At 25.2% G+C, this 144,179-nt stretch overlaps 3 protein-coding genes and 4 non-coding genes across 11 annotated transcripts; 5 read left to right on the forward strand and 2 right to left on the reverse strand.

Moving 5' to 3' along the window:
- Positions 1 to 43,061: 43,061 nt before the first annotated feature.
- LOC145829248 (uncharacterized) lies at positions 43,062 to 47,969 on the reverse strand. The gene is made up of 3 exons (XM_082936991.1): positions 47,837 to 47,969; positions 46,293 to 46,410; positions 43,062 to 43,362 (listed from the first exon to the last, which is right to left on the reverse strand). Exons 1-3 carry the CDS (start codon positions 47,913 to 47,915, stop codon positions 43,176 to 43,178), a joined length of 384 nt encoding a protein of 127 aa, XP_082793117.1. The 5' UTR covers positions 47,916 to 47,969; the 3' UTR covers positions 43,062 to 43,175.
- A 10,490-nt stretch (positions 47,970 to 58,459) lies between these two features.
- On the forward strand, positions 58,460 to 88,252 carry LOC145829501 (sodium channel and clathrin linker 1-like). Of its 2 annotated transcripts, none has more exons than XM_082937317.1 (22): positions 58,460 to 58,565; positions 59,544 to 59,711; positions 61,296 to 61,389; positions 61,650 to 61,738; positions 62,003 to 62,084; positions 63,116 to 63,198; positions 63,704 to 63,764; positions 63,978 to 64,042; positions 64,222 to 64,297; positions 64,572 to 64,654; positions 64,727 to 64,817; positions 67,682 to 67,847; positions 75,284 to 75,455; positions 76,533 to 76,658; positions 77,219 to 77,329; positions 77,660 to 77,767; positions 79,368 to 79,577; positions 80,282 to 80,476; positions 81,070 to 81,249; positions 85,647 to 85,831; positions 87,076 to 87,253; positions 87,904 to 88,252. In XM_082937317.1, the coding sequence occupies exons 1-22, from the start codon at positions 58,470 to 58,472 to the stop codon at positions 88,015 to 88,017; spliced, it is 2,733 nt and encodes a 910-aa protein (XP_082793443.1). In that variant the 5' UTR covers positions 58,460 to 58,469; the 3' UTR covers positions 88,018 to 88,252. The 2 variants fall into 2 exon arrangements, with proteins under 2 accessions (XP_082793443.1, XP_082793444.1); XM_082937318.1 differs by having other exon boundaries at positions 58,500 to 58,565; positions 59,547 to 59,711.
- Positions 65,389 to 65,460, forward strand: Trnaa-ugc (transfer RNA alanine (anticodon UGC)). The gene has a single exon. It is a non-coding gene; the product is annotated as a tRNA-Ala (tRNA).
- Trnaa-ugc (transfer RNA alanine (anticodon UGC)) lies at positions 66,776 to 66,847 on the reverse strand. Its single transcript has one exon. It is a non-coding gene; the product is annotated as a tRNA-Ala (tRNA).
- Positions 81,575 to 81,648, forward strand: Trnai-aau (transfer RNA isoleucine (anticodon AAU)). Its single transcript has one exon. It is a non-coding gene; the product is annotated as a tRNA-Ile (tRNA).
- On the forward strand, positions 86,694 to 86,765 carry Trnaa-ugc (transfer RNA alanine (anticodon UGC)). Its single transcript has one exon. It is a non-coding gene; the product is annotated as a tRNA-Ala (tRNA).
- A 14,722-nt stretch (positions 88,253 to 102,974) lies between the features above and the next one.
- LOC145829461 (bone morphogenetic protein 1-like) lies at positions 102,975 to 112,725 on the forward strand. 4 transcript variants are annotated; one of them, XM_082937255.1, is made up of 9 exons: positions 102,975 to 103,099; positions 104,232 to 104,389; positions 106,226 to 106,436; positions 108,191 to 108,358; positions 109,662 to 109,835; positions 110,954 to 111,154; positions 111,378 to 111,638; positions 111,920 to 112,066; positions 112,250 to 112,721. In XM_082937255.1, exons 1-8 carry the CDS (start codon positions 103,045 to 103,047, stop codon positions 112,036 to 112,038), a joined length of 1,347 nt encoding a protein of 448 aa, XP_082793381.1. In that variant the 5' UTR covers positions 102,975 to 103,044; the 3' UTR covers positions 112,039 to 112,066; positions 112,250 to 112,721. The 4 variants fall into 4 exon arrangements, with proteins under 4 accessions (XP_082793381.1, XP_082793383.1, XP_082793382.1 ...); XM_082937257.1 differs by lacking the exon at positions 110,954 to 111,154 and having other exon boundaries at positions 112,250 to 112,725; XM_082937256.1 differs by lacking the exon at positions 109,662 to 109,835 and having other exon boundaries at positions 112,250 to 112,722.
- Positions 112,726 to 144,179: the final 31,454 nt, after the last annotated feature.

Below are 144,179 nucleotides of genomic sequence, written 5' to 3' on the forward strand. Positions count from 1 at the left end.
ATATGTTAAACATTTATTTAAAAGCCTGTTGTTTGGCTCAAACATTATTTATTAAGAGTTTTTGACGTAGTTAAGGTTAATTTCTAAAATATTACGTTTTTATTATGAATTTGTAAAAGTTTATTGAGTTTTATTTTTTCATAAAAATGACTTACACTTCGACACATTATCATTTTGTAATTACTATTTAAGTTTGATACTTATTAAATAACGTTTGAGAAGTATTTTAAGATAAACTTTTATGATAATAAAAAATTACTTACATAGAATAGAAATTAGTGTTGACATTTTTTTTAGGATTAAAAATTTGAAACAAAATTGAAATGAAATTTGTTCATCTAATTTTACTTATGATGGTTGTTATTAAGTGTGAATGTTCTTGTGAATTTGACAATGAAACTGTTCAGTTATTTTGGGAAAAAGAATATTGGATCGAGAAAAGGTTCACCTTCAATGGGTTCTTATTTTATCACGAAGTCAGAAAAGAACTTTTAAGTATCTTAAATTCAAAGCACCCAAATCTTTATTGTAGCATAGAAGATATTTGCAATAAAAGATTCTCTAAAAACGAAAAGCATTATGAAGAATGTTCGTATTGTGAAGAAAATCTCGATTATGACTTTGACTATGAATCCGAATATAGAGAATATTTGTTTTGTGATTATTTTTTTAAGTTTGAATATAAAACCAAGTTTGTATTTTTAATCGATCATTTAGAAGTCTGGTTGTTTTCTCATCGAAATGTTACCGTTCATTTAAACCAAATTATCAACAAAACTGGAAACTCATTTTTTGATAGAAGGTAAGAAAAACTTTAATACATAAAATCAAAAAGTTTTTTAATTTCCTTTTACGTTTTAATTTATAAAATTCAAAACGATTTTTTTTTTTAATAAGTTATAAAGAAAAACTTTTTATTTCAGTTAAATTACTATTTATTCCTAAAAGCTACTTTTTTTAGACAGATAACAACAATTGTAGCAATGATAGTATTCTACTCGTTGATTGGAACAGTATATGTTATTGGAAACTTTATTGTACTTTTTGTTGTTTATAAATCTAAAAAGTTACGTCATAGTCAGTATGTTTACAAGTGTTCTATTGCAGTTTCTGATATTACTTGGGGTTTTTTTATAAGTGTTTTTTTTATAACTTTTTTTGTACAATTGTTAGATTTTGATCCTATGCACTTCAGACAGACAAATGATATAAACAAAGTAGAAACAACTAAAAACAAAAATAACATTTCAACAGTTAAGTATCAACTAGACAACGTTTATTTATCTCTAGGATTCTTATATTTTAGTTTAGGACAAGTATCTATGTTAATTATAACACCAATAACACTTTTTGTCTCATTTGTTTCTTTATTATTTGCTTCTATTGATAGATATGTAGCGTTAACGTTTCCTTTTAAATACAAGCAACTAAATAGCATTAAGATTGCAAAAATAGTTTCTGTTTTTATTTGGTTATTTAGTACTATTGTTAATACTGTTTCATGGCTTTTGTCCATTCATACGCCTCATATCTCTATTTTACTTCAATCTTCAAAACTAAATTGGCCTTTCCCTTCGAGTGAAATAACTTTTTCGAACCGAGATGTAACTGCAGCTATTTTTTTTATTTTGTTTAGTCTGTTGTGGATTGTTAATTTTATTACATTATGCAGCTTGTATAAAAGTTATAAAAGGTCTTCATCACTTAACAAAAGTACTAAAAAAGGTGTCTCTTTAGAAAAACAAATGTCTTTAATATTGATAATCATGGTTGTTGCATTTACTTTTAGTTTATTTCCAACAATTTATTTAAACATTCGTTTGTACTTATACGATGAAGGCTCAAATTTTTTATTTTATTATAGACCTTTCTTTATATCTGTTGCATTCTTAACAACTAACTCTGTTTGGAATATTGTAATTTATAACGTTTTAAACAAAAAGTTTCGAACTGCTTTTATCAATGTTTGTTTCAAATGTAAATAACTAAATAGAAACTGCAATAAGCTTGTTAGTCTGTATCTTTAATTATGAATTTTTAGATGTAATCATAAAAAATGATACGTACCTACAGTAATTGTCTTCACTTGTATATATGCTTACTTTTTTCTTACATTTTATAATGGAAAATTAGATAAATTTTAAACAGGATTTTATTAGTTGTACTTACATAAGAAATCTTAAGGTGATTATACTTTTTTGCCTTTGAAATTATCAAATTTTTGTTTTTATTTTGAAAATTTTAAATTCAATAAACATATTTCATTGCAATTTGAGTGGTATTAAAAATAACTTTTTATTTAAAATATTTTTAAAATTCTTTAACGCACATAATTAGTTTTGTTTATTTACAAACGCTTTTGTTCATTTATTGATTTATTATGACTAAATCTATATAGCTTATATTATTTGACAAGGTTATAGAATTTAAAAGAATATGATTTCACAAAACTCAATTTAATAGTACACATTGAAACATATTACAACTTGTTGCTACAAATAAAACGTTTTTTGTTATAAAAAACTTTAGTAGTGAAAAATATCAACTGCAAATAAAAACAAAACTAATAGAAAATTTATCCTAATTTCTAATGCAACTTATAAATAGAATAAGTTTAATTGTTATGAAATAACAACTATTCTTTATTATATTAACATTTTAATAGAAATGCTGCCATCACAATTAGTTGTAAACTGAACAGCACGACATTCAACAACAATCTATGTGACGTAACATAGAAATCAGATCGCATATTCAGTATAGTGTTGTGTGTCAGGTTTTAGATACAGTTCTCTCTTACGAACCTACGCACTCGTTTATTTACGCACTTTTGCTGCGAACACAATGTGCGTAGATTTGCAAAAGGTAACTGTTTCTAAAATTTTTACACACAACACAGAACGTTTTTGTCGCAAGTTGTTTTTCATAATTGTAATATTTGCTTTTTTTTAATATAATTTAAACGATGTTTAGTTTTTGATAACGATTTGTACGTTCAATATAATTTTGTTTTCTAATACTAAAAATATAGTTCTAAGATTAAGATAAATACGGTTAAACATTATTTTAGTAGGTTTGTTAGTTGTATAGTATAAAATAGGTAAGCTTATTCTTAAGACAGATATTACAGTCAATTTTCTTCATCAACGAGCTAGAAATGAATGTAGGTGTTTTTTTAAATATGTTCTTTCCATAAAATAAAACCTAATCTTAGTTTTAAATAACTTTTATTTTCTTTTTTTAAACTAAACCTTTCGGATTATGAATATGTTCTATGCTTTTTGGAATAGTATGTAGAACATAAATCTTTACTCTGCGGCATATAAAAAATATTTACCTTCAAGTACAAATACGAATGTTACCTCAGTTGAAAAAGATATGATTTTGAAATATGCCTAAAAACAGAGTATTTTGTTTTTTAAGTCTTTTTTAATAGTTTTTAAATATAAGCCTTATACGTTAGTTATTTTATTTATAAGCTTATGATTTAATCTAATTGTAATTAGGGCTTACTTCAAACTGTATACTGAAAATTAGAGTAAATTAGAAAAATAAAATATTTTTTTATAAACTGTTTTTAAAAATTTCTTATTATGATTACTTAATAGTTTATTATGTAGTAGTAACTACTAGAAAGTTTTACTTCTGAAGTATATATAGCTCTAATATCGACAAATCGCATGTTTTTTTTTAGCTACTTTTTAGTTTTTTAGTTTTGTTTCAAACCTCTAACAAAACACAAAACATATTTAAAATATAACATTTTAAACAAGTCGATGGTGTTTAATACTTTTGCAAAGTGTTTTTTAAGTGTTTTATAAAAACTTCGTTAAAGATTATCTAGAATTTTTATTAAAAAACACGTTTTCTTGGTTTTTGGTCTTTATTATATAAGCTTTACATCTAATATCTTCATTTGAAATGCTTTGAAGTTTTAGGTTTTAAAATATTGATAGTATTCTTTATTTATGCTGAAGTTTAACTAAATTATTTTTTTTTTATGTTCTAAGTGTTCTACTTCAAAACACTGACTAAGGTTTTAATTACGAAGGTAATCAACAAACAGACTTAAAATGCATAAACGTATAAAAAGACTCAATCTATAATAAATAAACAATTTTTTTTATTAAACTATTTACAAACATGCTCAAAAAAAAAACTCTTAGCTTGACTCATAGACTTTACTGTCACATTTGTCAAAGCAGTTGTTTTATTAATTTAGATAATTTATTCAAATATGATTTTTGAAAGATCTATATTTATACACTTAATTTAAGGTAGCATTAAAAGATTGATAAAGTTTCCAAAGGTCGAAACAAACAACTAGAGTTACTTGATGTACATCTCATTGAAGTGCAATTAAAAATACTACTTGGAAATTTTAAGGTATTGATATCACGTTTTCTAAGGTTAAAAGCATTTGTTTTGTTTAAGCTGTCTAAGTTGCTTCTTTATTTAATAGTTTTTATCTTATAAATTTTTACTGAATTTTTTTTTTTTGTAAATATCTACTTCAAATGCCGAAAATATGAGGCGAAAATATGTTCTAAACTAAGTTAATCATTTTAAAAAATTGTTACGCGATAAAAATATAAATGACTTGTTTCCTTTGTACAAAAATGTTTGAAGCTATACTAACAAATAAAACATTTTTTTAAACAAAAAAACAAATGCAAAAATAATTATGAGCAAATTTATAGATTAATAGTATTCTAGCTAAAAAAAATATTTACCTTCAAAATAAAATATTTTACAAGAATAAAAAACTATGACGTGTTTTAAATATATAAAACATATGTATATAAAACTAATCTGAAACAGTTTTAAGATTTTTAAGTTTTTATTCTTATAGTTTTATTACCACAACACATGTCTGTTATTAAAATTCATAACAAACCTGAAAAGAAAATATTTTGTAAGTTTTTTCTTTTAAAACTGAAAAAAATAGTTTTCTGAAATATTCAGGTTTTAAAAACATATCAATATAAGTTACTTAAATAAAATTGTTATGTAATATTTAGAGTAGTTTACAAAAAAAAAATATGTTAATAAGGCAATAGTAAATTTACAAAACCAAATTAAACCAATTGTAGGTTTTTTTTATTTAAGTAATTGTTTACATTTTTCTTTACTTTAAACTTCTGAACAAAAAAAAAATTCTTTATTTTATATATAACATTATTAAGCAGTACGGTAATGTTTATCATTTCAGGTGAATGAAAAAAAAAATTATCAAATAAAACCGTTTTTTTGGACTATGTTTTTAAAGTTATGTAAAACAAAATCTATAAGGTTCACAAAAATCACGTTACTTTGATTTTTGTTATTTGTTAAACAAATTTTACTTTTATTACCTTTGTTCAAAATGTTAATTTTTACTTTTTAAAATATTGTATAAAACCTTGAGACTTAGTTCATTCATAATCTTTTTTTAGCAAACAAGTAAGATATATTTCAGCTAACCCTTATCAATCACTACTGTTAACAACTAATTTAAAAGTTAAACTTTGAGTATTTAAACAGTTTTAGGTTTTATCAGAGAGTTTACAATTAGTAAAGTCGGCAAAGTTCAGCAAAATTAATTACAAGAATATAAAAAATAAAAAGTTTATATTTTAATAATCATTAATTAATTATTAATTCAGACCCGTCTTAATCCAAATGTTTGGATAATAGAATATGCAACGTACCCCTTAGAATATTTCCTTTGTTATCTGAAGATTAGAAAAGAATTCAAAGAAGTTTTAAATTCTTAATTTTTCAAACTTCATTGTGACATAGAAGATGTTTGTTCAACAAAAATTTATAAAATTCAAAAAAACTTCAGCAATAAGTATTCGTTTTGTGAGTTGTACTTTATTTTTGAACATAAAACCAAGATTGTATATACATTCGATTATATAGAACTATAGTTGGTTTTTTTTTGTCGTAACTTTACCATACACCCAAATCAACTAATCAATAAATCTGGAGATCATTTTTTTAGTAAAAAGTAAGACAAAACAGAAATACATAAAAAAAACTAGTTTTGTAAAGGTTGTTGTAAATTTATTTTTGATAGATTATGTATTAAATAAGTTTATTATTAAATAAACGTATAAATGGTTTGAAATAAATCCAATATAATAACGCTTTTATTTTAAATATATTACTATAAAGGCCTAAAAACAACTATTTTAAAACAAAAATAATAGATTTAAAAGTGATGATATTCTATTCATTGATTGGAACAGTATCTGTTGTTGGAAACTTTATTGTACTTTTTGTTGTTTATAAATCTAAACAATTGCGACATAGTCAGTACTTTTTTAATTGTTCTATTGCAGTTTCTAATATTTCTTGGGGGTTTACTATATGTTACTGTTTTATATGTTTTTGCATAAAGTCGTTATTCTCTGATCTCATTAACCTCAAAAAAGAAAAAGATAATTTTAAAAAGTAGAAACAACTAAAGACTAAAATAACATCATAACTTTTAAATACCAGCTAGACAACGTTTACTTATGTGTAAAATTATTCGATTACAATTTTAAAAAGTTTGTATTTTGCTCTAGTTTTGCTTTACATAACACCAATAACACTTTTTGTTTCGTTTGTTTCTTTGTTATTTGCTTTGATTGATAGATATGTAGCGTTAACGTTTCCTCTTAAATACAAGCAACTAAATAGCATTAAAATTGCAAAAATAGTTTCTGTTTTTATTTGGATTTTAAGTTCTGTAATCAATACTGCTACAATGGTTTCGTCAGTTGATACACCTCAAATGTCTAACTTATTTCAGTCTGTAAAACAAGATGGGCCTCAAAGAAAATTAAGTTTTTCGAACCGAGATATAACTGCAGCAATTTTGTTTATTTTGTTCAGTCTGTTGTGGATTGTTACTTTTATGTCGTTATACAGCTTGTATAAAAGTTATAAAAGGTCTTCATCACTTAAAAAAAGTATTAAAAAAAGATTTTCTTTAGAAAAACAAATGTCTTTAGTATTGATAATCATGGTTGTTGCATTTACTTTTAGTTTATTTCCAACAATTTATTCCAACCTTCGTTCTTACTTATACGATGAAGGCTCAAGTTATTTATTTTATTATAGACCTTTCTTTATATCTGTTGCTTTCTTGACAACTAACTCTGTTTGGAATTTTGTAATTTATAATATTTTAAACAAAAAGTTTCGATCTGCTTTTATCAATGTTTGTTTCAAGTGTAAATAATTAAATAGTAATTGTAAAATGCTTTGTAAAGCATATGTTTAATTATGTCTGTAGTATAACGTCATAATAAAAAAATTATTCAAAATTACTAAAACCATTTTTCTTTTAATGCTTTCCTTTTTTCGTATAATTTATATTAGAAAATGAGATAAATTTGTAAATTTGTTTTTGATTAGTTGTGCTTACACATGGAAATTTACGGTTACAGTAGACTACCGCTTAAGTACGCAATTTGAACCCGACCAAAAAGTGCGTATTTAGCACGGGTAGTGCGTACTTTTTGACGACATAGTATGACATGAAATTTAGTTGTTTGTTCTTTTTTCTTACAACTTGCCACCAAATAATTAAGCCAAATAAACAAGTCTTTTTATTTTAAATAACATTTAATACATTATTCTAATCTGCAAATTTTTTTAATAGATTTTAAAATTATTTGTTTCTTCTGTAAAATTTTTTTACATAATTAATACATACATTTAATATAGAAAGTCAATGTCAGTCAATGATATAAAAAAGAATATTAAGCCATATTTGTTATATTTTGTTTTGTTAGAGGGAAAGTACCAAACTACATTGTGTTTACCAAACATTTTTAATCTGTGAAAGCAGTTATTTAGGTTATTTATTTGTTTAAATTTGATATAAATATATAAAAGAAATTATAAAAAGTATATAAAAATTAAGAATTTTTTTTTGTCTTTCTGGATAAGTGCGTATTTAAGGCGGGGTGCGTACCAAAAAAAGTGCGTACTTAAGCGGTAGTCTACTGTATTTTAATTTTTTGTCTTTATAACTTTATCAATGTTTGGTGTTTATTGCAAATTTAAAATTCAATAAACTTGCTTTATTGTAAATTATGAGCTATTAAGAATAACTTTGAAATTAAAATTTATAAACAGAATATCTCTTAACGTATTTTTATTCACAAACGGTTAAATCTCAACAAAATTAAAACTATTTAGTTAATTTCGTTTAACATAATTATAATAAAAGTGAAGAAGAAGATTATTTGAAAAAACTATATTTTTTATTTGTGTTGATGCATGTTACAACTTTTTTTTGTAATAAAAAATATATATAAATAGTAGAAAAATTGCAATCGTAAGAACTATCAATTTTTAATAACAAAAAGAAACAACAATTAGATGTTTCTAATTTATAAAAAATACCTATTTAAAAATAAGATTAGCTACTTAAGATTATACAATTAATATAATTTATTACTCAAATATATTAACAATCTACTAGTAAAATTTTTAACTGTCATCGGCAAAACAGCCAATATATTTTCCCGTCATCACAATTAGCTATACACTGATCCGCACGCATTCACCAACAATTTATGTGACGTAACAGAGAAATCAGGCTGCAGAATGTCACATGGATTGTTATTAATTGTAGTGGTAATTTTAGTGCTGTTTATAAATTTTAGATGCAATAACCTCTCGCGAATCTACGCACTCGTTTAGTTACTAAATCTTCCAGTTGACACAATGTGCGTAGATTCGCGAAAGGTGATTATATTAAAAATCTACACACATCACATAAAGTTTTGGTCGCAACTTGTTTTACTTCATTGTAATCTTTGTTATTGTTTTAAAATAATTTTAAAGACATTTAGTTTTAAATAACTGTTTCATAATTTTTTAATATTTTATACTTAAAATTAATAATTTAAAGTTTATGATAAGTACGGTTAAAAATTATATTGATAGGTTAACTAGTTGTATAGTCTAAATAGGTAAGCTTATTCTTAAGATAGATTAGTGAAGTTATTTTTAATTATCAACACCCTTAAAACAAACGTAGATTTTTTGTATAATTTGCTCTTTTCTTAAAGTAAAATTTTATCTTAATGTTAATTAACTTTAATTTTATATTGAGATGTAAAACCTTTCGAATGATAAATACGCTCCAAGCCTTTTGAAATAGTATGTAAAAAAACAATACTTTGCTTTGCGGCATATAAGAAAAAATTATTATCAAATGCAATTATGTATGTATGTTATCTTAATTGAAAAAAAAAATGATTTTCAAGTACGTATATATTTAAAGTACATTTTTTACATAAAATAGTTTTATAGTTTTTTTATTAACTTGGTTTTCAATAAAAATTAAAAAACTTAAAGCATTTAATTCTAATTGTAATTGGTGTTTTATACAAACTGTATAATCGCAATTAGAGTAAAAAAAAATAAAATATTTAACATTTTAAAGATCTTTTAAAATAATTTTTATTATGACAATTTTTTAAACTATTAAGTAGTAGTAAAAACTAAAGAATTTAATCAAAATTATAATGAATAAAAATTTTCTAAAGAATTACAGCTAAGTTAAAAATATTTCTATGTATTCGTTGATTTTCAATTAAATTTATTATAGCAAACAAATTTTGACTTAATCAATAAAATAATGTTGAAAAAAAGTCATCTTTGGTATTACTAAAATAATAGTTTTTTTTTTAATAAGTACTTATTTTTATTATAGAATTAAACTACAGGTATTGCACACTACACTGTGTAATACTCTTAATTTAAAATAAGAATAATGTTTTTAGTTAATTCAAAATCATTAAACAAATTTTGAATTTCATAAGATAAAAAAACAGCACAAATCTATTTTATTCATATGATTGTAATGTTTTTAGCAAAATACAGATACGTTGGCGACATTTGTTTTTGTTTGCATTGACATTAACTTGGCATTTATTTTCAAAATAAACTTAAATGTTACTTGATTTTTAAAATACAAAGGTTTTTTGTAGTTTTTTCATTTCTAAACTAAATACAAATGAACAAAATCTGTTTTTATTCGCTGTATTAAAGGTCATATAATTTGAACTTTTATTTTTTCACGGTGTAATACTAACTTTTTACTTAATTTTTTTTTATCTTTAATATAATTTTTTTTAATACCAAAAAAGTATTCTAATAAATAAAAAGATTGAGGTACGTTAATTTATTTTTTTTAACTAACGGTTTTTTATTATTAATACTAGCTTTTAAAATTAAACAATACTTAAATATTTTAGTCTATTTAGCGTTAGTAAAAAAATAACGAATTTAACTTAAAAAAACTTAAGTAGCTATATGCTCAATTTAATAAACATGATGTTTGAATACCACTATAGACTTTTTTTCAATAGCAACATTTAGTTATCACTTAATTATACACTAAATATGCATAATTGAATGTCATATAATCTTATTTAAACGTTTTTCACTTAAATTAATTAAACTACTCTTTTGATCAAGTATTTTTTTTTAATTTTCTACTTGATAAGAACTAAAAAACTCGAGTGTTATGTGCGAATTTTAAAAATAAGTAGACTGTAACATTCAGAAAGATACAAAACTTTTTCTGAGTAACGTTAGAGACTAAACATGTTTATGTTTAAAATAAAACTTCTACGTCAAAGTAGTTTTTATATTTATGATGTTAAATCATTTAGGCGTTTAAAATTAAAAAAGCGTATATACTTTACAACTAATCCGAAATTGTTTCAAAGTTTTTTGTTATTTAAACTATATTAATTTTAAGATTAACTCAACTACTGTTACACTGGACCATGTTTGATAATTATCAATTCTGACAAACAAATAACAATAATTTCATGTACGTATTCATACATAAATTTGAAATAATTGTTTAAAAAAGACAAAAAAAAAACTTTAAGAGGTATTTAAACGAAGTTCATGCGTAGATTTAACAGTAGTAGAGAAAAAATAAATATATAAAATTTTTAAATGCTTTGCATATAGCAGGGGTCGGCAGGCAGTTGGTGGTCGCGGGCCAAATTTCAAGTTTTCTAAGTCTTCGCGGGCCACAGTTTTAGTTTTAGTGACATCTGATTAATCTTTTGGTTTTAGTTTTAGTCACACTAGAGAAAAGTTTTACTTTTGTTCACCTTAACATTTTAAATGACTGTTAGCTATACATGGAATGCTTATTAAAGTTAATATTTATAAGAATAAAATTTACATTGATTAATATACTCAGGTGTTAATAAACTATGTACTTTCATAAGCACTTAATAAGTTAAACTTGATACTTTTGTAATTTTACTTACAACCTAACTCTCTATAAAAACCTAACTTGAAAGACAATTTATGGGTTACTTCTATACATTTATTAAATTACCAACCCCTATTTAATATTTCTAAGAATATTTACTTCAAAAAAAGTTTTTGCGTGTTAAATAATTTACACTTATTAAAAATTAGTAATTAGTTAACTTAATAATTTAATACCTGTTTGTATTCCAAAAAGCTAAAACTAATTCTTTAACATAATTAATTCTCGAATACTTTTATAAAATATCTTATTAGAAATTAGTCTTTTACATGGTTGCCACTTAAAAATCAAAAATGTCTGAGTTGTATTAAACCAGCCTAAGTTTATTAAAAGCTAATAAATAGTTGTTAATCAAGCTTAAATACCTAGTTAAAATATCATCATTATCAAAAAGTACACAAAGTATAAGAAAATAAGAAAAAATGACAATTAGTAAACTAAACTACAGTCATAAAAACTATTCTGAGAACTGGAAGATTTCTTTAATGTGTTTGATATAAAAGTTTCACACACACTTGAGTTTTCAAGCTTTTAAAATGGCCTGTTTGTGTTGCAACTCAGTTAAAATAAAGGTCACAACATAAGAAACAACGAAGGTTATTAACAGTAAATAAATCACATGCCAAAAAAAAATTATAAGTCAGCTGGAATGGAAAATTAAGTTTCTAAAAAAATTTACCAAAGGTATAAAACTTTATTAAGTCATTAGAGAAGTAGAAAAACTTATTTTTTATTAAGCATTATAGCAATTCTTTATCTACAATAAGACTATTGCATCTAAAAATAGTAATTTAAAATATAAGACGAAATACAAGAATAAAATAACGTTAGTTAGGAGTTATTGCGAAAAACGATAAAAAAACTAATCACCAAAGTCAGTTCCAACATAGCACATGATTATCTTCAGTAACTACAGATTGATCAAAAAACATTGTTAAGGCAAGTTATAAAGTAGCAAATTTATTAATTAAAATGAGAATTGAGATACCGTTTATAATTGAAAATTTTCTAAAGAATTTATGTTGGCGGTAATGAAAATATTTTGTTTATTTCTTCAATGACAACAAGAAGTCGTGTTTAGGAAATGCATTAAGTTTATAAAGTCGCATAAATCAAATTAGGACTTTAATCAATCTGTTAACATGAGAGCACTGGTAGAAAGACTATTGCTCATCTTAGAATTTTTATTAAAGATGTTTTTACTAACTTTGACATTTTAGTAGAATTTCTTGGTTTAGTTCCAACGCGAAGCACAAGAATCGGTGAAACTTTACAAGTAAAGGTGCAATGCACCAATACAAAGTTTTTGGAAGTAGAATTCCTTTTTTTACTTTTAGTATAAAGTTAAAAAAAATGTCTTAAATAATAATCAATATTAAAAAATACTGTTAAGATACTTTAATATATTTTTTAATAATCTAAGATAATTAAATAAATACTTTGTGTCAAATTTAAATTTCTTTACTTTACATGTAAAAATTGTTTGAAATTCCGGTTTTTTTCAAATATTCTCAAATTCAAGTTTTTTTTCCAGAACTATTTTGATAAACAATGTACAAACTTAATAAACTTACCATCCCTAAATCTAGTTTATATTAAATAGATAGCTCCAAAAACAGGGATTTTTAAAACATTGTTTTTGTCAAACTAATTTAATTTTTATGCCTAGCATATCAATAAAAACAGGGATTTGTGTGTATTGATATGCAAGGCATAAAAATTAAATTAGTTTGATAAAAACAATGTTTTTAAAACGAAAATGTATACCTAACAAAACCTATATTATTTTATGTCATATATATTGTTTTAAATGTATCTGTACAAATTTAGATATTACATGTTGAAACAACAATGTTAGAAAAATATGCATAAACTAAACTTAAACTAACTAAAGTATTAAATAAAAAGTGGTTTAAAAAATGAGCATCTTTTTAAGTTGGTGTGCATAGAAATTAATTTAAAGTGCAAAGAAAACTTCTAAAAAGTTAAAATGTGTCAAAACAAAAATCAAATGAACCTTATTTCTTATTACTATGTTATTTTAAATGTGCTTACACTAAAATATAACATTTACAAATAAAAAATCTATAAAAGAAACTTAGGTATATAAAATATTTAAAAAGAATATCTAAGCTGCAAAGAAATGACACTTTAGTTAATTAATGTGCATTGCTTTTGTACAAAATGAAAAACATTTGCATTTAGTTTGTTTAATAAATAGGTATTATATAACTAACTTGTTAAATCTAAGCACTCTTTACACCATTTTTTCAGATAATTACTTGCTGTTGTAAAAAAGAAATTATTATAAAACTGAGAAAATGACCTGTTAGAATGCTAATCTGTTTTTTTTTTCCATTTTTAAACTAAATCAATAATTTCTTCTAATTATTTTAAAATGTTATACAGAGACTTAAAACCAAATTAATCAAACTAAATCGAATTACCGAAAAAAAATTAACTTGAAATAAATTTTTGCTCGGCGGGCCACATTTACAATCTCGCGGGCCACAAAAATTTCTTTCGCGGGCCGCATTCCATTCAAAAAAATAACGTGCTCGCGGGCCGCAGATTTACTACTTGCGGGCCGCAATTGGCCCGCGGGCCGCAGTTTGCCGACCCCTGGCATATAGCGTATACTAAAAATGTAATAGTAAGTTGAAAAAACTACTTTAAACAAATTGTATGCTTTATTGTAGTTTTTTTTATTTTCTGCTTTTTATATTCAGTCTTTTTTAAACTCATAAAATAACACAAAAAAAATTTTAAATGTAACGGTATTAAGCAGTGCAATAATGTTTTACATACTTTAAGTAACTGATACTAATAAAATACGTAGAATATATATAGAAACATTTTATAAAACACGTTTTTTCTACTTCCGACCTTTGTGTTATACAGACTTTAAATTTATATCTTCTTTCGAAATGCTTATACTTTTGAGTTTGTAATATAAGATATTGAGGAGACAACATTGTTTCATAAAAATATAATTTAACTATATTTTCAAAAGTTTTTAAGTATAAAACTTGAAAACGAATAATGTGTATCACTTAGACAGAACAATTTACAAATGAAAATATCACAAGTACATGTATTTGTATAAAAGTAAGTAAACAATTAGAAACCAAACAATAAAAAAATATTTTCGGCTTGTTCAAGTTAGTCTGTAACTATAGGTTTTGCTTTGTTATCTTTCGCAAATAACCAACTACATAAGCTTTCGATGTTATTAAACTTTATTTAAACAATATTTAACTTTGCATAAAAATTTGATAAAATGTTAGAAAGACTGTTGTATTTTTATTAGTTATACTTAAGATATCGATAAAATTTTGTTTTTATTTAAAGTTTTTAACATTAAAGATTTACTGATATAAAAATTTTTTTATCATATTTTTTAATTAAATGTTTTGTTTGAAGTACAACTGAATAAATTCGTTTGCTTTTTTAAGGACCTTCAGTTTCGTTTTTAAATACAAGTTTCCTACTTTGAGTGCTATCAACTTTGATCTGCATATTCTAATGAAAAAAATCGTTTTTGTTCTAAACATTGTTTAAACAAATTTAAGTTTTTAGCACAAAATGTAAAAAATAAATCTTTTAACAACATTCTTATATATACATATATTGTGTATTAAGAAATGTTTTTAGAAGATATAAAAAATATTAAATCTTCTAACAACATTTTTAATATGTATATATATTACATCTTTTACCAAATAACTGACAGCACTGCTTATTTGACCGCTCAATATTGCTAGTTATTTGTTGAAATTTATTATTTGAGAAAGCTTATTAACTGAACATTATTAGTTAGGTTATAAACAATACATATTAATTGGTATCATTATTATAAATTAAAATTGTACCGAGAAGTAATTTAAGCAGTACCATAAAAATATAAAGTTCAGACTGCTAATGTAAGCTTAGTTTGTTTAGTCTTAATATTAAATGCCGAACAACATACAATAAAACAAAACTACCTAAATAATACATAGAAAACACCAACTTAAGTACAAAATAAAACTCCACTTTCTACAATAACTAAATGACGTTTTAAAAACGTTTGATCCACAAAATAAACTTTATAATAAGTAGCATAAGCACATTAGTTTTTATTTACTACCACTCTACAATAGTCATATTAGGCGCTTCGTTTTTTTAATTATCTTTTGAAGCGTCAATTTTAACACTTTTGCACCAAAGTATGCCAACACCACCACAACGACTCTAACGTTTTCCGGAGTTTTCTGATTTGACAGAAACCTTTTTAGGAATTTAAGCATGCTAATTTTGTTCTTTACTTCTTTTACGCAGACCCTAATGTCGTTGAAGGCACGAGAAAGTCCAAAGTCTCGCAAAACCCAAGTTAACAGCAAAGCGAATATGATTGCTGTAAAATAAACACAAACGTAGCAGGTCTCCCAAACAAAGACTTTAATTGTTGAATTCTTTATGGCGTCATAATAATAACATATGCTAGATGACATCACGATGAGCACAAAGTTAACAAACTGGTAGAAGTAAGTCAGCTTCCATAACACATAAACAATTGCCATCATAAAAGTTAAGTGCAAAAAATGAAATAAATATACATAGTAATCTTCCACTTTAGTTCGAACTTTGTCTTTATCCAAGCTGAATCTTTGGTGTTTTTCGACTGAAGCTTCAAGTTATATCTGAAAAAATGATTTGCTTTCAAGGTCATGAAAAGAAACACGAGCCATTGGACAAGTGTATCAAGATAAAACATCAACATTTTTGTTAATCTGTACCTCTAAAAAGAACTGTTAATAAAAACTCACTTTAGTTTTACGAGGAAATTTATTTTTATCATTTGAAATTTTTACAGCATTTCAAATGTTAGCGCTTGTTAAATATAAAGTAGCAATGTTATATAACTGTTATTTTTAAATAAATAATTTAGTTTAAAATTAAGTGTTTTAAAACAATACTGTGTACCTATCACTTACAAGTATAAAAAGTAAAAAATGCTTCAAGGGGTTATTTTAAATGATTATATAATGTGTAAAAACTTTATATGCCTTTTTGTTTGCAGTAGAATGTTTGCAAGTTATATTTATATGTAAATAAGTATTCTGATGAAAACTTTTAAAATTTAACTTAGAAAACTGAAATCATAGTAATATTTATTGTAAAAGGAAACAACTATTATTAAAACACTTAGTAAAATTTCTTGTTCTGTATTTAATATTAATGCTCTACAAAACAAATGAAACAATAATTATTTTTACCAACTTATTCACTTGAATAGAACTATTCGGTTAAAAAACTGTAGCTGAATTAAATTTACTTATATACTTTTAACTATTATACTTCAATATAAGAACACACAATCTTCTTTTAAGCAATGTAGATTATTTTTGGAAAAAGCATGTATTTATCATGAAATTTTAACTAAGTAGGCTCAATTTAACAAATAAATACCTGGTTAAGTTATAGTTATACCCACAATAAAAAAAATGTTTAAGTAAATAACTTAGTAACAATTTGATGATAATAAAAACTTAAGTAATTTAAAATTCTAATAAATGTATGCTGACGAAAAATAATTTAAAAATAAACTTTGTTATTTCGAAAATTACAAAGTAATTATATAAAAATTTATTTTCGAAGTATACTTCGTGCTTAAAATAAAGTATAAACGTTAAAGTAGTTTTAGTTATACAGAGTTAAGTATTTCAAAATAAAAGTTTAAGTACTTTTATTTTTCATTTTATAACATTATATATAACATTTTGTATAAACATTGCATTTAAAATTTATTTTAAAGTTATACTTTTTTTATGTTTTATTCTCATTACTATTACACTAAATATATTTGAAACCAATTAAATTTTGATTTAAATAATAATTTAACATACATTTATTCAATAGGTTATAATATAAATAATAAACAGGCAGCACAAAGTTATTTTTTAAAAGTTCATAAGTAGTGTTTAACGATAGTAATAAAAACAAAAGTATATAAAAAATGTGTAAATGTTTCAACTTATATTAAAAATGCGAAAGTATATTCATAAAAATGGTCAAACGTATAGCTCGGTATTTTTTTCCATTAATTTATTTTTAGTTTTGGTATTTTAAAAATTTATAAAAATAAGTTTAATTGCAACATTATTAGGCAGCGCAATAATTTTTGGCATTTAAAAAAATATTAAACTTACCTAAGTTAATATCTTGGATTTTTTAAAAACGTGTTATTTTGATTTTTGACATTTTATTATACAAAATTTACATTTATATCTTTCAAAATGCTTTAAAACCTTGTGTTTTTAAGTGTTGATTAGACAACTGTTTACATAATTTATGTAAATTTAACAGTTTTTTCAAGTTCTAAAAATCTAAATTACTAAATAAAGTTTCTACACATGGCTAGATAAAACGTTTTACAAATGTAGTTAGCACAAATACATAAATGTATAAAAATGCGTAAATAAAAAAAAAACAAAAGACTTATCAAAAGTTATTTTTGGGTTAGCAAATTTAAAGAAATTTTTGAATAATTGTGTTACTTATAGGTTTTTTTTATAATCTTTCGCAAACCACCTAATTTTACATAAGTATCAGATGTTATTAAATTTCCTTTAAACAATGTCTTACTTCGTATATAAGTTTAATAAAATGAAAGAAAAACTATATTAGTTATACTTAAAATATCGATAAAATCTTTTTTATTTATATATAATACTAAGTATTTAAAGTTTACTGATATCACGTTTTTATTATAGTTTTAAAGTTGCCCGTTTTGTTTGAAGTACAACTGAATGAATTCGTATGAAGTTTTTTAAGACCTTTAGTTTAAGGAAATTCGTTTTTATGTACAGTCTATGATATTTTCAGTAAACTTTAAATGCTAAAATTTTCATATCAAAAAAGGAAAAAAAAACATTTTAAACATGCAAAGCTGCTAAACATGTTCAGTTGTATTTTATAAACTTGCACTAAAATGTGATTATATTATTTTTTGTTAATAATGAATTTATTTTTTTAAATTGAATGCGTAGTTAACTCTTTAGAATTAATTGAGATCTTTCAACCTTTAAGAAATATATTTAGATATGTTAAACATTTATTTAAAAGCCAATTGTTTTGCACAAACATTATTCATTAAGAGTTTTTGACGTAGTTAAGGTTAATTTCTAAATTATTACGTTTTGATTATGAATTTGTAAAAGTTTATTTAGTTTTAATTTTTTTATAAAAATGACTTACACTTTGACACATTATCATTTTGTAATTACTATTTAAGTTTGATACTTATTAAATAACGTTTGAGAAGTATTTTAAGATAAACTTTTATGATAATAAAAAATTACTTACATAGAATAGAAATTAGTGTTGACATTTTTTTTAGGATTAAAAATTTGAAACAAAATTGAAATGAAATTTGTTCATCTAATTTTACTTATGATGGTTGTTATTAAGTGTGAATGTTCTTGTGAATTTGACAATGAAACTGTTCAGTTATTTTGGGAAAAAGAATATTGGATCGAGAAAAGGTTCACCTTCAATGGGTTCTTATTTTATCACGAAGTCAGAAAAGAACTTTTAAGTATCTTAAATTCAAAGCACCCAAATCTTTATTGTAGCATAGAAGATATTTGCAATAAAAGATTCTCTAAAAACGAAAAGCATTATGAAGAATGTTCGTATTGTGAAGAAAATCTCGATTATGACTTTGACTATGAATCCGAATATAGAGAATATTTGTTTTGTGATTATTTTTTTAAGTTTGAATATAAAACCAAGTTTGTATTTTTAATCGATCATTTAGAAGTCTGGTTGTTTTCTCATCGAAATGTTACCGTTCATTTAAACCAAATTATCAACAAAACTGGAAACTCATTTTTTGATAGAAGGTAAGAAAAACTTTAATACATAAAATCAAAAAGTTTTTTAATTTCCTTTTACGTTTTAATTTATAAAATTCAAAACGATTTTTTTTATTTTTAATAAGTTATAAAGAAAAACTTTTTATTTCAGTTAAATTACTATTTATTCCTAAAAGTTACTTTTTTTAGACAGATAACAACAATTGTATCAATGATAGTATTCTACTCGTTGATTGGAACAGTATCTGTTATTGGAAACTTTATTGTACTTTTTGTTGTTTATAAATCTAAAAAGTTACGTCATAGTCAGTATGTTTACAAGTGTTCTATTGCAGTTTCTGATATTACTTGGGGTTTTTTTATAAGTGTTTTTTTTATAACTTTTTTTGTACAATTGTTAGATTTTGATCCTATGCACTTCAGACAGACAAATGATATAAACAAAGTAGAAACAACTAAAAACAAAAATAACATTACAACAGTTAAGTATCAACTAGACAACGTTTATTTATCTCTAGAATTCTTTTATTTTAGTTTAGGACAAGTATCTTTGTTTATTATAACACCAATAACACTTTTTGTCTCATTTGTTTCTTTATTATTTGCTTCTATTGATAGATATGTAGCGTTAACGTTTCCTTTTAAATACAAGCAACTAAATAGCATTAAGATTGCAAAAATAGTTTCTGTTTTTATTTGGTTATTTAGTACTATTGTTAATACTGTTTCAATGCTTTTGTCCATTCATACGCCTCATATCTCTATTTTACTTCAATCTTCAAAACTATATTGGCCTTTCCCTTCGAGTGAAATAACTTTTTCGAACCGAGATATAACTGCAGCTATTTTGTTTATTTTGTTTAGTCTGTTGTGGATTGTTAATTTTATTACATTATGCAGCTTGTATAAAAGTTATAAAAGGTCTTCATCACTTAACAAAAGTACTAAAAAAGGTGTCTCTTTAGAAAAACAAATGTCTTTAATATTGATAATCATGGTTGTTGCATTTACTTTTAGTTTATTTCCAACAATTTATTTAAACATTCGTTTGTACTTATACGATGAAGGCTCAAATTTTTTATTTTATTATAGACCTTTCTTTATATCTGTTGCATTCTTAACAACTAACTCTGTTTGGAATATTGTAATTTATAACGTTTTAAACAAAAAGTTTCGAACTGCTTTTATCAATGTTTGTTTCAAATGTAAATAACTAAATAGAAACTGCAATAAGCTTGTTAGTCTGTTTCTTTAATTATGAATTTTTAGATGTAATCATAAAAAATGATACGTACCTACAGTAGTTGTCTTCACTTGTATATATGATACTTTTTTCTTACATTTTATAATGGAAAATTAGATAAATTTGTAAACAGGATTTTATTAGTTGTACTTACATAAGAAATCTTAAGGTGATTATACTTTTTTGCCTTTGAAATTATCAAATTTTTGTTTTTATTTTGAAAATTTTAAATTCAATAAACATATTTCATTGCAATTTGAGTGGTTTTAAAAATAACTTTTGATTTAAAATATTTTATTTAAATTATGATTTATTATGTCTAAATCTATATAGTTTAATTATTTGACAAGGTTATTGAATTTAAAGAATATGATTTCACAAAACTCAACTTAATAGTAATCATTGATACATATTACAATTTGTTGCCATAAATAAAACGTTTTTTATTATGAAAAACTTAGTAGTGAAAAACATCAGCTGCTAATAAAAACAAAACTGATAGAAAATTTATCCTAATTTCAATGCATCTTATAAACAGAATAAGTTTAATTGTTGTGAAATAACAACTAATCTTTATTATATTAAAATTTTAATAGAAATGTTGCCATCACAATTAGTTGTAAACTGAACAGCACGACATTCAACAACAATCTATGTGACGTAACATAGAAATCAGATCACATAGATTAATGTTAGTTGCAGTGTTCAGTATAGTGTTGTTTGTGAAGTTTTAGATACAGTTCTCTCTTACGAACCTACGCACTCGTTTATTTACGCACTTTTGCTGTGGAAATAATGTGCGTAGATTGGCAAAAGGTGACTGTATCAAAAATTTTTATACACAACACAGAACGTTTTTGTCGCAAGTTGTTTTTCATAATTGTAATATTTGCTTTTTTTAATAAAATTTAAACGATGTTTAGTTTTTGATAACGATTTGTACGTTCATATAATTTTTATTTCTAATACTAAAAATATAGTTCTAAAATTAAGATAAATACGATTAAACATTATTTTAGTAGGTTTGTTAGTTGTATAGTATAAAGTAGGTAAGCTATTCTTAAGACAGATATTACAGTTAATTTTCTTCATCAACGAGCTAGAAATGAATGTAGGTGTTTTTTTAAATATGTTCTTTTCATAAAATAAAATCTAATCTGATTTTCAAATAACTTATATTTTCATTTTTTAAACTAAACCTTTCGGATTATGAATATGTTCTATGGTTTTTGGAATAGTATGTAGAACATAAATCATTACTCTGCGGCGTATAAGAAATATTTACTCTCAAGTACAAATATGAACGTTACCTCAGTTAAAAAAGATATGATTTTGAAATATGCCTAAAAACAGAGTATTTTGCTTTTTTAAGTTTTTTTTTATAGTTTTTAAATATAAGCCTTAAACTTTAGTTGTTTTGTTCATGAGCTTATGATTTAATCTAATTGTAATTAGGGCTTATTTCAAACTGTATACTGAAAGTTAGAGTTAACAAGAAAAATAAAAAAAAAATTTTATAAACTGTTTTAAAAGACTTCTTATTATGATTACTTAATAGTTTATTATGTAGTAGTAACAACTAGAAAGTTTAACTTCTGAAGTATATATAGCTTTAATATCGACAAATTGCATGTTTTATTTTAGAAACTTTTTAGTTTTTTTAGTTTTGTTTCAAACCTCTAACAAAACACAAAACATGTTTTAAATATAACATTTTAAACAAGTCGATGGTATTTAATACTTTTGCAAGTGTTTTTTAAGTGTTTTATAAAATCTTCGTTAAAGATTATCTAGAAATTTTATTAAAAAACACGATGTTTTGGTTTTTGGTCTTTATTATGTAAGCTTTACATTCGAAATGCTTTGAAGTTTTTTATTTTGAAATGTTGATAATATGTTTTATATATGCTGAAGTTTAACTAAATTAGTTTTTTTTAGGTTCTAAGTGTTCTACTTCAAAACACTGACTAAAGTTTTGATCACGAATGTAGTAAAAGTATACTTAAAATGCATAAATAAACCGTTTTTTTTATTAATCTATTTACAAACATGCTTAAATGAACTCTTAGCTTAACTCATAAACTTTACTGTTACATTTGTCAAAGTAGTTGTCTATTAAAGTGTTGCTAATTTAAATAATTTTTTTAAACAAAAGTATGTTTTTTAACAGATCTATATTAATACACCTTATTTAAAGTAAAAGTTTTTGATGCATAATAGAACTAGGTATAAAAATTTGATAAAGTTTCCAAAGGTTTTATAACAAATAACTAGAATTACTTGATGTACATCTCGTTGAAGTGAAATAAAAAATACTACTCGAAAATTTTATAATATTAATATCACTATTTTTAAGGTTAAAAGTATTTTTTTGTTTAAAGTCAAGCTGTTTAAATTGTTTGTTATTTAATATTTTTTATCTTATAAAGGTTTACTAATAAGAAGTTTTTATATTTCTAGTAAATATTAAGTTCAAATGCCAAAAATCTAAGGCGAAATGAATATTAACAAAGTTAATCATTTTAAAAAATGTTACGCGATAAAAATAAAAATGGCTTGTTTACTTTTTACACCACATTTGAAGTTATACTCACAAGTAAATATATTTTTAAAACAAAAGAAATGCAAAAATAATTATGACCAAGTTTATAGATTATTAGTATTTTCGCTAAAATTAAAATATTTACGTTGAAAATAAAATTCCTTAGAAGACTGAAAAACTACGACTTATTTTAAATATAAAAAACGCATGTATATAAATTTAATCTGAAATAGTTTTAAGTTTTTCATTGTTTTATCTTATAGTTTTATTACTACCACACATGACAATCATTTAAAATTATATATATTCAAAAAAATAAATAGCATTTTATAATTTTTTTCTTTTAACACTTTGAAGAAGTCTTTTGAAATATAAAGCTTTTAAAATTACACCAGTATAAGTTACTTGAATAAAATTTTTATGTAATATTTAGAGTAGTTTACGGAAAAATATATAATTTAAATGTTTTTTTTATATGTTAATAAGGTAATAGTAGATCTACAAAACCAATTTAAACAAACTGTAATTTTTTTTATGAAAGTAATTGTTTTGTTTTTTTTTACTTTGAACTTCTGAATTAAAAATCTTACTTTATTCTATGTTTAACATTATTAAGCAGTACGGTGATGTTTATCTTTTCAAGTGATTGCAAAAATATTTTATTAAATAAAACATATTTTTGGAGTATGTTTTTAAGTTATGTAAAACATAATATATAAACTTCAAGGTAATCACATTACTTTCATTTTTATTATTTGTTATACAAACTTTACTTTTATAACTTTTGTTCGAAGTGTTTGATTTTTTTACTTTTTAAAATATTGAACAAAAACTTGAGACACAGTTCATTCACAAACTTTTTCTTGAACAAACAAGTAAGATATATTTCAGCTAACCCTTATCAATCACTACTGTTAGCAAATAATTTGAAAAATAAACTTTGAGTATTTAAATAGTTTTAGGTTTTATCAGAAAAAATACAACTAATAAACTAAGCAAAATTAAGCAAAACAAATTAAGTTAGTTAAACAATAAAAATTTTATAATTTAGTAATCATAAACTTATTATTAATCCAAACATTTGGATTAACACGTTTTTAGAGTAGCAACTTATATTTTTAAATACGTTAAATTTTTCATAGTAATGGTTTTTACCGTCGTCGGTAAAGCCGATATATTTCCCCGCCATTACAACTAACTATAAAGTGAACCGCATGACCATTAAAAACAATTTATGTGACGTAACAATCAGGTCACAGAATGTCACATGGGTTGTTGTTAATTGTAGTGTTCTGTTTTGTTCCTTCACTGTGGAAACAATGTGCGTAGATTTGCTAAAGGTGACTATATTAAAGTTCTACACAAAGCACAGAAAGTTTTTGTCACATTTTGTTTTACCTCATTGTAATCTTTGTTATTTAAGTAAAACTTAACGACGTTTAGTTTTAAATAACTTTTTGTACTTACAATATTTTTTTTATTTTTTACTACTAAAAAAATAGTTCTAAGACTATGATAAATACGCTTAAAAGTTATATTGCTAGATATGTTAGTTGTATAGTCTAAAATAGGTAAACTATTTTTAAGATAGATTTGTAAATATTAATTTCCTCTAGAAATAAAGCAATATATCTTGTTATAAAATAAAATTTAACCTTAGTCCTTATTTACTTTAACTTTTTTTCGAACTAAAACTTTAGGGCAGGGTTTCCCAAAGTGGGCGATATCGCCCCCCTGGGGGCGATTTTAGTATTTCGGGGGGCGATAATTAGTAAGGGGGCGAACGGGTGGGCGATAACTAGTAAGGGGGCGAAAAGGGGGCGATTTTGAAATTTTGGGTTGTCATAAAATTTTTACTTTTTATTTTGCTATTTTAGTAATTTTAGCTTGCTATTAAATATTTGACTCTGTGGTAAACAAAAAAGTTTATTGTGTTTATGTAAAATATAGAGAAAAAAATCAAGTACTTATGACTCTTAATTTCAAGTTAATTACATATTTTCAATTATATTGTTTTTTATTAAACATTTACATAGATCATAGACGATCGGAATTCTTTTCACTATTTTCTAACCTTACATATATGTTATTTAGGATCATAAATGCATTTAAAATAACATAGTAATAAGAAATAAGGTTCATTTAATTTTTATTTTGACATATTTTAATTTTTTATAAGTTTTCTATGCACACCAACTTAAAAAAATTCTCATATTTTAAACCACTTTTTATTTTATACTTTAGTTAGTTTAAGTTTAGTTTATGCATACTTTTCTAACATTGTTATTTATACATGTCATATCTAAACTTGTACAGACACATTTAAAACAATATATATGACATAAGTTAATATAGTTTTTGTTAGGTATACATTCCGTTTTTCAAGCATTGTTTTTTTCAAGCTAAGTTAATTTTTATGCCTTGCATATCAATACACACAATTGCTGTTTTTTCGAGCTACCTAAATATAAACTAGATATAGGGATGGTAAGTTTATAAAGTTTGTACGTTGTTAATCAAAATAGTTTAAATTCAAGCAAATAAACAACTAAACATTACCACACACTCAGACTATCACTATTTGAAGACTTCAAATCTCAGGCCAACTAAGCCAACAGGCCAACTTAAGTTTTTGGCTAGAATTGCTTTTTGTATACAAAAATATCAGGAATGTTTTTGTTCTCAGTCTGGCTTTTTTGCTTGAAAGAGTGGCAAATTAAACTTATGATGTATGTTTTGCTCAATCCACAGTGTTAGTTTGAGTTTTAAAATATGTTAAATTTTAAGTCTTGCAGCTGATATAATTCAAAACATTATTTATATTATTGTGTCCATTACAGAATGAACAATCAGTGTTGCCAAAAAAGTTGAATCCCGGAAAAAGCTTTGAAGTTGTGAATTTACGGTTAAAAATTCTAGAAAAAAATTTGAATTCGAGAATTTTTGATAAAACCTGGAATTTCAAACAATTTTTACATTTAAAGTAGTGAAATTTCGATTTGACTCAAAAAAAATTACCAAATAAATGTTTTTTTATTCAAAAATTTATTATAGTAGCTTAACAGTATTTTTTAATATTGATAAATGTTTTAAGACACTTTTTAAACTTTAATTAAACTTTATACTAAAAATAAAAGAAGGAATTGTACTTCCAAAAACTCCGTATTGGTACATTACACCTTTACTTGAAAAATTTCACCGATTGTTGTGCTTCGCGTTGGAACTAAACCAAGAAATTCTACTAAAATGTCAAAGTCAGTAAAAACATCTCTAATAAAAATTCTCAGATGAGCAATAGTTTTTCTATCAGTGCTCTCATATTAACAGTTTAATTAAAGTCCTAATTTGATTTATGCGACTTTATACCCTTAATACATTTCCTAAACACGACTTCATGTTGTCATTGAAGAAATAAACAAAAGTTTTTCATTACCGCCAACATCAATTCAAGTTTTCAATTATAAACGATAACTCATTTTAGGTAATAAGTTTTGCTACTTTATTACTTGCCTTAATATTTTTTTCTGATTATTCTGTAGTTACTAAAGATAATAATGTGATTTGTCGGAAATGACTTTGGTGATTTTTTTTTATTGTTTCTTGCAATAACTCCTAACTAACGCTTTTTTTATTCTTGTAGCTCGTCTTATATTTTACAATTACTATTTTTAAATGCAATATTCTTCTTGCAAAAAAATAATTGCTATAATGCTATCATCTACTTCGCTAATGACTCAATAAAATTTTATACTTTTGTTAAACTTGTTTAAGAAACTCAATTGTCCATTGCAGCTGACTTATATACTTTTGGCATGTAATTTATTTACTGTTAATAACCTTTGTTATTTCTTTAGTAGTGAACTTTATACTAACTGGATTGCTACGCAAGCAGGCTATTTTAAAAACTTGAAAACTCAGGTGTGTGTGAAGCTTTTATTTCAAACCCTTTAAAGAAATCTTCCAGTTCTCAGAATAGTTTTTATGACTGTTGTGTAGTTTACTAATTGCATTTTTCTTGATTTCTTACACTTTGTGTACTTTTTGATAATGATGATATTTTAACTAGGTATTTAAGCTTGATTAACAACTATTTATTAGCTTTTTCAAATTTTAATAAATTTAAGCTGGTTTGATACATCTCAGACATTTTTGCTTTTTAGTGGCAACTATGTAAAAGTCTAATTACTAATAAAATATTTTATTAAAGTATTTGAGAATTAATTATGTTAAATCATTTGTTTTAGCTTTCTGGGATACAAACAGGTATTAATTTTATTATGTTAACTAATTACTAAACTTCTTAATGAGTGTAAATTATTTAACTCGCAAAAACTATTTTCGAAGTAAATATTCTTAGAAATATAAAAAAGTGTTGATGATATAACAAATGTATAAAAGTAACCCATAAATTGTCTTTCAAGTTAGATTTTTATAAAGAGTTAGGTTGTAAATAAAATTAAAAAAGTATTAAGTTTAACTTATTAAGTGCTTATGAAAGTATATATTTTATTAACAATATTAGTACATATTTATTAAAGTATATTAGTCAATGTAAATCATAATCTAATGAGTATTAATTAAAATAGGTATTCTATGTAAAGCTAAAAGTAATTTTAAATAATAAGGTGAAAAAAAAATAAAACTTTTCTCTATTGTGACTAAAACTAAAACCATAAGATTATTCAAATGTCACTAAAACTAAAACTGCGGCCCGCGAAGACTTTTGAAACTTGAAATTTGGCCCGCGACCACCAACTACCTGCCGACCCCTGATATAGATAAAATATGGATCCCTTCGTGGCAGATCTTTTTGAAGTAAACGACTCACAGAAAACCTTCTCCGACTTACAAACTTACCTTGAACTTAAAGTAATTTTTTCCAAAGAACGAAATGAAAGCTTTTGAACTCAACAAAAACTAAGGCAAAAGTATCCAATCATATGAGAGGAATTTATATTGTTGTGTATAGTTTTTTTTCTTCTAGCTATGCTGTTGAGAAAGCTTTTAGTTTATTTACAAACATCTTGAGCAAAATATCTAATCTAGATATTTGTAAAGGAGGTGACTTGAGGCTTTATTTAGAATCAGATTAGAAAAACTTGCAAGCATTCATGAACCTCATCCTTTGCATTATATTTGAATTCAGTAGCAGACATTATTTTATGAAAGTTTTTTTTATTTACTTGATCTTTTAAAATACTTCTTGTTTAACCTGGTTTGTATTGTATTTAAGTAGTCTATTTTTATTATAGTTGCTTTTGAGTTATTTTTTCTATAACACGTTTGCATAATGCCTAATAAATATCCCAAAAAAAGTGCAAACGTATACTTTATTAGATTTAACTTAAATAAAGTCTATTACTAACTAAGTATTAATAAAACAAAAAACACAAGATATATAATAGCTTATATAGATCTTTTTTTTTTATGACTGTTTTTTTTATGTTTTAGTTGATTTCATGTTTATCATAACGTTATTGCATATAACATATTTAAATTTATCATTTTGTAAAAAAAACGGTAATAATTTTTGAGTTTAAACTTTTTTATTTTGTTCAAAGCGCGAATTGAAGAGGAATCTACTGTACATATAAAATGTTTTATGTTTTCAATATGTTAATAGCTTTGTTTTGACCTGGTTAATTTTGTAGTTTATATTTGTCGATTTACATTACACTAAAAGTTTTTATAGCATAGTGGTTAAAGTAGTTGTTGGAAAGAAATTTATTTGACATATTTTTGTTATTACTTGTTTAATCTGTATAAATAAAAAAACCTTGATAACCATTAAAGTTTTTATTTCATAAATTATTTTTGGTTTTAAAAGAGTATAGATTTGATGTCTCTTTTTGAAATGCTTCATTTTTTTCATTTAAAAGATTATTAAACTCAAACTTACTTTCTAACTTGATTTATTACTGTTAGAAAATCTATATATTAAATAATTTTAAACTATTAATACAACTGTTTTTTGTTTTATCTTATTTTTTTTAATATATTAGCAATTAGAATATGTTGTTTATTTCAATAGTTAAACACTAACTTTTAGTTTTTCAATATTTTTTTCTGGTAAATTATTATAGGCTAATAACTAGAGAAAAAATAAAATTAAACAGTATTAAATAAGCAATCAAAAAGACTGCTACACAAAAGAAAGTTTTAACACAATTAAAAGAATTTTTTTATTGATTACTTTCTGTTCATAGAGTTAACTGTAAAACATTAGTTTTTTTTTTGAATTGAAATGAAGAAAAAAAATGTTAAAATTAAGGTTTAGTTTCCTAAAGGTTATTTTAAGTCAAATACTATTTAATGGTACTCTACTACAAAACATATAATTTAAAAAGTTTAGAATTAAATTTTTAATTTTACAACTAACTTGCTTATAATATATCTCAGCATTGAAATTAATAATTTTACTGCATTAACAGAAGGTATTGATAAACCCACTTTTCATGTGAGATAATCAACCAGTCGGTCAAACTTCCTAAAAATGGATCAGCAATAATGTTTTAATATCTATTTCATTATGTTAAAAAAAATCTGTTCATTCTTTTGTAGTTTTTTAATCTCTGGTATTAAATTTTAGAATATGCCTATTTATAAAATAATTTAAGTATTTTGTGCGGCTTAAATAAGTTACTTCTTATTTACTCTAAATGTCCGAAATTCGTTAAATGAGAGATAGTTATAATATCAGGTTTCAATTAAGATTTCAGATGGGTATCTTACGGTCCAGATCCAATCAAATTTCGACCCGCCATGTAAATTGAAACTACTTGTGCAAAATAAACAAAATTTAGTTTTTTGATGCTTATGATTTTGAAATACACTTTCAATTTGGTTTTCAGTTACTTTAGTATTTCTTAGATCACAATAATAGTAAATCATTTTATTACAATTATGCTCGACTTTTTAGTTTTTTATATGTTATTTTTCTAAATTATGCAGCCCGCAATTACATTTTTTTTAACGAGTTGAAACAAGAAATGATTTTTTAGTAAATATGAATTGCTGACTACAAAAGTTGTCCACCACTACCCTAAAAGTTTCATTAGTTTCAAAACAATTCATAGTTAAACAGGATTGATTACTGATTACTCAAGGCTTTTTAATATTTAAGTATTTTTATACACTTCACTTGGCTTATAAGAAAACAACAGTAACTTATTTTCTCAAGCCCTGTAAACTACTTTGAACACAGCCCAAAAGTGCGTGTATAAGAAATACCAGACTAAATTACATTTCGAACACATTTTTTGGCTCAAATGTTTGTACTCAAGAGAAAAACTACTTTTTCAAATCGTGGGGGGCGATTATTTTTCAAATTTCTGAAAAGGGGCGATTTAGTAAATGAGTTTGGGAAACCCTGCTTTAGGGTTACAAATATGCTATATGCTTTTTGAAACAGTATGTAGAAAATAATTCTTTACTTAGCGGCTTATAAGAAGCATTTTACTATCAAATGCAAATATAAATGTTATCTAAGTTGAAAAAAGAAAGGTTTTGAAGTATGCTTGAAAGGAAAGAATTTTGTTCCTTCAGCTCTTTTTAGGTCAGTATTTAAGTATAAACTTTTAAATTTACTTATCTTAAACAAAAGCTTGCGGTTAAATTCCGACTGTTATTGGTGCTTACTAGAAGTTGTATAATGACAATTAGAGTAAATAAGAAAAATAAATTCTTGTTTTTTTTAAACCGTTTTAAACGACTTTTCAGTATGACTATATAATGACTTATTAGAGTAGTAACAACTATAAAGTTTAACTTCTGAAGTATATATAGCTGTAATATCGACAAATCGCAAGTTTTTTTTTGTTAATTTTTAGTTCCTCTAATTTTGAATCAAACCTCTGTAAATACAAAATATATTTTAAGTATAACATTTTAAGCAAGTCGATGATATTTAAAATTTTTGCAGGTGTTTTTGAAGTGTTTTATAAAAACTTGGTTAAAGATTATATAGAAATTATATTTAAAAACACGTTGATTTGATTTTTGTCTTTTTTATATAAGCTCGACATTTATTAGCTTCATTCAAAATGCTTTGAAGTTTTTTTTTTTGAAATATTAGTAATATTTTTTATATATTTTAAAGTTTAAGTAAACTAGTATCTTAAGGTTTTACGTTTTCTTTTTCAAAACACTGAATAAGCTTTTGATTTCGAAGGTAAAAAAAATATTTAGAATTCATAAACGTATAAAACAACAAAATCTATGAATTGTAAAATTTATAAAAACAATCAAACAATTTTTTTGATTAATTCATTTTACAAACATGCTAGAATAAACTTTTAGCTAAACTCATAAACTTTACTAATATATTTGACAAAGCAGTTGTTTTATTAAAGTGTTGCTAATTTAAATAAACTATTCAAATAAAAGTATGTTTTTTAACAGATCTATATTAATACACTTTATTTAAAGTAAAATTTTTTGATGCATAATAAAAGTAGTTTTAAAAATTTGATAAAGTTTCCAAAGGTTTTATAACGAATAACTAGAGTTACTTGATGTACATCTCGTTGAAGTGCAATTAAAAATACTACTTGACAATTTTAAGATATTAATATCACGTTGTTTAGGTTTAAGGGTATTTGTTTTGTTTAAAGTCAAGCTGTTTAAACTGTTTTTTTATTTAGTTTTTTTCATCTTATAAAGGTTTACTAAAAGGAAGTTTATATAGTATTTAGTAAATATTAAGTTTAGATGGCAAAAACAAATTCTAAACATAGTTGATCATTTTTTTAAATGATACGCGATGAAAATAAAAATGATTTTGTACACAGCAGTTTGAAGCTATACTCACAAATAAAATACTTTTTTAAATCAAAAGGATTGCAAAAATAGTTATGAGCAAGTTTATAGATTAAAAGTATTTTCGCTAAAAATAAAATAATTACGTTGAAAATAAAATATTTTACAAGGCTGAGAAATTACAACGTGTTTTAAATATAAAAAACATATGTATATAAAATTAATCTGAAGTAGTTTTAAGATTTTTCAGTGTTTAATCTTATAGTTTTATTAATACAACACATGGCATTTATTTAAAATTATATCAAGTATGATAAACAAATAACATTTTATAATACTTTCTTTTAGTACTTTAAAAAGTAGTCTTTTAAAATACAATGTTTATAAAATACATCAATATAAGTTACTTGAGTAAAATTGTTATGTAATATTTAGAGGAGTTTAAATATATATATTAAGTTTAAATTTTTTGTTTATATGTTAAAAAGGCAATAGTAAATCTACAAAACCATTTTAAAGAATTTGTAAGATTTTTTTCATAAAAGTAATTGTTTTTTTTTTAACTAATGAATTACTTACTTTACTATATATTAACATTATTAAGCAGTACGGTAACGTTTATGTTTTCAACTGATTGCAAAAATATTTTTTCAAATAAAACCTTTTTTTTTTGGAGTATGTTTATAAAGTTATGTAAAACATACAAAAGTCACGTGCCTTTGATTTTTATATTTGTTATACAAACTTTACTTTTATTACCTTTGTTCGAAGTGTTTGATTTTTTTTAATTTTTAAAATATTGTACAAAAACTTAAGACGCAGTTCTTTCATAAACTTTTTTTGAACAAACAAGTAAGATATATTTCAGCTAACCCTTATCAATCACTACTGTTAACAACTAATTTGAAAATTAAACAGTTTTAGGTTTTATCAGAAAGTATACAATTAATAAACTAAGCAAAATTAAGCATAACTTATTAAAAATATACAAACAATAAAAAGTTTATCATTAAATAATCATAAACTTATTATTTATCCAAACATTTGGATTAACACGTTCGAATTAACAATCTAATGGTCATCGGTAATTGTTGAAAACTTATTAAACAATTCTGATTGTGCAAAATGTTGTAAGTAGAGTCATTTTTAAATTTTAAGTAAAGCACGTAATGAATATCATCTGAGCGTTTTAAAATAGTTATTTATACAAACATTTGACCTAAGTTATGCGAGCAGCAGTAAATTTATAAATGTAGCGTTAACGTTTCCTTTTAAATAAAAGCAAATAAAGAGCATTAAAGTTCCAAAAATAGTTTCTGTTTTAATTTAGATTTTAAGTGCTACAGTTAATACTGTTTCAATGTTTTCGTCAATTAATACGGATCAAATGTCTATTTTATTTCAGTCTTTTAGACAAGTCGTGCCTCACAGAAAATAAAAATTTGAACCGATATATAACTGCAGCAATGTTGTTTATTTTGTTCACTCTGTTGTGGATTTTTACTTTTATGACATTATACAGCTTTTTTAAAAGTTATAAAAAGTCTTCATCACTTAACAAAAGTACTAGAAAATGTATTTCTTTAGAAAAACAAATGTCTTTAATATTGATAATCATGGTTTTTGCATTTACTTTTAGTTTATTTCCGACAACTTATTTAAACACACGTTTGTACTTATATAATAAAGACCAAGCAATGATATTATATTCAAAATCTTTCCTTGTATCAGTTGCTTTCTTAACATCTAACTCTGTTTGGAATTTTGGAATTTATAATATATTAAACAACAAATTTCGATCTGCTTTTATCAATGTTTGTTTAAAATCTAAATAACAAAAATAGTAACTGCAAACTGCTTGTTAACTTTTTACTTTATATTTTTTGTTAGATGTTATCATAATAAAAACTAATTCATACCTGCTGAAGTTGATTTCATTTGTATATATGCTTCCTTTTTTTAATGCTGTATTTGTAATGGAAAGTGAGATAATTTTATTAATAACTTTTAGTTTGCTTTTATTTTGCTTTTTATATTTAAAAACTTCAGAATTAAACACTTTATTGTAAACTATGTGAATATTATAAATAACTTTGAAAATAAAATATATAAGGAAAATACTTTAACGCACTTGTTTATTTGTTTTTATTTTACAAACGCCTTTCATTACTTTATCACATTTATTATCATAACTAGATCTGTTTTAAACTAAAATTTAAAATAATGTAACTTTACCTAACATACTTTTATCGTTTATTTTGATGCTTATTACAACGTTTTACTGTTAACATATTCTTTTATTGTAGTTAATTTTTAATCGTGAAAAATAGCAATTGCTTTTGAAAAACAAACAACGTTTTAACTTTGTTACTAGTTTTTTATTAGTTTTTTTTAAGTATTAGCTTAACTTTTTCAAAGTACGCAAATAATATTTATATAAACATCTTATAAGTTTGGAAACAATATTGTTGACTATCGTCGGCAAAGCTAAGATGTTTTTAAACTAAACTGCTAGACCATTCACCAATAATCTATGTGACGTAACAGAGAAATCAGGTCGCAGAATGTCACATGGGTTTAGTTTATTGATGTGTATTAAGTTTTAGATAGTAAAATTTAGTCCTTCTATTACCTTATCTTAGATATATTTGATGAAAAATTTAGGTTGTTTTAGTTTTTATTGATCTTTCATAAACTTAAGATTTTTCTTCCGTAACAATAAGTAATAAATAGTTTGAGAAAGTAAGTAAATAAGTTTGTAGAACATGATGTTAAATTTAACTTAGAGAGCTTAATTCAGTAAGTCACTTATAAATACTTTTTTATTTAAAACTGACTTAAGGTTAACGTAATATGTGATTGAAGATCGGTTATCTAAGATAAATTTTAAACATATATATTTAACTAAGTTTTTGCTTATAAAAATGTTATTTTTCAAGACTCCTTAAGTTGGAAACATGTTCAAAATCCACCCGCGATCAATATCCACCCGCGTTAAAAATTCACCCAGTCAAAATCGAGAACCGCTTACCGAACGATGGTAAGGGTTAGGGGTAACAGTGATAATTAAAAATAAATCAAAATTTATAAACAAAATTCAAAAAAATCTCAAAATAAATTAGTAAATAAAGAAAATGTAAAAAAAAATCGGATGGATTTTAAACGCCGGTGGATTTTGATCGGGTTGATTTTGAACGCCGGTGGATTTTGATAGTATGTCTTTAAGTTGATATCTAAAGCAAATTTAAAGCAAGTTGAAAATACTTCTTGAACTTCAAAATACTTCTGACTATGTTTTTTTTTCTAACCATTAAACTTAATAAAGTATACTAGTGCATAAAACGTAGAGTTTATAATAATTATTGTAGCCAAATTCGTAGATAGGATAAAACTTTTATATTTGTGTTTTTTTTTTCTATCTTTTATTTATTAGATATCTATGAAATTTTAATAAATTACTCATACAATTAACAGGCAAAAAAAATACTTGCTTACTTAATAGTTCACTGTAAAGAAACTTTATTAAGCTGTAAATACAACTTGTATAAAAAAACAGAAATACTTTATTAATATGAAGCTTATAAACTTTTAAAAGTTTTTTATTTTATTTGTTGTTTATTTCGTTGTACACGCAAGCTCAACTAAAAAGTATCTTTTAACCTAGTTTTATCTAGTTTTTTTTTTAAATTAAGTTTTTAACAATTATAACATCAGATTTATTTTTAACTTTACTAATATTGGAAAACAAAGAATTTGAGTCATTTTATAAGTTTAGTAAAATTAAATTTGTTCGACTTCATTTATAATGCAAATTTCGTTTAGTTAAAATTAATATCTTATTTTGTCACAGTATTTAACTTAAACCTGGATTTTTTTAATCTTATAGTAGTTTTACGATTATAAATGTAAGTCAAATATTGTTTAAAACTTTTGTATATAGAAAACTTTTATCGCATATTATTCTCTTCCAACTAAAATTAAAGTTTAATTCAGTCATATTTAAGCAAACAAATTTTTTTTTGAACAAAAAAAATTGTTTAATTAGGTTTAACAATGAAGCAACAAATTTCGAAGTCACACTTGAGGTTAAAAAAAACTTTGTAAAGTTGAAAAACTGGAATAAATATTTCAAATCATGTCAAACGCATCTAAAAGTTTTATTATTTGTTATTTACACGCTAAGCATTATAAAGGTGTCAGGAATTCCTAACTAGTTTTTAGACAAGTCTAGTTTAATTTAAATTTTTAAATAAAGATACGATAAAGATATAAAATAGTACATTGTTTGTAAAACAATTGTTTTTTGAACGATAGAAAAAACGCTCAAAATAATTGGTCCTAGGACCTTGTGCGTGAAAAAAATTTTTAGCTATCGAGGACTGCACCTTAGCTACAGTTTGATGTCTTTTCCAGTACAGTATGGAAAAACTTATTGTACATTTCAGCATAACATGTTCAGGAAAAATATTAAAATCAATTACATAAAAATAAAAGCATGGGCTTATCAAAAGTAGTTTTTTTAAAAACATGTGCTTAAAATTTTGTTGTAGTAATTTGTTAAATAACTTTTTTTTATCATGTTAAAACTCAAAGAAAAATAATAAATACTTTGACAAATATATAGAAATAGACCATGTAGTGTTACATATCTTTATTGAAAGCTTTTAACAAACGCAAAAAGATTCAATTGGATCATAGTTATGTTTTGGTTATGAGTAGGTTTTGTATTTCAGAGTAATAAATTAAATTACCATTTAAACGAAAAACAAAACGTAGTATTTTATCAATCTTAATCTACCTCGTAAGTACATTTTACTACAATGAGTTCGTTTTTTATAACTACTTTTTAGTTTAATTTCACAACAATTTAAACGTATAAATATTCTAACACTAATGCTTTTACTCACATTACTAGCAATAAGCATCTTAAAATTTTCTTAAATGTAAATAAACTAAAAAATATGTATAGTTTAGAATTAAACATAATTAGTATTTAGTTGAACACAAAGTATTTTTAATATATCTAGCCGTTAAATTAAATAAAGTATATCAATTAACCAAAAATCAAGGTTTGAATTAGTTAGAATATCAACAAACCTAAAGTCAAGGTTTGAATTAGTTTTAGTAAATTAATTTTTTTTAAATTACAGTTTTAGTTTCGACGTTCTAAGCTTTTTGTTTTTCTTTTTTCTAGAAAGTAAGCTGTGTAAAAATACAAAAAATAAAGTTATCAAAAACTTTTTTTTAATTTTTATTTTTTTGTAGAGAAATTTTATTGCAATTATAATCTAGTAAGAAAATTAAAAAAAAAACTATAAGGGGTACATAAAACTTTACAAATTATCAATAAATAACATATTCTTTTAATACTTCATTTTACAACTTTAGATACAGATCATCTTATAACTAAAAATATAGGCATAATGTTAACTTTGGTTTATATCATTAAAATTTTATTTTAATTGCATATCAGTATAGTGATCTCGTTTTGTCACACAAAATAACTGTCCTAGTTTTTTTAATTGACTTTGAAAGTAAAAACCACTTTACATTTGTAATTGTAAGACAAATACACTTTAAAACTTCGTTATCATTCAAAAATGTTATCTTTTTTTATTTACTTATATAAGTAACAGTAAGTTTAATTCAAATAGCTTAGCAAACAAATTCATCTAAACAAAGACTTTTTGTACAAGTAGTTGTAAATATTTTTAATCAAGAATTTACGAAAGCACTTCAGTTTTTTTAAAACGTTGTCAAATTTTTATTTAAATAATTATCTAAGCAAATACTTTTTGTACAGGTATTTGTAAATATTTCTAAGCAAAAGTTTAAGGAAGTACTTCAGTTTTTAAAACGTTGTCAAATTTTTATTTAAATAATTATCTAAGCAAATACTTTTTGTACAGGTATTTGTAAATATTTCTAAGCAAAAGTTTAAGGAAGTACTTCAGTTTTTAAAACGTTGTCAAATTTATATTTAAATAATTATCTAAGCAAATACTTTTTGTACAGGTATTTGTAAATATTTCTAAGCAAAAGTTTAAGGAAGTACTTCAGTTTTTAAAACGTTGTCAAATTTATATTTAAATAATTATCTAAGCAAATACTTTTTGTACAGGTATTTGTAAATATTTCTAAGCAAAAGTTTAAGGAAGTACTTCAGTTTTTAAAACCTTGTCAAATTTTTATTTAAATAACTGTCATATTAGAAAAAATGCCTGTAGTAAATTCAATAGCTTTTATTTGCACATCAACTTAATAATAATGACAGCTACCGAACCTTCAGCACACATAAGTAGTTTACAAATGATTAAATAATAGTATATAAGCAAAATATAATTCAAATGTTAACGTCATTGTAGAACAAAAGTATAGTTTAACTAGTTGTTAAAAATAAAAATAAAAGTTGTAAGTTATGTAAGTTTAAGTGTTGATATATTATAATTTAAAATGTAAGTTTTATTTTTATTAATAACTAATAAATGTAGTAACAACAGCTCTCTTCTTCTTAATATATTTGCAACAAAAATTTTCTTACTTCAAATATTTTAGTTTTTAAGTTAAAATATAGTTTTTGCATTAAACAGAGTTTTAAAAGCAAAAATTCTGTTTCATTATTGCATATAGATTACCATCAGCTTGAAAGAGTTAAAACTAACTTTTATTGAGTTTAATTTAAAAATTTGTAGTTTTTACTTTAGTCTAACATTAAAAGATAAGAATTTTTATTTTAAAAATGAAGTTTATTTGCACACTAGTGCTGATATGTGCAGCTTTTGCAAGCTTTTCAGCCGGTCAGCAAAACAAAGTTGAAATCGCATTTACCTGTGAAGAAGTTGAAAATATGAGAAACACAATTGTGGAAAAATACAGTTAGTATAACCGAAAAATCGTTTTTTTCTTAGTACACAGTTATCGTAAAAGTAAACCTTAACTTTAAAACTTAAAAAGTTTCATAAAAGACTGTTGATTTTGAGCTTTTAAGCTTTTATCAAGCTTTGTATGTCTATATTAAAAGAAGTTAACATATTTTTACGCTAACTTTTTAAAGATATATCTTCATTGAGTTTGATAGCACAAACTTTACTGCCATATTCAAAATAGTTTTTAAATATTGAAAAAACAAAGCTAAATGTTTTAAATTCAGAAATATAATAAAAAACAGTACTGTACAAGTTCAAAGTAACACCAAGTAGAGGAAACTACTGGGAGTGTCGTGAACAGTGTCTTGATTTAGGGGGAGATTTGCTCTACCACAACTTTGGTGAAAAGGGTTCACAGTACCATGAGTTTGTCTTTTTCGTTCTTAATGTCTTTTAACAAAATCTTCTGTATATTTCAGTAAACTTAAAGCTGTTTAACGTGCAAAACTTTTAGATAGATTATAAACAAAAACTGTTCAAACAAACTATGGTATGTCAACTTTAGAATTTACTTATCTTATACTAATCATTCAACAGTGAAATAATGGATGTCATCCAGAGTTGGTAAAATGCTAATAGTTACTATGGTAATTTAGCAATGAAGCGTATAAACTTTGGTTTGTTTTAAGTTAGTAATTTTACGCTCGAGTAAACAAAGCAGAGCTTTTTAACATGTCTGATGTCATCAATAAGGAAACGGGAAAGAACTTTTGGATCGGCGCCGACGACCTAGGACGCGAAGGAACGTTTAGGATGCTGAACGGAACCAAGTTCGAGGTGGGCCGCAACTCCCTTTACGATTGGTACACGAACAACCCTGACAACTCCAACGGCATTGAAGATTGCGTTCACATCTGGACCACCCACAACTCCTTGAACGACGCGGACTGCACCAGGTACGACAACTATGACAGGGACGGAAAAGACTTCCATGGTCTCTGCGAGATACCCGAGTTCAGATGTATACCAAATTAGTGCTTAAATATTTCTGAAAAAAAAATTATTGTAGAATAAATTTGTCTGTTTAACATTCTTGTAGTTAAATACTATTTTATTCGAACTAAATTTTTGAGTGTACAAATAAAACTTTGAACTATAGTTTGTTTATTTACGTCTAAGTTTTAAACTTTTTTTAAGACCACAAAAAATAGTACTTTAATTTAAATGTTTTCAATACTTTTAAACTACACCAACAGCTTTATGCAAGCTCAAATTAAGGGGTAGCTGTCAAATTTGCACGAGCGTTAAAAATTGCACGATGGGACAAAACTTTAGGAGGGCACAAAATTGCACAAAGATACTTTTGCACGAGGGGATAAAACTGCAAAAAGATAAAATTGCACGAAGGGTCACTTGTGCACAAAGACACTTTTGCACAAGCAAACAATTTTGCACGGAGAATTTTTTGCACGGTTTTTTAATTTAGTTTTTTTTCTTTACTTTTATTGTTACCCCTAACCCTTACCCTCGATCGGTAGCTCTTTTTTTAACCCTTTATCTTTATTTAGTCTTTTTCTTTATAATAATGTTTTTTATTGTTCTTTTTTTTACTTTTACTCTCACTGTTATCTCTAACCCTTACCCTCGGTCAGTGAGTTTTTTTTCTCTTATTTTCATTAGTTTATCGTTTAGTTTTTATTTTGTTTTTTTTTGGTCTCGTGCAAAAATGACCCTCCGTGCAAAATTGACCCTTGGTGCAAATTTGTCTTCGTTCAAAAGTATCTTCGTGCAATTTTGACCCGTTCCCCAAATTGAGTTATGCTCTTTATATACTAGGAATGATTTTTTTTTTAGTTATTTACAATGCTATAATTTTATTATGAAATAAGTTCATGTTTTCAACGTTATTTATTAAAATAAGTTCCAAATTGTTGTTTTATTGAAAATGAGAAAATGCTCTACCTACAAAAATTAAAAACTTATTATATAATTATAAGATATTTAAAGTTAATATTTTTCTTACAAACTTTTGTTTAAACACTACCTGTTGTAGTTGTAGTGTTTTCGTTTTACTAAATTAATTTTCAAAAATTTTAAATCAAGAGTACTCCCAAACAAAAATACCACGCCTGGTAGTAATCAACCGTTTTAATTTAATTTTGTCGATTCAAAATTTTTGTCTGTCTGACTTTTTGTACAAATGTGGTCACTTCTATAACTTGTTATAGAAAAGCAAACACACTTTACCATATGACTATAATTGTCCCTTGTAAAATAAAATGAAAATTTAAATAAAACTAAGAGCAATTTAAAATATTGAGACCGATTTATTTAGCACTATATGTAATTAATTACATCCTTAAAAACTTAATTATCTTACGTAAGTACAGCTAAGTACAGCAAAACTAAACTGTTGTATTTAATTTAAACTTTGTGTATAGTTTAGTACAGGGATCAGCAAACTACGGCCCGTGGACCTAAGCCTGCGGCTTGCGAAGTACTTTTTAGCTATAAAAACACTTTTCTAAAACGATAAAAATAAAAAATTTTAATAAAAACCTAAACTATGCTCCTAATTCAATAATTAATGTCTACTAATGCTTTATTGTTGCTTACATTATCATATTTTGGACTTAAAACAGGCACTTCTAAAGTAATTACTACAATTGTTTCAAAATAACTGCGGCCCCAGAAGACATTTTTCTAAATATTGCGGCCCTCGAGCTATAAGAAGCTGCTGAGCCCTGGTTAATTACATTAACATAAAAAAACTAAATTTACTTTAATTCTTGCTTATAAAGTTTTTTTCAACTTAAAACTTTGTATAAAAGCGAAGTTGCCATTAAGACCCTAAACGTATGTAGAAATTATTTGATACTAAAAATATCACTTTGTTAAAGAATACATGAGAACTACTTTGACTCTGCTTTATAAGCTCAAATGTGTAATAAAATTCATTAGTTTAAAAATCATCACCCTCTAAATAAAATAATAAAAAATTTAACTAATTTGCATAGACTAACTTAGTTTAAATTTATATAAGTAGCTTAAAATTTCAACTCAAGTTTTCTGACTTTTTGAACCAATAGAAACTTATTTTCTATAAGTATCTTTTAAAAATGTTAATAAATTTTAAAACTTTTAGATATATAGTAAGGGTCGGCTAACTTTGATAAGTAGCTTGCTTTTTAGCTATAAAAATAATGCATAAGAACGAAGTTTAACCTATCTTAGTAATAAAAGATATCTTCTTTTTGTTCAAGTAAAATGCTGATTACTTTACTTTCTTACTAAGTGCTCTTTTTAGTCTTAAATATTTTTTATAAAGACAGCCCACAAAGGGCTTTTTCCTTGTATGGCTCGCATTTTCTTAACTAGTATAAGTACATTTTCAAAAGTTGTTTAAATTCTTAAGTGATGTCTGTCTTACCGTGTGACAAAAGTATTTGATAAAAAAGTATGGTTAACCATAGATAGAACTGAAACTTCAAAGCTTCTACTGTATTAACATTCATTCTTTTAATACTATTTTTAATTACGTCAATTTACATATTAGTGATCCTCACTTAATTAGTGATCCTCACTTAAATGATTTAGAATGTATTAAATTAAGCCTTTAGAATTAATTTTTCATGACAATTAAAATGCATTTTAAAAATAATCTTAAATACTTTCGTGAGTTACACATTTCAAACGTTATATGATAAAAATTGATTTTATATATTAATTTTATGTTTAATTAACAAATAGGTACTTTAATAGGGACACGTTCAAAACCCACCCAATCGAATTCGAGGGTAAGGGTAACAGTGATAGTGAAAAACATATTTTTTTTAAATCCGGGTGAATTTTGATGGTATATCATTTCAATGATGTAATTTTATCCAAGAGATATGGCTCCTTTATTTTCTCCTTAGAAATTGAACAACCGTGTAACTATACTACTTCTAACTTAAAGACAAAGCTATATTACTAAGTGATAACAGATGTCAACACTGGATCAAGCTTATCAAGTTCTGGCAAACTATAATTCATGCAAATATAGAAGGAATAATAATATAACTTTAAATGGACCAAGTAACATAAAAAGCTGAATAAAACAAGTTGATTACTTTAAATTACTTTCTTGACTGTTAGTAAAAATATTTTCCTTTTTAATCACTATCACTTTTTAAGGCATGTTATACTGGTCTTACATAAGCTTAGCCTAATATTGGAAATTTGCTTATCTATGTTGTCTGTTCTCTTCTTTTTAGAGCTTAACTAAGCTTAACTTTTTATTTGTTACAAACTTTCTACTTCAGGTCTTTAAAAAGCTTTAGGAATAAGTCATAGTTATCAAATGTTGCCTTAATGTATATAACAAAGCAAAAATTCATTATGACAATTTAACTACCATAGTAATTTAAAACCAAAACTAATGCACTGAGATTAACATGTGAGCTTTTTAGATAATATTACTTATTTTATTTAACTAATTTATACAAAACAAATTCAACAGGCTAATTTAAATCATTTTATTACTTGATTCACAATTTAATCAAAACTACGAAACAAGTAGAACACGATACTGAACATGAAAGTAACCACATGGTAACCATATCTATCACCATGGCAACTAGTACCTTCTCGGGGGTCCCCTGGGTCCTCCCCTTCCCCTACCTCGGCCGCCCCTGCCGGCTCTTCCCCGTCCCCCTCTGCCGCCGCCACCACGGCTTCCGCCTCTGCCTCCCCTGCCAGCTTTCCTGGGTCCGTCGTCGACCAGCAGGTTGTCCAAAGCCAAGTGATCGGGCAAGATGTAGTACCTGTTGGTTTGAATTAAGATATGTAATTCAATGAGTTTATAATATTAGCTTTGGTGCACATTTATATACAGCGCAAAAGAGGTGCGCACTTCAGCATTATCAGTAATTGTGTATTTAATGATCCATATACAAAGTATTCAGTTATAAGTCGTCAAATCCCAAGCAAGATGTAGTACCTGTGGAATTGAATATATGTTTATCTCTTCAGTAGGTTATGTTACATGTACGCATTGATTATGTTATTTGTTAAGAAGTTTTCATGTTCATAGTTTGTCAATCATGTAAATCTTCCACTTGTTATATTCATATGGGTTGGTTGTATTTAGTTATGTAATTGCAATGAGTTTATATCTCAGCTAGAGTACGCGATTTCAATACAGCGGACTGAAGCTTAAGTTATTAGTATTAGTTGTATTTATTGATGTGTATACAAAGTGTTTAGTTTTAGACTTTATTGCTAAGTGGTCGAGCAAGATGTAGTACCTATGGAGTTGAATTTATGTTTAGTTATTCAGTAGTTTGGGTTACATATATGCATCATGTATTGATGTTTGAGTGATTAATGCTACTGTTTATACCTTTAATTATGTTATTGTTCAGAAGTCATAACATATAAAGCAATCTTCCGATTATTATATTTAATAACATCCTTAAGTTGCGGATTAATAGTTTCCTTTTGCTCGAGTAACCACTTTGAACAAAGGCATTAAAAGTGCGTACTCAGAATGGAATGTAACTATTATAAAAAATAAATTGAGTTGAATTGAAATTCAAGTAAAATATATTTTCAACTCGATATTGCCATACTTTGAAGCTAACGATAATGCCAAAAAGTGAAAAATTTTCATACTTTATGAATTAATAGTTGCGAATTAATATCAAATACTAGGGCGAGATTATGTTGTTCAAACCATTAACTCTCAGTTAAGTATTTAGTAATATATGTTTTTTGTTTTGCTGAAGTTGTTAGATTAACGTTGGATAAAATGAGAGATCAATCTTTGATAATATGTACAAAAAATAAAATAAGCTTTCTTTTAGAAATTTAGACTTGTCCTTTTCAATTTTGTATAAATTACTAACTATAAGTTGAATTTAAAACGTTTTAAATTTTTAGTAGGACAAACAACAAATATTATAACTATAACAAAATAACAAATCTAAACAATGTATTATTATTAACAAGCTTGAAATAAAACCTTGAATAAATTTGTTATAATGAATAAATGATACAAAACATGTAAATGAATATACAGGGTTCGTGCGCGAAATTTTTTTCATTTAGCCTGACTGGGACCAATTTAGCCTGACATTTTTTCAAAGTAAGGAAAATCCCCTCAAGAAGTCATTTTAGATATTGGGGGGTCTTAATTAGTACTATTGTAGTTTCCGACTTCAACTAGCTTTATCTCAAAAGTATTTTGAGCTTTAAAAATCTGCAAAAAGCAACTCATAGCTTAGTTACAACTCAATAAAATAAGACAAAATTGTGAAAAAGGTGATTGACCTCTTCCCCCTATATCCAGAACATAACAAATTCAGTGATAAGTTTTAAAATAAGTGTTATATCTTATCTATTACTAGTGTAACTAAACACATTTGTTCAATTTTATTAAGCACAATGTAAAAACATTATAACCAGAAGATTTATAATTAAACGACGTGCAATGTTGTATTTTATTATAACTTAAAATGAAACGCTTACATGAGTATTAAAATTCAAACAAACAGCTAAGTTGTTGAACTAAACTGTAATGTTTAAACTGTATATTTTTTATGAATTTTCATAACTATGACGTATGTAATCTACTCAAAAAAAAATAATGAAGATTCTTAAATTTTTTTTAGAGATTCAACAAAAGGTTTTAAGCATTTATTTTTACAAATACTGACTGATTTTGTCTTAAATAACTAAATCATTATTTAGAAATAAATTTACATTTCAATTTGATGTTATGAAGATTTCTCAATCTTTTTCTATCAAAAATTTGATGCATTTGAACTGAGAAAAACTGATATTCTAAAATTTTTAAATAAAAAAACTGATTTAGCCTGACGTTTTTCAACTTTTTTCAAAAAAACTGATTTAGCCTGACTTAGCCTGATTTAGCCTGACGCGCACGAACCCTGATATATGTTTTTAATTAGAACTCACTTAAAACATTATCTTACAACCATTTTTGTTAACATTTGATTTTAAAATGATTTTGTAAAACATATTATGTACAAACATTTACTTTCAAGAACAAAACATGAACTGATAATTAATTTCAAACCATAACTTTATAGAAGAAAGATTTAAGTTTAAATCAATAATTAGCTTTTTATCATAAAAAACTTTTCGACACTTCAGCAAATTGTTTGTTGATTATGAAAACAAATAGATTACTCTGTTTCAACAATTAAACACGCCTACTAAATAAGAATTATTACACAAATCAAAAAAAAAATTCTATCTTATCAAAGTTTTTTTTTTATTCACCGAAAAATTTATAAAATCACTGTTTGATAATCTCAAGTTTAATTTTTTTTTCTGCTAGAATGATATCAACATAAATGTAAATAAAAAAATTTTTTTTTTAAATTTAATAAGTTCAAATTTTTTGGAGCTTCAGTTGTTTAAATCAAAATTGAAAATTCAAGTATGTAAATAAGTTTCAATATCTAACAAAAGTTGGCAAAGTAGTAGTACATGAGATTTTACTACAATAAACCTTATCTAGGTAACAAATGCAAAAAAAATGATTAGGAACTATGTACTTCATTTAAATAAACTTTGAATAAACATGAATAAAAAACATTTTGTATTTAATTCATTCTTGTTGAAATGAAAACAAAAAACATCAGTTTTACTTGGTACATAACCAGAAAGTACTAAATTATATTGTATTACATGCAAGATAACCACAAAACAAATAATTAATAGTAACCTGATATTGTTGCCCCTGACAGAGAGACTGTCAACAGTGATGGGAGCTCTTCCCTTCATGGTCATCTTGACATTCTTCAGATGAGTGTTCATCGTCATGTCAACACCTGAGATGCTGCCTGTGATAAGTTGATTGTAAAAGTATTGCAGAACTTTTCAACTCAAGTTAAGAGGTTGCCAATATAGGGCCCGCGTGTTGCATTTAAAGTTTTGTATTATCAGTTGTATATAATTTTGTTTTCTAGAAATGATTTTGAAATTAAAGTATCATCTTAAAAATACAAAATATCGCCTAATACTATTTTGTTGAAAAAATAGTCAGTAATCTTTTTTTAAGCACACTAAATGTGTTCCTTTTTTAGACCTCTGCACTATTTCCTAATTAAATAGTTATTTGTATGTAAAAATGGTTGGATTTTGTTGTACAACAGCTTTGTCTTTCTTGCTGTAGTTGCTACTTGAAAATTTATCTATGTTAATTAAAAACACAAGCTTGTTTGACTATTTAAATGCTTCAAGCTCGATACAAAAATCATTCTAGTTTATTTTTGTTTCCAAAAATTTTATTTAACCATGTGGAACAATTGAGTTGTAGGTTATTTTGCTATACATTAATGTTTATATTATATATGAAATTTTCTATTTATACTTATCATTGTTTCAGATGTTTTATTGTTAATCAAGAATTTAAGCACAAAAAGTTTTTCTTCAAACTTATCACATAAAATAATTGCATGACTATAAAATACTTTGAACTGCTGTAATTAAAATATTTGTTTTGCTTCTTATAATGCTCAAACTGTTTAACTTTTATTATGTAAACAAAAACTGTAAAGGGATTGACTGATTTAAATGAACTTTTCTCATAGTAATGTTTTGTTATTACTGTTTTGTTTTCTATATGTAATACTTTTTACAGTTATTTAATTTAATAGCTTTTAGAAATATATTTGCTTTATCAATTTTGTTAAGAAGTTTAATAATTTAAGTAAAATATGTTTCATCTAGTTGATCATTGAGTTCTAAAATTTGAAAAACTTTGGAATAAAAACAGCAGTTTTGAGTAGTAGTTTTTTATAAAGATAAAACAACTTATCATGCTTTGGTAATTGATTTTAATTTTTGAGTTTAAAATTTGTTCGGGCATAATGGTCATTTCAAAATTTTTGTAAGGATTAAAATTGTTAACTTAAACTTATAACTGAAAAAATGGTTTTATAAATTATTTAATTATAAAAATTTTCAGTAGAAAAATTATTTCTAAAATTTAAGATAAAATTTAAGAAGGTAAAATTTTAAATTTTGTATGTATTTAAACTAATTAGCAGTACTATAACTAATCAACAAATACCAAACTGTTCTTTATTTTAATTTTGTTAATAGATTTTAAGTTATTTCGGTCATAATTTAAAACAATGTTATTAATTTAAATCATTTATTATTTTTGTTTATTATTGAAAAGTATTCATTATAGAAATAATAAGTAAGGAAGTATTTTTTAAACAATTTATTTATTTAAAATTATTGATGAAAATAATGACAAACCATTGATAGTGGTGCCATTTTTGAGCTCAATGGTGACCGTTTCATGGTTCAATTTCATCAAGAATCTTGCCAGCTTCATTTTTCAATCAAATAGGTTTAATTGACGTCGGAAACTATATAAATGTAAGATTCTGAAACAATAAATGTTTGTAACACTGTGGTCCTTTGTGCTATCAGATTAACATTAGTAACTTGTTTTTACATTAGTATTCTTCTGAGTGGTATTAAACTGTCATGAGTCATCCTGAGTTTTTTTCAAACCCCTTTAAAACTTTTTAAAAAATTCAAATTTATGAAAAAAACAAGTTCTTCAATAAAATTGATCTTAAAATTTTTAGTTATTAAAACTTTTTGAAATCAACATTTAAATCAAAATATAGAAAAAACTGGCCTGAGATTTTTTGAAAACTTCAAACTATCCCTTTTTATTAAGAAAAACTATCTTGAATCAGCATCAGTTTAAAAAACTAATTCAAAACATTAGTCATCTTGAGTCATCCTGATTTTTTTTTTAATATTCTGAGTTATAATGAGTGTGTGGCAACCCTGAAATAACAGTACAAGTAAGTTGTTACATAACTAATTACATTCACAAAATTCTTTTCAAAACATTTCGATCAAGTTTGAGAAGTAAGATTGCAAAACCCAAAATTTATGAAGGCTGAAGAATATGATTTACAGAATTCTACCTTATTTAAGTTTGAGTGTAAAGTTGGCTTGGTAACATTTCTCAAGAATCTTTTAAATATGTCTAAACTTTAGACCTATTATTTTCATTATGTTAATAGTTAATTAATTTTTTTTTGTATTCTATAGAACGGTCCTTAGCTTTCAATTTAAAAAATCCATTGGGTTGGGGTTTGACTTTTAGTGTGGGGCCCCTTAAAAAAAATTGAGTAATGTTATCAATTTTTACTTTGCTCAAATTAAAAAATAATAATAATTAATTAGCTATCAAAATAAGGAAAATAATTGTGTTCAATATCTTATCTTTCAAGAAATGTATCTTGCAATATTTATAAAATCATGTCAAAACAAAATTCTAAAAAATTTTAAAATATTTTTTTATGGCAAAATAACAAAAAAAACTGTTTTTGTTGTTGTTTATTTTTATAACTTTTTTTTTCCCTATAAAATATTTTTTTAAATAGTGCAAAGAACATTTCCTGAAAGTTTAAGGTAGTTATCTCAAAAAACGTAGGAGTATATATTTTTAGTAAAATAGTTTTTTTTTTGGTTAAATTTGTGCCTCCATAAAGGAACCTATTGTTGCCTCCAACTTTGACCTTCTATATCTCTAAAATTATTTTGAATTTTTAAATTTGTAAACAGCATCTTGTAGCTTAGTTAAAACTTAATAAAATAAGATCAAATTGTGAAAAAAGTGTTTTACAGGTGATGACTAATTGCTTGCTTGACCTTCAAAAAATGTTTTTTTGTTGTATATGGAAGAGTAAATCTGATGTATTTTTTACCATAAAAAAGAAAAAAAACTAACTTAAAAAATATTTCTATTACTATATTTATTTCAATAAAAAATCATAAGTTTAAAAACCCTTAAACAAAAGACTTATAATTTTCAGTTTAAACAAGTGGTTATCTCTTATGAAGCACTGTACTTACTTTAAAAAAAACTTGGGCACTCTATAAATCTTGATACATAATTTTAACTATTTAAGCTATTTTTTAATAATTATGTATTTTTATAAAAATATAACAATATTGTTGATTTGTTTAGTTTGTATCAAACTACTGTTTGTATCAAACTACTGTTTGTATCAAATTTTAAAAATCTACATAAGTTTTGTTTTTGACTAATTACTAAAGATTAATTTAAAAACATTTAGTTTTCTTATCATCTAATTTTTATGCTTGGTTAATTAATTTATATGCATAATACAAAAACACAGGTCTAACTATCATTGATCTACATTAACTTCAAGGTTTTTAATCTTAAATGTTTGTTTATGTTTCAGAAATTGTAAATTAATTAACATGTTATTCTTATAATAAGTTAAATAACTTATAAACATAATTGATGTTCAGCTTGAATTTAAATTTTTAATACTTCCTTTTTTTATTATTTGATGCATCTTGCTTTGAAAAGATATGTTGAGACTTTGTTTTGAGTTAATTTAAGATTTTTTTTATTTTTAAACATTTTTTTTTTACCTGCTGAATGAAACTTGTAATTGTTTGATTAATTTAAGTTAATAAAATTTTGTTATTGATTAGTTTTTTTATAGCATTTATTTAACTTAATTTTTTGTAACAGTTAGTTTCCTTTTACATACTACTTTAATATATTGTGCTTTAGGCCATAGGGGGGTAAGCCATGTTTTTTACAAGTTTATCTTATTTTATAGCCTTTTTTCTAAGCTTCAAGATGCTTTTTATTGTTTTAAAAAATTTAATCTATTTTTTGAGATATGACCAGTCAAAGTCAGACTGCATAATAGGTTCCCTGTGAGAAGGGAAAACTAAAACAGCAAAAGAGACTATTTTAGTTAAAATCTATCTCCTACATTTTTCAAGCAATCTAACTTTCAGTCTAATCTTTATACAATAATAAAAAACAGAACTTTTGAATTTAATTATTTTTGGAAAACAAACACTTTTTTTTTGTGATAAAATTTTATTTTCTCAAACTACTAAATCTCATAATTAACATTTTTTCCTTTTAATATACGGAACATTTCCTGAAAATTTGAAGAAGATTGATTTTTAGTAAATTTTAATTCCGAGAAAATTGACATCAAAAAATGTGCTTTCCATATGTTTGCATTGAAAACTTTTTACAAAAAATGAAATATCTCAAAAGTTAAATGATATTTCTTAATTCTATAAAAACTGGCTTGTAGTTTGTATTCAAAGCTTTCATATAAAAGACAAATTTAATTTTTGTAAAAAAAAGTGTTGGAATTTCAGGAAGTGTTCCTTGATATATTTAGAAAATTCTGTAGGCAAGATTTTTTTTTTAATTACAAAAAAAACTATACAAAAAAAGTTTTTTTTTTTTTTTAATTTTCATTTTCTTTTTTTTTTAATTTTGTTCTGACAGAATATTCTAAATATTGCAAGGAATAGTTCCTGAAAATTTGAGGTAGTTATCTCAAAAAAAGTAGGAGAAGATAGATTTTTAGTGATTTCTAGTTATTTGCCATTTTAGTTTGCGCCTCCCATAAGGATCCTATTGTTGCCTCAGACTTTGAATGGCTAATCTATTACTCAAATTTTTTTTAAATCTCTAAAAAGCATCTTGTAGCTTAGAAAAAACTATATAAAATTAGATCAAATTTAAAAAAAAAGGTCTTTATCCCCCTATTCCCTTAACAGTTGCTTTTTGCTATTTCTTATGATGAAAATTAGTTTTTGAGATGTTCAATTGGGACACTAAGTCCAAGAGTTCAATATCCTTATAGTAAGGCAAAGTTTAGGGCATAAGGGAAGGAATCCAACCTATTTTTAACAAAAACTAACATTGGCTCTAATTTAAAAGCAAGTATATACTAGAAAATACTTTTCATAAAACAAAACAAAAAATTTTGAAATTTAACCAGTTATGTAAAAAAAGCAAATACAACCATAAGGAGTCAAAAATTTTCAAGGTCATTTTTACAGAAATCTAAAAATTAACTTAGTATCATCACCTACTTCATTCTTAAAGCAATTTAGTTCATATTTTTAGAATATTTTTGATCTGACAAGCAACTTGTAGAAAGCAGAATTTCGATTTTAAATAATTGTGACTAATTTTCTTTCATTAATTTCATGTTAACAAAATCACAAAATCTGTTTCCTACAAGTTGTCATAAAAAAATTTTCTGAAATTGTTCTGAAAAAGTTTTAAAACAATTGATCAAAAACTATGAAGATATATTTTCAGAAAAATATTATAACTTTGACTTTTTACAGGGTTACCACTTGTTTTTTCAAAATTTTTCTCCAGGTTTTCAAAATTTCTTACAGGTTTATAAAAGTACACATTTTTGGGTCAATTTTTGTTTAAAGTTAAGTTTAAGGTGAGAAAATGTCTTAAATAGTTCAAAAAAATTGAATAGATACTGTAAAGCTAATTTAAATATATTTTTTAATAAAAATAACTTTTGATGTAGACAAAGGTTTTTTTATTTATATGATAGATTTTTTGAGTGAAATCAAAACTTTACTACTGAGCATGTGAAAATTGCTAAAAATCCTGTTTTCCCAGGTTTTTTTAAGTGATGTTTGTTTAAATTCCAGGTTTTTCCAGGTTTTTTGCCTAAATTGTCAAATTCCAGGTTTTTTCAGGATTTCAGGTAAAGTGGCAACCCAGTTTTTAGTTTGCACCTAGAACAAGGAGCCCATTAAAACCTCCCAACTTATATCTCTAAAGTTATTAATATTAACAAGTGGTGGCTTAGTAAGTATTAGCTTAAATACTTATTACTTTAAAAAAAAACACTTAATTTTCTAAAATAATGTATTTCAGTAATCAAGTTTAAATTTTGATCAAAATTTCCTATTTTTAATAGATAAATAAATTTCAGGTTTTAATTCTTAACATTTTAAGGATAAAACAGCAATTTATTATATAAAAAATTATTAATTATATACTAATTAAACAATGATAATAGTGTGATTTCCTATTTAATTTTATATATAATTTAAAGGTGATATGGTTATTAATTTATTACTATAAATTTTTAATTAAGATAATTGATAGTTTAGATAATTGATCACTTAGATAATTTATAAAAATTGATAATTGATAAAACTCTGGCAAAATTTAGAGTCAAAAGTTACTTCAGAACTTAAAACTTATTATCAGTTGTTGAAGTTTTTTAAAATAAAGAATTACACTCATTATGCAGTTCAAAGTATAAATTATAGTGAGATACCAAAGTTTTTATTTCATTAATCAATTGAATTAAAAATAGCTGGTTTTTGTTGATTGCTTAATAATTAAACTTTACATTTTCCCTCAATTCCTTGATTACTAGTATTTTTGAATAGCTAACATCAAATAGTCAATAAAAGTTACCAGAGTTGCAAAAAAAGATTCCTAGTCAAATTTGAATTTTTTACTGTAAGTGTAATACATTATTTCTTTATTTAAAAAAACTAACTAGATAACTAAAATTAAGAAACAAAAAATAAATAATTATATAACATGAAGTTTAAATTGTAGTTTCATTCGTCTCCATTCTTATGTATTAGTTTATTAATTTTTAAAAAGAATATTTTTATTTAAAGTAAAAATACTTTACTTAGCAGTATTAGTATATGAGTTTAATTTTGTTGTTATTATATTTGTAACTTATTTATTATTCATAGATTTTTTCTTAAAAAGTTGTTATAAAATCTATTAAAAATTTAATTTACTCTTAATAGTTAATCGAAAGATTTATTAACTAAAACCTCACTTACCCATGAATTAAGTAATGTTGCACAAACTTTTATTTTTTATTGCCAAAGTAACTACGTTGGTCGTTCATCTCAACGTTTTCATGTCAGGCAAGAAAAGCATGATTCGAAAAAGCTTAAAAAAGCTGAAAAAATTGTTTTGAAATAGCGACATAAAGCCAAAGGTGAACAATGTTCCGTTCATGAACACCTCCTCAACAATCTTAATTGTGCTTGGACAACCTGGACTGGATAGTAGATTCGAAAATCTATCTAACTCTTACCATCTCTCAGTTATAAAATTAATGTTTAATAGAACTCAACAGCCGAAAATTTGTATGGAACGAGATTTCTATCGTTGTTCTACTTCTGAGTATAAATAAATAGCGTATTTTAGTTTTTTTATTGTTGTCGCTTTTTGTAATGTTGTGTTTTTCAATAAAGTTTAAAGTAAAATTTATAAACCCTAAATCTTTTCTTTTTTTCAACTTATTTTTTAGTCTAACTTAATTCTAAATAAAACTTTTCTACAGATTTTTACATTTGACTCTTTGTGACGTAACTATTTTCAGTTAGATATTTAATAATCTTATCCTTAACTATAAATTTATAAGTTTTTTACATTTTTATTCTGATGATGTGTTAAAAAAAAAACTATTAATGAAACCTTCGAACTTTTGTTATAAGTGATTTGTTTATGAGTTTTTTAATAAGATATATGTACCAAAACAAAACTTTCTTATAAGTATTAGTAGTTTTAAATGAAAGTTGTGTTCAAATGTCAGATTGAGCTAATAAATGAAAAAAATTATGTTTAAATTTTTTTTTTATTTAACCTCTTATTTTAAGTTATATATTATTATAAAAGTCTACAGTATTTTATCCAATAATATTTTAAATTTTACAAATTTTTTCTTATAAAAGGTTGTATCGTAAATGACTTAAGTGTAATTTTTTGCTTTTTGCTCACTTGGTTTACCTTATCATTTATAAATCTATATGTATGCATATAGCAATATGTTTACATTTATAAACAGTTTATAACAAGTCAATATGCTTAAGCAATTGCTCTAGGCAAAAATATTTTACACGTTTTATACTATTTATTCATTGTTTAGAACTATTCTTATTTTTATCTTTAAGATAAGTTAAATTGAATAAAATGTTTTATTGTGTTTTGTTTCTTATTTAAAGTGTGTTTTTCTTCTTATAATGTTTATTTATTTTTTTAATATTGTTCATTTAATTATATTTTATTTTATTACACGAAATTAATAAACTAAAACTTGAATAGTTTGTATGTAGCTTGATAATCAAAAGGTCTTTCTATTCACTAGATCCTTTAACCAAAATATTTTAGCGTTGACATTTTATGGTGCATTGCATAATAAAATTGGTTGTAAAGTTGTAAACAATATTTTTGTGATTTTGTGTTAAATTGTGTATGCTTTGTTATAGCTTACCAATTCTTATTCGTAATAATAAATTTTACACAAAAGTTAGTGTCTGCTCAATATTTCGTATGATATAAAGTTCATAATTTGAAGAATGTTTATTTATTTTTTTGATCTAACACAAAACCCTTGTTTTTTAAGAATATATATAAACTATATTTCTGATAGTATCAAAATTCTTATTTGAAATTTACTTGGGTAATTTTTCCACCAATGTAAATTATTGTTTAACATTAGAATAAGATAGATAAACATAACATAAGCTACATAACAAAATTAGATAAACAAATACTCAGTATGTAAAAAATCTTAATACTAAAAATGATCAATTAAAAGAAGCATGACTTAAAACAAGATAAACTTGATTCAAAAACTATTTAAATTGATTAGTTTATATTATTTTATTATTTTTACGTTTTTTAAATATATAATAGTGAACGTTAAAAAAATGTTAAGATGGTTGTGTTTAGGGGGAAAGCGGCTAATTGATAGTATAGTAACTCCCACACCTACTAAGGAGTCCTACTAAGTAAATACTAGCTGTAGCTATTTAAAGATACTTGCTTGTTCAGTTAACTTTTAAGTTCAATACTAACACTAGTTTCGTTAACTTTTTGACTTTCCTAAACTATTTCTTAAATAACTTTTTTTATTTAAGGTTCAAACTTTTTTTTTGTAAAAAAATAGTTCTTAGGGTAATATGCTCATAAGTTTTCTTAAACATTTATTTAAATTATAATATAAACTTTATGAAAACTTTTCAAACTAATTATTTTAAAAACATACGATTTTTTATTAAAGTCCATAAAAAATACATATGAGTTAAACTAAAAAAATATAATAAGAAATGTATTTGATTAAATTTTTTTTTTATAAAACACATGAATTAATGTAACTTAGAAATTACTATAATCAATAGTAATTAAGCTTTTTTTTAAATTTAAATTGTACGTTTTGGGTTATAATGACTAAGACAGAAAACTTTATATAGTACTTGTTTTATCAAGATATATATAGTTTAACTTCATTTTGAATGCGGACTTTTTCAAAAGTGTGTAGTAACTTCAGACGCTTTAACAATGGTGGCGCTGTTCAAACAAACTAAATGCTTGAAAATTCATGTTGAGCATTGTAATAGGAAACAATTGTACAAACAAAATTGTACAAACAAAGCAATTTAAACAATGCTGAACAAAAATCTTTCATGTTTTTTAGTTTAAAGATGTCTAATTCTGATATTTGGTAAAAGTTTACCAAATTTTATTACTACCTAAAGTAAGATAAGTTTTGTTTATAAATGGTATTTCAACCAAGTGAGTTTTATAGAAATAGAGTATCTTGGACAAAACATTAAAAGGTATCCAAGTAGTGTAAAACTCAATAACCAATTTTTTTTTGTCCACCAGGTCCTAAAACCAAATGTTTTAAGCGCTTTTTTGTTGTTTTTTTTTTAATAAATAAAAGCTTAAAAAGTTCTAAAATGTTTTACTATTTTTGCTTCTGTAAGTTACAAAGTTAAACCTGTTTTATTTTATTGATACATAAGTTATGATTTTGGTTCTTTGAGCAGCAGTAGTATATATTAAATATAGTTTTTTTTAAGTTTTTGTATAGGTATCTTATCAGAGTAGTTACAGTTAATTAGAGTATAGTTGTTTTTTTTTACTGGACAAAACTAGGCTGGAAAAAATAAGGTAAAGTACTCTAACGCAAACAAATCTTTATAAATTCTTGCAGACCTGTTGTTAAATGTACAATCTAGTATATATTTGCTTTATATTGTTCTAACTAATGTATTGGAAATTTCACAACTATCTGAACGTAACCTTAAAATAAAAAACATATGTCCGATCAGTCTGATTTTGTTCAGTGAAAAAACAACTATGTAGTTAGGTTCTTCTTATGACCTTAATACTTAAAAAATTCAATTTAGCTTTGAATATTGTAGAATAAAGTTATTAATAATATATATATATAAACTCTCATTACAATATGTATGTGTATCAACGTAGCTAACAACAAAAACAAAATTTGATCAACCTCAGAGGGTTTTCCATGACTTATGCTTTATTATTTTCTTAATATTATTTTATAAAGGTCTACAAAGATCAAAGAATAAGGTAAAAATTTTTAATCTTCAAAGTTGTTTTAAATTTTCCAAAGAATCGTTTTTAAATTTACACATACAATATGTACAGTAGCTTTGAAAATACTTAAGTATTTATTTATCTAAAAATTAATCATTATTTTGATACCATAATTACCAAGATGTGGCCTGATGAAGTAGTGGTCCTTATTGAAAACACTCTGGAGTTGAATTGCAAGATCAAAACCCATAGTCCGCACAAATACAAAAAAACACTACTTTTAATTTAAAAACTATGAAATCTTTAATAGTAAATATATGAACTTTAATAGTTTTAATAATTTGATCAGAAGTCTATACAATTTATGTTAAAAAAACTTTAATAAGTAAAACTTATTAAAAAATAACTTTTTAATCAATATTACAGCTTTATACTTACAGTATTTTATATCGATAAAAATGTTTTACTTAGAATATTATAATATTTAGTTAATTTTTAACTTTGTATTAAAAAAATTGTTAAATAAATAGTCATTTAAAACCATGGATTCGAAAAAGCTTTAAATTATAAAATGGGGGTTCAAAAAAAAAAAAAAGAAAAAGCTCATTATTAGGGTCCACCAAAAAGGTTACTCCATTTATGCTAGAATACTTGAAAATCCTGGAATAACTTGGAATTTTAAAGTTAGGTCTTAAAACTCTACATTTTTTATTTCTTGATAAATTATCTTTAAAAAACCTTGAGTTATGAACAATTTTTACATGTAAAAAAGTTAAATTTAAATGAGATAAGAAATAGCTATTATATAACGTTATAAGTTCACTTAGTGTTAAGAATATTTTTTATTATAAGTTATTAAATAAATTAATAAAATAGCATAAAAATATCTATAAAGTAGTTTTACACTATCAAAAAAACTTTTTATATTTAGTTTTTTTACTAAAAAAGGAAAAAAATACTTAAATTTTTTTAACTCAAAAGAAAATCAGAAAACCATGAATAAATTTCTTAAAAAAAACCTGGTCACTCTATTTTTACCTCTAAGTTTTTATTTAATATTATTAGTAGGCTGTTTTTAAAGATATTGATCTATAAACTGTAAAAATGTTTTTACAGAATAGGATTATGTCAAATAGTTTTTGAGATACAGTAAATTTTGTACAAGATTTCCAATACAAAAGTTTAAAGCTAATATTTTTTTTGGGTAATGCAAAAATTACTGGAAATCTATCTATCTTACTATTTGAAATTTTTTTATTATTATTAAGTTTTTTTAAATTAAAAGGTATAAAATGTTTTTTGTTTGTTTATGTTTTTGTAAAAGTTTAAGTTTAAAATGTTAAAAAAGTTTTATATAGCTCAAAAAATTAAAAGTTATAAAGTGGTGTATAGCTCAATGACCAAAAGGTCTCTTTATACATCGAGGTCCTTTGCCCAAGTTTTTAAGCTTTGGTTTGTTTATCATTTTCAATAAAAAAATAATAAAGCTAAATATTTTCTTCATGATTTTTTTTGCTAAAAGTCTATGGGAAATTTAAATAGGTTGTTTCAGTAAGTAATCCAACTCTTCAATGATATAAACACTCGTAAGCAATAAAAAACTATTTTTTAATACCTACTTTTCACTTAACAAACACAGAAAATTACTAATTTTTAAACTGATACTTTTAAATACAAAGAAAAACTTGCACAGAAAGTTGTACAATCATGATAACAAGTGGCGAGTTCGGGGATCATGAAGCTGGTTTCAAACAAAATGCCGTTCAAGAAATGCTGGGTAGATTGAACTTGCAACCCAACAAGGTATGAATATTTCAAAATTTTTTTTATATTAGAAATTTTTATTATATCAGATTTTTTCTTAGGTGTAAAAATACATAATAGTAAAAGTAAACATAAATATATTACTTTAAATTGTGCTTTGTTGTTTTGAAACCCTATAGTTACAAGGTATGCGTATGTGCTCATTTCATTCTTTAATAGCTGAACTTTTTTTGTATGTAATACAACATAGTATACTTATTTATATACTGATTATTAAATAACAAAAAAAACTTTCAAAATGTTTGGTCCTGGGACCAGGTGTACAAAAAACAACATTTTTAGTAGCACAACATTCTTATTTTAGTTGTTAATATTTTGATTGAAAAGAAACTATTTTTTCTGTACCTTTTGCAATTAATTTGTTTGATTTTCCATATATTATTTCCAAATTTAAAAATAAAATTTTATATTTTACTATTGTTTTTTTTGAATTATTGGCTCTTTTAATACATGACTAACCCTTTCTTCAGTCTGAGTTGCTTTAGCATTAATTATGATTATAATAGTAGTCTTGTTTAATTTGTTTAAGGAAAATTTTAAGAAATGTAACTAAATATTTTTTGATAGGTTAATAATGTGGTTTAAGTAAATAAAAAAATATTTAAGAAATATTAAATAAATTCCTTATAAATGTAGTTCAATAATTTGTTTGTAGCACTCTCAAATTTTATTTTGTATTAAGTACAATTAGATGCCTTTACAGTTGATAAAAGTAAAAAAAGATAGTTATAAAATACTTATTGTAGTTTTGTTTGCTTCATTAAAAAATTGGTTTTCATTTTTAACTAAACTGTTTTATTCAAATTTTTTTTGTGTATTAAGGCCTTAGTGGAATCAACTAATAAATTAAAAAAAAAACGGTATTGACCAATTCATGAAAGATTGAAATAAACACTATAAGGTAATTTTTGTGAGACCCAATAACTTTATTAACATTTCGTTAAAAATTTATTTTAGGAGGGGCATACTGGAGAAGAGCAGTCAAAAGAAAATGTGCCTCTGTGGCAGCAAAATTTGGAAATATTGTATCCATTTGTCAAGCAGTACGATGAACAAATAAAAAATTTAACAAACACCAACCACAACTTATCTGAAAAAGTCAATTTGTATGAAAGTAAAATTGGAGTAAGTTTTAAGTTTTGTTAGCTATGTTTTGTTAAGAGTTTGGAAATAAATAAATTTAAGTATCTTTAGTATGTCCCATACCTTTAGTAAATTTTTCTAAATATGATTCAGTGTTTTTTACTAACTTTTAGAATTTATGTATATAATTTAAGTATTTTTTTTTGCTTTGTTAATTTTAACCTACAAAAAAAATTGCTGAGTAGTTTACCAATGTAATCTGTTTTAGTTTAAAAAAGGTTATTGATTTATTTTGATAGTTTTTGTTATCTCAAAATGCACAATAGTCAATGTTTTTTATCATCATAATTTGATATTTCTATGTTAACAGTTTTAATTTTTTTTTCATGATTTCAATACTTTTTAAACATATAAAATAGTAAATTGGTAACTTTTGTTTTGGTGCTATTAAATATTATTTATGTGATATTTGTTACCTTTCAACATTTTATTACGCTTATTGTTATCATCCCTAAAATATCCTTAACTTTATTTGTTAAATTATTATAAACATTATACTGAAAATGTTAGAAAAAGTAGAAATATCAGTTTAATATAATTCTTTAATAAACTATATTTTTGTTTGTTATTTGTTTAATTTTTCTTTTGCAGTCTGTTATCTATACAGTTTTAATTAATTTTAAATTTATAAATTGCCCTTGTAAATTTTTATATTAGAAATAAATAGAAGTATTTAAATTTTGTTATTGTTACAACTTGTCATACTTAACAACTTGTAAAGTAGTTCAATTACCTTTTTGTTGTTAATTGACATTATGAAAAAAAACATGGTCGAATAAATAAAAATAATAATATGTTTTACTATGTATGCCCAAACTTATTGTTATCATCCCTATAATATCCTTATATTTATTTCAAAATTGTTATAAACTTTACATTGAAAATTCTAGAAAGAGTAGAGTTATCAGTTTGATATATTTTTATTGGAGTATACTTTTTATTTTGTTTTACTTTTGCAGTCTGTCACCTGTACAGCTTTAATTAATTTTAAATTTAAAATCTGCTCTTTTCAATTTTTGTATTAATAAATAGAAGTAATTAAATTTTGTTATTTTTACAAATATTTGTCATACTAAACAGCTTGTAAAATAGTTAAAGTAATTTTTGTTGTTAATTGACTTTAGGTAAAGTTCAACGTGCAGTTTAAAAAGAAAATATGGTCATATATATAAAAATGTTAATAAGTTTTAGTTAGTATGCCCAAATTGTAATAACTTCTTAGTTTTTTTTTAAGAGTTTACTATAGTCTTAATCAAAATTATTCTGTTTCTTGTATTAGTTCATAAGCTCAGTTATTTTTAGATAACTTGTTCTGTAACTTAATTAGTTTGCTGTTCTTAGTCGATTAGAAACATTGAATTGCTAAATTAAAATTTAATCTGTAACAAAAATCACATTAAAGTGAATAAAAACATTAATAAGTTTATATTTGTTTGTTCGGTATGTCATAATTTATTATTTTTTTAAAGAGATTTCTACAAATGCTGTTCAAAATTATCCTGTTTCTTCTATTATTTCATAAGCTCAGTCATTATAACACTTAAAATAAATTTAATAACACAACAGGAGTTGGTCACTGAAAATGAGACTTTATTTGCTGAACTCAAATCAAATGTAGACATTCAAATGAATTGTATGCAGCAAAATGACAACTTTGAAGGTTAGTGTTGATTTTACAATAAAAATAAAATAAGATAAAAAGTCTATTTAAAAAAATGTTATTTAGCTGTTTTCATGTTTTATTTACATTTACAAATCTGATTTTATACATCAAAGTTAGGAGATTTGTTACTTCTTATGTCAATACTTTTTTCTTTACCACGGTAAAGGTTTTGTTAAAGTGTTCTATAGTTAGTTTTGATCAAATTTAAAATTAAATTAAACAAAAATATTGATCATTAAGTTTTATACTTATTAAAGCAAAAGAACTAGTTGAAAAGCTGAAAAGTGTACAGGAAAACATTACTGGTCTCCACCAGAAAACAAATGTCCATGCTAAAAATTCTGCAGTAAGTTTTATAAGCTAAAATAGTAAATTGATAATTTAAATTTATCACCTGCATTTGAAAAAATGTTTAATTTTAAGTTACTAAATGCTAAATGTTTTTTGTTAATAAAACGTTTCCTAATATTGACTTAAAATTATAAATGCTAATTTAGTTGGTACACGTGTAAAAATGTTAAAGGATTATGTTGTTTTCAAACTAGTTTTGCTTTATATATATATATTTTAGATACCAGTTAATTTTATATAAAAAAAGTTATTTACACAGGTTTGTGAATCCACATGTGAGGACTTTATGAAAATCCTCAAGAAATTAGTAAACGATCATCTTAATGAAGTACTGCAAAAAGGTAAATATTAAACTGCTATTAGCAACCTGTTGGAAATAAAGTAGAGGGCTCCACCTTGATTTTACAAATTGATACTATTTTGTAGAGCTTTATTTTAGGTTTCAGATGTTTGTAACCGCTTAAGAAAACTTAATGTAACTTTTGAGTTATAAGCAATCAAAGCCTGCAAACTTAATAGGTTCCTTGTAGAAAAAGCAAACTAAAAACACAAAAAAAAAACACTTTTTAACTAACAGTATATTTTTCTTTAGAATTATTTATTACTATATTATTTTATTATTTTTTTGATTTAATTTTAAATATGAACATAACTAACTGTACAGCATTTTAACAAAAACCTTTATTTTATAACGAATCTTCTTCAAATTTTTACACTAAGCCCATTACTAATATTTACTCTTGTTTTTTTAATGCGGATTTTTTTTTCTGAAAAATAAAATTTTATTAAAAAATAACATTTCTTTTGTTTTTTTTTATAATTTTTTTTATGTTTTCAAAATCCGGACATTGAAAGTCGTTTAAACTATAAAAGGAATGTTTCCTGAAAGTTTGAGATTGCTCAAAAAATGAAGTATAAGATAGATTTTTAGTGAATTTATAAATTGTTCTCCAGAAAATTGACTTTGAAAAAGTTGCAGTCTATTTGTTTGTATAAGAAACTTTTTACTAAACCTAAAGTATCTCAAAAGTTAAATTATTATTTTTTAATTCTATTATTAATAGTATGTAGTTTATACTTTAAGCTTTCTTATAAGAAGACCCAATTGTATTTTTTGTAAAAAAAATGTTGTACTAGGTCTTAATATTAACAATATTTTTTGTACAATGCAATGTTCACATTGATAAACTCTATAAATCATAATGGACTAAACTTTTTTTATACTAGTAAATTGTATTAATGTGTATTAATAAACTCAAAGTATAAATTGTTGTTTGTTATTTATTGATTTTTAAATTAGAACTTTGTGTGCAGTGCAATACTAACTGAGTATCATACTTTTTGTTTCAACTGAACAGTTGTTTTATCACAGATCATGAAAGTCAGTTAAAAATTTTAACAAGGAAGGTCACCAAACTCAACCAAAGAAATATTGAGATTAGAAAGAAATGTTTTGTAAGTTTTTACAATTGAAACGTTTTATGAAATATTTTTTAAACATATGTTTGTTATCATTAATGTCTAGCTGTCATTTCTCAGTTGTAATTAAGATTGAAAAATAGGCAGTAATAATTATAGTATAGCAGTAATTAAAAAAAAGATTGTTGGTAATGCTATTGTTTTTTAATTAAATCAACTTTATAATATTTTAGGTCTGACTTTATTACTAAACTTTTATACTATGCTTTTATATAGTCTAAACTTAATAAACTATGTTATTAACAATAAGTTACAACAAACACTATAAAAAAGGTTTTCTTGAAAATCACAAAGTAAACTAGTAACTCTAAAGTAAGTTATCTAGTTTTTTAACCATTCATAAATTTTTATTTAATAGTTTTTGTACGTTTTACAGCTTTCAATAAAAATATTATAAATATTTAAAACTTTATTAGTAAAAATTAAGTTTAGTTTAACAAACACATTGTACATAATGTTTACAAATAGTTTAATATTTCAGAGTTTTCCACAAGAAAACGAAAAGGAATATTCAGATCTCAAACAGAATAAAGATATTGACGGTAATGTCATTTGTACTAAAAATATTTGTATTCATCAGTATGTGAATTGTATGTATTTTTACTTTAATAAACTTTACATAAATTTATTTTTTGATCTATAATATAAATACGACTTTTCAAAAAAGATAATATAGAGCTTAGTTTTGTATTTCAAACTATTCAAAAAGTTCTGAATAATTTATTTTTTGTTAGTATGAATGTTTTGTTTTGCAGTGGAAACTAAAAAGTTGTTTGAACGTCTCAACGAAAAACAAATAAATTACAACAATGAAGTTGAAGTAAGCTAACTAAAATAACTTGTTACAAAGTTTTAAAACTTTAAGTTAAACTTTTAATTACAAAGTACAATAAAACAATATGAAATAAGTAATTCATATGAAATAGTGTTTTTGTGGTGATTCACTCTTATATTAAACTTAAAACCATCATATATAATTCTAAATAAAAAACGTTAAAGGACTTGGAAAAGGAAAATATAGAGTTAGTGAAAGAATTGGAAAATTGTGCTATCGACTTAAACCTGCTTACATCTGGTAAGATATTTTGTTTATTTGCAGAGAAGTTATTTAAGTTTAAAAGTTTTAAATTTTAATTCAACTTAAAATATTGATGAATATAAAGTGCAGTTTGCTAGTATTTAAATATTACAACATTCTTGTATTAGGTATGTACTTAATTTAAAACAAAGTAGTTTCCAAATGTATTAACTGCCTTACATTGATACATCAAGGTTCAAGTTTTAAACAGTGTTTTTAAAAAGTATTCTGTGATTCAATAAGTGATAAAATACACTTTATTACTTAACAGAATACAAAGAAGAAATGCACAAGGTTAATAGTAAAATACCACACATTGAAAACAAATGTGTTAATTTCCAAACTGCGTCTCAAGTAAGTTGTATAATTACACATAAGATATACAAAACTTCCAATTAAAATCTGTTATTATTTCTTTTGTTTTAGAGTGTAAGAAAGGAAAACAGTTCGGTTTTGAGCGAAATAAGGAACTTGGTGGATCAAACTTACCAAGTCATACATTCAACCACTACAAATGGTTGGTATTAAGCATAAGCTTATTTGATATTTATTATTTTACAACTGTGTTTGATCTCTAAAGTAATCGTGTATTAAAAAACAATTTTGCAGTAAAAATAGCTCATTTCAAATATTGCTTCTATGAACATTAAGTTTAGAGCTATAATTATTTGATTTAGACTAAAAGCTTAATGTTGAATGTATATACTTAAGCTACCAGTGTAAAGGTATTATTGTTTATGTATCAAGAGCTTTTAACAAGGTTATGTTAAATACATAAATAAATTAGAACAGTTATTTGGTTCAGAAATGAAAGTACAAAATAAAAAATGTTTTGAATTTTTTTTTTTAACTTATAAAAAAAATTTTGTTGATTAAGAATATTATAGTATTAAATTGAAAATTAGTTTTGAACAAATTAATTTTTTTAACCATCGTATTATTTTGGTATAAATTAGATAATTCAAACTATAATCAAGTGAATTGTTTACTGTTACCTGAATGTTTTAAACATTGTAAAGCACTTTCAAGTGGAAACTTTCACTAGTAAATTCTTGTTTATAAAGCGAATAACATTTAATCTAACAAGTGGGGACGTAGCTCAGTGGTAGAGCGCAAGCTTTGCATGTTTGAGGCCCCGGGTTCGAACCCCGGCGTCTCCACGCTTTTATGTTAACAATAATTTATTTTTTATTTTTAGGAAACAATGTTTCAAACTTATTTTGTATAGTTTCATTAAGATTAAACAATACACATGAAAATATTTAAGGCAAAACAGTTTGTTTTATAACAAAAAACTGTAGTAATATTACATAAAGATTTATAAAAGTTAAATGATAAATTTTTTTATATACCATTTGCAACTTATCGTTAACAAATTACTCATTTTGTTTTATATTTTGTTTAAGTTGCAAATGGTATATAACGTTTAAAAACCTTCCTATAATAGTACTTAAATAATTAAATTGTATTACTTACTCTATTCTTTTTAAAAATATTAATAGTGTTTTTTATCTATAACTTTATTTTACTAACTAAAAGAAAATTTGTGCATTTATTTTAAATGTGTTTATAAATACGTAATTTGATAGGATTTCTATAGATAATGCTATTAATTTTATTGAACTTTCTACGTAGCAGCAATTTTATTTCTGTTTTCATACTAAGTACAACTTATGTAGTGACGTAATATAAAAAAAAATAAAACAAAATTGTACAACTGTTTACTTAATATGCAAATATCTTAACTTTAAATTCAATTAAAATTCTGTTTTTATTAATTTAAAACTGCATTAAACGCAGTAAAAAAATGTTATAAATATTTAACTCGGTCGTGCTAAATTAACAGTAAACAATAAACACAATAGAAGCTAATAAAAACGGCGACCTTTGAGTTTTCAGCTTGAAATTGTTTTACACTTGGTAATTAGCACAAAAGCACATTGTGCACAATTTAAAACGATCCAAATAAGTTTTATTGAGGCACTTATCTAATTTATGTAAGTTTTGTCTCTTTTTGTATTTTTTTAAATTTCCAGTTTTTTTTCAAAAAATCAAGAAGTGCCTCCATAAAAATTTCTTTTAATCGTCTTAAATTGTGCACAATGTGTTTTTGTGATATTTGTCACATGTAAAAAATGCTAAAAACTTTAAGGTCGCATTTTTAGATCTCATACAGTTTGCATTGGGGTGTAGAAAATTGTCTGGTGCCAACGTGAAAGTTTCTTTTAGTTATCTAAAATTTTGCACAGGGTAGTTTTGTGGTATGTGCTCAATTAAAAAAAATAGCTGTAAATTTAAAGGTTTAAGCATCCTATTAGCCACCAAAAATAATCTGCTATTTTTTGATAATGCGGATTAATACTGCTAAAAAAAAACAAGTTAAAACTGTTTAAAAATTTTTGTTTTCTTGAATAAAAATTACAGTATATTGCTAACACGTAAGAACCCTAGTTTTGAAATAAATATACAAAAACGTGGAGACGCTGGGGATCGAACCCGGGGCTTCAAGCATGCAAAGCTTGCGCTCTACCTCTAAGCTACGTTACCGCTTATTATACTAGATATTGTTTAGTTTATATAAAAGAAGCTATTAGTGAAAGTATCCACTTGAAAGTACTTAATAGGATACAAATACTTACTAAGTAGTTACTGATGCTTAAACAACACTTCTAAAGCATATCTATTTAAATTCCGTTCAAGTTATTTCTAATTATTTTTTTTATAGCACATACTTAGAACCTATCATCACAAATAAACTTACTCTATTTTAAACTTTTTAACTTGTAAATGTTTGCACACTTAATTAAAATAAAAAAAAACGCTACTTTTTGATATATAATGAATCAAAAATAATTTCAACGAAAAATGTTTGCTTCGCGTTGCCAAGCATTTATTCATAAAGTATTTTTCAAAAACAAAAATAGTTGTAAAAAAATTGCAATATATTGCAAAGACTGTTTAAGTGGAAAATATTTATTTGGAAAGAATCTACACACCATAAGTAATGTCGTGTCCGGTTTCCCAAACCTTGCGAAGTTTTTACGAGAAAAGTAATTTTTCAGTTGTTCAACTAACATTTTGCTACTATTTGTTTATGTTAAGAAAATTTAATACCTCTTTTTTAAACTTGTTACTCAAAAAAAAACATAAAACCAAACAAAAAACAAAAGTTTAAATTAGATTAAATATTATATTAAATATTAATTATTTAAAGATAGAAAAGCTCAATGAGATAGTAAAACTTCATACTATTTGTTTGTTTTGGACAATGTTTGCACTACTTTTGGTTTAAGATACTAGAAAGGAAAAAGAAATCAGAAAATTATTAAAAAGAGAGTTTTAACAAAGTTATTTTAAATTTATACTAGTACTTTTCAACAGGAGTGGACAGCTCAATAAGGAGAAACAGCAATATTGGATTCAGCAACCAGGCTAATGTTACCAATCAGGCCGTAGTGGACAATTTGAACGAGCAGTTAGAAAATATGAAAAACGCCAGAGACTGCGCCATAGACATGCAGGAAAACACCATGAACGAACTCGACAAGTTAGATTTTTTTGATTAAAATATAGTTTTTAATCCAGAATCGTGTAAATGTACATTTAAAAAGTAATTTGTTTGATTTATAAGCCGTAAAATGTTTTTTATACAAGTTGAACCGAAGGATTCTAAGTTCTATACTTGAATTAAATTCATTGATGTTTATTTTTATCAGAATAACTAGTTGTGTTCTTACAAATACTAATATTTGGTTAGTTTGTTGTGTACTCGCAACAAAAAAGTTATGTTTTAAAAACATTAGTTTTTGAAAAAAAAGGAGTACAAGTACTACTTTAACTATCAACTATTCAAAAATACGGGGATTTGAAGCTTCATTTAACTTTTAGATAAAGTTTTATATACTGAAAGCTTTTTAAAAATTAAAATTAAAATAGTAATAGTTTAAATTTAAAGTAATTTATTTTAAGTATTAACCATTAAAGATTGTCAAAACTTCGCACCTTATTTTACTTATGTTTTCTTGAACTTAAAAACTTCATTTTGTTAAAAATAATTTTGTAACACTAAAAAGTATTAAAAAAACTTTTTTGTGAAGAGCCATCAACACATAAAAACATTAAAACTTGTAAATAAAAACACAAATAAAGTTTAGTGAACAAAATAGTTTCGTTACCAATGTTTTTTTCACAGAGCGACATTCTTTTTACTCCCATCAACTATTTTATGATCAATTTAAAATACAATTATGAAAACGGAACTTGCAAGTCAAAACACAACAAATTATAAGAAACATTTTATTACGCCACTACATTACTACTATCTTGCGAAATCACGTCAATTTTGCTACCATCAACTCTCTTGTGATGCGCCAACAGTTCACTCATCTCATCGTTGCTCTTGATCACCTTCGTAAATATATTTGAATTAAATACAAAAAGTAGTTTTATTAAACTACAACGTCTATCACCTTCACCAACATTTATCAGTTATATATATTCAAAAAGTAGTTTTATTAAACTACAACGTCTATCACCTTCACCAACATTTATCAGTTATATATATTCAAAAAGTAGTTTTATTAAACTACAACGTCTATCACCTTCACCAACATTTATCAGTTATATATATTCAAAAAGTAGTTTTATTAAACTACAACGTTTATCACCTTCTCCAAAAATTAAAAAATAAAAACGTAGATCAAAATATACACAGTTCATAAAGTTGAATTTATCACCTTGACTTGGTTTTTGAATTTCATCCACGAGTGGGAGCTGCCGAGGTTAGAGGAGCTGCCCATCTTGTGGCCGTCTCTGTTTGATGGATTTAAAAAATTATTTTGTATACTGTCTTTGTTGTAGAAAATCATTATGTTTTTTTACTAATTATCGTAGAAAGTTTATCCTTAAGCTTAGATCAGCAGAGAAACAGTTTTATTCAATGCTTAAAAAAGTTTGTTTTTAAAGACTTTGTTCCAAGTTAATTTAGTCAAAGTTTAAAATAATGTACATAAACGTTGTCACTATATATTATCATATTGCCAATTACAGAAAGTGTGTATTTTTATGACCTGGACATCAGTAAATTACAGACGTCAGAACAAAAATCATTTTTGTATAAAACGTTAATTTTATAAAACGAGACTTAAATATTTGTAACATCTAGTCATCAATTTTGCCAAAACCCAGGACAAACTAGCAAATGCTTTCAAGTTTTTTTTTAACAATTATAAGCAACCAAGTCGATTAGTTATTTAAAATTATTTTCACCTGATGATGGTGTCGATGGCGAGCCTCCAGTCGTACTGAACCAGCTCGCCAGCCGTCGGCCTCCTGCCACCATCGTACCTCAGGCACTTGAGCATGATGTCCCTGGTCGCTTTCGACAGTTGCTGGTACTCCGGAAGGTTCGACCTCGGCTTGCTCTGCATCACCTCTCTGTACCTGTCAGTTTTTTTTGATTGTTTAAGAGCGTTATTTATTTTTGTATTAGTTTTAATAATTCAATAATCCGACAAATGGCTTGTTCAATAACAGTTTTTTTTTCGCCCTGTTTTAAGTGGTATAAATACGCTATCTTAATATAAACAAAATAGTGCTTAACAATTTGCCCATCTTGTTGAATAAATTTGCAACTAATTGTTCATATGACAAACTTGGCCAGGTTGGGGTTGAACTGGTAGGGCAGGGAGGAAGTCAAGCAGTAGAAAAGGCACAAACCCACGCCCCATATGTCGCAAGCCTCGCTGTAACTAAAACTGTCATCTTTGTCCACCTTAAAGAAATTTATTGTGTTTTGATATATTGTTAAGAATGAAAGATCTGTAACAAGTATAAAGATTAAATACATATATTGAAGATTTTTTATGAAGAAAAAACCGCCTGTGGTTAAACATTTTGTTAACAATAAAAAAATTAAAAGAAAAAAAAAGTATAAAACCATAAATGTAAGATGAATGTTGATATAAAACGAGCTAAAGTTCAATTATTCTGCAAACCTGCATGGCAACCATCTCCGGGCACTGGTACTTTCCCATCCCCACGACTTTTTTCAGTTCCTCGGCGTCGTCAAGGCGACACGCGTGCTTGAAGTCTATCATCTTCACGGTGTTGTTGGGGAAAATGAGGAAGTTTTCGGGTTTCACCCCGCGATGCACCACCCCCTGCGAGTGGATGTACTCCATTGCCAGGAAGATCTGTTCGGAAAAATCAGTAATTTCTACGTAATGTTTTTTGTTTTGTTGGGAGTATGCGTTTTAATACTTTTTGTTTGAGTTTTACGTAAAAGATGGGTAAATCGCTATGCGCATAAATTTCGGTTTTAATGTAAAAACTTGGCAAAAAGTCGTGCTAAAAAGAGCTTTCAAATGACTTTTTAATATATTTAGAGGAATATCTGTTAATAATAATTAGTTTTTAAAAGACTGCTCGTTATTAAGTTTATCATGTTGTTGGTGGAGTTTAAGAATTAAGCTTTTGTGTTTAATGATGCATTTGTTTTTTTCAAGATGGTAGTTTGCGATTTTAATAACTTCTTGTTTGAACTTTATATAAAAGAGTGGGTGGTGAGAAATAACTCTGCACATAACCTTTGGTCCGAATGTTAGATTTAATACTAACAACTATTTTTAGTAACATACAACTTTTGTATTGTTAAAAGATTTTTTTTAAGACCAACTCCTTACTTAGTTTAGTCAACAAGTTTAATAGAATTTTAAAATATTTACAACACAAATTTAAATTTACCTGCTTGAAGTTGAGCATGCATCTTGTTTCGGTCATGGGTCCGTGCTTTTTAATGTCGAACCTGAAGCAGCCGTAAGGAGAAAACTCCATAGCAAGGTACTTTTTCCCGCTGGACTCGAACAGTTCTATGATCTGTAAAACACAAGTTAGAAAGATAAAGGAAATTGGTTGTACAGAAAAAAATAGTGAGCTGTTTGCAGGCATGCTTACACTATGAAAAAATTAACAACAATTAAATTATTTTGTTGAAGTATATAATGAAAATGTAATTTAACTATCATGTTTAGAAAGTGGCAAAAAAAGTTATATGAAACATATAAATAAATATCACTATATAAATCTTCCAAATACATTTTCCCGCTGGACTCGAAAAGTTCTATGATCTGCCAAACACTTGTTATAAAGACGAAAAAACTTACTGTTGATATAAAAATCATTCACAAGTCCCAACCTTTATAACGCCGTCGTGATCGAGTTCCCCCGTCATTCCTGCCTCGTACTCCAGCAACCTATTCCCTTCCGCCCCGCTCACGTTGGGCGTCTTCACCGTGCAGAAGTGCTCCTTCTCGACGTCGAACGCCTTCCACACCTGCCCGAACCCGCCCCTGCACAGGTGCGTTATCAGCTTGTACCTGCCGTGATCGTGCTCTTCCAGCAGCATGTTCTCCTCCAGGCAGCAGAATTGCTGAATTTTGAGTTTGAGTTTCAAATGTTATTTAAACACAAGATGTCGTACATAATACATTTTTATTTATTATTTTATTATTTATTTTGCAAAATGCTTGACTTTTTAAAAATTTGTAGGCTTTTTCCTTCAGTTTAAGGTTGTTTTAATGTTGTTTAAACAACAAAAAATACTGTTTTACAATTATACTGTTATTTTCGCAATAATTTAAAGCCTCAAAAATAAAGGGAAACACTCAATGAAGTATACTAATTAGCAATTGAATCCAATGCACCTGAAATATTAGCTCGCATTCATTGTGTACGAACGAAATCCTGCACTTTCCGTGGTCATGAAATTCAACTCTCTTGTGCACTACTCCGTCCAGCATTACTCCTTTGTGTACGTTCGCGTCTATCGTTACCAACCCTCCTTTCTGCTTGATCTATAAAAAGTTAAACGAATTACATTAATGCAATGATGAGCATTTTTAACAAGTGCTGTGGAAAATACTGTGTAATAAGGTTTTGGGTGCAATTATTTTGGCAATGAAAATGCTTTGAAAAAAAAAATTGAGCATGTGAAGTGATAATAGATTGTTAGCTCATGTATTTTATACATGTAGTGTTTGTATAAGTCATTTTGAAAGCATGCAGTGTTTGAAGAGTCAGTTATTTCAAAAAAAAAAGTTAGAGTATGCATTCAGAAGCTGTCAAAACAACCAAATATTAAACTTGAACCAGCAAACAATTTTCACAGCTGACAAAAAAAAATCCTTTAAAATTTAAATTTAAAAAAATTTTTACCTTGGCGACGAACTGTTCCTCCTTGTCGTGTTTGTGCGTGATGCGGTGCATCAGAGTGGGGGATTTTTTGGTTTTCAGGTGAATTTCTCCCGTCACGGTGTTGCGGTAGAGGTAGTACCTGTCCTCCGTCAGCATCGCTTCCACCGTCAGACCGTGACGCTCGTATATGAACGCCCATCTCTGGTTGCTAAGTTAAAAAGAAGTAGATAATTATCAAAATTGTCATTGAAAAATACTGATTAAGTTTTGTGAAACAAAGGTTGGTTTTTAACTTTGAAGAAACTAAACATGTTTCATGCACTGCCATAAGCTAGTTTAATATTGAATTTTTAGAGGTCTCATAAAGCAAGGTATTACAATAATTCACAAAAATATATTAAATATTAAAGTCTGTGTGAATTTCTGTATATAGACGCTTATTTCTGGTTGGTGTTTAATTAAAGATTAGCTAAGTAAATAGTTAAACTTGCATTCTTGAATATTAAAACCTATTAAAGTTTAAGAAAAAAGTGGTCAGTCTCAGCTTATACAAAAAACTTATTCAGTTTGATGTTAGTCAATTTGTTATTGCATCTAGAGAGGTCTAAGAACAAAAAAAAAAAGATAATGGTACACAGTAGTTCACAAGTACCTATTTCTGCTTGTTGGTTATAAAAAGTTGATAAATAGAAAAATACCTTCGACTAGTCTTTTACTTTTTCAAAAAGGGTAATTATTTTTTTAGTGAACGCTCTTTTCTGGTTTGAATAATAAGAAAAACTTGAGTAATTTAAATCAATTTTAAAATAAGTGCACAAAGTTGTGAAATGATTGAATTCTATGTTGGTATGTAAAATTGTTAGTCACAGATTGGAAATTGATTTCAGTTAAAAAAACTGATTTACATATAAATACCTACTAAAGTTTAACAAAAAAATGTTTACCTTAATATGAAAAGACTAATTCTGTTTGAAATAAGTCAATTTTTTATAGCATCTGTAGAGACCTCAACAAACAGGGTATAAATACACAATAGTTCACAAAAGACTATTGAATGGTAGATTCTTTTGTGAGTTATTGTATATACAATATATTTATTTCAAAAGAAAAATACAAAAATATAAATTTTTATGATACCGTGTAGGTTAGAATTCACAAACCCATATGAATTTTACAATTAAGCGGAAAAATATGATTATCTCAATTTTAAGGCTTGTAAACCTAAAAGAATTAGTTTTCACATACTTTGGTGAACCTAGGAATTTAAAGACTTGTTAAAGTTAATTTATTTACAACCTTTTACCGCCATCTTGTGTTGATTTTCCTCCGCTCTCAGTAGTAGTGTTATTTTCTCCTCCCGAGAATGGCCAGGAATGCCTTCTCACATGAGCTATCTTCTTCAGACTAACCAAGGGGTTTTTCGGTGACATCTTGCTGACCTTTTGTGTTTTGTCAGATTGATTTTAACAACACTGACATTAATAAAATAGTAGGAATAGCTTCAAACACAACAACAAGTAGGAACAAACTTTTACTTTTATAATATTTTCTGAAGAATTCAGTTTTATTTGTTTTTCTATTGTGACATAGCATTTAAAATAAATAAAATTTGCATCATTTTTTATAATGATGGTAATCTATAAAAGTTTTTGTGAGAATATCTGTTTTATTTTTACAATGTATTTTTAATTATAAACTTTGAGATTTGAAAATATAGAGCTACAGGTGAGTGAGTTGTACTGACAAGTGATAACTTTGAAACACAGTCAATTAAAATGAATTACTTATATATAAACAAAATATCTTATGAAGATAAATATTTAGACAACAAGTTAATTAAATTTATTTTAGTTTTATTCCTAAAATAAAGTATAAAAAAATTGTCTATTACGTCATCAGTCACAAAAATTTTAGAAAAAATTGAAGTTACTTATATAATCAATACATAAACTTAACATGTAATATGTTACCAGTATAACAGTATATTAAATGTGTCTATGGGAATAAAAACTTCAAGAAAAGTTTAATAGCTAGTTTACGGTAGTTTTGTATTGAAAAGTAAGTTGTTGTTAAGCTTATTGTATAGCAGTTTTAAATTCTTGACAAGTGGACAAAATGATAACTTAGTTTAGTAACAGCTAAGATTTATAAGGGCAATTTTGGTTAGACGGTTTTTAAGAAACTATATAGAAGCTTATAAATTTAATACATCATCAGCCACTTAAATAAAGTATTAAAATTTCTAGGCTTTGAGAACTGATGTGCAAACTTATTTTTAATGTATTATACAAAGCTTCTAAAGGTAGTGTGAATATCAATTAACAGAAAAATTTAACTAGATTAATTAAATTTTGAAAATAAATCACTTCAAACAAAGATTTATTTGCAACATCTTGCGTCAATCGAAGCTGGCAGAATCAAACAAAAAGGAAAAGCCTAAAGTTTATGTATGATAGCTTTAAATGTTTAAATTACTTGTAAAGTATCTAAGAAGATAAGTGTTTTTTAAGTAAAAATTATGAAAAAATACTAGTTTTCTGTTAGTTGTAAATGTTCAAGTTTAAATACTTTGATTTTTCCAGGATCCCTTTGCATAAAAAAAGTTTTATTGCAAAAATCTGCAGTTACAAAAAACTACAAAAAATAACCAAATTGTCTGTGTACCTGCTATCGAATTTTTTATTGCAACAGCTTGCTATAGTGCTCAAAAAGATGAATTTGTTCACACTAATTTTGTGTAAAAAAAGCATTTCATTGCAACTATTTAATTTATCTATTTCATGCAAACAGCTTGCGCCAATCGAAGCTTGCGGAGGCGCAGTCGAGGCGAAGGAGGGAGGAATACATAAAAGAGGTCGGTCAGAGGTACGAGTACCTGGAAAAGAGCAGGGCAGACCTGGTTGGAAAGTTCGAAAATTTGAAGAAGGAGAACAATAATCTGGCTGCTACGGTGAAAGATCAGGTTTGATTTTTTTGCAAATTTGATAAAAACCTTTTTGTTATACTTAAATGTAGGTTTTCCAACTTTTAGCAAGTCAATAAAAAAGAATTTACAAGTCAGGAAAGATTTATATTCTTTAGAAAATTAAACAAGGAAGTTTTATAGTTATTTAGTAGTTGTGAATACTAGTAAAGTTCAGTAAATTTTTCGAAAATATTTTGAGGTTAATTCATGTAAAATTTATCTTAAAAACTAATTAAACAAAACATATCAACAAAGAAAACCCTCCAATCCGATCTGTTAGACGAGCCTTTCAAGCTCCGCCCCGATTTCCCTTCAACCAACGACGACAGAGAGTTTGAAACCCCGCAGTTGATCCGGCAAATCAGGCGGGAAATCACTTCGAAAACTTTGGACAAGCTGCAGAAAAGCGCGCCAAACCCCGACGTCCTGTTCGAAAACAAGGTGGACGACCTGAACGACAGCCGGGAGGAGCTGGACAGGTCGAGGATCAGGAAGAAGGCGCAGGATCAGTTGAAGAACAGGATCAGGGGCCTGGTGGAGGACAGAGTGCTGGGGGAGGAACTGAAAGAAAAAAGTCCCGTTTTCGTAACTGACGTATTGAGTGGGAACTTGGGGGAGAGTTCGAAAGCTGTTTGCGACGCGCTGAAGCGAGACTTCCTGGTGGAAGATTTCAAAAGGAGACCGAGGAGTCCCGTCCAGACGGGTGGCGTGGTGAGAAAGAGTTTTAAAAATTTCACTTCGAGGAACCACAAGAGGGAAAAAGACTTCAGAGAAAAGCCTCAAAATCTTGAGATTTCCAGGCAGCTGAGTTGGTTGCAGAACAAAGTTGACAGTTTGAAAAAAGTTAGTGAGCATTTGGAAAGTTTTTACTGAGGCTTTAGTCAGTTGTGAGATTTATTTAAAAAGTAAAAGTTATTATACAGGCCAACAATGAATTTACTATATTTTGGTTAGCTCAGGAATTGAAATTTAGGTTAAATTTGAAACAAACTTGTTTTATTTAAAATTGCATTAATTTAAAAAACCAACTACCCCTTAATAAACACTATAATAATAAAAAATAACAAACAACAGTTTGACAAGATCGAGTCGCTGAAGGAGGAATCTCGCAAGAATCTTCATCAGGTGGGCATGAGCGGGCAGAGAGAACAGGAAGTGTTGGAAGTCGCAGAGAGGCTCAAGATCCGCGTTCTCAACCTGGTATGTTGTATTTAATCCTCAGTCTGTTATGTTGGCACGTGATAAAATGATTGCATTATTATTTAGAAAAAAAGTTCTTTTCAAAAACTGTTGTTTTAAAATTTGGTTTTGCAAGTTAGTTCTATTGTCATTTTATTTAGTCTTATATTAGTCTTCATTTACGATAATTTCGAACTGTTTTGTAATCTAAACGCTTATTTATATTCTTTGCACATACAGCATTTTAAAACGCTTAATAGTAGTTATATTTCTTAGATATATATTGAAAACAAGCTTGCATTAAAGTTGAGCTTACATTAATAAAATAATATTTTATTGTTATTGGAAGATGAAAAAGATAGAAAAAAGTTTTGATAAAAATATAAATTAATTACTAGCAGTCATTTTTGTCCGTCTTTGTTTAGATTAAAGCTCCACTGATATTGGTTATAAACTTCTGTTTTTATTCAAAAATAAACAATCATTTATAGCTTTCTCTAATGTCATATTTAGGAGTCAAAAGTTTTCCCAAATAATCTATTTAAATATTAATGAAAACTTATCGTATCTGTTTAATATAGGAGGATGAGAGAGGCGCGATGGAACACAAGATAGAATCTTCAAATTTGAATGTTGAAGAGTTGGAAAGAAAACTGATCGCTTCCGAAACGAGTCTCAATCACCAAAAGCAGGTTTTCGCTTGTTAATTTTATTATGGCTTTGTAAAGTTATACTTCCATGGTAAATTTTTAAACTAAAAGCTGTTGATAATAGCAGTTTGTGTTTTTGTTTATTAAAGCTACACAAGTTTTATATGCCATGCGGAGTCGCTTGCTTTTAAACTCTCTTATATATTTTAAACATTTTCTAACTTCTAGCAGTTTTGATATACAAAAACAAGGTAAAGTCTATTTTATACATATTATAAAACGTTGCCTAACATTAAAAATAAAAGACACTGGTAAATAAAAATATAACAAACTTTATTTTCAATAATTTATACATTTCTAATACTTTTACAGAAAAACGAGCAAATGGCAAATGAAATAAAAAGTTTACAAAAGCAAATGAACGTTATTATGCAGGATAAAAATGAAATTGAATCAAAAGAATTCGCTTATATGAACCAAGTAAGCTACAGAGTTTTTACTTAAAAACAAATATAATTACCATCACATCAATAGTACATTAACACGATTTGTAAAGTTTAAAGTATTAAGATGATAAATAAACAGTATAATCAATTTTTTTTGCTTACATAAAACAGGTTTCCTTATTAAATCTGTTTGTATATATTTAAGAAATGTTTTGTAGTCAAGCAGTTTTGATTATGCTGTTCTTTTATTTCCGTAATACCTTATAGTTTATAAATAGTGTCATTGTCATTAATTAATGTATAGTTTTACAATTGGTTAATTATTTGTAAGTAAGTTTAATTGCTTTTGTCTTTTACTACTGTGTTACTATGTAAGTTTAAAGATGATATCCTGTTTAGCTTTGTACTATACAAATGAGAATTGCTCGAAACTAATTTAGCCTGTTGAATTGTCTTGTTTATCTTATTTTATAGTTAACGGTCAGTAATGTTTTAAAGTATCATCTGAATATCCAATAAAATTTTTGCACTCATGGCAGTTAAACTTGCGTAGTGACGTTACATTAAAATAGGCACATAGTTTTTTTTTAATAACTTTATACAAATTCTTATTTAAAATTACTAATCATATCTGTAACTTATAAGACTGCTTTTCAATTTGATGCCATTGTATAATGGTAAAAAAACATTCTTGTAAAATAACTACAAACTCTAAATATGATAAATCTACGTTGAAAAAATATTGCTGAATTAACCGCTAATTTTCGTCATGATTCTAGTTTAAGGCAATTAAGCTGGTCATAATGAATGGAATTTCTTAATTATTTCACCGCAGACTTAAGCGGCTGATTATAAATTCAACTGAGATTATCAAAATTGCACAGAATATTTTAACACAAATACGCGAAATTGTAAACTACTAAGTTTTATACGAATAATAGCAATATTAATTAACAACACTTTAGTAAATTAAGAATTATTTTAACACATATTAGTAAGGGCGCGCAGTATACATAAATGATATATAATTGTTAAGACAATTGTTAAGCATATCTGCAAATTTGTACAAGTACAAGTTTTCACACAGACTGACTGAAGAAAAGTTGTAGATTGATAATCTCACGCAGATTTGAAGATTCTTAATCAATAGCTAATAAATACAATTATATAGTCTTTACTTACAGATTCGCTATAATTACTTTTTAACAGATGCAAAAAATCAAATATAAACAACTTTCAAAAAAAAATTCTGTTCATTAGTATTAAATGAAAATAATAAAGTTCAAGTATATACAAATAAATTTGACCACACAGACCTGCAAAATTTTTAAACAGATGTACTTAATGAAAGTTATATATTTATAATCTCAGGCAGATTAAAAGATTCTTTATCGATAACTATCAAATATAATAAAGTTATATTTTATAATATGTATTAAATCTTTTGGAATAAAATTTTATTATTAACTGATGATCTCTTTTTTTTAGTTGAAACATTGTTTTGAAAATAAAGTCTTGAAACATTTGAAGTTATATCATGCTCCTTATCAATTTGTTGATATTTTTAATTGTTATCTTCAAAGATAAAAGTTTTAAAATTATAATAAATAAATATTAATTTCCTAATCACACAGATCCGCAAGGGGGCGCAGCTGTTGGACGCAGCGGTGGTCGAAAGGGACGCCGTCAAAATGAGAGAGGAGCAGCTGAGAGAGGATTTAATGCAAACGAGAGAGAACATGAGAGAATTGGTGGATCAGGTGCAGAGCAGGATCAAGACGCAGGTTGACAGGGCCAAGCTGGAGAAGGACGAGAAGATCAGCAAGCTGATGAAGGAAATTGAAGTTTGTTTTTATTAATTTTCTAAAATCTTATAGTTGCGAGATATTATAGTTAGGAGATATTATATAAGGTTTTATGTTTAGTCATTACATGAAAGAAATGGAAGTTTGTTTTTAATAGTTTATTAAAACCTTAGAATTAGGAGATATTATACAAGATTCTATGTTTATTAACTTTCTGTACTAAATTTTAAGGTCACTTTAAACAAGCGTGTAGTTAATTATGGTTGGGTAGTTTTAACTTTTATATAGTTTAAATTTAAATGATATTGTTAAATGATATTGTTAAATCTCAATATTATGGCCTCAATCCTTGTCAGCTTAGTTTCAAGTCTTAGACATTTAAACAGTTAGTAATTATGTTTTTTTTTCTTGTTCTTATCTATAACTAATAACTATAGTCAGTAGCCTTTAAATGTATCTTTAAATTATCATTTATTAGGGTTTGACATTTTTATCCATTCTAATAAATAATCCTCGACACTAAAGTAGTAGCTTGTAGAAATATGACGACCCATGCAAAAAATGAAAACATCAATAATGAAATTAAATGATAAATAATGTAATCATTAATAATGAAATAGTTTTATTTACTTTTCTCAAATTGGAGTATAACCAAAAAAAAAAGTATGTATTATTTACTACTTTTTGATTTTTAATACTTTTTAAACTTTTCTTTACTTCATAACAACGCATTATTTTCTCAGCTGATGACGATAGAGCAGGCCAACTTGAAATGCGAAGTTGAAAGGTCGAAGCGGTTGGCGAGAAAAGCGCAGTTAGAAGCGGAGCAATCCAACAAAGATGACTGCAATGAGGATGATAAGAGGAGAATTGAGGAGTTCCAAATGAAGGTGATCAAGTATCAGCAGTGCAATAACGACCTGCAAATCACTTTACATGTTTGTTTTAATTAAATTTTTTCTAAATAGGTTAAAACTATAGGTTAATTACTTTTTGTTTTTTTCCTGATTCAAGTAGCTTAAATAGAAGTATACTTACTGATTTTTACTAAAAACAGCCTAGCTTATCATGCATAAAAAGAAATAAATTAAGTTTTTATACTTACTTGAAGTAAAGGATAAATAAAAGCTATATTTTGTTTGTTGTTTAAAGTTTTATACTTGTTAGTCTTTGAAAAATTATCAAAAACTAAAGGTTAAACTTGTGATATGAAATCAAAAGCATGGATTGTTTAATGTTTGTTAAAGCAAACTTTTGGAACATAACTCAACTTTTTATAAGGTTTAGATAAGAAAGGTTTACATAAACAACATTATTTATTAAGCTTAAGGTTTATCCACTTACGACTATTGATAAGTTATTAATGATTATGATTGCGTAAGCGTTGATAACTTATTCACAGAAGTCATTAAAGACTTATCAGTAGACTGTCAGTTGATAATTATTAAGATTTAAATTTGTAACCTTATACCATGTATAAGTTTCTCTTAGCTCATTTAATATTAAAATGTTATATATTACATTATAACAGCAAACGGGCGAACAGTACAAGGAAAGAATAAGGAATTTGGAGGAAGAAAACTCAAATTTGGTGGAGAAGCAGAATAACTTGGAGGATAAAGTGACTAAACTGAAGCTGGAAGCGGAGCAAATTAACAATGACAATTTCGAACTGACGCAACAGTTAGATGTTCAGAAAAACAATCAGACTGTTAGTTTTTGTGTATAAGGCTAGGAAAGTTAGTTTTCCAAACTAATGTTTAAATTAAACAAAAATCATTTTTAATCTTGTAGAAGTAGAATGAAATTTAATTAGTTTATTGTTTAAGACTTTATAGTACATATTTAATACGTCATGTGAAAAAAGTGTGCTATTTGAGTTTGAGATTTACACCAGTGCGAGAAAAAAATCTTTTCAAGCTAAATAAGTTTAAGACTAACTGCTTTATCGAGTTACTTGAAAAAATGCGACAGTATTATGACGTCACACAAAGTAAACGCGCTTTATAATTAGCACAAACTCCTTGTAGACGTGTGGCCGGTTAGCTCAGTTGGTTAGAGCGTCGTGCTAATAACGCGAATGTCGCGGGTTCGATCCCCGTACTGGCCACATCTCCATCCTCGTTAGTATAGTGGTGAGTATTCCCACCTGTCACGCGGGCGACCGGGGTTCGATTCCCCGACGGGGAGAATTTTTATCTGTTTTTACCTTCAAATTCTAGAATAGACTGCATTGTAACGACATTTAATAAATATAATTATTTATTGTACATATTTAAAAGTAATATTTCAAAAAGTATATAAAATAAACGAATTGATAATGGAAAAATTAAACGTTATAGAAATTTTTGAAGTATTTTTAGGTAGCTTAAACTCCAACAGTTTAAAGCAGGGTTTCCCAAAGTGGGCGATATCGCCCCCCTGGGGGCGATTTTAGTATTTTGGGGGGCGATAATTAGTAAGGGGGCGAAAGGGTGGGCGATAACTAGTAAGGGGGCGAAAAGGGGGCGATTTTAAAATTTTGGGTTGTCATAAGATTTTTACTTTTTTTCTTGCTATTTTACTATTTTTAGCTTGCTATTAATTATTTGACCCTGAGGTAAAACTTAAACAAAAAGTTTATTTTATTTATGAAAAAAAAAGAAAAATAATCTAGTGCTTATGACTCCTACTTTCAAGTAAGTACTATATTTTCATTTATATATTTCCATATTTAACAATTAAATATATCATAGACGATTGGAATCCCTCTCACTATTTTATAACCTGACATATATGTTATTTGGGGTTATAAATGGTTTTTAAAAATCTATGTTATTTATTACTATCTATCACCTCATGATATTTCCAGTTGCTTTTTGAAAAGTCACTAAGTTAGACTAAGAAATAAACCTATACAGGGTTGCCAATTTACCTAGAAACCTGGAAAAACCTAGAATTTGACAATTTAAGCAAAAAAAACTTGGAAAAAATCTGGAATTTTTAACAATTTTAACATAATTAGTAGTAAAATTTAGATTTGACACAAAAAAGCTATCATATAGATAAAAGTATGGATCTCTTCGAGGCAAATACTTTTGAAGTAAACGACTTACAGGAAACCTTCTCAGACTTACAAACTGACCTTGAACTTAAAGTAAATTCTTCCAAAGAACGATATGAAAGCTTTTGGACTCAACAAAGACTAAGGCAAAAGTATCCAATCATTTTAGAGGAATTTAGATTGTTGTTTATAGCTTTTCCTTCTAGCTATGTTGTTGAGAAAGCTTTCAACATCTTGAGCAAAAGGTCTAATCTAGATATTTATAAAGGAGGTGACTTAAGGCTCTATTTTACTAATTAAGAATCAGATTAGAAAAACTTGCAAGCAGTCATATTCCTCATCCTCCACATTATATTAGACTTCAGTAGCAGACATTATTTTATGAACGTTTTTTAATTTTATTTGATCTTATGAAGTATTTCTTATTTCACCTGGTTTGTATTGTATTTAAGTAGTCTTTTTATAATAACAACTTTATTAAGCTTTTAATTCTACAACAGGTTTGCATAATGCCTAATAAATATTATTTACGGTAGACTTCCTCTTGAGTTCGCACTTTTTACCCAAAAAAAAGTGCAAATTTATATTTTATTAAATTTAACTAAAGTAAAGTCTATTACTAACTAAATATTAATAAAACAAAAAATATATAATATTTAATAGCTTATATAGATCTTTTTTTTTTATGAAAGTTTGTTTTATGTTTTAGTGGATTTTGTGTTTATTCATAACATCATTGCATATAACATATTGAAATTTGTCATTTTGTAAAAAAAAATATGGTAATAATTTTTTGAGTTTGCACTTTTTGATTTTTTTCAAAGTGCGAACTCAAGCGGAAGTCTACTATATTTATTAAATGGTTTATGTTTTAAAGATTTAAATAACTTTATTTTGACCTGGTTAATTTTGTAGTTGATATTCGTTGTTTTACATTACACTAAAAGTTTTTATAGCATAGTGATTAATTTATTTGTTTGAAAGACCTTTATTTGACAGGTTTTTGTTATTACTAATTTAATATGTATACAACTTATATCACTATAAAACTATTACCTGATTGTAATATTTTGACAACCATTAAAGTTTTTATTTCTAAAAAGATTTATTTGGTTTCAAAAGAGTATAAATTTGAGGTTTCTATTTGAAATGACTTATACTTTTTCTTTTAAAAGTTTCTTAAACACAATTTTATTTTCTAACTTGATTTATTATAGTTCAAAAGTATATTATAATATAAGGAGTTTTAAACTATTAATACAACTGTTTTTTGTTTTATCTTATTTCAATATATATAAGCAATTAGAATATACTTAGTTTATTTTAATACTTCAACACTAGCTTTTAGTTTTTCACTATTTTCTTCTGTTAAATTATTGTAGGCTAATAGCTAGAAAAAAAAACTTTTTAAACAGAATTAAATAAGCCATCAAAAAGACTGCTACAATTACAAAACAAAATTTAAACCTAGTTAAAAGTTTTTTTTAATTGATTACTTTCTGTTCACAGAATTAACTGTAAAACATTGGATTTTTTTTTGAATTTAAAAAAAAAAAATGTTAGAATTAAGGTTTAGTTCCCTAAAGATTATTCCAAGTCAAATGCTATTTCATGGTATTCTACTACGAAACAAATAGTTTAAAAAGTTAAAAATTACTTTTTTAACTTTACAACTAACTTGCTTACAATATATCTTAGTATTGAAATTAGTAAATTTACTGCATTAACTGAAGCTGTTGATGAAACCACTTTTCGTGTGAGATAATCAACCAGTCGGTCAAACTTCCTTTAACCAGATCAGAAATAATGTTTTAATATTTATTTCATTTAGTGTAAAATAAACTGTTAATTCTTTTATAGTTTTTTAATCTCTGGTATAGATATTTAAAAAAAGCCTATTTATAAAGTAATTTAAGTATTTTGTGCGGCTTAAATAAGTTACTTAGTATTAACTTCAAAATGTCCGAAATTTGTTATATGAGATATTATAAAAATGTCAGGTTTAAGTTAAAATTTCAGGTGGGTAACGTACGGCTCAGATCCAGTCGCAGATCCAGTCGAATTTCAACCCGCTAAGTAAACTGAAAACTACTTGTGCAAAATAAATAAAATTTAGTTTTTTGATATTTAATATTTTGATATACGCTTTCATTTCGTTTTCAGTTCACAAAAGTATTTCCTAGATCACAATAATACTAAATCATTTTATTACAATTTTGCTCGAGTTTTTTAATTTTCTTATTTGTAATTTTTCTAAATCATGCAGCCCGCAATTACATTTTCTAACGAAATGAAAATAGAAAATATTTTTTAGTAAATATGAATTGCTGACTACAAATATTGTCCACCACTGACCTAAAAGTTTCAATAGTTTCAAAACAGTTCATATTTAAACAGGATTGATTATAGATTACTCAAGGCTTTTTAATAATCAAGTATTTTAATACACTTTACTGGGCTTCTAAGAAAATAACTGTAAACTATTTTCTCAAGCCCTGTAAACTACTTTGAACACAAAAGTGCATGCATAAGAAGTACAAGACTAAATTACATTTCGAACACAACTTTTTTTAGCCCAAAAGTTTGTACTCAAAAGAAAAACTACTTTGTAAAATCGTGGGGGGCGATTTTTTTTCAAGTTACTGAAAAGGGGGCGATTTAGTAAATGAGTTTGGGAAACCCTGGTTTAAAGTTTTATAAATTAACACATAGATTTTATGAGTAAAAAGTTGTATATGTATTTAATTACAAACAGTTTTGTAAGTTCCTAACTTTTCACATTGAGAAAAAGTTTGTTTTCAAAATAATTTTTACTACATAAAAGTCAAGAATTTTTATATTACATAAAATTTTGAATATTTAAAATTTTCAAGAAAATTACATAAATTTTTAATATTTAGAAATAAATTAAAAAATAATCAAACCTGATTAATTTACAGTTTGCTTATTTTAAATTCCACGCAGAACTACGAATAAAGATATTGCAAAAACAATAAATAACATAATAACCAAATCTAATAATTTCATTATGATAATTAAGTTATTAAAAAAATTCCTCAACGCAGAAATACGAGAACGACATGCGCATAAACGAGCTGGAGTCGATCAAGAAGCTGCATTCCGATAGGTGCGCGATGGAGCGTGACAACAAGAAGCTGAGAAGGAAAATAAACGAGCTGACCAATAAGAACAGCGAAAGCTGCCAGCACATGAGGAAGTTGCTGGGAGACCAGCAGAAGATTTCCGCAAAGTTTGTTGATATGGTTTTACTAGTTTAAGAGGGTTGCCAAAAAACCTGATATCCTGGAATTTTAAACAAATTTTACATGTTAAGTAGTATTGATTATTTTACTAGTTTAAAAATTTCAAAGTTAAAATTTTGTTGATTTTGCAAATTAGTTTAACGATGCCTTATTTGATGTTATTTTTATTAGAGTATAATCGATTCTCTTTAACTAAACTGTTTGCTGAGTTTGTTAAAAATGTTTAATTAGTTTTTCAAAATTTATTTAAATTACTTGTTGTATTCGTTTGTTGGAATTATTGTTTAAATAATTATTGATATATATGTTTGTTATTAATCGTATTATTGTTTTTCAACTACCTTTATATGCTGAGTTTGTTGATCTAGTTTTTTATTTGAAAAAAAAAACGAGCTTTTGTTACTTTTCTTTTATTTGAAGGTATCTCTAATAATGACCGTAATTAATGTTAATAATAATTATCTTGTTGAACAGATATAAATCTCAAATTTGTTTGATATGAGTTTAAACTTTGGATTATGTTTTATTCATTTTTTTTCAACCAGTAGTTAAGCTATTTATAATTCAACTTTTGTGCTCAATCTTACTAACGAAATGTATTTCTTACATTTATATATTTCTTATTTTACTTCTACCATTTTTAATGAACACAATTCATTTTTCATAAATTTTTATGTTAGTTATATGGTTTAAAAAATTATTTTATAGTCAAGTTGTCGTATAAAATGCTGTTGTTTAAACCTTTAATCAAAAACATTGTTAGTAAAAAACGCTTGGAAGCACTTTCAAGTGAAAACTTTCACAAGTAGTTTACTGTATATAAACCGAATAATATTTTAATTAACAAGTGGGGACGTAGCTCAGTGGTAGAGCGCAAGCTTTGCATGTTTGAGGCCCCGGGTTCGATCCCCGGCGTTTCCACACTTTTTTAGCTTTTGATAAATTTGATATTGAGTAAACTTTTAGCTGTACACCAATAAAAAATGTTTGTGTAGTTTAAATCAGTGCTTCTGAACCTTTTTCTAGTGGCCGAACTCTTTTCTAAAGTTCAACTTTTCCGCGGAACCCCTAATTTTAATTTTACATAAAATTTTTAATTAAATAAATGTTCTTTTTTAAATTTCGGAAGGCTTTGCGGAACCCCATTTCGGAAGCACTGGTTTAAATAATTGTTTATTTTGCTTATAATTTACTAAAATGTGGTCTGAACATAATTAACTTTTTCTTACAGATGGAAACAAGAGGCGTGTAGTGCAAACAGCAGATTGAACTCAGAATTAGAAGAATTGCAACTTGAACTTGAAAGCAACAAGAAGGAAATCAGGCGGCTCGCCGCAAATATGGCGGGAAAACAAGCCGACAACCGCCACCTCGTGGAAGAAGTTAATATTTTGAAATGTGATAATAAGGTAGGCGTTTATTATGAAACTTTTTTAAAGAACTTTAGTAACATGTAGAAATTTAAATATATAATTTTTAAGGAACATCAGAGTAGTTTTATTAAACAATCATAAGTTAGCTTTTTTAATTTACATAGAGTAAAAGAGAATATTGAAAATTTTTTCATTATTATTTTTTTTATACATTGCAAATTAGCAACAAGACTGGGAATGTATTTTATTTTTTAATATTTTAAGGATTTAAGTTGAAATTTAATTTATAAAATGTTTTATTTTGAAAAAGGAGAATCGAAAATTTATGTGATATACTATTATATAAAACAAGTATAGTAAAAGTATTGTTTTTAAATAATTATTGTACCAGCAATCCTTGTATAAGTTTTTGTACTTATTTTGATATACGTATTGAACTTTCTTTTTTGTAAGTTTTATTATTTTCGAATTTTTAAATAAAACTGTAAAAATTAGTTTATGATACAGTTCTTAAGAAACAGACTGAATTAAATTGAAAAGGTAGCCTATACTCTATCATTTGTTTTTAAAGTTAGCTCTGTTTGAAAAGTTGAGCTAAGATATGTTTGAACTACTTTAAACTACATACAAACTACTAATTAAATACAAACTATTTACTAACTCATCAACCATAAACATTCAAACAGAAAATGAAATCCAAATTAGTTGATAGCGATTCAAAACTATTGCAAGCTATTTCAAGAATGGCAGAATTACAATCTTCAATTAACAAAGAGTCTTTGTGCCTTTACCACGAATAAAATAAACAAATAAAGAGTGTTTACAGTAGAAAGACTTTTGTTTGAATGAAAAATGTTTAGAGAAAGACATGAATAAAATAAATTTGAAAGGAAATTGTTGTTTATCCTTTGTGATTCGTAAATAAAAATATTAAAATATCTACAATTATTAAATTTTAAAAGTGTTTGTATTGCTAGTTTCGTTGCAAGATTTATAAGTAGTTAATGAAAGTATTTAAATATTTTTTACGTCATATTCAAAAAAATCTCTTCAACAATCAAAGCTAAACACAATCTACAAACTTGAAATTTATCACATGCAGTATTTTATTATTGTGTTGAACTTTTAATCATTGTGTGTACTTTTTATTTGTTTGGTAGAAAATGTTTCGAATAAACTTAGATATTTAAATGTTATGCTCAAAGTTATATTTGTAGGATTTTGTTGTTGTAATTTAAACACAAAGAGCTAAAATAACTTAAAACGTTTTACAACTTGAACAAGCTTTAAAAAAGTAGTTTGTAAGAAAGTTTAATAGAAAAAAAACGTAATAAATACTTTTGTAAGCTAATAAAAACAAAGTATTATAAAGCTCAGAGTTGTAATATATAGTAGTTTTCTGTTTAAAAGTTATAAGTTTGGTTATTACGTTTTAAAATTTCTAACTAATTGTCAAGGATAGATAAAAGATTAACTTTGATTTTAAGATATACCACTGCGTTTGTATACAAGTGTATAAAATTTTTGGCCTAAATATACTTCTTTGAGAAGAAAAGCACAAAAATATTAATTAGTGAAACGAGCTTTAAAATAGTTTACAGTGTTTAAAAGGCATAACATATCTTTGCTCAAAGTTTCAATTGAAAGCTCTATTATTTTTATTTGTTTTCTATATTTTTTTTTATGATAAAAAAAACATCAGTCTTACATATGCATTATTTAAAAACTTGTTTAATTTAGGTAATATCCTAAATTAGAACCTAAAACATAGTTTTCAAATTTCTCAGACTAGTTTTTATGACTTTTAGTTTCATTTATTTAAAGTTGTGTTGTTTATCTAGATCGGAGTTTCCCAAAGTGGGCCAATGTAGAAGTTTTTTTCAAGGGGTGGAGCATGAGGAGTAAAGAGTCAAAGGGGGACCACGAAGTCATAATTACAAACTCACACTATCTGCTCTGGAGTTGAGATGAAAATAAAAAAGTCGTTGGCGTTTTTGATGGTAGTTTTTTGGGAAATCTTGTTTAAGGGGGCCAAAGATTTTTGTTTCTTTAAAAGGGACCTTTTGAATAAAAGTTTGGAAAACCCTGATCTAAATATAAGAAGTTTTGTTATTGTAATGACATTCTTAGGTATTCAATCTTGATTAGCAACGTCAGCTTATCGTTTTGCTTTTTTTTTTTTCAATTTTATCATAAACATAGGAAAGTTTTTTGTCACTTCGGCTGTTTTATGTTTCATAGAGTGGTAAATATAATTTAAAATGACTATTAATACACAAAAGTTAAGTCAAATACATATTTGTGTTTAATCCAGAAACTCAGAGTTTTGATAACGTTTTTGTTCATTACATTTTTAGCTGTAGTTTGCAAATATTAGTCAAACAAACTACTTTTAAATCCTTAAGATGAGTTTCTAGCGAAATTTAGTGTTCAAGTAAAACCTAAATAACAAAACGTTTTGTAAAAGTATAACAAATTTTACTATTTAAACAGTAAAAAATCTACTAGTTTAAGTTTATTTAGAACCAAAGGAATTTACTAAATCATACTAACTTTCAAAAAAAACTAAAAGCAAAGTTTATTAAGTATAGTTTATGTATTTATATTTTAATTTCTTAAATATTTGATTGTTATTTATTAGATACATTAAACTTGAATAGGTTTAAAGTTTGGAAATAATATTGGATTTGAAACATTTTGTTTAGTTTGGAACTTAGATTAATTTAGTTACAAACATAACTTTAAAGAAAAAAATTTTAAGTAAGAGCAAACAACAAGCTAAAAAAGTATTATCAATATTAGTTTTTATGTTAAAAACATTTTGCACTAAATACAAAAAAAAACTATTGGGAAAAAAATCAATAGAAGAGCTGAGTTATAAAAACATAAATACTTGAACAGGGGGATTATAACTATTCGTTACTTTTAGCAATTTTTCATTTTTTGAGTTTTTTGTTACTCCACTATTTATTTAGGTAGATATTAATTTAGGCTAAAATATACTTTGATGATTATTTAAATTTTCTTAAAACATAAAAGCTTTTAAAAGTAATTGGTAAAGTATTTACTTGTGCTGATATTAATATAGAAACTATTAGTTACATTACTGTTTATTCACAAATAAACAAGTATTTTACTTAATAAATTTTCTCCTGTAGATTTTATGAAATAGGTATTTTTCGACTAAACTTTACGAACTTGAAGATACTATTTTATATTAAACGATGACAAAAGTGCTTAAAAAGCTTAATCTAAGGACCTGGTGTAAGAAGGAAACTTTTCGGCTATCGAGTCGCACACTACAATTTCAACCGGTACGGACGAAACAAAATATGATATAAAACATAAGTTTGAAATTTTGTTTAATTAGTTTACTTTAAGTTTTAGTACAACCCTAGTAATACATAGTAAGCATCCTATAATAAACTTTTAAAAGTACAAAACATACTCAAAAAAATTTAAAGTGAAAAAATTTATGATAAAAGTAAAATTTCGGACGCAATAAAATAGTGATAATACAAAAAATTATATCCGCTATAAAAGTTTTTAAGACATATAGTGTCATTTGTTTTAGTTCATTTTTTTTTAAACCTAATTACATGTGACTCATTTTTTTAATTTTTTAAATTGATAAGCTAATTAATATATCTTATTATTAACTATTGAAAAGTTGATTAGATCTACTTAAATAAAAACAAACGAAATTCTTTTATTTTACAAGTAGCTTATATAGCTTGTTGTACTATAAAAACATCTTCTGTATAACATGACTTACTTTTTTTGTTTTACTATAAAGCTTTAGTTACTAAAAAAACTGTGCTTATATCAACGTTTAATATATTCAAAATAAGTAGAAAGTAAAAAGGTATTCATAAAGGTAGTCTAAACCTTCGTAGAAATATTTTTTGTTTTGATAAAAGTGAAAAAAAAATTAACCAAAATTTTTAAATTTAACAAAGACTAATGTTGTAAAGTTTATTTTGTATCAGAAATAAAACAAACATATACAACGTTAAAGCATTGTAGTTTTTAAACTTTGATACGAACAATTTCAAATAAATTTTTGAAATAGAAAAAATATAAAATTCAAACTGCCTAGTTTACTAACATGTAAAAGATCAAGTTTCGTATTCTAGTTAGTTTCTAGGTTTTGTTTTTTCTTCAACTTAACTATTTCATTTAAAAAAGAAAACTTCTTTTTTTAGATAAATTATGTGTTTAAAACTCTTAATTTTAAATTAAAAAAAAGTCAAATATAATTTTTTATATAATAAGAAAATAAAGTTGTTGTTGTTTGTAAACAACGTTTTTTTTAAATGTTTAAAAGCTTTGTACTAAATGTAAATGTTGCACTAAAGTTCTTAATAAAATAAAAAAGGTTTTAAACTCATTTAATACAACAGAAGTATGAAATTTAACACATTTTAAGAATAAATATAAAGTTTAAACATAAAAAAAAAATAAATACTACCAAAGTTTTTGTTTAGTGTCGAATTACAACATGAGATAGTTTAATAATAAGTATTTTAAGGTATTTTTATATAATTGCATAATAATCAAAAATGTACATTAAAAAACTTTAATTATATCTTTTATAAACATTTTCTTCATATTGCTATGTGGATAAATCAATTAATAAACTATCTAAATAAAAAGTTGCTAAAAAGACAAAATTTTATTTTATTTAATTTTTGTTCTATCTAAGTATTGTTTATCGCATACATCTGTTATTAATAGTAAATTTTAGATTTAGGTTGGTTAACAGAGAACAAAATGAATCTGAAAGCAATTTTATAAAATGCACGCGTTACCATATTTATGAAACATTTCATTGCAAGCTTTTACTTATAGATTTATAACATGAAAAAAAAATTACTTTTTACAAAAAACCAAGTCGAAATTCTAAGTTAAAAAGTGTCAATAACTATTTAAAGTTTGATTTTTCAGAGTAATCACATAATAAGATAGTACGTATAAAAACATATTTTTAAAGACAAAAGGAATTTAGAACTTGATTAGCCAGTATTAAAAGTTTTAAACAGTTGTAGTTTTTTTCAGAACGATTTGTTTGTTGTTCACACTAGTTGCTTCTGTGAATTAATTTTTGCATAAATGTTCTGAGAGTTTAAACCAAAAGAATATTAAGTTTAGAATAAATAATCGGATTAAGCAAACTGTTGATAGGTAAAAGATTAATTGATGTCAGTAGATGTACATTGTCAGAAGTTTGGTATCCGAAAAAACTTCGAAAATAAAACAAAATAACAGGTAGCCAACAAACTATGTCTGTCGCTACTATTATAGATATTCTGAAAAGCATGGTCTTTTTTTTTGGCTTGTTTTTGGGAATTTTCTCAAAGTTAGTGGAATCAATTTTTATAAAAATCAAAACGTAGCCAGTTGAGACAAAAGTAAATTAAAACTCATCAAAATCACATTAAGTTTGAAAACAAAAGAAGAACGTGAGTAAAAGTCTGGTAGGCATACAGCAGAAGATCTGTAAAACCCAAATTCTTTTATTATATCTATTCTGGTGTTTGGATACTGATTTCGAAAACTTTTTGAATTGAAAAACCATTTTTAAAAATCCTTGATTTCATTAATACTTTCTGAAGGTGGTATTACTTTTGTATGAGAAGCTGTCCAAACATTTTTCAGCTAGTTCGTATAATTCGTTTGGTTTAATAATTCGATTAAATTTTTTTTTTGAAAAAAAGATGTTGCTTGATATAATAAACTCCTGCGTAAATTATTATTTTAAAGTTATTGGTGTTAAAGATAAAAGTAATGAAATACTCAAAATACTATTAAAGCATAGACCACTTTGGTTTTACTAATATACAAAACTTGAAAAGGTTATAAACAGTATACCGCCTAAAACCTGTCATTACTGCTAGAATGTTCAATGAAGTTTAAGAAGAAATGAAAGCTAAAACTCCAATTACTGTACAACTTAAATTTGAACGCCATTTAAAATCTTTTGAGAATTAAACTCCTGAATACTTTTTTGATAAGAATACTATTGTACTTAGAACAAATCCAAAAATGATGTCAGAAAACGATAAGTTCAGAACATATACCAAATTATAATATTTTGCTGAATGCTTATTATCAAGACTTTTTAATTCTTTTATGTTTATTGTTATTATTAATATAATTAATGTATTAAAAATAAGAATTCCTGTTAAAGTAAACCAAATAAATTTATTTTAAAAAGACTCTTTTATCATTTCTTTTGCTGAACTAATTCGCTGTTTGACAGAGTCTGTGCAAGATTGGCTCACACTAGAAACAAAGATGTAAAAGTTTATGAATTGCATGCACTGCGCATATCATCAAGTATAAATAAATGTATATTTATAAAGCACGGAAGACTTTACCTTACTTTTTTAATGAAGATCAGTAATAACTTCATCTAACTTGTTATAACCTAAAATTTTACAGACAGCTCTCGCAAACCTACGCAGTCATTTGTTTACTCACTCTCGTTTAGCTACGCACTTTGAAACTATCTCTCAAAAAATGTCTTTAGTTTTTAAAATTAATTCTATGAACAACACATTTAACATTATATGTATATTTTAAGATATTAATTCACTTCTTATTTGTTTAGACTTTGTAAAATTGCGTTCTTTGACGGTTGGATAAACATTTAACAGTCTCTGTGTACTATAGGTATAGTAGCTAACATCATTTTTAAACAAAGTTCTGAAGGAAACATCATTGACTAGCAATCTGACTCACAAAGTGATCTACTGAATCCAGAATCCTGAACTGGAACCGGCCATCTTTAGCTTGGAACCGGAACCGGCCGGATCCTAACAAAAAAAGATCCGGAACCGGCCGGGTCTGGTTCTAGTTGATTTGGAAAAACTTTGTTTTCTGCTATCAGCTTCTTTCAGTTTTATATACTTAGATTATTGTGCTTCGAATATTTAGTATATATAGAATTAATTAATCTATCATTTGTTGTAATCATGTAAGTACAAACCCTCATTAGAATGAATATAGATAAGAGTTAGTTAAGTTTCTTGCTGATTGGATTCTTCTACTGACTCTATAATTTAGTTCTATAAATTTATTAATTAAAAAAAAATATTTATACATTAAACATATATTAAAGTTATAGTGTATTTCAATTTGTTTAAAGTTATAAAAACTTTAGTTTAACTATTTCATCTCATTTAGTTATATTGAAAAATTTTAAAACTCTACAAATACAGCTCATTTAATATTAGTTTACTTTTGGTTTAAGAGGCAGCAATTGTTTAACATTATTTTTTATTTTTCTTATTTTCATAAAAAACAATCTTTTTAGTAGTGGGTTAGATGAAAAATAGTATATAGTATTATAAAAGTAAACAATTCAAAATTTCGTTGAACAATTGGTGCTCTTAAATTATAGTAACTTAACATTTTAAATACTAAATTTGATGTACATATACATTATACATGTAAAGTATTATCTTGTGGATAATTTAAGCTGTTAAAAAGAATGGTTGCAACTGAGTATACTAAGCACACTCGGAATGACTCTGGATGTTTTTTAATTCTGCTAAATACTTTAAATAACTCAAAACACTTAAATTAAACATTTTTTATTCACTAATGCTAACTGATATGGTTATGAAATACTCTGGGTAGTTTTAATTTTTTATACTACACGATCGTTTTTTTAGATATTAAATGCAGGGCTGCAAAAGCAACCTGAATCCCTGGAAAAACATGGAAAATTATTCAAGTCACATGTTTTTATTTAGTTTATAATAAATGTATAATTGTTCTTTTAATATCAACTCTCGTTGAACTTTATAGAGCACACAAAAAGGTGTTAACTTAATATTTTATTGAAACAAATTATTTTCATCGAACAAACTGAAATTAAACAAATTGAAATAAAAATGAACTATTTCAACAACAAAACTTCTATTACCTCCTAAGCCAAGCGTTTTCAAAAAAATTGCTTAGTTTTTCCCTTATTTTTGGGGATATTTTTGAAAAGTTGAGTAACCCGCAATCATAAAGTTATCTTTTACAATAGCGTCTTTTACACTCAATTTATTTTCAACTAAATTCCACACATGAAATTTTAGCTCATTAGATTTAAACATGTTACAAAAATATACGAGTTTGTTATTTAAAGTAATTACTTTAAACTCAAAACTATCAGACATTGAACAGAGTAATTTAACGTTTAACAAGGTAAATTTTCTACAAATATTGTCGTAAACCTCAGAACGTGTAAGACTATATTTACTAATGACAAACACTTTATTACCCATGTTAACTGCGGAATAATCACTTCTCGATTTAATCATATCAGCTAATTTGCTCCATTTGTTTTCATAATGATCATATGCTTCTACTGCTTTCAAATGCCTTCTTTTATTACAACCTCCAGTAACAACAATTTTACCTTCAAAAACTGTACACGCTGAATTACTTCTCTCTGTTAGTAAGCTTGCTATAACTGTCCACTTCTTTATTCTTGCTTCATACTTATAGCAAGAGTTTTCATAGTAATCATGAAAGGCACAGTCAGATTCATCAAAGTAATGTCCAGTAGAACCGCCAATTACATTAATGCTCTTCATAAATGAACAGACACTAAACTTCGTTAAATGATAACATTTGGTTTTTAGTTCTTTCTAACATTTTTTCTTTGAGGAATACATTTCGAAAGTTGACGACCAATTTCGTTTTTCATCATAACCACCAAGAACGAAAATGTCGGAACCAATTACAGCTGTTCTGCAAAACTTTCTTGCTGTTAACATTCGGCTCATTTTGATAGAAATTTTAAAGTCGGGACCTTTTAGTTTTACAACTTCGTTTGTAGGTTCATTCTTATTAAAACTTCCAAAAATAACAACATCAAATTCATTCTTAGCAATAACGACTTTCATAGAAAACTGAATTTATACCCCGAAGATGTGTGGTTATTTTCAATTAACTAATTACACTTTTTAAACCCTTAAAAATGTTGAATCATTTTAGAAGATAATATTTTCTTTATATGTTTTTTTGAAAAGTTGGTCTTAAAAAAATAATTTTAATGTAAAGAAGCATTGCAATATATATTTCTAAATTTACTACGTTATTTTTCTTTAGAAAGTATGTATTGAATTTATGTTATCAGTTACTTATTTTTACTATTTATTTTTTTTCATTTGTACTTTTGGACAATCTAAACACTAAACTAGTGATAAGTTAACAAGCTTTTTGGTGGCATTACTCAAGCACAAAAAATTAAAATCTTAATAAAATGTTTTACTTCTTTTTCTTTTTCATTTCAATAATTTTAAGTTAAAACTTAAAGGTTTATAATTACAAGCTATAATTAGAATTTAAAACTATATTTAGACAAATAGTTTTAATTTACAAAGAATTAGTTTAGTTTGAAATCGTTTCTGAATTTTATAGTAATTATTCAAGTATAATCTGTAATTACCAAACTATAGCAAACCAAACTATTTAAAACAACCTACCTTAAAATACAAACTAGAACTCTACAAATTGTTAAGTCTTTTTTTGTAAATATTTTCAGGTAGGTTGTTAAATTTTAGTAAGAGTTTTTATTTATGTTAAGATTAATAACTTTTAATAGCTTTTGATTTTTAATCCTGATTGTCTTAAATAGATTTATTTATGATAAATGGATATCTCTTGTTTTTTCAAACAAAGATATTTTTGAAAACAACATATTATTTTTGTGAAGGAAATTTTAATCTTTTTTTTTAAAGATGTTTTTATATTGTCTGAGCAACAAATACCATGTTTTATAATTTTATTTCGGTTTTTTTGTTAATCATTACTTTTGAACTTAGTTTATACTTTTGTAGATTTTTTTTTGCTACATAGAAAACAAGTTTAAGCTAAGTTATATTTGAGCCTTCTGCAGATAAAATGGGTAATAAAATGTTTGTAGTAGATAAATGCTTTTAAGCGCACTCTGAGGCATATGGCCGTGCTTCTAGAAATTTTACATTGATTAATATAAAACCATTGGAAAGTTAACAAAATAGTTGTTACTTTAAAGCACTTTGTATAAATAAAAATCACTTGTATTTACTGACGTTTAGTGTTATAGTGACTATATATTAAATGTGTACAATATCGATGAAAAAAATGAATCTTCGAAAAAACTATTGAAAAAAAAACTTGTATATAACTTATTCGGGTAGCTGTTTAATTTGCACGAGCGTACAAAATTGCACGAGGGGACAAAATTGCACGAGTCCACACAAAATTGCAAGAAAATACTTTTGCACGAACGGTTACTTTTGAACGAAGACACTTTTGCACGAGCATAAAATTTTACACGGAGAAATTTTACATGGGTAATTATTTTTTTTAGATTTGGTTTTTTTTTAATTTTTTTACTATCACTGTTGCCCCTAACCCTTATTCGGTAAGTTATTAATTTTTTAGTTAAAAATAAAACTTTAAAAAAAAAAAAAAAAAAATTTAAATTTAAATGAAAAGTTTTGTTTTTACTATTACTGTTACCCCTAACCCTTACCCTCGGTCAGTAACTTTTTTTTTATTAAACTAAAAAAAAATTCTGTTTTTTTTTAATTCTTAAATTTTTCTCTATTTTTTTACTCTCATGCAAAAATGTAACTCGCAATTTTATGTCCTCGTGCAGTTTTGTCCCCTCGTGCTATTTAGTAACCTCGTGCAATTTTGTCTTCATGTAATTTAGACCCCTTAACCACTTTATTCTGGTTTTGGAAAACAACCTAAGATAGTAACTAAAACTAGACTAAGTAACAGTTCAAAAACGTACAAATAACTTTTATAACATTTTGTTTATTTAGTTAAGGAATCATTTTGACAATAAACTTCTTATTTAATTTTTTTTTGTGTAATGAAAATACTTTTGTTGTAATAAAATTGCTTAAATTGAATATGACTTTTTATATCGTAAAACCTATAGGATTTAAAAACTTAAACTCTTTTGAAATAAAAGAAAATATCTTCTATGAGTTAAAAATTACTAGTTCGTAACATTTTGGCAACATTGTGCTCATTTAAGATACTTAGTAATACTAAAAGAAAATAACTGTCCACTAAGAAAAATAAAGTAAAGTTATTTAACGCAACTGAAAAATATATTTATGATTTTTTTTGTTGTCCATCAACGAAAATAAAACGTTCCTAAAACTTAGTTTAGTAATTAAGTGATTCTACTAAGCAACATTTTTATCTTTAAGCAGTATATAATTGTCAAGAATCTAGATGTATTTCAAACTATATTGTATAATATTAAACAGATGACGCGCACTTAATACGTTCGTTTGTTTTACAAACTTAAAAAAGTTTTCAAAATACCCCAACATTTATTAAATGATTAAAAGGTTTTATGAAAGAGAAATAAAAAATATAATTTCAGTTCGAAAGTAATTTATAATTTTTGTTCAAAAATAAACTTAGTTTGTAATGATTTAAAATATATTTAATTTGTTTATAGTGTGTTTTGACATTTTTGTTTTTATGTAAGCATGTTGGCAAAACATAATAAAGTTATACCGCACATAACTAGCTTTTACTTTTTTTACATCTTATTTATAACAGTAATTTATGTTGATAGTATTTTAAATCTAAACTGTTTAATTTCTAGTTATTTAGACCACGTTAATATTTTAATAAAAATACTATTTTTTAATCATTGTAATATATTATTTTTACTTTGTATAAGCTGGTTCTTCGCAAATTTCACACATTAAACATTTCTTCAAAAAATAACTTAGTAAACGAATGTGTAATTTTTTTTAGGCTTAGATTTTACAGTAGACCTTTAGCTAGCTACACTATTTTCAACAGGCTGCAAAGATTTGAAGTTTTTAATGTATAAACATTTTATAAGTCTTTCAAGTCAAAGTTGTAGTTAAACGGTTCGATAATTGTTACTACTTTTATTATTTATTATAAAACTAAAAATAAAAAACTTTAATGCAAAATACTTCCTATGAGATAACTAATACTAATTAAGAATATTTAATTGTTCTTATTCTAAATAAAAATCGGGATATTATCTCTAATGTACTGATTTATGAGTGTATGTTGAACTGCCAATTTACTGATATGTTAAATATTAAATGTAGAATTAAACAGCTTTTTATACACAATTCTTAAGATTAATGATCCTAAATCTTCTTAACAGTTTATTTAAAGAAATGTCGTTCAACATTGTTATGTGTTTATCCAAACTACTGTTGTTATACTTATAATCTATATAAATAAATAATATAAATCATTTAGCATATGACTGTTACGGTAGAATCCATTCTCTAAGTTATCAAATGAAATTGCAATTAGACTACTTGTATTAAGTAACACAATAGCAATTTTGTTACAGAACTAATAAATGATAACTAATTATTATTTCATGCTTGGAGTAAAATAAAATAAAACTGAACCGTATAAGATATAGTTTTACTTTTGTAAAAATTATTTACTATTTTTAAACAAAAATTCCTATAATTTAAAACATTATTTAATGTAACTGATAAAAAAGTTAGATTTTGCAAATCAAAAATTTCAAAGACTATTTTTGGACAAGAGAACACCTCATAAACCTAAAGGAAGTTAATGACTTAAAAATAAGTCTTAATATTTAATTAAAATCGAGATGTAAAACACGTATTTGATGCTTAATGTAACTTTAAAGTTATTTCGACTAAGTTTAAAATTAAACAGTGATTTTCAAAATCTATGTTTAGCTTAATACATTTTCTAACGTTCTAGTTAAGTAAATTTGTTAACTAAATAAAATTTTAAATTAAGTCTAGCTCTATAAACCAAAATTAAAAATATTTTAACATACTGTAAGTTTGTGAATTTTTTATTTTTTATAAAAAGTCAAAATTTATTATACAGCTGTTCAAAAAATGTTTAATAAACAAGTAAAGGTACAAAAATTTGAACCAGTAAATATGATACACATACATTAAAGTTTAACAAAAAACTTTTTTTAGAAACAATACACATTGTTGCTTAAAAATAATCAAGTTTTACGAGATAAAGATAACAGTTTTTTCATAGTTTTGTTTTATATTATAAATAACAGCTACTAATTATGTTCGATTTTCCTTAGCTTAAATGAAGTTATTAACAATATACACAAAAATAAATGTACTAGCATATTATTATATAAAATAAAAGCTGAATTGTTTTATAAGAATAAGAACTCATTTTTACCAAAACAACTTAAAAACTTTTTAATATTTAGCATGTAGAAAACATTTTAAAGTCAAAATAATTCTAGCTTAGATTCAAGTCTGATTATCATTAAGCTATTTAATACTTAAAACGACTAAAATGCATAGAATACTTAATAAATTAAGTTTATGTTCAAGCGAATGACAAAGTCTAACTGAAAAGTAATTTATTATCTCTTTTCAATACTTTTGTGAGCACTAGTTAGGTTTAGTCGAAAGCTTTTTTTAACCTTTAAAGTTCAAGTCAGCATTAAGTTGAAATTAAACTGAATAAAGAAACAAGTCAAACTAAAAACATAAAAACCACAACTTGAAAAATGCATCAAGAAAATGTATACATATTCTTAAATTTTCAAAGGTTGTAAACGTCTTTTTCTATGCATTTGTAGCTTGAACGAAATAAAAGTTGGTTAAAAATATTTACTTCAATAATAATGAAAAACGAATATTTTTATCAGTACTTTTTATTGTCATTTATGAGTTAGTAGTTTTATTAAAACTATTAAAACTAAAATTTTAAAGAAACAAATCAGTGTAGAGTTAATATCAGCCTAAACATTGAAGTATTTTGTAACTCTGTTAAGTTAATAATTATGGTCAACAAATAATCATCAATTTATAGGTTTTTCTATTTGATACTATTAGTTGTATTTTTATTATACTAAATGTTATTATGAAATTGATTCTAAATAAGTTTAAACTACGTTCTAATTGATTTAGCTAATACGTTTTTTTGTAAAAATTTAGCTTTTCTCTTGATTTACATAAATTTTTTATTTATTTTATTATAGAAATGAAATACTTATTCTGTTTAGATTTATTTATACTACTTAGCTTATTGAGCAAAATATTGCAAACAATAAATATACATATTTACTTTCTTTTGTTGAAGTAGAGGACTTAAATTGTTCGATTGACAGCTAAGAAAATGTTCTTAGAAGTTCTAGAACTTGTAACATTGTGTGGCGATTTTTGATATTTGTTCAAATGACGTAATTATAGCTGCATATATTGAGAGATGGCGTAAGATTTTAGCATTGCTAAAGGTAACCAAAAAACGAAAAATTCAAATAAAAATAAAGTGAGATAAATGTTAGTTAAAAGTCATTTTTGCTTTGTTTGTTATTTTTTTTAAAACATAAATATTATAGCATATGAAAAACTACATACTTTAAAAAAATAGTTATAGCTATAGAACAGACGAAATTAAACATATAATGTATATCGATGTTCTATATATTTTTATGTGTAGTGTAAGTTTTCTTAATTTAAAAAATAGTTTTAGGTTTTTTTTTTGCTGTATGTATGAGGAAACATAAAAAAATCTTACAGAAGTTAGTAGTTTAGCTAGACTCAATTGTAAAGAGTTAAATTCAAATTTGAGGTTAGGTAGTTAAACAAAGTATTATAAGGTGTTTTTTTAAATGGATTAATACTAAATAAAGTGTTATAGTTTAGTCTAATAACCTTGTAACACATAAAAAATTAATTGCTTGTTTTGCAAAACAACTATCTCATGATAAAAGATTTTATTAGACTGCTAATTGTTTTGAATAAGTAAACAAGATATTCAGAAAACAACTATAATATACTTAAAATAGCTTAAAAGTGTATACATGACTTTAAAGGCTTAATAAGCAGCTTAATTTTTAAGAAATAAACATAAAAAAAATTTATATTTTGAGTTTGAATTAAAAAAAAAGAATGCTCAACAAATTTTATTGATATGTGTGAAATATTTAAAGAAAACTTAGTTTTTAGTTTTTTTAAAGCAAATTTTAATAACCTGAAAGGATAAATTTTTAATTAACATGAAAAAGCTTGCAAAGTTAGTAACTACATGTATTGTATTTAACCTGTAAACTATTATTTTTATTTTAGCATACAACTTTTTGTACCTGACTTTATTTAACTGAACTAAATGCAGAACAAGTTTAAGCATCAATTACTACTATTAGCCACACGTTTAATAAATAACAACATAATATGCAAATATACGCTAAATTTTTAAGTAAGGTACAAAGGTAGCTAGTCAATTAACTAAACCAACCGTAACTGTTTAAACTTCTTTGTTTTAAAATAGAAAATCTCCACTTTGTACCACAAATGTTTCCGATTTTCAAGAAACCTTGCTATACACACAACATTTTGGCTCATATTTTCCCCGTAAAGAACACAAAAACATTCAAGTTTTTGCGAAAACAGTTCTAAGCCATTAATCACCAAATTAACCGATTAAGGCACATCAAAAACAACTTGTTCTAAAACAAGCTCGAACAGATTTGCCGAGCATCATCCACGTCATCAAGCACTTAAATCGGGTCTTGTTACGTCATAAAGGGGCGGTGATGAATCATGTTTTGTTTGTTTAGCGAATTCAAGGCAGTTCGGGTGGAATTTAATAAATTTAATTAGCTCTAGTGCGTATTCTAAATGCGAAATTAGTGCACTAGTTTGTTAGAGTTTTTTGCCACTATCCGGCGCAAGAGACAAGACTTGTTATAATCAAGTGTTTTGCTGTTACGGATTCATTCGTCGAGTAGAAAGCAGATAGCAGACAGTAACAAATACTAATTTAGTGTTAATAACAGTAGTAACTTAAAAATGATTAGCGCAGTTTTATTTCTCACATTCGTTGCTGCAACAAGCCTCAGTCAAAGTAAGTTGTTAAATTGTTTTTTAATATTAAAAGAAAAATTTTTGAATTGTTTTATTACCAAAATACAAAAACTAGTGCTTTGCATGATTAAGTGTTTTAAAGTTTTAAGTAAAGCTAAACACTTTCATATCTTGAGGTATTTATTGTTTTACTTAAAAAATCTACAACGAATGTATACGCAATTTTCAAGCAGTTTGAAGTATTGAAAAAGTTATTAAGTTACAATGCATGATCAACAAAGTTTAATTTTCTTATTATAGTTTTTTTTTTAATTGTTGACAAAATGAGTTCATCAAGCATTGTATTTATAGTTGAAGTTTCAAGTACATGACTGAACAGTTACAGAGAAATTAATTAAACACAACTAGGTTAAAACAACATAGTAATTTACAAATTAGCTCTAAAATTTTTACATCGTGTTCTAAACTTTAAAACTAAACCAAGTTAAATGGAATTAATATAAAATGTTTTTAAAATGTGCAATGAATTTCACATGTACCAATGGCGCGATCACTGTTTACGAATATTTGTAAATACGGCTTAACACACAATAAACCAATGTAAGTTTGATAAAGCATGAACGTTATTTAATTATGCGTTTTATTAACATACATTAAACTATCTTAAATTATTTTTAACAAATATACATTCAAACTTTAAAAAAAAAATTCGTGTGCACTACTAATGTACGAATGTTATAAAATCTTTTAATTTTCAATCAAATATGTTTTGTTTCGTTAACGTTATTTAAAGACAAACACATTTTCAGATTAAAAAATAAATTATAGTAAGATAAATATTAATTTATTAAGAATGGTAAGAACAGTAAGGTTTGTCTTAGGAAAAAATGGCATATATAACATTTGCAAGAACTTAAGAAATTCAAGGAGTTACTTATAAAACAACTTTAATAAATGGTATTAATACATCAAGTTATTTAGAAACCTACATTCCGGTATTAGATATATTGAAAGTAATAATAATTACTATGTTATCGTTTAATTAAAGCAAAAAATACACACTTTTTCAAAAAAAAAAAAAACATATCTGTGAACAACAGATTCAGCTTAACAAAAAAAAAAGTTCTATCATTATTAATAAATTTTCAAACAAAATACACTCGTTGAAACAGAAGCAGACATGCCAGTGTACAACACCTGCGGCAACATTTCCCTGGTTGAAACATCCGCGACCAGCTTACAGTCCCCTGGGCATCCTGATAAGTACAAGGGAAACCTGAACTGTTGGTGGACGATTGGAGAACAATACCAGCAGTCCGCGTGGGTTAAGGTGCGAACTTTTATTAATTATATTTAATATTATTTAGTTAGTTATATTTAACATTTAGTTATTATATTATTTTTATCGGTTTGTAAATTATTCGTTTTTCTGCATTGAACAAAAGTTATTAAAAAAACGTTTTTATAAAAGTACAACCGATCGAAATCGGTGTTGGTGAGTAAAAAATAATGTTTTCTATCTGATTAGGTGCAGTTTGATATTTTAGCTTTGTAAAACTAGTTTCTAGCTTGTAGTTCATTGTTTTAAGCTTTTAGATGTTAGTGTACTTTAAAATGTCTTTTTTATAAAATTACAACTAACTTGCGTTGACTAAGGTGCAAAAAATATCAACTTCATCCTGGTTTATTACATTAAGTTTGTCTATTATATAAAACTTATAAAGTAAATGATGTTCTATCTATGAGTTACCTTTAAAACTGTTCTATTCTAAGTTTTATTATATAATTATACAACACCTACTTGCTTTAATTAAGGTGGAAACAATGATAATACTAAATTAGTTCTATATTACTTTTTTTAATTTAAGTAAAGTTTTATCTTAGTAAATAAAGACAAAAAATTTGTTATTATATTAATAACATTTGTAATAGTTAGTATACTAACTAATCTACAATTTTTTTTTCAAACTATTTAGAATTACAGAAAAAAAAACAAAAGGATTAACCATCGTTGACTTGTTAATAGAAAATTTTTAAACTTAAACTTATCCTTAAATATTTAAAATTTTTGTCAAAAAGTACTATTGACTTGCGTAGATTAAAAAAAAAAATCTATTACTAAAATTTATAATAAATTACTTTTATTAATTAAACTTTAGTAAAACCTGTGAGCTAAAAACAGTTATATATTTGTAGTAAAATTCTTTTATTTATACATCTTGTGTATTTAGCAAAGTTCGCTACAAGATTAATTAGTGAAATGGCGAGATTAAATAAACAAACTGAAACTTTTGTGTTTTGTTGCAACAAAGTAGCTCACCAGGTACTTGAATGTTATTTGAACTACGCAGTTGCGGAAGTTACTTATTTCAAAATAAAACATAACAAGCTATGATTTTAAATTTTAAATATTTTTCTTATAATTAAACATTAATTTGAAAATTTTCTACAACTGGTTAAAATTAAAACGTTTATATAGTATGTATAATACTACTTTAAAAAACTACTATATACTACTACTTTTAATAGTTTATTGTTTTTAGTTTAAGATAACACAATAAACTAATTAAATACTTTATTCTTTTTATTAAGTTATTTTATAGTCGGATTTATTCAAGTTTTAAAAACTACTTTCAATTCAATAAAATTAAAATTCTTTTTTTTTGTTTTTAGAAGCCAATTTTTAACGCTATTTCAGTTTTGAAGTTTAAAACTAAAAGCAATAAATTTAAAATTTAATTTGTACTTTTAGACAATAAGTTTTTATGCCTATTAATTTTTGTCCGGTAAGTTTAAACGTAAAGTATCCAATAGTAGATTTATCATATCACTCGTAATTTAATACAACTGCAAAACTTAATCGATAATAGTTATTGTGAATAAAACAACTTACGCAAAATATATTTAAAATTACTTAAAAAAACATTTTTTCTTATCTAACTGGTAAAAAATAAAAGTTTTATACATTAAAAAGAATTATAATAGAGTAAATTATATTATATAATAACTTTTTCTAACTCCAAAATACCAAAAAAAAATTATTAAGACTTTTTCAAAGGTCTACATAGAATCGCAGGACATTCAACACTTAACTTTGAACATTTAGCAAATTTGTTTTTTTATATACAATAAAAACAATATTCATATAAAAATAATTTTCCCACAGGTCTACATAGAGTCGTTGGATATCGAGAAGTCGAGTGGCTGCCAGTTCGACCACCTCAACGTGCAGTTCAATGGGGAGGAGTGGAACAAGTACTGCGGCAAGAACAACTCGTTGGAGGGGAGGAGGCTGATTGAGGGGAAAACCCCGGTGAGGGTGAACTTTGGCAGCGACGACAGCGTTTCGGGTTCGGGATTTTCCCTGGTTTTTGAGGGTTGGTTTTTCAAAAGAAACTGTAGTAAATAAAAATAATAATTTATCATTTACTAAATATAACTTTAAAGTTTTTAAAGTTATTTTGAATATAATACAAAAAACTAAACAATCCATTTTTTCTCATGTAAGATATAGTTTTGAGCATATTTGTTTAATCAAAGTTTAAAACTTATTAGTTATAAAATAATTAGTTAACTAATTAAAAAAATTTAAGACAAACGACAAAACTTAACGATCAAGTGAAATAATTTACAGTCAAATTACGTTGATGTATAGCTTTTAAAATACATTTTAGTAATTAGAAAATTATAAAAATAAAATCATGTATTTATTTTTAAGTATTAAAGAACAAAAAATAAAAAAGTTTGTATAATTAATTTCATGCTTTATTAATTTTTCTGTTCAAATTTTTAAAAACCAAAATGTCGGTTTTTATTTGCATTTAGCTTGACATGTATATAACAAATGTTTTCCACGTTTGTTAAAAACTACAAGTTTTAAATTATAAACACATGTTTAATGAAAAAGCTATTTAAACCAAAGAAGTTTTCAAAATTTTTAATAACAAAATAAATAAACTTATGTAGAAAGAGTATTGATAAAATTAGTAACTTATTGTTTACTTTAAAAATTTTGCCGTTTATTTTAAGTTTTTATCCTAACTAAGTTAAATAGCGAGTAGATACCTTCTCCTGAACCGAAGATAAAATATTATTTTGTGGTTATTGCCAGTAATTGTTTTCCTAAAATATTTTCCAATAAATCTTAATGACAACACACTTAATAGTGCGACCTCAATCTTCTCCAGAACACTCAAGTGGCATTTATTGTTTAGTGAGTGTTTAGATCTCTATCTTGTTGTTACTGCGGTAAATTAATTTTTCTAAGTGCTCCAGTGCAAACATTATACTTTACGGTAGCTAAACGAACATTCAAGTAAAAACGACACATTTAATTGATTAGTTCACATTATCAAGACAAAGATAAATTTAAATATTGACAAACTTAAAACTTAAAATAATAAAATTGTAAGTTTGAATAAGATTTTAAAGTTGTATAATTATATAGTTTACAGAAGTATATTTAATATAATTCAACTAAATTTAGCGTCAATTATCTAAAATGTGTAAAGTAGACTAATTACAATATGTTGCTATTTTCTAAAGCAATTACTCTTAGTATATATTTTTCAAAGAAGTAAACGAAAGAATATGTATAAATGAAAAATAAAAAAATCTATTATGTTACATATAAACCTTTTATTTTTTAGTTTATTCATAAATAGAATATTAAAAATTTTTATGAAACGTTTTTGTTTAACTTAATCTAGCACATAAAACTAAACACTTTGTGTTTTGAACCGATTATTGTCTATTTTTGGTTTTTGTCAACTATAACGAAATACTTATTTATGTACGAAAGCAAAATTTATAATAGATAAATACTCTAAATAAAAGATATCTATCAAAAGTTTATAATTATACTTAAAAAGTTTCTAAGGGACATAAGTGGAAAAAGTAAAACCAATCAAAATACTATTTGATGTAATTTATTCGGTCGAACTACTATGTAAATTTGACCTATTGTATGATCAGTATAAACGTGTATATTGTAAATGTATTAACTAGAGACACTTTAAGTTCACTAAACTAAAACTTTTAAAATATTTTCAAAAGTATATTAAATAATAAAAACTACTAAAATTTCTTAAGTTGCATAGTACCAGTTTTAGTCTAAATATAACTTATTCAGTGGAACTTCCATGCAAGTTCAACCCGTGCATGAATGGTGGCGAGTGTGTGCAACAACCATCCACTACACACCATTACACCAGTGTTAATGGCACCAATGAGAGTGTGCAGATTGAAAAATATACTTGCAACTGCGCAGATGGCTGGAACGGTACTAACTGCGAACAACGTTGGTTTTTTGTTTACTTTTTAAAACATTTAAACTTTAAAATTAATTATCATTATTAGTTTATGCACAAAGTAATTTTATTGATAATGTATGCTTAAGTTTTCGTAGTTTTTTCGTTGTTATAAGTGTGAAAAATGTTTAATTTTTATTAGAACTCTAATAAATTACTTTCCTTTACACTACGTTGTTTTCCTAATAATGGTTAATGGTTTTCTTTATTTTTTTATATTTTTTTAGGTTTAAATTCTTTTATCGCTTTATATCCTTTGACTTATATCCTTAAGTTGTTTAAGTTGTATAAGAATTTTAACTTATTGTAGAATTTGTACTTGTTTTCAGTAAATGTAATTACTAAAAGTTCGATAATTTTTTCTAACTAAACATAAAAAACAAATAATTAAAATCTTTAGTTTTGTTTTAGTTCAACTTTTTAAAATAAACAATTCAATTTTTTTTTAAGTGGATACGAATTTTAATATCAGGTAGTATTTTTTTAGAAAGCTTTTTGTTATATAATCAACCTTAGCATGTTTAAAATATTCAGGTTATGTCACATCCTGTTTACTTTTTGGAAGTTACATATACTTTTGTATCAATAAAATATCAGTAGGTTTTACTATGTACTCAAAAAAAAGCTACCTTTATACAAAAACTTATTTATTTTTTAATTTTCGGTACCTTTTTAATATACATCTGTTTTAATAATTAGATATTTGTTATTCTTATTGTAAAGTTTCAATTTTTTTTATCTATATAGATTAAAAAAAATATTATATACAGCACACTTAGGAGAGTTTGTATCAAAATGTAATTTAAAAATATGTAAACAAAAACTTGTGCGGTTTTAGCAAACAAATGTTTTGAATAAGTTATATTGAAAACAAACTTAATTGTGTGTTTATACTGCATTCTTTTTAAGTGGTTAGTATATAGCTTTGGAAAATAGCAACAGAAGTTTAAAATGCACTTTAACGTTTTTATTAACTATATTCACCAATCGTTAATGAGTTTCAATTTGTTACTTAATGTTTCATAAAATTTCATGTTGCTACATTTTTTATCCTTGTTTTATACTATAATTGTGTTATTATAATTAGATACTACTTAAATTCTATTAAACGTCATAACTACTTTCGATGCCGAATTTAACTAAAAAAAGAAAACACAATAAAGTTTTTACGTTTGGTTAATTTTTAATGTTACCTTTCGTAAAAGTGAAAAATTAAAAAGACAAAATGAATATCAAAAAAGCTAACTTAGCATAACGTTTTTATAAATAAACAAGTGGACGTTTTTTTTTCAGGAAACGTTACCGAACAGACTACAACACAATTATACACAACAACAGTTAAACAAACAACAAAGATTTACACAACTACACAGAAAATTACATCCACAACTAAAACTACAACTAAACCAGAAACAACAACAAAAACAACAAACAAAATAACAACTACCAGACAGCTAACAACTAAAGGTATTTAAAACATTATATATTTATTTTTTAATAAACAAAAAATTTTGCTTTTTTTGCTCGCAAATCTAGACTGTGCTTAAGAACCTTCGCTAAACGCTAGAATTTTAAAAGATAACAAAAAAAAACAATTTTGTTAGTTTTAACTTTTAAAAATACATAACAAGTAAAGAACTAAGTTTTAGCTTTACTATGCACATGAAGCTATTGTTTTATGAAATCAAAGTACGTAATTAAATTTATCAAAAGGCAAATGCATTATAATAATTTATTTAAAGTTTTTTGAAAATGGTAGTTTAGCACGTTTTAAACTTCAATGCAAGTAAAACGTAATTTTACATAACCTTGTGTTTAACACTTAACACTTTAAATGCAGTTTAAACGCAAAAAACTCTTTATTACTCAGAAAACATTGTTTGAACTTCCGAAAACGCTTGTATAAACCATTCACTTTAAATAGATTAGTTTAGCAAGCTTAAAGTTAAAAAGTTTAATCAATCTGTTATTACTGACCGCACTTAAAGGCTTAAATGCAGTTTGTTATTAGAATGCTTGCTACAATGTCTAACAGTATTATTTTCGATCATAGTATGTTGATTTTATCTGATTTATTTTGTTTTCATTCTCTAAATTTTTCTTTATTCAAGTACTTCTTTATTTACGAGTGTAATTTAGTACTAAACGATAAAAACATTGGTCTGTTTTATTATTTTCTACACTTGTACAGAAAGTTTTGTTAAACAGTTGATTTTAATTTAAGCTCAATTTCTTAAATTTTAAAAACAGTATTTATAACAACAGTTTTCAAATTATTTACTCCAGTTTATTTAGTGTTAAAAGGGTTGGAAAACTTTAAAGTTAATCAGTAATAAAAAAAATATTTTGACATATAAAATAATTTTTTTTTTATTCAAAAAATGTTACAGATGATTTTTTTTAAAGTGCCTTTTCAATACCTTTAGTAAGTAGAAAAGGTTCTATAAAGCTTGTTGTTTAGCTGTCTGCATATTTATAAAACAAAGTTTTTTCTTTTACTTATCTGGCTAGCAAGCTTGGCGTAGTGCATGAACATGGCACTTATCGAAAAATCTTGGACTAAGATGATATTTACCATATAACAGAGCTACTGGACACAACGCCAAAAGTTACTACAGAACCATTTGAAAGTACGACTGCAGTTAAAACTACGACACCTTCAAAAGTTACGACACCTTTTAAGACAACAGACTCTGAGACGGATACTAACGCGTTTGATTCAACAGTAATTAACAAATTATTTACAAAAGTTGACACCACAGCAACAAATGTTGTGACTACTAAAGGTAATAAACAAAAAAAAAACTGAGAAATTTTATTGAAAGTGAATAGATGATGTAAGGTTCTAAAATGCAAATCTTATTTTAACTTTTTTTACTGTTATTGGTGCCCTTATTATGTTTCTCTTGGTTAAATATTCGTTTGGGTATGCTAAATAGTTGTTTTCATGTATATTTTCAAATTCAAACTTGTACAAATTGCATTTTGTTCAAAATTTAAATATTACAGAGTCATACGTACCAACCACTATGCCTGAAACCACTACAACAAAGAAAACTACAACAACAGCGCCACCTACGACAACAACTCAAGTGCCTACCACTTCATCAACTACAACTACTACATCCAAAACTACAACCACCGTTCAGACCACTACTACTGTACCTGCTACGACAACTACTGCGGAAAAAATTACTACCGCTAGCAGCACTAGAGAGCTAGAAGGCGCCAGCAACAACACGTCTACAGATGACATCGAAACTTTTGAAAGTAAATAAATCTAGTGTTTATAAAACTACATGTCTTTAATTTAAATTAAAACATAAGAGTTTTTTACTAACAAGCAGTGTTTATATTACTAAAAATCGTGTTTAAAAAATATACAAAATTGGTTAAAATTTCAGAATTAATTAATAAACAAAATGTATTATAGCTAGTAAATTTTATTCAAATTGCATGTTGAAAAAATTTTCTAGTATATACTTTATTTGTTAACAAAAAAGTAATAAATATATTGAAAACTGACCACATAACTATAACTCTTGTTTTAGAGAGAAGAGTCAGTGTTGTAATGGGGGCAGTTTTTTCATCTATTGCCTTGGTTACAATAATTGTGGCGGCAATCACACTTCGTAAAAAATGCAAGAACTCAAAAGTTGACGCAGCTTAATAGAAATTCTAAAAAAGTTAATACAAAAGTCAGTTTTAAAATATATATTTATAATTTATTTAAGATAACTTTTTCGTATTAGATAATTAGCATAAAAGTTTAAGATGATAAAATATAAAACATAGATTAGTTATGATATCATTAATTATTATTCTTTAATTACTTTTTTATAAAAAACAGGTTAAATGATTAAGTTATATATTAATTTAAGGTAAGAAAGCCACTTGAAACAAAAGAAAATTGAGAATTGCCAATAAAAACCCAGTGCTGCCTTTTATTTTAAGATTTTTTTGTAGATAATTTATTACATTGCTTCTGTATTTATTCAGATTTTGACTGCTTCACCGTTTGAGTGTGAACTAAACTTTTATCTCTTTTTAATGTTTTTAGTTACTTTTTTACAGAATAATATTGTTTAAAAAGAAGGCTTATGAATATAAAATTTTAATGTTGTAATTAACGAATTTGATATTTACGTAAAGTTTAAATGAAAACAAGTTTAGGTTATTTTAATTTTAGAGCATTTAAATGTTAAAATAAAAAAATATAAACATATACTTATTGTTTGCTTTTTATGAAAACGTTTTATAAAACTGAATTAAAAGTAACTAGTTTATAACTAAAAGTTACAAAATAATTGAAATCAACTTAAAGACTTCCTAAAATTCTAATAATTGTAAAACAAATAAATATAATGCTTAGAATTTGTTGGTTGTCATACTATTGCATATTTCATAAGCTAGTATTTCAAAGAAAGTTAACTCAAAACCTTTAAATAGTTTATACTTTTCACCTAAAAATAACTTAAACTACCTGACTTACTTTTTTTTACTTATATACACTAGTATGATTAATAATCTTTTTATTTTATAAGTAAAAAGTAAAAAAACTATAGGAAACAATACCTTTAGCTATGTACGAGTATGGTATAGGTTTAAACTTTTTTTTATAACGAAGAATATAAACTATAAGTCAAGATTCAAAATTTTAATATGAAAAATTTTCCTACAAAGTATTTGGTTTTTTACGGTATTTTTCAACATATGTTTTAAAATATTAGATTTTATTTGAAGTTACTTAATTTTTAAACAAGTGTTTTTCTGTTTTCTTATTATTTATAAACAAACTTTACATTTTTGTTTTGTCTGAAGTTTAAACTTTACTTTTTAAGTCTTTAGGAGTTGTTAAAGGTAATATTTTTGTTTTGTCTAAATCTTTTAAAATCTATGTTGTATTTAATCAAGCACTTGAGTGTGGTGTTAACAACTAGTAAAAAGATTGAAAATTTTTTATAATGCCATTATTTAGAATACGTTAATTTTTTAAAAGGACTAACAAAAGGAATAAGGTTTGATAGTTAATGCTTTATATTTTTTAAAAATTAAAATTCATAATTAGTCAATATCTTTCATAATTCTAATTATATACTTTTGCAAGTTATATTGCAGAAAAACCGAAAATCAATAATTAATAAGCTTGGAAAATTTTAATTTTTTTTATCCATAACATGAACAGCAAATTGAAAATTTTTAAAACATAAAGAAAAGTAATAACTAAAGTTTTTTAATTTAAAGTAGACTAATTATAAATAAAATGGTTTCTATCATTTCAAATGTGTCATTATTTTAAATTTTACAAACCTTATTAAATTGAAAGTATGATGTTTATAAATTTTCATTAACAAACTTATAAATTTGTTTTTCAAGCAATAAACAATCAATTTAGTTTATGATATGTGTGAAAATAAGCAATCAATACTTTTCAAATGTTCTCAAAAAATTTAAACGTAATGTACTAATTCATTATATAATACAAAGAAAAATTAGGGCAGACATTAAGAATTTAAACTATATACAACAATCACTGAAAATCTTTATAATTTTTACTTTCTTCAACAAGTAAAGCTATAAAACATCTTAATAAATTATAAAATAGGATGTTTAATAACATTTTTGAAAACTTTTAGCATTTGTTTGTATTGCATGATAACATTTTTTTAATGACTTAGGTTTATAATTCAGTGACAACTTATTTTGCTTTATATTAAAAATTTTAACTTAAACATTTGTTACACAAGTTAAATATAATACAAAATTATGTTTTATAAACACAAAAATAAATACAGTAATTTTTTTCTAGAACTCATTACATGTAAAATTTAAGCTTGTAAGTTAACATACTATATTTATGTTAAACATTACCGTTTTTATCACAATTACTTTATTTTGAAGTAACTTAAACACATTATTTTATTTATAAAGTGTTTAAAAAGTAGTACTAACGCTAAAACTCGCTTAAACGTTATGAATTTTTATAAAACTACATAAAACATTAAAGCATAATGAATAGTTTCATTGAACTAAGTGTAAATTGAATTTAAATAAAACTTGACTTTGACGGATCTAAATAGTATGATTGAAAAAGCTGATAATAAAAGTTATTTCAGATGATAAGCTTATTAGTTCAAGACTTATTCTCAAGTTTTGTTTTTAGCATTAAAAACTTTGGACCCTTGCAATTTATTTTTTCATCTTCATCAACATAACCGCATTTCTTATAGAAGTTTTTCGCATTGTACGAAGGGCTCACGTAAAAACATTTAAATCCTTTATCTATAGCCCATCGTTCAGCTTCTAACATCATGCTTTTTCCGATATTCATTCCCCTAAAGTCCTTTGCTATTACAACTGATCAAAAAAAATACTTGTTTCACTGTAAAAATAAAATAAAACATATGTGCTGAAAAATGATGTTAATAAGACTTTTAACGAAAGCGAACTGATGTTCAGAGACACTGTTTTAGTTTATTCAGATATACATTAACTTTAGTCAGATACACAAAAAATTTACACAAATAAAGCCCTAAAAAACAGTTCAGGATACTGGTAAGCAAAAGTAACAAGTCAAATGGTATTTTAACAAAAAATGCATTTACCAATTTTTTTTGAGCTAAAGCAATCTGAGATTAATGATAGTTTTTTCTTTATAGCTGATACGAAAACTAACATAAATCTAAACTTAATGCTAATAGTATGATTACAGGGTTTGTTTTTATTATATTTAAATAAGTTTACAAACTTGAGATATATATACAACAAAAACTAACACAAACCAAACTCTAATAAAACCCAGTTTAGGATACTCGTAAAAATAAGTATTTAACACGGGAACGGGTCAAATTTGGTTACATGACAATTCAAATTCGGACAATTCAAATTCCGACAACTCAAATTCTAAAAAAAATTAAAGGGCCACAAATAAAAAAGTATTACATATTTGAAAAAAATAAAAAAATATGTATGTTGGTATAATAAATATTTAGAAGCCATTTTTTTCTTTTTGTAAAATAAACTTTAAAATAATAATAAAAATAAGTATACTTTTAAACTTATTTTAGCCATATTGTTAAAAAAATTTAATATTTTACTAAAAAAATTTGCTTATAGATATTAATAAAGCTAACATACATATTTTAATTTTTTTTCAAATATATACTATACTACTTTTTAATTTGTGGCTCTTTAAATTTTTTTTAGAGTTTGAACTGTCGGAATTTGAATTGTCGTGCACCCGTCAAATATGCACAAAATAGCACTTTTGTATGAAGACCTTTTTGCACGAAGCGATATTTTTGCTTGAAGGGTAACTTTTGCACGGAGATATTTTTGCAAGAAGGGTTATTTTTACACTAGAGTAAAAAAGTTATAAAATAAAAAGAAAGAAAAAGAAAAAAATCTAACAAGAAAAAAAAGATAGACTGATAAAAAAAAAAAAAGTTACAGACCGAGGGTAAGGGTTAGAGGTAACAGTGATAGTTAAAGAAATTAACAAAAAAAGTATTTTTTAAAAACTTAGAAAAAAAAAAAATATTAACAAACAAAGAAGAAAGAAAAATGTTACCGATAGAGGGAAAGGGTTAGGGGTAACAGTGATAGAAAAAAGAAACCTAATAAGAAATATGTATCAAAAAAAAACAAGGAGAAAGAAATATATATAACAAAAATAAGAATTACCGACTGAGGGTAAGGGTTTAGGTTAAAAGTAATAATAATGAAAATAATGTAAAAAAAAAGTATTTTCAACTCGTGCAAAAGTGTCTTTGTGCCAAATTTACCCTTCGTGCAAAAGTGACTCCTTGTGCAAAAGTTACCCACCAGGCAAAAGTTTTTACTTGCAAAAGAGTCTTCGTGCATATTTGACCCTTCGTGCAAAAAAATCCTTTCGTGCATATTAGACTGCTACCTATTTAAAACAAACCTTTTATTACGTAAATGTGTATTTTCAAACAGTTTTTAACTGAGCAAATTTTAGATTACAGATTTTTTGATTTACTTGTATAGTTTCAGCTATATGCATACAAAAACTAACCCAAATCAAACTCTACAGCATTGTTTCTGCATTCAAGTTTTGTAATAAGTGTATGTCCTACTATCTTATGAGGATTTACTGAAGTATCCATATAAACTAATGAGGTGGGAAGATCGTCACAAGACTGCTCTAATGTTTTCTGTCTAAAATAAATAAAATTTATTACAGTTTTTTACATACTTTTTTTAATAAAATGCATTCTACAATAAACTACTAATGTAAATTAGATTTGGTAATGTATTTAGTTTATTTTTTTGCTCGGCTGGTTTTAAAAACGATATATGAGGGTTTCCCAAACGTTGTTTTGGGTATCATGGGTAAAAAAAAAATAAGATTGCGAAAATTTATAAAAGTAGAGGGTGATATTTAAATTTCTGTCAAATGGACTTTATGAGTATGAGTTTGGGAAGCCCTGCTTAACAAAAGTTTAAATGACTACAGTTGTTTAAAACAATTAATACAAACTTTTCTTTAAAATGTTCTCTAAACGTAAATTTTAGAAGTTGATAACATTCTTCGCGTAAATTAGATGATACACTTTGGAAAGGTACTAGTTCATAATTGAGTTTCAAGTTCTTTAGTTCTGACATTTTTTATGACAATTATTAATAAAAAGTCTAAAAAAAACATATATTTTTTTCGTAGCTCAAAATCTTCATAAAAAAATTTTGAGTTTATAATTTAAAAATTTATCGAGAAAATTTATACCTTTTAAAAAAAAGTAAATAATCTGTATTAAATACAAAAAGAAGTGAATTTAATCAAAAAATTTTTTAATTAAATTAAAAAAACAAAAAATAAGTACTCTACTACTTTTAATTTTGAATAAAATTTAAAATCAATATATGATATTTTTAAGATACCTAACTTAACAAAAGTTATTTTTCTAAACAAAAAAAAATAAAATTTTGATAAATACATCTGCTGTTGTTGTAAAGGTTATCTAAACTTTTTTTAAATAGAAATCTAATTAAAAAAAATCTTTCTTTAAAAGTTGTTTTACTTATGCTTTGATAACTATCAAAATTACAAAATAATGCATAGGTTAAAAATTTTTAAAACTATTTTTTGTATAGATTGTTCAAATAAAGCAAAGATAAATACAAAATAAAAATATTTTTTGTAAAAAAAGGTTGTAAGATTAAACATTAGTTTTGTATTTACGAAACTACATATTTAATTAAATAAGCAAAACTTAAGTCCGTTTTTAAACTTTTCTTTTTTACTTAAGAAGGCCCTTACATACAAGGTTATATGATTGTTTTTACTTAATGCAAAAACAAAGTAAACTTATCAATTTTTTTTACGCTATATGAATACTTAAGCTAAACATTTATTATTAAAAAAATAATGCTTTTCTTATATAAAAGCTAAGCACTTAGAATGCTTCAACTTGTTATATGAAATAAAAAATAATTGAAAAAATAACTGCATAATAACATGTAAGCATGTTATCTACCATTAAAGATAACCGCAAGAGGTTACTAAATTACATGAGTGCACAAAATTGCACAAAGATACTTTCGCAAGAAGACAAATTTGCACGAAGGCAGAAACTTGCACGAGTGGACAAAATTGCAAGAAGACACTTTTGCACCAAGGGTCAATTTTGCACGCAGGGTAATTTTTGCACGAGAGTTAAAAAAACAACTGAAAAAAAGATAATAAAAAAGCAAAAAAATGTTACTGACCAAGGGTTAGGGTTAGGGGTAACAGTGATAGTAAAAATAAAAATAAAAAGTATTATTAAAAATTAGGTAAAATGAAAAAAAAAAAAAAAAAAAAAAAAACGCTACCGACCGAGGGTAAGGGTTAGGGGTAACAGTGAGTAAAAAAATGAATAATAACACTAAGTTAAAAACAAAATTAAGTTAATAAAAAAATTCCAAAAAATAAAAATTCAACCCGTGCAAAAATGTCTCCGTGCAAAAGTGTCTTCGTGCAATTTTATCCCCTCGTGCAAATTTGACTCGTTTAAAATAGCCTAGACCAGTTATGATATAACACAAATATTAAGAAATTTAGTTTTTATATTCTTCCTTAAAGTAGACTTTGAACAAAAAACATTTAATGTAATATACAATAAGCTCGACAGCTTTATAATATTTATATCAAACAAATAAAACATATACCACTTTCTCTTTTTTGTTTTTTTACATAAGTAAACTGTTTAAATAGTCTCTAAAAGGATTTCTTTTTCATTATATATATATGCAAAATAATAACTGTTAACTTCTACACTACAAGCGTTTTTAATTAGTTTCATTTTACTATCTTTTTGTAGTAAAAAGTTAAATAGATAAATAAAATATATCATAAAACTGAAGTTAGTTAGTTAGCAGTACATAAATGGGTGTAATAAAGTAATATCCATCAAAGCAGTAAAAGTTAGCCATCTAATTACCTGCTTGATTACTCTAATTTGAAGCTTATACTAGTTAAAAGATTTTTTTTTGGTCTGTTTAAACATTAAGTAACTCTTGAAAACTAAGTTCTTATATGTAACACTAAAGACTTTAAGGTTTCATAAACATAACAGCCTAACTAAAACTAAGTTGCTATTTTAATATTTTTATATTAAAATATCTTGAACTGGTAAAATCAATAAGTTGATTATCTTAAAAAGTGATTAAAAAAGTAGAGTTAATGTTTCTTTTTTTAGTTTAATTTTATTGTTTCTCATGGTTAAGATTTAGAAACAACAAATTAGTATTTATGCACTGAATGCAGTTTTTTTATTCTTTAGTTAAATTAACTTATTGTTTTTTGAAGGATCAAAGATATCTAAGTATTCAAAACATCAAAAACTAACTTTCTAAAGTTTATCATTTTAAAAATTTACCTAAAAACTTTGCAAAAACTTATGACACTTAAAGGTCAAGTAAAATCATTAAAAGTGTACATTTCGACATTTCAAAGTTTTTTAAAAACTGACTGAAAGTAACCATAAAACTAATAATTTTTTTGAGCTTAAGTTTTTTATCTTTTTAATTGTATAAGTTTTTATGCCGTTGCTTTTTTTTTACAAATCAACTTAAGATGTATTTTTTTTTTATCCATCTTAGAATTAAAATTTAACACAGCTTAATTGGTTTTGTTTATCCTAAACAGATTAATTAGACAGATTGAAAAGAATTAAAGTTTTTAAATACAGTTAAAAGCTTGTTTTGTCTAAGTAGTTTATTAAAACTATTATGTTTGTCTGCATTAGATAATTACTAATAAACTATTTAAAACATAAAACGAGTTAATACGATAATTTGTATATTGACAGCAACTCTGTTTATTACATTACAAAAAGCATTTCATACATAAATAAATTAATACAAGGTGTTTAAAAAATACTTTTAATAACTTTGTTAAAATGTTATTGCTAAAAATTATAATTAAAACAAAATAAAATTTATCAATTTTTGTTTGATTTAGACAGTTTCAGAACCTTATGTAAAAATTAATATAGTTTATGTGAAAATTTAAATCTCTTTTCAAAATGTTTTATATACAAATATGTTTTAAAATCATTATAATTTTCTCTGTTACGCAGTTTAAGTTCCAAAACAAAATTGTAGAAAAAATAATAATTTTTTATTAATTAAGTACAGTCATCACGACAAATAGGACATTGTGAGCTGTTCTTAAACCACTTTTCTGAACAAGGTCTACATAATAAATGTCCACATGGCAATTTGCAAACTTGTTGATCTTCCAAATAATCTTCAAAGCAAATTCCACATCATTCTTGATTTTCACTGTTTTCTTCTGCACTTTTAAAGTTGAAAGACAGTTCTTCTATTCTTTTTTGTGATAATCGATTACAGTAAAAGTCATCTAACCTACTATTTATGTACGAGGTTAAATCTTCGTAATTGGAAATATTAGTGTTTAAATCACTTTTTTTAACCAAAAGATTTGTTTCTGAAAACTTTTCGATATCTTCCAAGGTAATTGGGTGCCTTCCCAAAACACATTCAATTTTTGAAACAATATTAAGTTGGTTATAAACTACTTCGTAGGAAAGCGTTATCTTTCCAATAGATATTTTTGAAAAATCTTGCATTTTTTGTATGCAAGTTTTAAAATATTCTAATTTTAAAAAGCCTTCACAATTGCTAGAATTAAAGATTATCTTGCAATCAGAAGAACCTTTTGGATGAGTGAATGTAGTTCTTTCAAGTTCTAAAAATTCTTTGTGTTTGACCAAGAAATTAAAAAATTCCTTTCTTATTTGTTTATACTTTCTGGTATTCATTTCTTGTTCGTCTGGTTTACTTAATATACGACTGCATATAGTGGTCAAATAAATCATATATTCTCTTATGACATTTCCAGTTAGTCGATTAATACTATTAGTTGAAGAGTTTGACTGCCTTTTCTGTTGTGAATTCATTTCAGATAATGCTCTGATCAGGTAACGGGTATCAAAACTATTTTAATTTTAAATATGTGAAGCTGTAAATTTAAAAAAAATCATATGAAAATGATGCATTGTATTTTCAGTATACAACAAAGTATAAAATAGTTATCGATGTTTACTAAATCATTTTACTAATATACATATTAGTAATTAATAAAATAGTTTACATTTCGTACAAAACTGTTAATTAAATAATTCTTTTTTTTATATTGTAAAATCAATGTGCACTTTGATACAGAAAACTTGACAAATAGAATTTTTTTTGGTTAGATTTGTTAATCATGTTAGTTCCTTAAAGTTAGCGATTTTTATATTTTGTAGTTGACTGTTAAAAACTATACTTAAAAAATATCATCGTTTAAGGCAGAGTAATTGGAAATTTATGTTTCATATTTTTTTAAATTGAAAATTAAACAATTATTCTTATTAAAGCTACCACCAAAATGCTAATCTAAATAACTTGGACAACATTTTAATAACTTCACAAAAAGTATGTTATAAAAATTACTTCAAGAATTGTAAAATAACATTTCAGAACAGTTGTAAAACTAGTTAACAAGTTGAAATGCATACCTAAATACTTATTTTTATTATTTTCAAACACAAGCTACTAACTTGAATAAAATATAGAAAACTGTAGTTTATAGTGCTGTTAGATAAGAAGAAAAATCAATTTAGAATTTTCGAATCGCTTTTGTTGATAATATTTTAAAAACTTTTGTAAATGTAAAAATTAATATTTAAATAAAAATATACTGGCCCACACATTGTACACAGTTATATTTAGCACAAACTTCAAATTGTATAACAGAGTTACCTGAATATATATATTTATATATTAAAGCAATTGTTTTACTTGATGTAAAGTAGATTTAATGTATAAAAAATATTTACTTTCCTAACTGTTCAGTAGGATTAAAAACAGATGAAAGTCTAAATTTTAAAATTAAATTTTTGTTTTATAAACACTTTAGTCTCAAACTTGGTCTTTAAAGTTTAAAATACATGATTTAATATTTTAAGTTGGTTTTATAACAACGATACTGGTTAATCAAGTTAGATCTGCAGTATTAAGCAAAAGCAACTCTTGCCGACTAAGTAAAACGAATTAGAAACAATTATAAAGCCACTATTAAGTCTAGCGAATAAAACATAATTAAGTAATAATAGTAATGTCATCGCAGCTTACTAACCTTGGTATGTAACTTATTTTAAAACTTTATCGAAAACAACAAATTTATATTTTTTATACAGTTTTTTTTTTCATGTTAACAAATATTAGGTATTGAAAATTAAAATAGTTCAGATGACACTAATGAAAAGAGGTTTAAACTACAAGTTTTAACTTCAAGCTTTGTAACTATATAAACTTTTAATAATAATAAATTAATAATTAAATTTTAACTAGTTTTTTAATAACATTTCTCGAACGAGTGTAAAATAATTTATTAACAATTTAATTAAAATATGTTTTTAGCTGAAAAGCAAAAAAAGTATACTTGATAGAGTTTGTAGAGTTTGCACCACTAAACCTTTTTTTCACAATTCACAATTTTACATAACTTTTCATCAAATTGAATGAATAACTTGTGGATATTTATTTTTTTCAGTAATTAAGTATTTATTTTAAAGAGTATGCTAAGTTACGTTTTACAAAGTTTTAGCTATCTATAGAATATATAAATAAGAAAAATCATTTTACATTTTTATTCGAATTTTTATTGTTTAAAATGACCACAGTTTGGACCTAAGCTACCCTGTTATATTTAAAATCTAAAATGACTATGTCAATAAAAGTCTATTTTAGTTGTATTTATTATTTAACCTTGCTACTTTTTACTATCTAACAAAAACTTTGAGGAGCTTAGAGAATGTTAGGAGACAAGTAATCTTAAACAAGTTGTTATTTATTAACATTATTATAAAACATAAATGTGAAAACTTTTAAGTATTAGCGTTGTTTGAGATCCACTAACTTAATTTTAGAATTTATCATAGGGGTTGGCAATGTAAAGCTCACGGACCATATCCCGCCTGCAAGTGAAAGTGACCGGCCTGCTAAGCATTTTCAAAACTTTATATGAAATCCGGCTAGACAATGTAAAATCTACAAAGTTTAATAAAAAATATTTTTTCAAAATTTTAACAAAAAAAAAGTGAAACACTTGAACTTAATAAAAGTTTAAAAAATAGCTTTTTGTTGTTGTGTAGTAATAAAAACCCCATTTTGATTTAGTATTTTGTTCTGTTTTAAGTAAGTTGAAATATTCTTTTCTCATGTTATCAAACTTCATTTTTTTTCTTTAACTAATTTTGATGACCTCACTTACAATCCTGACTTTCATAAACAATGGAAGTGTCAAAATTGTCTGCCTTTACCAAATAAGGAGTGAGTTGTTTCTATATATGTTAAGAAAAGTTTTTATTTTCAAACAAATAATTGACAATTATTTAAAGTCTAATTGCTCAACTTTCTATTTTACTAAGGTATTTTAAGTTGAAACTACAGTTTGCACTGTTTAATGCTATTGAATTTTTTCGTTAGGTACTTGTTGATTATTTATATGGTTAAGTTTAGTGATGTTCATTTGATAAATATTTTAAATAAATATTTCATTAACTTGTAGTATGATTTGTTTAGCAAATGTATTTGTGTATGTTTGTAATAACACTTAACTATCTACCATAATTTTTGTTAATAATTAATAAATTTTAAAGCAAAATACAAAAAGTTTTATGTTTGTTAACTTAACTGTTTTAAATATTTTTGACACCTTAGTATAGGTTGACTCACACTCAGACCATTAGATAACTTTTGCAAGTTTAAGATTTTTTTACAACTCAGCTAAATCAGGATTACTTTCATTTTTTTATAAAATTCATGCAAAACTTGATAATTTTATAGTAGCATTTTTAATTTTGTTTTAATAAAAAAAACTTAACACTCTTTCGATGTTGTTAGGTGTTTAAGCTTAAGTAATGATAATTTTTTTTAAACTTGACTCATATCAATTTTTAAGTTGAATTTTTTAACTTAGACTAGGTTTTTATCAACCAGTCTGGAATTTTAGTCAAAAAAAGTAGCAATCCTGTTTTAAATTTAGAACAAATTAAAAATACTTTGCAATTTACTTAGTATTATAATATCTGTTTTATCTCCTTTAGATTGTAGTATTAGGTTAGTTATCTAATCTTAAAAAAACCTTGAACGTAAAAAGTTTGGCAAATAAAAATAATGTCAGAAATTTGGTACTTTAAAAATAAACAGATAAAACCTCAAACAATTTTTACATGTAGAATGATAAAATTTTGATTAAGAAGGAATAATATTATTATGACAATATATTTTCATTAATTCTATACTATTAAGCACAATTTTTGAGCTTAAATGTTTTTTTTTTCTTAAAACAGGTAGAGAAAGTTGTAGCTTTAAAAATTAAAAAAAAAACTTCTTAAATCTTAAGCTTTATACACAATAAGAATGACTCAGTTTGAGAATTTAAAAAATTTCAGGAATACTCATGATATTTTAGAATCTGAAAAAAAAAACAGTATTCCTTAGGCCAGTTTAGCTTTTTTAATAAAAATAATATGATAGTTTTACTCATTTGTGAAAATCTCAGGCCAGTTTTCCTATATTTTGAAAGAAGTTGATTTAGTTTTAATACTTAGTTTTATTATAACTTGTTTTATTAAAGAATTTAATTTTTTATTTTGAAAAGTTTTTAAGTTTTATCCATAGGATTCGAAAAAACTCAATATAGTTTAAGTTCTTTCAGGACATTTCAACAACTCAAAGAGCGGCAACCCTGCACCCCATATTTTGAACTGAAATTAAAAAAGTTTTTGTTGTTATTACTAAATGTATATGGATGAATAAGTAGTCTAGTTGAAAAACAATTTAAAGTTTTAAAGTTAATGATCAAAAACACTTTTAATATTAAAATTTTATAACTGTCTTGGTAGTTTTGTTTTCTTAAGTATTTATACATTATTATAATGTTATAAGGTATTTAAGCTTGATTAATAGTAATTATTTTAAATTTTCAAAAATTGAATTTTCTTTTAAAGTTAGATTAGTTTATAATATTAATTAGCAACCTATGGATTACACAATGAATTGTAAATAAATTAGGATTAACCTTTTTAAAAAACGTGATTAATCCAACATGCCTACCAACCATGGAGGGAGTACCATCTGTTGCAATACCTATGATGTTTTCTAAAGGTATTTTATTAGATTCAAAATAGTTTTTGATCTTATTAAAAACAAGTTGGCCTGTGCTGTGGGTTTCCATTAGCTGAGATATATCTAATTCTTCATAGGTTTTGTCACCAACTACCATTCGTACACATAAAAGAAGTAGACACTTATTTCCAGGCAAAGTAGACTCGTCAACTTGTATTGAAAATAAGTTGGTACACATCAATGTAATTAGTTTTTTTTTTACACATTCTCCCATTTCATCAATGCGTCGTTTAACTGTGTTAATACTCAATGGGATTATGCATAGAACATTGCTGATATTTTTGATATGTAGAACTTTTTCAAGTACTGTTCTTATGGCTGGAATAAATGCTTTTTCCCCAAAGGTGTGAGGTAACCCTTGTTTTGCAATTATTAAAGACAGGTAATATGAAGTTAATACACCGTCATAAATGTTTTGTGTACTTCTTTTGAACATACTTGTTATTTGGGTCTGGTTCTTTTTTTTTTTAACTATTTTCAAAAAATACTATAATTTAAAATTTATTTTAGCCATATCTTGAAAAGTTTAAAACAATTTTGTATGAAGATTAAAAAGAGCAATCCATGGGTAATTTATAAGTTTACAAGAGCAACTTTACTTTTCCAAAAAATATTATAATTTGAAAATGGCATCTTAAATTTTTTTAAATAATTCAAAATAATAGTTCAGTCTATTATTCTATTTAAACTTATCCTAAGTCAGTCTGAGTTAGAAAAAAACCCTGAGTTATCCTAAGCTGTCCTGAGTCATTCTTAGATTTTCAAAAGTTTCAAAATATCCTGATTTATTCTGAGTGTACCAAGTATTTAGCAACCCTGTATGTAAAATGTTAAGTGTAATGTAAAGTAAACTGAGAAGTAATTAAAAAACATTCAATTTCACCATATGACTTGTTTAAAAAAAATGTATATACTTATTTGACTAAACTTTAAAAAATTGCTCAAATTTACTGTAAAGTAAAGAGATTAATTAAATAAAAAAAAGGTGAAAATAAACTTTTATATTTTTTACAAGGTTTCAGTGATAAAAAATTTAAACCTTTTCAAATATCATTAAGTTTTTTTTATTATATTATTTCATATACATACTTAAAATAATTTGAAAAAAATCTCATTTATAACTGGTAATAGATAAAATAGGTTATTAGCACTTTTATCATTACTAACAAGTATATACAAAGTTTATTGTAAGGATTTAAAAAATAGATGAAGATTAGTAAGAAAGAAAAATGTGAACACTTACAACTAAGGTCAATGGATTAGTGTGGAGAAAAACATTTTGGTAATGAACTTCACACCATTAATTTTGTAAACAACTTTTGACTTTTTTTTTTAAGTTTAAATTGTACAAAAAATAAGCTCAAGGCAACATGTGTAACAATAATAAATGGTTCATACTAACCAAAAAAAGAGTTAATCGAAAAAGAGTTTATTGGAAATATTTAATAAGAGTGGTAGTTAAGAATGGTACCCTACTACTTAATTTTTAAGGTAACTAAAAATTATTTTTTAAATGTGGTTTGGTTTAAAATAAAAGTTGAACCAACGTACACAACATTTATTTATAAAAATATAATGTTTTTATTAGCAATATGCTAGAAAGTTACAATTTTATAACTTATAGGGGCAACCATAAAAAAAAACTTCTATATTAATTTAAGTAAGAATTTACATTAAAAAAAAAGTTGTTTACATTATTGAATTTTGAAAAGTTATATTTAATGTTAGTTATTAAAAATCTAAGAACTTACAACTTAAAATTTAATGAATAGTATACTTAAAGGTCAGTCTGATTTGCATATTTACAGAATAGATACATTTTTTAAAGCTTTATTTTTTTATACCCTTATCCCTATCCCACTTTACCCATACATATTACAAATTAATCAAAGAATAAAGCTTTAATAAATAAAATAAAAAATGACATGAAAAACAACTTTTTTTTTGCTGATTCATCATATTGTAAATTCAGAATAACCTTTAATTACAACTAGTTTTAATAAAATATTGTTTGCTAAAACATGAGTATAAATATATGAAAACATACTTGAAATACATTTGATGAGATTGTCTGGTTGGCATATTGAACCAAGTAGGAGGTGCAGTTTTGATACATAAATAACTATCTCTCTATATAAGATAAGTTAATAATCTAATAATTCACATTACCTTATAAAATTGAACTGTTTTAAATTTATTACTTAAAAACTGAGCAGCTGATGTTTAACTTTGTTTTAAGCAACATCTTTAGACTGTAAATTCCATAATTTAATTGGTTGAAACTGTAAAGTAAACATATACTGTAAATAAAAATGGCAAAAGATTGAACTTTACATTGAGTTATCTGACCTAAGCACTAAAGCTATTTCTAGAATAAACTTACACAAAGTGGATTTTAAATCTAAACCCAGGGCCAAAAACTAAAATTCTAAAATTGCTGTTGCAAAAATTTACGTAATTTTCAATAATGGCCAAAAATTAAAAAAGGCTCCTTTATGGCCCCTTTTCTAGTCATGGCCCCCCCTTTGGCCCCTTTACGGCTTATGGCCCCCTGACTTCCCCAAATGGCCCACTTTGGGAAACCCTGGTTTATATCAACCAGTCTGAAATTTTTGTCAAAGATAGTAACAATCCTGTTAAAACTAAACATAAATTAGAATTACTTTGTAAAATATTTAATTTTAATTAATTTATTGATTGCCTTCAGATTGTAGTATCAGGTTAGCAATCTTATCAACAATAGTAAAAAATCCTTTAACTTAAAAATTTAGGAAAAATAAAATTAGTTATTATTAATATTTTAATAATATTTTCATTAATTCTATTTAAATAAGCAGAACTTTTGACCTCAAATGTTATTTTTTACTAAAAACATATAGTAAAAGTTGTACTTTTAAAAATTTAAAAGAGATCACAAAATCAAGAAAGCTATACAATCAGGATACTCAGTGTACTTTTGATAACTCCGAAAACTTAAAAAAAAATTAGAACATTTCAGGATTACTCATGATAGTTTTAAATTAAAAAAAGAAACAAGGTTACTTGAGCTATTTTTTTTTTTTTAGTAAAAATATCATGATAGTTTTATCATTTCTGAAAATCTCAGGCTAGTTTTTTCTAGATTTTAAAAAAGATTTGGTTATATTATTAAATTTAGTAGTGGCCGTTTGGTAGTAATGTTAGTAATTTATTCTTAATATAAAGTATTATTTATTTCGTTTTAATTTTTTTTTGTGTTTTTAACAATAATGATTACTCCTTTTTTTTTTATTTCTATAAAATAAAAAGTCATTTATAGACTTTTTATAATATGAGGTTATATTCAAAATCTTTTATAGTTTTATATAAACAGATTAGTTTCATTCTCAACAACTCTAATTTTGGATTTTAATTTTTATCAAAGAACAAGTAGCAACACGTTTTTGATTTTTTGTGTTATATTTAAATAACTTTAATTTATTTAAAAAGAAACCATGATTCTATTTTCTAAATGAGTATTTAGTATTTTTATTTAGAGCTATTCTAGTTTAACTAAATTAGTTAAATTACAAGTTCTTTGAACTTAATATTCTTAATTTTAAGTTGAAGAATAGTTGAATATACATGCACAAAACACCATATGTTGAAACGAAAGCAATTAGTTTTATTAGATTTTGATAAATTTATTATATTTTAAATTAAAGCAAATCGTTGAATTTCTTATGTAAGTCTTGAGAGTTAGAAAAAGTAAAGATTAATTTTCAGACAGATACTAATGTTTCTTTAATTTATTGGTGTCATCAGGTAGACACTTTGTACTTTTTACTTTTTTTCGTATTTTTCGGTAGGTTTGTTATATCAGAAATAGTTTTTTTGTATCAGTTTGTAAATTAGTACTTAGCCGGACCAGGATAACATTTTCAAATTAGAATCCTAATCTAAACATGGATTCAACTAGATATGATAGATCACTGACTCAAAATCCTACAAGACTAAATTTTCCGGATCTAGCCCGTTGATTGTTTACGTTGTTCACCAATATATTATACTCTACATAGCTTAGAAAATATGCAAAAATATATACGACTTGAAAAACAGCATTAAGACTCTACAAAACTATTTACTTATTTTTAAATTAACTCTGCTTTTGTATTGTCATCTTCATTTAATAGTATTGTTTAAAAATCTTGTCATAAATTATTTTATTTAAAACTAAATACCTAAGATTCCTTAACTCTTTTTACAGATAAAAATCAAGTAATATTGTTTTAAAAGTCAGGTAATTATAAAGTTAAACATTTTATTTCTACTAACAGTTAAAAAAAGATAAAATCATACAGAAAGCGTTTTTATAAGTTTTTACAATGTCTAAGGAGTAACAAACTTAATCTTACTAAAATTTTTTCATAATAAAAAGTTATTACGTTAGTTGCTAATATCAAAAGCTAAGCTTAAGGTTATATTAAACTAAATCTACCTAAAATGTTTCGAAATATGAAAACATTAGAAAAGTCACTAATTTTAAAGAGCTAATAAAGTTTTACGAACAATTAGGTAAGTAACTGAAGTATAATTTTGAAAAGTTGAAATATACCCAAAAAATTTAGTGTTTTTCAAAAGAAGTTTTATAACTTTATCTTTACTGACATGGACTCTAAATTAATTTATAATTTTTGTTTTGATAAATTTCTAAAAATTGCGTATATATAGTTTTTTATATTTAGTTATGAGACGAAAGTACAAAAAAAAGTATTTTAACACTTTTTTTGTTCCAAGAATAACTAGAGATCAATTTTTATGTACCTCTCTTTTTTTATAATTGAAATAAACTACATTAAGTATATTTCCATAACTATTCTACTCATTAGTAAAAAACATTTGTTTTTGTTTATTCTAGTCTATATAATATCATTTATTTAAAACTACTGATATGAATTCTAGAATTTTACCAAGTTTATGTATTGAAGTTTCGTATTTTCATTTTAAAAGTTCATAAAAGTTTGTAAAACCTTCAAAATTTAGAAGGCTGTCCTTGACAAACATTAAAATATTTTCGTGGTGTCCGACTCAATAACCGAAAAGTTCTCAGTTCACCAGGTCCAAACACCTTTGTAGCCAAAGTAAATATCAGTAAACTATATTTTAATAGTCAAATTAGTCTAAAAAAAATTTAAACTACGAAAACTGTATTGAAATATCTATACCAGGGGTCGGCAAACTGCGGCCCGCGGGCCAATTGCGGCCCGCGAGCACGCTATTTTTTCTAATGGAATGCGGCCCACGAAAGAAAATTTCGTGGCCCGCGAGTATGTAAATGTGGCCCGCTGAGCAAAAATATATTTCGAGTTGAATTTTTTCGGTAATTCGATTTAATTTGATTAGTTTGGTTTTAAGTCTCTGTATAATCATTTAAAAAAAATTAGAAGAAATTACTGATTTAATTTAAAAATGTGAAAAATACAGATTAGCATTCTAACAGGATATTTTTCTCAGTTTCATAATAACTTCTTTTTAACAACAGCAAGTAATTATCTAAAAAAAGAGTGTAAAGAGTGCTCGGATTTAATAAATTAGATATATAATACCTATTTATTAACTAAACTAAACGCAAATGTTTTCCATTTTGTACAAAAGTAATGCACAGTAATTAGCTAAAGTGTCATTTCTTTATAGCTTAGATATTCTTTTTCAATATTTTTATACCTAAGTTTCTTTTATAGATTTTTTATTTGTAAATGTTATATTTTAGTGTAAAAACATTTAACATAACATAGTAATAAGAAATAAGGTTTATTTGATTTTTGTTTTGACACATTTTAATTTCTTAAAAGTTTTCTCTGCACTTTGAATTAACTTCTATGCACACCAACTTTAAAAGATGCTCATACTTTAAACCACTTTTTATTTAATTCTTTAGTTAGTTAAAGTTTAGTTTATTCTAAGTTTTCTAACATTGTTGTTTCTACATGTAATATCTAAATTGTACATACTCGTTTAAAACAATATGACATAAATTAAAATAGTTTTTGTTAGGTACACATTTTCATTTTTCAAACATATTTTTGTCAAACTTTTTATGCCTTGCATTTCAATACACACAATTGCTGTTTTTTTGAGCTACCTATATAATATAAACTAGATTTAGGGATGGTAAGTTTATTAAGTGTGTACATTGTTAATCAAAATAGTTCAAATTCAAGAAAATAAACAACTAAACATTGTCACAGACTTAGACTATCACTACTTGAAGACTTTAAATCTTAGGCCAACTAAGCCATTTTTTAAGTTTTTGGCTAGAATTGCTTTTTGTATACAAAAATATCAGGAATGTTTTTGTTGATTCAGGCTGGCTTTTTTGCTTGAAAGAGTGGCAAATTAAACTTATGAAGTATGTTTTGCTCAATCCACAGTGTTAGTTTGAGCTATAATATATGTTAAATTTTAAGTCTTGCAGCTAATATAATTTAAAATGCTAATTTTATTATTGTGTACATTTAAGTGTGAACAATCAGTGTTGCCAAAAAACTTTAGTCACGAAAAAGCTTTGAATTTGAGAATTTTTGAAAAAACCTGGAATTTCAAACAATTTTTACATGTAAAGTAATAAAATTTCGATTTGACACAAAAAACTTACCAAATAAATATTTTTCTATTAGAAAATATATTAAAGTAGCTTAAAAGTATTTTTTAATATTGATATATTTGTTAAGACATTTTTTCAACTTAAATTAAACTTTCTACTAAAAATAAAAGAAGGAATTCTACTTTCAAAAACTTAGTTTTGGTGCATTGCACCTTTACTTGTAAAATTTCACCGATTGTTGTGCTTCGCTTCGAAACTAAACCAAGAAATTCTACTAAAATGTCAAAGTTGGTAAAAACATCTCTAATAAAAATTCTCATATGAGCAATAGTTTTTTGTCAGTGCTCTCATATTAAAGTCCTAATTTGATTTATGCGACTATAACCTTAATGCATTTCCTAAACACGACGTCTAGTTGTCATTGAAGAAATAAACAAAAGCTTTTCATTACCGCCAGCATAAATTCTTTAGAAAAGTTTTCAATTATAAACGGTATCTCATTTTAATTAATAAATTTTGCTACTTTATAGCTTGCCTTAACAATTTTTTTCTGATCATTCTGTAGTTACTGAAGATAATCATGTGCTTTATGGAAAAACTGACTTTGGTGATTTGTTTTTTATCGTTTCTCGCAATAACTCCTAACTAACGTATTTTTTATTCTTGTAGCTCGTCTTATATTTTACAATTACTACTTTTAAATACAATATTCTTATTTAAGATAAAGAATTGCTAAAATGCTGAATAAAAATAAGTTTTTCTACTTCGCTAATGACTCAATAGAATTTTATACTTTTGTTAAATTTGTTTAAGAATCTTAATTGTCCATTCCAGCTGACTTATATTTTTTTGGCATGTAATTTATTTACTGATAACCTTCGTTATTTCTTTATGTTGTGAACTTTTTTTTTAACTTGGTTGCTACACAACAGGCTATTTTAAAAGCTTGAAAACTCAGGTGTGTGTGAAACTTTTATTTCAATCACTTTAAAGAAATCTTTCAATTCTCAGAATAGTTTTTATGACTGTCTACTAATTGTAATTTTTTCTTGTTTTCTTACATTTTGTATACTTTTTGATAATGATGATATTTTAACTAAGTATTTAAGCTTGGTTAAAAACTATTTATTAGCTTTTTCAACTTTTAATAAACTCAGGCTGGTTTAATACAACTCAGACATTTTTGCTTTTTAAGTGGCATACATGTAAAATACTAATTACTAATAGGATATTTTATTAAAGTTTTCGAGAATTTATTACGTTAAAGAACTTGTTATAGATTTTTGAAATATAAACTTGTATTAATTTTATTAAGTTAATTAATTAATAAATTTTCTAATGAGTATAAATTATTTAACACGCAAAAACTTTTTTTGAAGTAAATATTCTTAGAAATATAAAAAAAGGGTTGATAATATAACAAGTGTATAAAAATAATCCATAAATTGTCTTTCAAGTTAGGTTTTTATAGAGAGTTAGGTTGTAAGTAAAATTACAAAAGTATTAAGTTTAACTTATTAAGTGCTTATGAAAGTACATAGCTTATTAGCACTTAAGTATATTCATTGTAACATATATTAAGTCAATGTAAATTCTATTCTTATAAATATTAATAAAAATAGGCATTCTATCTATAGCTAAAAGTCATTAAAAAAATATGGTGAATAAAAGAAAAACCTTTCTTTAGTGTGACTAAAACTAAAACCAAAAATTTATTCAAATGTCACTAAAACTAAAACTGCGGCCCGCGAAGACTTTGGAAACTTGAAATTTGGCCCGCGACCACCAACTGCCTGCGGCCTGCCGACCCCTGCAATAGAGATTAAATAAAAATTCTGAAAGAAATATGACTGTGTTATATAATGAAAGTATAATGATATTATGAGAGTTAAAAACACAAAAAAATAATACAGAACTCTTGCACTATGTATGAATAAAGCAACACAAATTTTAATATAGACACCACACCATTTTTTTAATTGTAACCAAATGCTTTATTATAAATTGAATTTGCTAAGTAGTATAGAATATGAATGTTAATTATCAAATAAGTGACACTTAAATATAGATAGAGATAAAATCTACTTATTATTTTAGATATATTTTTAACCTATTTTTTAGTATATGTATAATTTTATTTTTTGTTTTCATATTTATAAATAAAGTAAACAAATTGTCAAAAGTGGGAAAGTTCCCAGTCTGCTTTTAACTAGAAGCAATATCAAAGAACAGCCATTATAGTAAGTATATTTGGTACCTCTCGTATCTTTACGATCTCTCGCATCTTTACGCACTTTTTCTGTGGAAACAATGTGCGTAAATAAGCGAGAGGTTACTGTATATCAGTTTGTTATTTTATATTTTATATAACACTGTTTTAGGCTTGGTACACAATAAAGAAGAAGTAAGTAACATTATTGAGGTTATGATGTGCTCTTTTATGATATTGTAATACATATAAAAAATATTTTTAAACTATATAAGTCAAATTTTATTTACTTTATAAAGGGTTGCCAAAAAACCTAGAACACTTGAACTAGACTGTCTTACATGTAAAGTAATGAAACTTTGATCAAAATAGAGAAATTTATCATTAGGACAAAATTATTTTAAATTTATTATTATTTTTCAATTTAAAAATATATTTAAAGTAGCTTTAAGTATCTTATAATGTTGTTATAGTACTCAAGACAGACTTTTACCTTAAATTTTATTTGATATTTAAAATAGATCCTAAAAATTTATTCATGAAAAAACCTGAAAAGTAAAATAAAATAATTACCCTGCATTTAAGATTTTTTTAGATATGCAAACCATTTGAATTAAAATTGATTTCATAGTCAAGATTAGGTTTTTATTTTTTCAACAGTTTTTAAGATAATTTATTAATTAATAGTTAATAAAGTAAATTGAATTTTTTAGAATCAGTTATGAGTAGAAAGTTCAAAAAAAAAAGGAAGGTTTTTTAACACTCTTTTATTTTCCCAGAATAACTAGAGAAAAATTTTCATGTATCTTTCTTTTTTTATAATTGAAACAAAGTACATTCAGTATATTTCCATAACTATTTTACTCATTGGTAAAAAACTTTTTTTTTTTTTGGTTTTTATAGTCCTTATAATATTATTCATTTATAACTACTGATATAAATTCTAGAATCTTACAAGTTTATGTATTGAAGTATTGTATTTTCTGTTTAAAAGTTCATTAGTTTTTTATTATTGTTCGGTAGCCAAAGTAAATATCAATAAACTATATTTTAATAGTCAAATTAGTTAATAAATTTACAAAAATTTTAAACTACGAAAAATTTATTGAAATATCTTTACAGATAATATTTCAAAAAGTTTCACACTACTCAGGTTAGTCACTTATAATAATATTTTGATTTATAAAAATATTAACACCAGAAATAGATTAGCTACTATTTCTGGAAGTATATTAAATATTCTGTAACCTTGATGTAATTAAGGTTTCAGATTAGTAATAATTTATCTAATATCTTTAGAAGGATAGATAAAGTTGAGAACTTTTTGATTTTAGATTATATGTCATTCTAAAATGTTAAACTTTGTTTGATTTATACTACTTCTTAGTAAAATTTTCTAATTTATATCAAATTAAATTTCTAAAGACTTTTAAGTAATTACATGTGTTTGTATACGTTAAATTCTTAACTAATCTTATAACTAAATTTAACAGTAAATTTTAATTTTATAAGCACTAGAAATTTACTTTAGAGTAAAAATGTTTTAAATAAAATACTACATTTATTAAAGTAGTGTAATTTTAAGCCTAGTTTTATTTATTTGTTTTACTTTGTTTTTAAATCTACACAATTAGTACAAAATACATATTTTATATAAAAATTTATCTTTCAACTTTAAGTTTCCCTGGTCCTATATTTTAAGTTTGAAATTAAAAAGCCATTTTAGTAGTTTTAGTTATATCAGTTTGTTATTTTATATTTTATATAACACTTTTTTAGGCTTGGTACACAATAAAGAAGAAGTAAGTAATATTATTAAGGTTATGTTATGCTGTTTTATTACATTGTAGTATATATATAAAATAATTTTAAACTAATTAAGTCAAATTTTCTTAAATATTTAAAGGGTTGCCAAAAAACCTTGAATCCTTGAAATAAACTGTTTTTACATTTAAAAAAATGAAGTTTTGATCAAATTAGAGAAATATATCATTAAGACAAAATTATTTTTAATTAATTATTAATTTTTAATTTAAAAATATATTTAAAGTAGCTTTAAGTATCTTTTTATGTTGTTTTAGTAGTAAAGACAAATTTTACCTTAAATTTTATTTAATACTTAATATAGATCTAAAAATTTATTCTTGAAAAATCCTAGAAAGTAAAAAAAAAACCTTTTACCCTGCATTTAAGATTAATTTAGATATGCAAAGCATTTGAAATAAAAATGGATTTCATAGTCAAGATTAGGTTTTTATATTTATAAGAGCTACTTAAGAACTTTTCAATTACAGATCTACTTATTCTGATTTGACAAACTGATAGCTTGTATTCTTTATGAAAATAAGTAAAAACGTTTTAGAGAAAAAACATAGTTGCTTAACGTACTGTGGCCCGGTTTTTTGTTTTTATTAATATTCGTCAACCACTCTTACACCAAAATGTTTTCAGTCGTCAATCTATAAACGTCTAATCATTTAAAATAAGAAAACCGTTTATAGATTGACGGCTGCAAGTTTTTTGGATGAGGCTGGCAAAAGAGTTTCAATGAGTCAAAAACCCGGGATTCAATTTACCGAAATTTTGTGGTCTGATGATCAAGTTGATTTGATCAAACCTTTGTGTTAAGTTGATCTTGTTTTTTGGCTTATAAAGTTATAGACATAGGCTCTGTAGACTTTTACCCATGTTTTCTTTAAAGTAAAGATCAAATTTTGTATTTTAATAATTTTTATAATTTTTGAATTTCATTATGTTTTTCAAGGATTTTAAAAACTCCGATAAACTTTATTTTGTTTTATGAATCTTGTACAACACTTCTCAAATACTTTTTACAATCTACATCTTGGCAGGATTTTAGATAACTATTACCACTTCTCCTATTGATTACTTATTTACTTTTCGCCCCCTGCTAGTAACATCCTCCTAAATACCAAAGTTGTATTTTTGCAATTTCTTTATTAAGCTATATGTAAAGACTGATAAATTTTAGTAAAAGTTCAATCTAGGCCACCCAGCTGCTGCTATTATGTAGAAATTTGTATTATTTGTTGTTTATTGTAACATTATTTTTTAAACCATGTTATTTCTTATAAACAGGTTTTTAATAAAAGTTCTAAGTAGTTACTAGTATATAATATATTAGATATAAATATATCTTGCGTTTATACATTTTATACTTTTTGCAAAGTATAATCTCTTAAATTTCATGGTGTTTAAAGGTTACACACAATTTATTTATAATATTCTAAAGTAAAATTTTTATACAGTTGTTGTTGGTTGCATGGTTTTTTAATACCGCATGTTTATTTATTGTCATACCTCTCGTTTTTATAATTAGTATATACATTACATATTCAGTATCATTAAGTTTTAAGTTAAGTTAAAACTTAAGTATGGGTTATAGTGTGGATGTAAGGTTCACTACAACAATATTATTTTACTATTCAAGTAACCTACTTCCATGAGTAACAATATCTTGAAAAATAAACACCTTTGGTTATAATATATTTTACATTCACACTAAAACTGACGTTAATTGATACTTAATACTACTTTTATTATACATAAAGAATATATGAAAATACTAATAAATATATATAGTACATCATAATTAAGAAAACACTATAAATGTGGTCAAAATTTTTACAATAGAATTAAATCTAATAAGGAATGTACTTTAAAAATGTATAATTAAACTGTGAATCAATTATTTGAGATTAAAATAGAAAAATTAATTATACATTTAACTAAAAATATTAAAAGTAGAAATTTACAATAAACAATATAAATAATAATTAAATTAAGTTCTGCAACTATATTTGATTAATTTTACTATAATATCTCCACACACTCGACGTTGCTGATTTTTGTAGTTATATCTTAAAATGTAAACTTGCATCAGATCAACTTGCTTTCTGATTGACTGATGTTATTGTATTTGATTTTCAACTAAGTGAACAGCTGTAAAACTGGTATTACATTAAAACCCACCTCATAAGTTGTTGCTCTTTGACTTACTAAAATCACCTCAAAGGGCACGATATCGCTTATTTGTGAAACCATTTTACGAGATAAATTATTTAATTTATTTTAATATCTTTTCTACTGTATATTTAACAGTTTAGTTTTAAAAAGATTTATTGTTTACTGTTCTTTAGGATACATTCTAAATTAAAAAAAAAAAACAAATGATAAAATAAGGAGTTCAGCTTCTAAGGCAATAGTAACTAGTTTAATCTTAATATATAATAAAAAGCTAGGATAATCTACTTTAAATAGTTTTTTTTAACTCAAGTACAAGATTTCCCTAATTATTTAAACAATCGCTAACTTCGCAGGTGATGAAAAATTTTCAAAACCTTTACTTGTTTGTTGCTTTATTATTTTCCCCCTTTCTATTTAAAGTCCCCTGATTAAGAAAACTCTCTATCAATACTACTACATTTTAAATTAAAACTTCGTGTGCTTTACCTTACCTGTTGTTGTTTTATTTGACTTTTGTACATGACATCAGCAGGCAAACAGATATTTAATTTGTAACTTTTCAGACAACTAAAACATTTTTAAAAGTAAACTGACTACATCAATCAGCAAAAATGGAACACCAGATAGATTCAGAATGGCCGGAAGGTGCGAAAAAAATCAAACAGTTTTCAGGTATACAAAACGACCACTCTAACTGTTACGCAAACTCTATCATGCAACCTCTTTTTCATTTACCTTCGGTGTACAACCACTTTGAAAAGTACTCTTGCACGTGCGGTAACAACTGCGTATACTGCTTGATGAAAAATGATTTTTTCAACAAGATAAAAAACTGTAGCAAAAATTTTATAAACCCAAACAATTTGCTAAAACGAGTGATGGAAGGCAACAAATTTGGCTTCAAACTTGGTAAGGAGCAAGATTCAGTGGAGTTTTGTTTCTTATTGGAGGATAAAACGAAAGAAACTAAAGAAGAAAGTCCTTCTGAAAATTTCCTTGCGGACATTTTCGATTGTCAGCACGAGTTAGTCACTCGTTGTGATGATTGCGGTTCAGTGCAGAAGCTGACACTGTCTTCCTTTATCGCTGTTAACAACAACATCCCACAAAGCTTCATGGAAAAACAGTGCTCTCACGGGAAATGCAACACATGCCAGAGTTCAAACCTAGTTGAGCAAAACTTCATCCGAAAAGCTCCTTCAGTCCTGCGCTTTCAAACTGCAGAAAAAACATCCAAGATAAGGTTCCCGGAAAAACTCGAGATCAGCTCCTACCTGATGAGCAATACGCCGGTGATGTACGAGCTTGCAAGCATCGTGATTTTCATAGAACATGGCAGGCACTACTTTTCCATGTGCAAGGAGCCGTGCGGGAAGTGGAGCGAGTACAATGACACGATAGTTCGTCATGTTGGAAAAAGACACGTTTTGAATCAGTATCCCTACGTTGTTTTCTATAAAAGAGTTACCGCAAACGTTGAAGAGGACATTAGTCTTGAGGAAGAGCGAAAGTCAACAAGCAAGTTTAAGGACTTGAAAGTTAAATTTGAAGGAAAGTCTAGTGGTGAAGTTGTCAGCGAGGTCGAAGGAGGGATCGTAGCTGAAGAAGAAGAAGCGGTCGAAAACAAATGTATAGTTGAAGTCGAAGTCAATGGCGAACTTGGTATTAAATCTTCTGAACCTGAAGTTTTAAATGAAGTGGAAGTTGATGTTAAAAGACTAAAAGCGGTTGAAGAGAAGAAAAAAATTGTAATTGAAGAAAAGAACAGTGAGGGACTTGATGCTAAAACTTGTGAAGTTGAGTCTCTGAGCAAAGCTGAAATTGAGGAAGTTGTAAATGACTGGAAATTTGAGGAAATGTCTAAAAATAAAATGAGAAAAGACAAAAGTAAGTTCTGTTAAGTTTTGGAAAATGTATTTTATTCAACTTTATTTGAGTATATGAAGAATCTTTTTAGTATAGTTTTTAAATTTAAAAATATAACTACTAGTAAAACGAACGTTCGCTTTGGTGTCAAAATGACGTGCTAAAGCAAAATCATTTTATTTAGCTTAAATTTAAAGCTGTTTAAATTTAAGCTAAATTTATAATTCTGACAAGTTTTAAAGTACCAATGATTTATCAATTAAATAATATTAAAACAATGAATATAACTTTTTATTTTAATGTATAACTGTTTTTTTTTCTTTGTGCAAAAGGTTAATTATTTCTAAACATGTTTAAACGCTTTAGTAAAGGTGAAAAAATTTAAAAGAACTAAAACTGTAGTTTTCGAAATGGATGTTGACCAAAATAGTTTGTTGTTTTAGATGCTTTATTATATTATATTTTTTTATGCTTATACTTATATTAGCATCTTCTATATCATACATATTGTTCGGTAAGAAATATACATTACAACTTTTAAAATACAATATTACTTAGGGAAACCATAAAAAAAATATTGTCAGAAAATCTTGGCCATATGATTTTATTTATGTATTAATTACGTAATAAAAATTTCAGATTCTCATGCCGTTGAACAGACGAAAAAATATCACTTACGGGTTGCTAAAAAGGATAACAACTATTACGAAGGTGAAGAAAAAACTTACAAGTGCAAAATTTGCTACAAATCCTTCCCAACCAAATGCAATCTTGAGATACACAAAAAAATTCACACACCACGTTAGATTTGTTTTTAAAAACTTCTTTTGTGTTTTCTCACAAATTGTTCTTAAACATTTCAGTTTTTAAGTTTTATATGATTAGATATTTTTCGTTTATTTAAGATAAATTTAAGTTATTTTACAAAATACTCTAGAATAATTTTATTAAAGTACAGCGATAACATACTACATGTAAAATATTAAGTGCAGTCAAATTTTCAGGTTTAGATTTGCAAGTCTCTAAAATGAACGTGCCACCTGAGATAAGTCTCAAAATTTCAAAGAAACCTGAGCCACAAAAAGAGAATTCATTCAAGTGCGAAACTTGTTTAAAAACTTATTCAAGCAGGTATGCCCTCAACCGCCACAAAAATTCTCACAGTGGTAAAAAGCCTTTCAAGTGCAATCACCCGAACTGTGGTAAGTTGTTTTCCAGAAAAGACCATCTCACGGATCACCAAAAGACTCACAGTAATGAAAAACCTTTCAAATGTTCAACGTGTGGATCAAGTTACAAGCACAAAAAGTCTCTGAAAAAGCACTTGGAACTTTGTGGTAAATGAAATAAAGATGTAAAGATTAATTTTGATATTATTTGATGGATTTTCTCATATAGTTGCGTATTTTTTTTTTAAATTCAGTTTTTCTATCAGAATAAATTTATTTTAGAAACTTGTCAACATTAAGTTGAAAATTAAAAAAAATATATATTTTACGTTGTTTTTAAAAGTTAAGTATACTCGTAATAAAATTTAGTTGTACCCAATTAGTCTAAACTTATGCACAAATACATATTTTTTGACAACTTAAAGTACTTCAAAACTTATTAAGAATATTAGTAAGTTTAAACATAAAATTTGTTTGTTAGATTTGTTGTTATTATCTTAAGTATTCAACACTAATTTCTATCTTATAATTAGTTAAAGCTACTTTATACTTAATAATGTTCATTAATTTCACAAAAGTACTAGTTAAAAAAATAACAAGACAGAGGAAAATGAATTATATACTGAAGTTATTTTATGTATTACATACATTTTTATTTATATTTTTATTATGGCAAACATATATAAGAATTTTTTTTTAGTCATAAAAACTATTGTTATTAAATACATAGTATAAGACAAGGACTCGCTTGACCAACAAACTAATGATTTTTAAACAAATAAATATCTGATAATTTTAGAGATGATTGCACAATATACATATTATTAGATGTATAAACAATAGTTTTTTTTATTACGGACCTCTTAAACAATTGTTTTCTAACTGATCAAAATATGCGCACACTAAACTAGGAAAACAAAAATCTGAATCACAAGCTATAACTTAGTAAGCAGCTTTTTGTAGGACAAAATAACCTTGCTTTTATCTTTTCAATTTCTCTTTAATTTTTCTTTAAAATATGAAAAAAAAAAAGTATAGGTTTTAAAAGTTTTAAGCAAAAAAACATTTAGTGCAAGTTCGTATGCCTCAGTAATTATGCCTGAGACTTTATTTACTCTACATTACAAACCTTAGAATATAGCAAATCTGGTGTAAATTTCAACAGTTTCTGGTTTAGTGATCCAGATTTACATGTTTTTTGGCCGCATTTGCCTACTGTTTCATTTAGTTAATTTGAACTATGATACACTTCCAATGTGTTTAGCTGTGTACCGAAATAGTCAATAAATATTAAACAAAATATTTCTTTTTATAACTATTGTTAAATGAATCTAGCTGTTTTAGTTTCTGTTTTATCTACATTGTCGATTTCCGTTAAAGAGCCAACCTGTTTCTATTTTGTTGAATGACTTACAATAATAGGTTTACTTACAAACATCAGATTTATTCATTATCAAACACTCATTACCTACATGAAGTATTAAAATAGTCAAAATATTATCAGTTTTCAAATTTCTAATTGCTTCTTTTTTTTATGGAGAATTTAAGAACTTACGTTTTAATGATATTAATTTTTAATAGTTGTATGCGGAAGACGTTAGATTAACTTTTGTAGAAATTTCTTCAGCAACATCTATAGGTTTTAATTTACATAAAAGTGCTATAAAAACTGTATATAGGAAGATAAACTTATAAATTTTTTTAATCGTTTTTTTGTTGTTAAATAAACTTATTCGATTTTCAATTGTATCTAAATAGCAGATAAATCAATAAAATGATAAATTAAGTTAGTAAATGAAAATTAAAACAATATGTCGGAACTTTTTTTCCATATATAAAAGATATTTTGGATTAGTTTTAAAATAGTATAATGAACAAGTTAAACGATTATTAAATGAACTATTGTTAAAGTATGATATTTATAATACGAACTAGTTAAATATTAGAACCGCTCAGTTCCATCCCGCACACAGTTCCCAACCGATTTATTCCAACTTGATCAAATCCCTCCGAATCAAATCCCACCCGGATCAAATACCCCCAGATTAATTTCAAACTGAATCTATCCCCATCCGATCGATTCCAACCTGAATAATTCCCACTTGATAAATTCTTAGCCGAATCAATTAACCAATCATTTTTGCAAGTAACTTTTACACAGGATAACTTTTGCACGGAGAGTTACTTTTTCATAAGGTATTACGTTTCCACGTATTATGATTTTTTATGATTGAACTTTGCACAAAGCGTTCTACTTGCATGGCATCATTTTTTTATTATTGCCATATTTTGCACGAGTCGTCACTTTTGCACGACTGACTTTTTTTTCTAATTAAGTTAAAGAAATTTATATAAATACCTTTATTAGAAAAATTACTAAAAATGTAATTTAGCATTTCGATTAACGTTAAATAATAAAATATTTTTCTTAATACTAATAAATTAATGTTTTAATATTAATGTTAATTTTAAGTTTTTAATTAATAATGGTAAAAATAAAATTGAATATAAGTTAAAACAAGTTTTACATAAAATTAAAATAAATTTTAATATAACTAAAAGCTGATTGGAAACTACTTTAGATGGAGTAATAATTACAATAACTATAAAAAAAGACGATTCATGAAACAAATGGTTGATTTTAAGTTTTGGTTTTTTGGACTAACTTTTCAGGTTATAACTTTGATATTCAACGTTTTTAACTTACGAGGTCAGAATATCCACACTTAGCAATACGCTGTTAATGCGACAATTTTTTTATAAAAGAGAGTCTAATAACATTTTGATTTTCAAGATAAATTAATTGCTGACAATAAAGACATAACCTTTTATTTGTTTTACATGGAATTTAACCTACAAAATTTTTACCTGATTCTATACTTAGTTTAAATTGAAACTTTTAAGATAACTACTTGCTAAAGTATTTCAAAAAAAAAATATAAACAAGTTTAAACAGTTTTAACTCATCATTGTACATTTTATTTTAGTATGTATAAGTAAAAACAATTAAAAACTTACATCGACCTTCATTTAAAAAAAAAAAAAAAAAAAGGCACACTAGAACAACAAACATAAATTCTACAAAAACAATTTTTGTGTTGTACGGTGGATTGAGAGAGTTGGTGACTACTCGTTCAAAAAATACAGCATATAAATGTAAATCCTCGTTTAAAAATGACGGCATGCAAAAAAAAAATCCTTTCAAAAGTGACGAACAACTTAGGTAGTAACTAATTGAATTTGAATTGATTTGGTAGGGAGCTGATCGGGTGGGAATTTATCGGATTGGATTTGATCCGGGTGGGAACTGATTTAAG

The sequence above is a fragment of the Thalia democratica genome, chromosome 2 (assembly GCF_965202585.1).
Source record: "Thalia democratica chromosome 2, ktThaDemo2.hap1.1, whole genome shotgun sequence".
NCBI classification, from domain to species: Eukaryota; Metazoa; Chordata; class Thaliacea; order Salpida; family Salpidae; genus Thalia; species Thalia democratica.

What these genes read in the sequence shown, in the direction of transcription:
- LOC145829461 (XM_082937255.1), top strand. Translation starts at nt 103,045, where the DNA reads ATGATTAGCGCAGTTTTATTTCTCACATTCGTTGCTGCAACAAGCCTC. An exon ending in CAGACAGCTAACAACTAAAG is followed by an intron (nt 109,836 to 110,953) that starts GTATTTAAAACA and finishes ACCATATAACAG; the next exon opens with AGCTACTGGACACAACGCCA. An exon ending in TGACATCGAAACTTTTGAAA is followed by an intron (nt 111,639 to 111,919) that starts GTAAATAAATCT and finishes CTCTTGTTTTAG; the next exon opens with AGAGAAGAGTCAGTGTTGTA.
- LOC145829248 (XM_082936991.1), bottom strand. Translation starts at nt 47,915, where the DNA reads ATGAAGCTGGCAAGATTCTTGATGAAATTGAACCATGAAACGGTCACC. An exon ending in AAATGGCACCACTATCAATG is followed by an intron (nt 46,411 to 47,836) that starts GTTTGTCATTAT and finishes AACTTATCACAG; the next exon opens with GCAGCATCTCAGGTGTTGAC. An exon ending in GTCAGGGGCAACAATATCAG is followed by an intron (nt 43,363 to 46,292) that starts GTTACTATTAAT and finishes TCAAACCAACAG; the next exon opens with GTACTACATCTTGCCCGATC.
- LOC145829501 (XM_082937317.1), top strand. Translation starts at nt 58,470, where the DNA reads ATGATAACAAGTGGCGAGTTCGGGGATCATGAAGCTGGTTTCAAACAA. An exon ending in TGAACTTGCAACCCAACAAG is followed by an intron (nt 58,566 to 59,543) that starts GTATGAATATTT and finishes AATTTATTTTAG; the next exon opens with GAGGGGCATACTGGAGAAGA. An exon ending in CTTAAACCTGCTTACATCTG is followed by an intron (nt 64,298 to 64,571) that starts GTAAGATATTTT and finishes ATTACTTAACAG; the next exon opens with AATACAAAGAAGAAATGCAC.